General features: G+C 36.9%; 3 protein-coding genes and 1 long non-coding RNA gene across 4 annotated transcripts; 1 reads left to right on the top strand and 3 right to left on the bottom strand.

Moving 5' to 3' along the window:
• Window positions 1–23,275: 23,275 nt before the first annotated feature.
• On the bottom strand, window positions 23,276–23,980 carry LOC125496749 (uncharacterized). Its single transcript, XM_048642297.1, has one exon. The coding sequence runs from the start codon at window positions 23,978–23,980 to the stop codon at window positions 23,276–23,278; it is 705 nt and encodes a 234-aa protein (XP_048498254.1).
• A 2,367-nt stretch (window positions 23,981–26,347) lies between these two features.
• On the bottom strand, window positions 26,348–109,179 carry LOC125497024 (protein BONZAI 3-like). The gene is made up of 16 exons (XM_048643267.2): window positions 109,030–109,179; window positions 79,411–79,450; window positions 78,647–78,703; window positions 67,784–67,950; window positions 67,624–67,693; window positions 67,386–67,535; window positions 67,158–67,277; window positions 67,007–67,056; window positions 66,824–66,908; window positions 45,458–45,566; window positions 45,209–45,294; window positions 44,068–44,229; window positions 43,678–43,854; window positions 43,433–43,555; window positions 42,608–42,701; window positions 26,348–26,730 (listed from the first exon to the last, which is right to left on the bottom strand). Exons 2-16 carry the CDS (start codon window positions 79,435–79,437, stop codon window positions 26,636–26,638), a joined length of 1,572 nt encoding a protein of 523 aa, XP_048499224.1. The 5' UTR covers window positions 79,438–79,450; window positions 109,030–109,179; the 3' UTR covers window positions 26,348–26,635.
• LOC130591176 (uncharacterized) lies at window positions 84,363–86,888 on the top strand. Its single transcript, XM_057394111.1, has 4 exons — window positions 84,363–85,155; window positions 85,204–85,541; window positions 85,906–86,051; window positions 86,183–86,888. Exons 1-4 carry the CDS (start codon window positions 84,363–84,365, stop codon window positions 86,886–86,888), a joined length of 1,983 nt encoding a protein of 660 aa, XP_057250094.1.
• An 8,016-nt stretch (window positions 109,180–117,195) lies between the features above and the next one.
• On the bottom strand, window positions 117,196–120,147 carry LOC125497023 (uncharacterized). Its single transcript, XR_007273536.2, has 3 exons — window positions 119,676–120,147; window positions 119,045–119,173; window positions 117,196–117,496 (listed from the first exon to the last, which is right to left on the bottom strand). It is a non-coding gene; the product is annotated as an uncharacterized LOC125497023 (long non-coding RNA).
• Window positions 120,148–144,179: the final 24,032 nt, after the last annotated feature.

Here is a 144,179-nt window from a genome sequence, read left to right as displayed (position 1 = left end):
ATGATTTTGAATATCTTGCTCATAAAATTGAAGTCGATCAAAATTTGTAGCACTCATATTTAATGAAAATAAACCCTGAAAATTGTTGTCGAGAAGTTCTCCTGAAACGTAAATCGTTAGCTCATCATGATGTCGAATAATTTGAAGTAATACAATACTAGATTTACTAACCTGGAAGACCGCACATATTGTTCCCATATCATCGGTCTCGTGTTTGGTCATTTTCGAATCTCTAAATGTTGAGTTATTTATTGTTTTTGAGATGTATGTAATTTTATAAGAAAATAAAATTTACCTATTAATTTACTAAGTCATCTATATGAGTCCCATGATCACAACTTAAAAATTATTGTCAAATTATGATGTACATAGTATAATTTCATTCAATATACATCTCATTTTACTAGATTATGTTTTAACAATAGTATATTTGCTCTTTACTAGATACACAAAAGTCATTTTAAACCATATCATTATGATATTTTGGGGTAGAGCGCGCGGTATACCAACTAGTCAGGGTACTCCATGTTGTTGCCCTCCTTGTGGGTTATGAGGAGAGAGAGTATAAAAGTATTATTAGTTTATTAGGAGAGAGAAAAAATTTGGCCAAAAAATTGATGACCAGCTCTTCATGATGGACCAAGAAAAAGAGGAGCAAAGAAGGAATTGGAGGAGAGAAAAAATATTGTGGGGTAGGTAGAAGAGTGAGGAAGTAATAAAATAATCAATGACCACAAACTATAGGGCTACCATTGGTTGTGCTCTCAATAAAAAAAGTAGGAGTTTTGGGGTAAATTTTGAAAGAGCTTATCTCTCCTCTGCCAACTGCTACAACACATAAAAAGCCTGAGTTAAGTATAGTTTTGGGTATTGAACTTTGATAAAAATTGCAGTTTGCTCACCCAACTTTCAAAATTTGCAGTTTGCTCACCCAAAGTACAACTGCGTAAAAAATTTCAGTTAACTTGCAATTTTATATTAGAAAAAACAGTGAGGCCCCACTAACTTTATGATATTTAATTAAAATAATACAACGCATAGAATCTAGGGAGACGCAATGAAGGGGCAGCATTTTTTGAGTGAGTCACAAAAGATGAAAGCTATAATGAACTGATAATTTCACTCAAAGTTTGGTTGAAAGAAGTTGCCTTCTTAGGGCACATTATTTCGGAGAATGGAATCTCTGTCGACCCACAAAAGATGAAAGCTATAATGGAGTGGCCTAGACCTACTAATGTCACAGAAATCCGAAGTTTTATGGGTTTAGCTGGTTACTAACGAAGATTTGTCCAAGACTTCTCCAAAATTGCTTTACCCATAACCCGATTAGTGAAGAAGTCTGTCAAATTTGAATGGAGTGATGGAAGTGAAGCAGCTTTTCAAGAGTTGAAGAAGCGTCTCACCTCCGCCCCTGTTCTCACCCTCCCATCTGATAAGGAAGGCTTTGTGGTGTACAACGATGCTTCCAAGCGTAGATTAGGGTGCGTCTTAATGCAAAACGATAAAGTTATAGCCTACGCTTCCCGGCAACTAAAACCACACGAACAAAACTACCCAACCCATGATCTTGAATTAGCAGCTGTGGTGTTTGCTCTCAAAATATGGCGACACTATCTCTATGGTGTTCCATGCAAGATCTTCACCGACCACAAAAGTCTCAAATATATTTTCACACAAAAAGAGCTCAACTTGAGACAACGTAGATGGCTAGAACTCCTCAAAGATTACGATCTCGACATTCAATATCACCCTGGAAAGGCTAATGTTGTAGCTGATGCCTTAAGCCGAAAACCCCGCTTAAACACCATCCTAACCCTACCCAAAGCTATCCAACGGGATTTATGGAAGATGGAAGTTGAGATCACTCAAAGAAAGAGAGATGCATGCTTGAATGCATTGGAGTTGAGGCCGACATTGTTGGAAGAAATAAAGGAAGCACAAAGCGAAGACATGGAGTTAGAGAAAACAAAGGAGGATGTGAAGAAAGGGAAGTCACCAGGATTTGTGATTCAAGAAGATGGTACTTTGAGATTCCAAGGAAGGCTATGTGTTCCCAATAATGAGTCGTTAAAAAGAAAAATTCTTGAAGAGGCTCATAATAGTCCTTTCTCGGTACACTCTGGAGGAAACAAGTTGTATAGAGATTTGAAGCAAACATTCTGGTGGAGTAATATGAAGCAAGAAGTTGCAGAATTCGTTTCAAGGTGCTTAACTTGTCAAAGAATAAAAATCGAGCACTAGAGGCCTGCAGGATTGCTACAACCATTAGATGTTCCCACTTGGAAATGGGATTCGATTTCAATGGATTTTATTATGGGATTACCACCATCCTCCAGAGGCATGAATTCTATTTGGGTGATTGTAGATAGATTGACAAAATCCGCGCATTTCTTGGCTATAAGGAATAATTGGAGTTTGGATAAGCTAGCGGAGTTGTATAAAAACACAATTGTCAGACTACATGGAGTTCCGAGTTCAATTGTGTCTGATCGAGACTCGCGATTTCAGGCGAAGTTTTGGAAAGAACTGCAAAAAGCTCTTGGCACCAGACTTGACTTCAGTACTGCTTTTCACCCGGCAACGGATGGTCAGACAGAACGAACAATTCAGACTCTCGAAGACATGTTGAGAGCATGTATGTTAGATTTTCAAGGAAGCTGGGAGAAGTATTTGCCACTAGTGGAATTTTCATATAACAATAGCCATCAAGCTAGCATCGGGATGGCACCCTATGAAGCACTCTATGGAAGACGGTGTCGAACACCCCTCTGTTGGAGTGATATAGACGAAGCTAGAATGATTGGGCCTGACTTGATACAAGAAACAACTGAAAAAGTGCGATTGATTCAAGCAAGGATCAAGGCGGCTCAAAGACGACAAAAGAGCTATGCAGATCGACGAAGAAGACCACTAGAATTCATGATAGATGATCATGTCTTTCTGAATATCTCACCTACTAAAGGTGTCATGAGATTTGGACAATCTGGAAAACTAAGTCCGAGGTATATCGGCCCATACGAGATTTTGGAGCGAGTCAACGAAGTAGCTTATCGTTTAGCACTGCCGACAGATTTGGATAGGGTTCACAATGTCTTTCATGTGTCAATGTTGAGAAAGTACATACCAGATCCTAATCATATAATTAGACACGAGCCCCTAGAGCTTAGAAATGACCTAACCTATGAAGAAAGACCGATCGAAATTCTCGATCGACGAGAAAAGCAACTTAGGAATAAAGTAATCCCTATGGTAAAAGTCCTATGGGCTAACCATTCGTCGTCAGAAGCCACTTGGGAAGTAGAAGATCAAATGAAAATGAAATACCCCCACCTATTTGCTTAAATGATAATTTTATGAGGTTACTCATAATATGCATGTGAATATTTGACTTTGAAATTATGTGCTTGTATATATATATGAGTTAATGAAAATATGATTATTGGCTATTATTACTAAGTTTCGAGGACGAAACTTTTTATAAGGGGGAGAGGATGTAATATCCCGAAAATTTAAACATGCATAAATTATATGATAATAATTAGTGGTTAAAATTTTCCTTTAATCATAAGTTATTATTAAAATTTTGTTATACTATACCCAAGTAATGATAGTTAATTTGTTAAATAAATATATGTTGTAAATAATAACAAGTTATGTTAGATTAAACGATAACATTAGTTAAAGTAAGGAAACAAAGTAATAAACAAATTGATTACTAGAGTAGTTCTAATGTTGACACAAATTTATTAGTATTAGGAATAAAAGAGAGGAAAAAGAAAAGGAAAAGAGAAAAGAAAAGAAAAAGAAAAAGAAAAAAAAAAGAATCAAAAGAAAGCAGAAAACTACTGTTTCATTATTTCAACCCATCCCCATTTCCATTTCCTTAACAAATAACCGGTACAACCCGACAATGAATTTTAATTCAGGACAGTTTTTTTTTCACAAACAAATTCAACTTCAATTAAAAACCACAATCCAATTCAAACCCATCCAAAAATCTAATATATATCAAATCAAACCCACCCAATTTCAGTTTCTTCATCAAATCAACCCACCAAATTCATGAAATTTATCCCCCAACTATGCCTATAAATACCCATTACTTCCTCCCTCAATTCACTACCAGGTCCACCACAACCATTCCACTTCCTTCACCGGAAACCCACTAACCCTCGCCGGAAAAAGCCACCAAAAAGCCCCCCCAAAGCTTCTGTTTTTTTTATTTTTTATATTCTTTATCCTCTGTTTCGGGTCAGCCACCGTGGCGCCGCCGCATTCCTGCGCCTCCTGTGCGCCACCATAGCACCACCTACCCACCTCACCACCGCCTCCTCTCTCCTCTCGCCTACACTCTCCCTCGCTCGCCCCTTCCTCTTCTTCTCTCTGTCGCTCTCGCACCTCACCCTGTCGCGCCGCAGCCACTGCTGCTGCACCGAACCACCGTGGTCGACGAACACCGACGAACCACCATCGTGCCGTCACCTTCTGCCGGAGCTCCCGCGCGTCGCCATTCCATCTCGAACTCCCTCCTCTGCTCTTCTTTCGTGTCTGCTCAAGAGGTATGAAATACTCTTCATACTTCAAGTTTTTTTTTAAGAGGAGTTGATATTAATCTAGGCCCAAGTATTTAAATAGAACTGTAATTGGGCTCCAATCTGAATTTTCTTATTATATATATTTAAACCTTATTAATTCATGCCCTTAATACATTAGCTAAATGTTTCTTTTAAGAAAAGAAACCCAATATATATCATGTCTTGTAATAATAATTGTCAATTTATTCTTGTAATATGAAAATAATAAATGAACATTAGTAATTCACGATTTGCTGGGTTACAATAATTGAAATTATTTTATTAACTTGTTAGATATCATTTACGTATTAAATTGAACAAGGTACTTAATGGTATAACATATGACACGTTAAATTATAATTCTATTAATTAAAGTCACGTAAGCTTAAATAATAAATATATGTAGCGTCAACAACGATCTTCGATAATAAAAGTAATATTAATAACTAAAGGTTAATTGTTAAAAGAAATCGAATATTTACATTTTTGCGCATCGTTTCATGGTTAGATTAAACGAAGAGGATATTACAGCCTCCCCCGGCTTTCAAGTTATTACGCAGGAATCAAGGTAACATCTATTGCTAACACCCACGATCCCCTTCGAAATGTGTTTATGAAATGATGTTTATAATTATGTTAAGGATTTTGCAATGTGAATCTTATATGGATTGTGGGATTAAATTATTTTCGAATGAGTTTCGTAAATGATGATCTTATGACATATTGATGCTCAAGTGTGATTCATGAAAGATCTATGGCTTATGCCGATGAATGCTAAACGAACGAAACATGATAAATAAAAGTGAAAGAGGTTATGGCAGTATAATGTTACGCTTATCTACTTTATGATCGTGCACGTACCTTCGCACCCACCGTACACCCGAAAAGGGAGCTGGGCTCCTTGAGGGTACCGCATGCTATTTTGGTGCGCAGCGGTGTATCCAAAAGGGAGCGAGGCTCCTTGAGGATCATCGCATGGTGGTGTATCCAAAAAGGGAGCTGGGCTCCTTGAGGATCATCACATGGTGGTGTACCAAAAAGGGAGCTGGGCTCCTTGAGGGTCATCACATGTCTATGCTCGCCAGTTACCAAGCTAAAAGATGAAAAGATAATGGGAACTTATGAAGTATCAAGATGCTATTTATAATTGTTTACTTTGCTATTATTTCATTACAAATTTGAAATATGTTTTACTATATTCTCTTCTCCCTGTTTGCAAATAAAATGAATTGAAATGAATTTACGCTGTTAGGGTAGTATGTTACTGAGCTTCGGCTCACGATATTGCTTTTGGTTTTAGGTACTGATGAAGACGACGGGATGGCGTACAAGTGAGGATGGTCAACTACTTTAAATTATGAAAACTATATTGGTTATGTAATCTAAATCTATGATCAGTAGAACACGAACTTAGTTTAACGATAACTACGTAATCATCTATGCTTAGACATTTATATTTATAGAATTAAGATGCTTATTTTAATAACTATAATATGTTTAGCGTCATGAACGAATGTTTGCCTTGTATTTTCTCGAATGGAAAATACGGCAGTAGCGTACCGACCATCTAAGTTCCGCTGCTAACATTGGATTAATTAACTTAAAAATGATGTTTAGAGATCGGGGCGTTACACAGGAAAGGCAAATGGTGTTAAAGGGAGCTATGTTAATTGGGACTAGGTTTATTCTCCTAAAAATTATAGAGGTTTGGGTTATAGAAATATGTATGCAAAAGGATGATTTGTGGGAGATATTCATCGATGTTATCAATATTAAAGATAATGACTAGTGGAGTTATCAAGCTCCATAAGGGGCCAGTTGGATTGTCAAACAACTGTGTAAAGTGAGGGATAGCTTGAGCATACCAGGCAATACTCAATTAAGAAGACTTAACAGCAGTTGGTTGAAGAAGGCACCAAAGTAAGCTGGGATAAAGGCATATGGAACCGCATGATTATGCCTAAACATAGGTTTATTTCATGGCTTGGAGTTCAACATAGGCTTTAAACACGAGAGAAACTTCATTCCTATGGCATCAATACTGATAGCAGATGCTGGATATATTGTAATGCAATTGAGTCTCACTCACACCTTTTCTTTGAGTGCCATTTTAGTAAATTGACAATAAATTGGTTAATAAATCTAATAATTCTGCCCACACAAATGCTTTGGTTCCTCATGGTAGAAAGAATTCTGGCAAAATCTGTAACTATTGTCATTTGAAGGGTCATATTAAATCTGAGTGTTGGAAATTAAAGAAGAAAATTGGAGAAAGGTCCAATGAGGGTTAATCTGCAAATATTGCCGACGCTGTTTTTGATGATGATCTTGCACTTTAGGGTTACAAGATTTGGGGCTGCAGTTTCTACGATCTCTTTATGTTTGGTGTCCCCTTGAGATCTCTTGGTAAAACGAGAAATCGTGTGGATTTTCTTTTTTGGAGTCTATGATAAATTGTTTTTTGAGTTTATAATAAATTAGCAATCTTGGTTATGCATTAGATTTTGTTCTAGTTATGTTATTTCTTATCTCAAATTTGGTACTTTTCTAGAATTGCCTTTGAGTTTTTTATTGAGATGAAGAAGTGTTTGAAGAGCGAGTTTGGTCAATTTGAGGAAGCATGCTTAGCGTTAGTGACTTTATACTCTCGATCTAGGCCATGTGATGGTTTTGTATACAGATTTCGTGTTCGAAGACGCATTCGTACACAATTATAGAAGATGTCTGTTTTTTTGGATTGCCTACAATGGGTAAGTTTCTGGAATTTTGTTTACGGTGGAGGTTCTGTGGTGTTTGGTTGATCATCACTTCTTGGTTCAAGGTTGAGTTACCTTGTTTGGTCGGTTTTAAGTTAAGGTGGAGATTGTTATTTATGACTTGAATTTATGAATGGCATAAGACTAACTTTGAATGTACATATCTCTCAAACTATAAATGGTTTTGATGTAATTCAAATTGGGGGTGATAGTTTGTTCCAAGAGCTTTCCAACGATTGGTCATATGCCCAATTCCGCTAAGAAACGAGAAAGTTATGATGATTTGCGAAGAACTGACGAAACTGTTTCGTCACGGGCCCGATCGGACGGATTTCGCCCGACTCGGTCGGGCGGTGCGCCGGTTTGTGCACTACACACTTTTTTTGGTATTTTTCATTTTTAAGTTATCATTTAGGGTTTGTACGTGGTTCCTTATGATTATAAAAAGGCTCTTGATGTTCATTATTATAAACACAACTAATGAAACACTTTTAGCCTCTAAAATTTAGGACTCCCTATATTTTTCTCTTTGATTTTCTATATTATAGTGAAGAAGACCTAATCCCCCACCTGTAGACGTAGGTCAAATTTGACTGAACCACGTAAATCCTTATGTTATTTCTTTGTTCATTTTTATTGTTTTCTCACCTTTATTATTTCATTAATTTTCTATTCCGCATTAATCAATCTACAACACCCGATTTCCTAACATCTGTCATCAACGACAAAATCTTCAACCTCCTCCATGGTTTGTTCATTCTCTCTCGTTTTCATTACAGATTCGATTTTGGATGGTGTCAATTGTGATGTTGAAGGATGGGTATATCCACCCCCATAATTTAATTTTGTGATTTTAATTAAATTTTAGTTTTTGATTTTTTTTAAAGTTAAATTTTAGTTTTTCATTTGTAATGATTGTTGGGGTTTTAATTAATCACAAGTAAAACCGTGTTACGAAAAAAAATCCATCAATTAAGTAGGAGAAGTTTTATGCCTTATTCGATCAACGTTTATTTAAAAGGAAATTCTATATGGTAGCCCCCAACTTTTAGGTTTTCTATATGGTAGCCCCCTCACTTAAGAATTGCTACCACGTAGAAACCTAAAAGTTTGTGGCTACCAAGTATAAAAAAAATTTAAGAAGTACTATCATGTAAAAAACCTAAAAGTTGGACACTACCAGCAGGTAGAATTTCCTTTTATTCAAACCTTGATTATTGGTCATGTAAGAAAACCATAGATTTCAATGTGATTTTGGTGGAGGAGAGAAGGAGTAGCGTGGGACGAAGAATAAGAGGGGTTAGAGGAAGGGGTCAATGGTGGGGGGTGGTTCTGGTAATAGCTCTAGTACTGGTTGTGGAGTGGTGCGGAAAGAAAAACAACGCATGTTTAGATGTTGTAGCAGGTTATTAGCCAGATGGAACCATTGTTTTTAAATAGAAGTGATTGTTTAGATTGTTGAGTATTAATCTAAAGTTGGGACTGAACGTGGTAGAATGCTCATAGGTTTGATTATTCTTATCATTTTCTCCTTTAGTTTATTTTTCCTTAATTGCAACTATTATTTCACTATTTTGATAATGACATATAATTAAAGTTTACATGTTTTTGGTTTATTAATTTGGTTTTTAGTTTATTTTATGTTAGAAGTAATTTGTATATGTTTTAGATTTATTTCTCCATTTTATTTTGTTATGTTTAATTTATTATTCTAGTTTTAATTAGTTTAATTATCTTCAGATTTCACAAATAACATGTTAAATAACTTTTGAAGAATTGATTAGGTTTAATCAAGATTAAGTTGTTTATAACTTATTTGTGGTATCCGATTAATATTATGGGTGTAACAAATGAAAATATTAAGGTTCCATAATATTGTTTTTAGTTAGTGTGTGTGCAGCATCTTTTGTTACTTACAATCTAAGAGCCGCAAAACACTAACCTAAGGAGGCGCTTACAAAAAGAACGTTGAGGTAGTTCCTATAATTTAGGAACCGCAACAACCTAACTATTTGTGAGGCGTGTGAACGTGGAGAAGCTGAGATCGTGGAAGCCAAACTGAACAAACTGCAACGGTAAAAATGCAACGGACAGATTATGGAGAAGTAGCTGAAGCTACGTGTGATCATGGAGAAGACCATGGAGAAGGTTATGGAGGAAATCGTGGAGAAGTGCTTGGGAATCTAGGTCTATACAAATAGACATTTGTAACGGATCTTTTAGAATACTTTCAGAATTTTATGTAATATTCTTAGAGAAAGTACATTCGGTTTTCTTCTTCTTAGAAATTGATGTATTATAGATTGGGTTGGGTGAATCTAAGTCTGTAATCATTTTGAGAGAAAAAGAGAAAGAGAAGAGAGAAGAGAGAAAGAAAAAAGACTTCGAGTGAAGTCAAGGGAGAAGTCAAATGTTCAGGGGGAACAGGCTGACTGGGAACTAGTTCCTAGAGGAACAAAGTTGGTCCAGTTTAGGTTGTACAAAAGAGAGTCTTTTGGCCTAAAAGTTATTAAAGAGAATTGAGTCAAAATCCCTCGTGGTCAAGGTTTTTCTTCCTATTGGGCCTAGGAAGTTTTCCTTGTAAAAATCTCGTGTTCCTAGTTCTTTCTTATTTATGCAATTATCTTTCTTTATTCATCATTCTTTTATTTCCGCAAAAAGTTTGAAAATCTCTCCAACTACAATTCACCCCCCCTCTTGTAGTTGCTTAAGTGTTCGTCCAAGACTAACAATTGGTATCAGAGCCTAGTTCCTCCAAAATCAGTTAACACTGAGGAGCTAGTTCCTGGAAACGATGAACACATCAGGAGAAAGATTGGAAGAAGGTTACTCAACTCAGCGTCCACCCATGTTTAATGGCAAGTATTATCCATACTGGAAGAATCGTATGGAAATTTTTATCAAGGCCGAAAATTATCAAGTTTGGAGAGTAATAGAGATTGGTGACTTCGAAGTCACAGAGAAAAATGAAAAAGGTGAAGACATCCCCAAGCCTCTCTCCAAAATTTGATAAAGATGACTTCGACAAGATGGAGATGAACAACTTGGCCAAGAAAATTCTTCACTGTGGTCTTGGTCCCCATGAACACAATCGAATCATGGGATGCAAGTCAGCCAAGCAAATGTGGGAACTTCTTCAAGTTACTCACGAAGGAACAAACGAAGTCAAGCGATCAAAGATTGACATGCTCATGCACAAATATGAGCTATTTCAAATGAAGCCTAAGGAGTCTGTTCAAGAGATGCTCACAAGATTCTCCAACATCATAAATGAACTTGAATCTCTAGGAAAGATCATCACTCCGAGGAACAAGTACGTAAAGTTCTACGAAGTCTTCCTCAGGATGAAAAATGGATGGCAAAGGTTACTGCCTTGCTTGAAACTAAAGACTTCACCACATTCAATATCGAACAACTTTCCGGTTCCTTGTTGACTCATGAAATCCATCTAGGAACTCATGAAGTCGACTCTAATAGCCTAAGGCTTGGCTCTCAAGTCCGATGACTTGAGGATTCAGAAACTGACGATGAAAAGGCAGCACTGATCGTGAAAAGATTCAAAAAGTTCTTCAACAAGAACTACAAAGGGAAGAACGTGAAAAAGCCAGGAAAGTTAAGTTGCACAAGTGTGGAAGTCCGGATCACTTCATAAAGGAATGCCCTCTCTGGGAAAATGAAAAGAGCAAAGGAAAGTACAAGGAGAAGGGAAAGGAACAACAAAAACCTTTCTCAAAAGTTGATATGAGAAGGGCCATGGTAGCTGCCTGGGGAGAATCCGATTCAGACGAGGAGCAGGAACAACCAGAAGAGGAGACAACTCACTTATGTCTCATGGCAAAAACAGACGAAGAAGAAGACTTGCCAAAAACAAGGTACGCATAAATGTTATTGAAGAAGAGTTAAAAGAACTTTCAAAGAATCAATTAATAAACTACTTTTGGAAACCTTAGATGACTACAAGGCATTTGTGTTAGAGAAGAAAATTTAGAAAAAGCCTTAGAAGTCACCAAAGGTCATTCAAATTGGTTTAAAACAGTGAATGCAAACATTGAGGAAAGATTCTTTGAAGTCTTTGATGAAAACCGACGTATTCGAGAAGCTTTTGAAAATGCTAAAAATGAAAACTACTTCTTGAATATGGAAATGGCTGAATTGAAACTATTTGTTCCTGAAGGAACCAGTTCCTCTATAAATACCAGATCCGAGTTCGAAAAGTTAAAATTCGAACATGAAAAAGTTTGAGTAAATATCTGGTACTTAAAGAGAAAATGGAATCTTCAAGAACGACTCTTCCTGATCCAGTAAGTTGGATACAAAAATATAAAAATGAAGGAAGAAGTGGGCTAGGTTTCAATCACAAGAAGAAAAACAAAATGAAAAAATATGTTGATCTTCCAAGCAGCCGAATATGCTCTTACTGTGGGAACAGTGGACACTTAGTGTCTGACTGTTCCTCCAGAGAAGAACATATTGAAATGAACACCCACTTGTTAAACAAGTTTGGAAAGCTAAGAGAAATACTAGCCCACAGAGGAACCCAAGTCAAACTGGGTTCCTACCACTGACTGATTGCTTTGATGCAGGCTAAAGTGAGGGGGAACAACCTGTGGTACCTCGATAGCGGTTGTTCTAAACACATGACAGGAGATAAAGAAAATTTCCTCGCTTTCAGCCTATGATGGAGGAACTGTGACCTTCGGAGACAATCTTACCGGTAACATAGTTGCAATTGGGAAGGTAGGAAAGTCTAAGTCACATTCCATAGACAATGTATTTTTGGTCGAGGGTTTAAAACATAATCTGCTTAGTATTTCTCAATTTTGCGACAAAGGGAACAGTGTAAATTTTACTGATGAACAGTGTATAGTAAGTAATGCAGGAACAGGTACCAAAATTCTAGAAGGAACAAGGAAAGGGAACACCTATGTTGTTGATCTCAACCTTGTTCCTAGGAACAATCTAACGTGTTTAAGTGCCGTCGATAATGAACCACTTCTTTGGCATAAAGATGTGGTCACGCAAGTATGACATTACTCCAGAAGCTAAGTGGTAAGGACTTGGTGGTTGGATTACCAATTACCAAAGTCTCAAACCATGAAGTTTGTGGACCCTGTGCAAAAGGAAAACAAGTTAGATCCTCGTTGAAATCAAATAAAATGGCATGAAGGTCTTGATCACAACTTCTCAGCTCCTAGAACCCCACAACAAAATGGCGTGGAAGAAAGGAAGAATCGCACTGTGGAGGACATGGCAAGAACGATGATAATAGCAAGCAATCTTCCGAAGAACTTTTGGGCTGAAGCAATGAATACGTCATGCTAAGACCTATTTTCTTGAAGACCCCTTATGAGCTACTCAAAGGAAGAAAACCCAATATCTCATACTTTATAATCTTTGGCTGTAAATGCTTTGTACATAACAATGGTAAAGACAATTTAGGAAATTTTGATGCTAGAAGCGATGAGGCTGTTTTTATTGGATATGCTTTAAGTAGTAAGGCATATAGAGTTTACAACAAAAGAACAATGTGTGTTGAGGAAAGTGTCCATGTTATTTTCGATGAAACTAACTCTCTGCAGGAACCAAGTCATGAAAATGACTTTGAAATAGGACTGACTCATATTGAGGAGTCAGTAAACATTGATGAGGAACTAACATCTGCAGGTAACAACAAAAAACATATTTCTGAAGAAGAGATAGTTGTTCCTGATCCTGTTATACAGGAGGAACAGTCACCAGAAATTCATCCAGAAGACGAGACGAATGAAGCTCCTCAAACTGGAGGAGCAGAGACAAGAAGATTTGAACCAAGACCGTGGAAACACTTAAAATCCCATCCATTTGGATTTAATAGTAAGTGATATTGAAAAGGAACTCAAACGAGATCCCAACTGAAAAATTTTTGTGCTTTCCATGCCTTTTTGTCTATGACAGAACCACGAGATCACAATGATGCCCTACTGGAGTCTGACTGGATAAACGCCATGCAAGAGGAACTGAATGAGTTCCAGAGGAACAAGGTCTGGCACCTTGAGACCAAGCCAAAACCAAAAGGTATTGGACTAAAATGGGTCTTCAGGAACAAGCTAGACAAGCATGGAACAGTCATAAGAAACAAAGCCAGACTGTAGCCAAAGGGTACAATCAACAAGAAGGTATTGACTTTGATGAAACCTTTGCTCCTGTAGCTAGAATAGAAGCAATAAGAATTTTGATTGCCTTTGCATCATTCATGGGTTTTAGGTTGTACCAGATGGACGTCAAATGTGCCTTTTTAAATGGATATTTGATTGAAGACGTCTATGTGGAACAACCTCCTGGTTTTGAAAACCCGGATCTTCCAATCATGTCTATAAGCTAGATAAGGCTCTTTATGGGCTTAAGCAAGCTCCTAGATCATGGTATGAAAGATTTCAAAATTCTTACTTTCTAATGATTTTATACATGGCAAAGTTGATAGGACTCTGTTCCTTCGATCCAAAGGAACAGACATCCTAGTGGTTCAGATTTATGTGGATGATATAATTTTTGGTGCAACTAACGAATCTCTTTGTAAAGAATTTGCTGAGTTAATGCGTAGTGAATTTGAAATGAGTATGATGGGAGAATTAAACTTCTTTCTCGGCTTGCAAATTAAGCAAACTGAAAGAGGAACAATGATCCATCAACAAAAATACGTAAGAGAGTTATTGAAAAAATATGGACTGGATCAAGCAAAATCAAACCATACTCCTATAGGAACAGGTACAAGGTTAGATGAGGATCAAAGTGGTAAGTCCGTAGATCAGAAACTCTATAGAGGTATGATTGGTCCTTACTTTATCTAACTGCTAGTAGACCTGATATATCCTTTAGTGTTGGTCTATGTGCAAGATTCCAATAAAATCCTAAGGAATCCCATTTGACAACTGTCAAAAGGATTCTTAGATATTTGAAAGGAAGTGATGATCTTTGTTTGTTCTATCCTCGAAGTGACATCTTTGATCTAGTAAGCTATTCCGATGCTGACTATGCCGGAGACTTGGTGAATCGCAAAAGTACATCTGGTATTGCCAGTTCCTAGGATCAAGCTTGGTTTCTTGGAGCTCAAAGAAACAAAACATCGTTGCTCTTTCCACGCAGAAGCTGAATACGTGGCAGCTGCAGCATGCTGTTCTCAGGTATTGTGGATCAAGCAACAGGTACGTGACTTTGGCATAAAATTCAAGTGTGTTCCTAATTTCTTGATAACACTAGTGCTATTTGCATTTCAAGGATCCAGTTCATCACTCTAGAGTCAAGCATATTCACATTAGACATCATTTCCTAAAAGACAATGTAGAGAAGGGATTAGTCAAAGTTGATTTTTGTCCTACTGAAAATCAAATAGCTGACATATTGACTAAACCTCTATCTAGGGACAGGTTTGAAAAGATACGCTTGGAACTAGGAATGATAAAAATTGTTTAAATGTACACATGATGTTGATTCCCCCCAAATTGTTTCTTACTAAGTATGTCCTGCAATCTTCATGAATTAATTTTCATACACCTAGGGTCAAGTATAAGGACTCACATATGTCTCTGAATATTACCCTTAGTGTCCTTGCACATATTTGGTATGCATGTGGTTTGTATATTATGGACACATTTTTATCATATGCAAGAGTAAATTTTTTTCTTTTCTCCACATTTCCTTGCTTTTTTTCTTTTCTTTTCACACCTTTCCGTCCAAAAATTAAAAACATTAATCTGAATTATGCCCAAAATTACGCGTTCAATTAATCTAAGGTTAAGTGAAGTAACTTCATTAATCACCATCAATTCCTAATCGAAAACCCAAATACGCGTTCAAACCAAACTCAACCATCTTCTTTCTTTTTCACACGGAATCATGATTACTTTATAAACCTAACACATCAAATCACTGACCCCTCATAATTTCTCACACATCAATTCACAACTCTCTCTCTCTCTCCTCATTCTCATCTTCAACCTCACCAAAACTCTGTTACCATGTCTTCCAAAACTCAAAATTCTGATGCTCATGCAAAATTTCCCGAAAGAGAAAACACCATCTCCTGAGAATTAAGTGCTCAAGAATCATCCAAGAATGACGCAGATTCTCTGGGTCAAAAACGCATCCTCTGCACCAGTTTCTCTCTCCCCGAAAAAGGAAGAGGTGATCATGAGATTGAAAGCGACAAGAACAAGAAAGTTGTACCTACAAAACGAGGTAAGAAAACAAAATCTTCACAATTTCTTGTGGGCTTTTGTGTAGACATTGCATGGTGCAAAAAGTCTAAGTGGAATGAGTTGTTGAAAATTTTAAAATTTCAGAATTGGTTAAAAATTGTTAGCATAGATAAGGGTCTTTATGAGAAGGAGATGAAAACCTTTTGTTCTGGGTTTACCATAACTGAGGGTGTGTGTGTGTCGGTTGTCAATAGGTCTGTAGTTGCCATTAGTGAGAAAAAACTGGGGGAATGGTTTGATGTTCCGAATGAGGGTTACAAGGACTACATTAAGGGTAGGGCTAAGTTGAACATAAATGGAGTCACCAATGCTAAAATTCTTGCTTTCTTTAACGAAAATTCTAATGCTTTATCTTTAGATCAAAAAGAATTGTCTCCATTTCATAAGCTGTTGTTTCAGTTGGTTTGGCGTTTTATTTTACCCCGTTCCTCCAAAAGAACCCAGGCAAGTCTAATGGATCTTTCCATTATGTACTGCCTTGCTGAAAACATAAAAATCAACCTTCCCTCCCTGATAATTTCACATCTCTCTCACTGCATTACCCATAACACCAAAGTGGGTTATGGAAATCTTCTTTCCTCTGTTTTCAAACAATGCAAAGTTAAACTACCTCCTAGTTCCTCCTTTACTCTTGAGCCAGAAAATTATCTTACAAAGAAACTTTGACTAGGCTAGCTTGAGGTTGGTGAATGGAAGATAGATTTTGAGAGAGAAGAAACTCCGGTTAAGGTTGAAGTAGGAAGTAAGAGAAAGTTGGATGAAGAGGGTTGCCAGTGGTCTGTCAGAAGAGCCAAAGGTTGGCTGGGTCCAAGTTCCAGAAGGACAGATCAAGGTGAACTGTTTTATTCACCTAGATTCTGATCCTGTCCTTCTACTGCGTGGATTTTCCATTACTCTCACAACTGGCGTTTAACAAGCTACTGGGAAATTCAGGACTCCTTGTCTCTTCTTTACACCAGGATCACTGCCATTGAAGCTATTGTTAGTGTTCTGGACTCTCAGCAGCAAGATCAAATGCTTGCACTCAAGAATGCTGATACTGGGATCAGGAACAAGGTGGATGGCGTGCTCTCCAAGATAGATTCTGTGGTTTCCTCCCTCTTCAAAAGAACCAAACCCTAACTTCTCTTACGTTTGGATAATTTGAACAATATTTTTTTGGGCTGTAATTATTAAACAATCTTTTGGATTCCTCTTCTTGTGTCCTTCTGAGACACATGAAGTACTTTTAATATTCTCTTTGCTTTCTTCAGTTTCTTTTTGCCTTACTCTGCATATTGACTGATTATTGATGTCTCTAATATTACTCTCTGCCTGCATATTCTGTTTATGTGTTTGGATGGCTAATATTATGAGATTTCTGTTTGAGCAACTTGCTTGTTGCCTAGACTGTTGACTCTCTAGTGCTGCAGGTACAATATTTGGTTTTGATAATGACAAAGGGGGAAGAGATAGTATGTAAAACACAAATAATTTTTTTTAGTTCCTTGTATATTTTGCTCATCTCTGTTCCTAGTCATGTCTGATCCTGTTCCCAGTCTCAGTAGAGTTTTTAACTAGGTTAGATTGTGGATAGTTTGTGTAGTTTATTTTCTGGGTCGATTAGCGTTTTAATCTTTGTAGATTTTTTTTTAATAAACATAAAAACCTTTAAAAAAAATTTAATTAATTGTCATAATCAAAAAGGGGGAATATTGTTATTTCACTATTTTGATAATGACATATAATTAAAGTTTGCATGTTTTTAGTTTATTAATTCGGTTTTTAGTTTTATGTTAGAAGTAATTTGTATATGTCTTAGATTTATTTCTCCAGTTTATTTTGTATGTTTATTTATTATTCTAGTTTTAATTAGTTTAATTACTTAGATTTCACAAATAACATGTTAAATAACTTATGAAGAATTGATTGGTGTTTAATCAAGATTAATTATTTATAACTTATTTGTGTATCCGATTAATATTATGGGTGTAACAAATAAAAATATTAAGATTCCATAATATTGTATTTAGTTAGTGTGTGTGCAGCATCTTTTGTTACCTAAAATCTAGGTGCCGCAAAACACTAACCTAAGGAGGCGCTTACAAAAAGAACGTTGAGGTACTTCCTATAATTTAGGAACCGCAACAACCTAACTATTTGTGAGGCGTGTGAACGTGGAGAAGTGGCTGAGATCGTGGAAGCCAAACTGAACAAACTGCCAACGGTAAAAAATGCAACGGACCGATTATGGAGAAGTAGGTGAAGCTACGTGTGATCATGGAGAAGACCATGGAGAAGGTTATGGAGAAAATCGTGGAGAAGTGCTTGGAAAATAGGTTCTACAAATAGACATTTGTAACGGATCTTTTAGATATACTTTCAGAATTTTATGTAATATTCTTAGAGAAAGTACATTCGGTTTTCTTCTTCTTAGAAATTGATGTATTATAGATTGGGTTGGGTGAATCTAAGTCTGTAATCATTTTGAGAGAAATAGAAGAGAGAAAGAGAAAAGACTTTGAGTGAAGTCAAGGGAGAAGTCAACTGTTCAGGGGGAACAGGCTGACTGGGAACCAGTTCCTAGAGGAACAGAGTTGGTCCAAGTTTAGGTTGTACAAAAGAGAGTCTTTTGGCCTAAAAGTTATTAAAGAGAATTGAGTCAAAATCCCTCGTGGTCAAGGTTTTTCTTGCTATTGGGCCTAGGAAGTTTTCCTTGTAAAAATCTCGTGTTCCTAGTTCTTTCTTATTTTATGCAATTCTTTCTTTCATTTTCAATCATTCTTTTATTTCCGCAATAAGTCTGAAAATCTCTCCAACTACAATTCACCCCCCCTCTTGTAGTTGCTTAAGTGTTCGTCTAAGACTAACAACAACTCTTGTGTGATTAATTCGCTCTTAGTATATATATTTGCCTCCCTTCCCCTACTCTTGTACTTGATTTTCTTGTGTAGGAATCTGAGTTTTACAAAGATAATGGGCGATAAGAATAATTATTTTAGTTAATGATGTATATCCCTTCATTTAGCATATTCTTTTGTATGATATTATCCCTTCTTATCTCCTTGTATTTCTCTCACTGTAGCTATCTTCTGTTTAGCTCTCCTTTATTTTCTCTACATAGTTACACACATGTACTATAAATACTCTGTAAAGTTACGTAACATGAAGGTAAGCTTAACAATTTCATGGTATCGGAGCGGATCAATCTTGAACCTGTTTTTTTTCGGCTTCTATCGTAAGTTTCCCCTTCCTTGGCTTCCACCACCATCACCAACGATGCCGATCCCACCACCCCCCTTGTTGTTGTCAATCTCTCTAACATTCTCAAACTCAACTCCACCAACTTTCTCTCATGGCAACTTCAACTCCAAGCCACCGTCTTTGGTTATAATCTCTTTCAGTTCCTTGATGGCACCCATCCCAAACCACCTGTCACTATTTCCTCTTCCACAACCGAAACTCCGAACCCTGCCTATCTTTCTTGGCTACGCCAAGATCGTCTTCTCTTCGGTGCACTCATTAGCCTCTTGGAACCCACCCTCGTTCCTCTTGTCTCTCGTGCCTCCACCTCCAAGGAAGCCTGGGATATTCTATCTAACACCAACGCATGCCAATCTCGTGGCCATCTCAAACTACTCAAAACGAAATACAAAAATATCACCAAAGGCCCTTCATCTATTAGTGATTACATGAACTCAATTCGCATGTGCGTTGATCAACGTCTCCTCCTTGACGACACCGTCCTCCCCGAGGATGTCATCGAACAAGTTTGTGATGGCATCCAAGACCCTGCCTATGCTCTCCTCCTTGAAGGCGTCAATAATCGTGACACCCTTATCACTTTCGATGAGCTTCACGAGAAACTTCTCGTGCGCGAAAACCAAATAAACACTACAACCCCTCTTACTGCTTCTCTTCCCGCCACCGTCCACACCACTCACACCTGATCCCATCCATCTCCGTCCTACCCATCCAATCCCTCTGATCGGCCGCCTAAACCCACCTATCCCTCCTCCAAGAAACCCACAAAAGGCTATCAAGGTAAGTGTCAATGGTGTCATACCTTTGGTTACTCACTCTACAAGTGTCCCTCATTCCAAGAAAAATTTCCTAATGCTAAGTCTACCCTCCCACCCCAGGCCAATACTTCTGCCTCATCGAACCCTCCCCGCGCCCATCTCCCCACTACCACTGCTGCCACGGACACCCAATGGCTCCTCGACTCTGGCGCCTCTCACCACATCACTCATGATCTCTCTACCCTCTCTCTTTATCATCCTTATGATGCCACTGAAGAAATCGTAATCGGTGATGGTACGGGTATTCCTATTACTCATATTGGCTCTTTACATCGTTCTTCCTCCTCCTCTAAACCCCTAATATTACACAATGTCTTATGTGCTCCCACTATATTTCGTAATATTATTTATATCTCTCAATTATGTGCTCAAAATGACATTCTCATTGAATTCTCTTCTTCCTTTGCATTGAAGGATCGTCTCACGGGGGCACTTCTCCTTAAAGGACCACTCACTCACGGCATCTATGAGCTTTCCTCACCCCCACAAGTCTTCGTCGCCATTGTCCCTGATAACTCTACTCAGTCATGGCATCACAAACTAGGCCATCCATCGCTTCCCATTCTTAAGTCTTTAGCATCTAAGTTTAATCTTACTATATATTTCCGATTTCAATAATTTCAATTGTGATGCTTGTCAATGTAATAAGAGTCATAAACTCCCGTTTCATAAATCTACTTTACGTTCTTATGCTCCGCTTGATGTTATTTTCACTAACTTATGGTCCTCTCCCGTTCCTTCTCTTGACAATTATAAATACTATGTTATTTTTCTTGATCACTTCACCAAGTACATTTGGTTGTATCCCCTAAAATTAAAATCAGACACAAAAACTATTTTTCTTCGATTCAAGGCCCTCGTTGAGAAGTACTTTGATCGTCCTATGAAAACTATATATTCAGATAATGGTGGTTAATATTAAGCACTCACCACCTATCTAACTATTGATGGCGTCTCCCACCTCACATCTCCCCCTCATACTCCTGAGCACAATGGATTTGCTGAAAGGCGCCATCGCCATGTTGTTGAAACTGGCCTTGCTCTTCTCACTCATGCGCAACTGCCATTATCCTTTTGGAGTTATGCCTTTACCACCTCCGCCTATCTCATCAACGGCATGATAACCCTTACTCTAGCCTCCAAATCGTCCTTTGAATGTTTATTCCAAATTTCACCCAACTATCAAAAACTACACAACTTTGGTTGTCTATCCTACCCATGATACGCCCTTATAACTCTCACAAATTACAACCAAAATCCACCCCTTGCATCTTTGTTGGTTACTCAAAATCTCAAAGTGCCTATCATTGTTTCGACCCATAAACCCACAAAATTTATACCTCTCGTCATGTTCGCTTCGTTGAACAAACATATCCCTATCTTCAACTTACCAACACCCCTCAATCCACACGTTGCCCTACCGATCAATGGTGCTCTCTCACCATTCCCCTCATCACCACACCCCAACTTCTGCATCCATCACCCACACCCTCGCCTACTCGTCCCTCCACTCCCCTAGTCTCACCTGCACCATCTAGGGTCCCCACTCCCTCATCTGCCCCACATCCCCGCTCACCCGCATCCATCTCCCCTCTACTCAGCTCCTCTGCCCAGCCCACACACTCTTCTGCTCTCCCATCCTCTCCTACTACTTCTTCCTTGCCCCCCCCCCATGCTGACTCACTCAGCTCTCCTTCATCCACAACCTATGACGCTAGCCTACCTTCCCCACATTCCCCATCTTCCAACTTTCCTATTTCTACTCCACCTTCCCCTCGCATCATCACCCGATCCCAAAATAATATTTTCAAACCCAATTCGAAATATGTCAGCCCTACTACCCTCTCCTCCCCTCCCCTCACTTCATCCCTACCACTGCTCTCCAGGCCCTCAAATATCCCCATTGGAAACAAGCTATGGAAGCCGAATTTAATTCCCTCGCCACTATGGGAACATGGACTCTTGTCGAACCATCTCATGCTTCGAACCTCATCAAAAGTAAGTGGGTTTTTAGAATTAAATACAAATCAAATGGTGAGATTGAGGGTTATAAAACTCGACTTGTTGCTAAGGGCTTTCAACAACGGTCCGGCTTAGACTATACGGACACAGTTAGTCCCGTGGTTCGCCCGGCAACGGTTCGAACTATTTTGACCCTTGCTACAACCAAGAGCTGGTCTCTACGTTAACTCGACATCAACAACACCTTTCTTCAGGGCACTCTCCATGACAAAGTCTACATGGCTCAACCTCAAGGCTTCACTGACTCCGCCTCTCCTACTGCCGTTTGCATGCTACGTAAAGCTATTCATGGCCTCAAACAAGCCCCACGGGTTTGGTACACTGAACTCATGAACTTCCTTGTAAGTCTCGGCTTCCGCCGCACAGCCTCGGACTCCTCCTTGTTCATTCAAAGTCACCCAACCAATATCTCATCGTCTATGTCGACGATATCATTATCACCGGTCCCGATACTTAGGTCCTATCTTATTTCTTAGGAGTCGAAGTCATTCCCTCCTCCCATGGTCTTTTTCTTAGTCAACGTAAGTTTATTTGTGACTTAATTAACACCTTGGGTATGTCCGAAACTAAACCTGCCACCACACTCTTCGCTGTTGGCACTACTCTTCTCGCTAACACTGGCACGTGTCTCCCTGCTTCCAAAGACTATCGAGCTGCGCTTGGTAGCCTCTAGTACCTCACCCTAACTTGGTCGAACATCTCCTTCGCGGTAAACTGCTTATCTCAATTTATGCAGTCCCCCTCCACTGACCATTGGCAGGCCTTAAAACGTCTACTTCGTTACTTACATGGCACCAAGGACCACGGTCTCACGCGTAACTCACCGTCCACTCTTCACGCATTCACTGACACAGATTGGGCCAGCAATAAAGATGATTACACGCATTCATATTCTTGGGTTGCAATCCTCTCACCTAGTGCTCAAAGAAACAAAAAGGTGCAGCTCGGTCATCCACCGAAGCGGAATACCGCGCCATAGCACATACCACTAGCGAGTTATTATGGTTCCGTAATTTATTTACTGAACTTGGTCTATTCATTACAGAAAAGCCAGTTATTTATTGTGATAATTGTTGAATATAAAAGAAGAGATGCAAAGAAAGAATTATAAAAATGGAATTACGTGCATTCATAGAGAAAACAAGTACAAGGCTTTATATAACACTAACACACTAAACAAAAAATAGCTATAAACTAGGAAATGTGAGCTAAGTGGATGGAACATGGACCCACTACTCACTACAAATTCTCAACTAAGCAAAACCCATGATCTATTTACTGTAACTAGAAAATAGAACTGAATTAATTAAAACATTTTGAAGCAATATTCCAACACACCCCCTTGCTTCAAAATTGGTGTTAGATTTTTTTTTTTTATTTTTTTTTTTTGGTTTATGAAGTACTTCCCTTCATATGTGATGCACTTCTCATCACCAAACATTTGTTGATGCACTTCTCACCAACACCGTTGATGCACTTCTCATCAACTATCTATTTGTGGAGCACTTCTCTCCAACACGGTGCACTTCTCACCCATTGCTCTAAAATAATGTTTCTTCTTCGGCTACTTGTGCCATGCTTGCATGCTCCTCATTTTGTGATCAGCAATGTTTTGTCAAATGCCCAAATCATTTGCACTTAAAACATTGTGTTTTTCCCTTATGCCAGCATTGATTTTCCTCATGACCGAGCTTCTTACATACACCACATTGAGGAATTTTGCCTTTCCCCTTAGAATAAGAAGTTTTGGCCAAAAAAGCTTCTTCACCTTTGGTTGAGTCATCATTTTCTCCTCTCATTTGCCTTATTTGATCAACAGCATGGAGTGCATTGATCAACTCTCCAAAAGTTAAAGTAGACAGATTTTTTGAGTCTTCAAGAGTAGAAATTTTTGTTTCATACCTATCCGGAAGAGTTACAAGGAGCTTGTCTACTACTCTTTGACTTGAAGAATCACCACCGGGGAGTTTTATTTGATTGACAATAGCCATCATTCGGTTTTCGTACTCCTTGGCACCTTCGGATTTTTTCATGCTTAGCATCTCAAATTCCCTTTTGAGATTTAAAATTTGCATCAACTTGGTTTGACTATTGCCTTCAAATTCCTCCTCAAGCTTTTCCCACGCCTCTTTAGGAGTTTCACATGCCATTATAAGTGTGAAAATCCCTTCCGACAATGCCGAATGTAAGCAAGAGAGTGTCCTTGGCCTCTTTGCCATATCTTCTTCATATTTTTTTGTTTGGGCTACGGTGGGATTGTTTGGAAGAGTGGAGGGAGGATCATCATTTTCTACCACATCCCATAAACTCAAAGCTTTTAAGTAAGTTTTCATTTTTATCACCCAAGAATGGTAATTTTCACCATTAAATAGGGGAATAGGAAGAGAAAATTTGCTTGATGTCATTTGATAGAATGTAAACTCTCGAAATATATATATCTATATATATTAATGTGGTTGAACCTCACAAGCCCTTTAGATCATTTTGGCTCTTGATACCATGTTGAATATAAAAGAAGAGATGCAAAGAAAGAATTATGAAAACGGAATTACGTGCATTCATAGAGAAAACAAGTACAAGGCTTTATATAACACTAACACACTAAACAAACAATAGCTATAAACTAGGAAATGTGAGCTAAGTGGATGGAACATGGACCCACTACTCACTACAAATTCTCAACTAAGCAAACCCATGATCTATTTACTGTAACTAGAAAATAGAACTGGATTAATTAAAACATTTTGAAGCAATATTCCAAATATAATTTAGGTGCCACATTTTAAAGCTCCAATCCAGTGTTTGATTCCAAGATGAAGCATTTAGCTTTAGCGTTTTATTTTATTCGAGAACATGTCCAAAACGGCACCCTCCAATTTATTCATGTTCCTACCGGAGATTAACTAGCGGACTTCCTCACCAAGCCGCTCACTTGGCTACGCCTTGACACGTTACTTCTCAAGATCGGTCTCACTGACCGTCCGCCCCCGTTGCGGGGGCATGATAAGAATAGTTAGTTAATGTTGTATATTCCTTCATTTAGCATATTCTTTTGTATGATATTATCCCTTCTTATCTCCTTGTATTTTCTCTCACTGTAGCTATCTTCTGTTTAACTCTTCTTTATTTTCTCTACATAGTTACACAGATGTACTATAAATACTCTGTAAAGTTACGTAACATGAAGGTAAGCTTAACACTTTCAATGGGGAGCCAAAAGGAGTGAACTAAAAAAAGCTTAGAGCTCCTCTATGTTTGATCAACCTGCCCTGAGGGAGAAGCTTGCCCAAACCATAAGCCTGCTCGCCCGAGGACATGGGAGACCAAACATTTTTCCTTCTTTACGAGAAATAGGGCATCGTCTGGTAGCAAGTTTGGGCCCGATCTTTGTTACCTTCTAGGCTCTTCTTTTTGTCCGTCCCTCCCTTATGGAGCCTGCCCATACTACTATATATTGCAGCTTATGTTAATTTTTTTTTTTTCTGACGATTGTAATTAGAGGGGTATCAATGCTCCCTTGACGTATTTTTGAGGGATATCATGTTTATTAGAACCCTAATCTTAATGTTAGTTTTAGAGAGAAAAAACTTGACTCAAGAGATGTATTTTGAAGATAGGAAATTAATGCAAAGTGACAAGTTTCTTCGAAATTCTGATTTTCTTAGTAATCTTCCCAGTCCTTTCTTTTTTTTCCAAATATTTTTTTTTTGCATTTCTAGTTCATCATTTCATGCTTTAGGTTTGTCTTTATTTAATTAATTTTGATGTTTAATAGGTTAATTTGGATTAAAGTTTTCATCTTTCTTTGGTTTCTTCTTGTTTCCTCTCAAGTTTTTGCTTTTAACGTTTTCTTTAAATTATTGATTTTGGAGTTCCTTATCTTTCGATTTGTGATTGATTGATAGTTTTCTCGTTTTAAGAATGTTTCTTAGCTTAATGAATAGTGGCTAGGATATGGGAATCGCCCAATCATTACTTCAATCATTTTCTCATGCGTAGAGTTTGGTGAGATTGCTTCTGCATTTTCAATCATCATTATCCCTTTCTCATGATTATTATAATTTCATCCTTTTGTTGTCCCTTTAATACTTAGCCTTTTCATGGATAACCTTCATAAATGATAGATTAGTTTAGATAATTTTACTTGTTGAATTATGTTGACTTGGGTTTTATTTCAATTCTTATCATGGTCTAGTTAGTGAGAACACCAAAAAATATAGGTTTTGTTACTATAATTAGGACTCCGAACTCCCTTATTTTATAAATTATAGAGGTGTTTAGGATTATTTATTCCCTTTGCATATCCCTTTTGTATGTTAATCCCCATAGCTCTACTTGGTATTTGGGTATAACTTGTGATTGTGGTGTTTCCTCATTCCTATTAGTACCTTTCTTATTTCATTTCAAGCAAATTAAATATTAGCTAGTCTTCATGTCTAGTTTCAATAGTTTAGTGAAACCTTGACCATTTCTTCGACATATACTTTTAGTGATTCTACCATGATGAGACTTTCGATTCATGTGGTTCAACCCTTGCTTACCACTTCACTAATGTAGGTGTACAGTCAGCTGTACGGTCAACACTTTTATTTGATTATTAAAGGTATCAACGACCTAGTATTACCTTAGCTTGTTCACATATCTTAGATATATCATAGAATAAGTACATATAAAAAGTGCTTAAAACAAGACCAAAGTGCTTAACAAATACCAAAGTGCTTATTTAGAATTACAAAGGTTATTCAGAATTACCATACTGCTCATTAACAAGACCAAAGTGCTTAAAACAAGTAAAACCTACGTCAAGTGAAATAGTAAAACCTTGCAAGCAAAAAGACATCTAACCACTCCATACTATGACTATAGGAGTTTTATTATAAGTTGGAATCTATACTGAAGACCTAATTTAACTAAATTTTAAGATACGTAGAATCCTAACTTGAACTTGAATACTACGAGAGGTCCTAACAGAACTAGGACTCTCCAAACTATTGGGATGATGATTGATGCTTGTGTGCTTTGATACCTTTATTATGAACATAACTGAGGAATTGTGATGATACGGTATCCAAAATCTTCTCAACTGCCCATCAAAAATATTAAATATTAATCATGAGATGAAGGTTGAGTCCTAGAATTTCAAAAGTATAAATAACACTTCGTTCAGTAAAAATGATAGAAGTTCACAACTATGGATAACCACATGCGCTTGTTTTTAGCTTTGATGCATTATTAATCAAAACATAGGAGTAATATGCTTCGATAACATAGGGGAAAATTGCAATGCATTTGGTTCTTTCTTCCGTTGGTAAGAAAAATATCTCAACGGCTCGACCTGACTATGATTTTAACCTTTATAGTCCCTTGATCTATTCACCGGTCAAGTGCTTGGGAAGAAAATGGAGTGGTAAGCTCAGGGAATCTCTTCCAAGCATCATCATTTGGTAAGATTGAAATTCTGAACTTGTAGAATTCAAGTGAGCCAAGCTTACTTTATAATGCATTTCATTTATAATGCCCCATATATAAAACCATTCTAAGATTGTTTTTCATTAAGATACATACTTTCATATAGAACCAATGAATATTAAACTATAAGTTTTTGATTTAATTACACCCAATATCACAAATTCGATAGTGCAAAAAATCCAGGTGAAAAAACAGGAACTCAATGCAACAACTCTTTTGAAAAATAAATTAACAGAAAATTAAAAACAATATCAAACCAAAAGCTTAAGCTTATGGTTGGAGTCTCAGAAATAGTTTTATACTCTATCATCAGGCCCCCTCACGCGAGAGCCCATGAGGTTGAAGTGTGGATGCTGCACAGGTCTCCCTCATACTTGTCGCTAAATATATACTTCACGGCAAGCTCGGTTCATTGATACCGAATTCCCATACCCTACTCTCACTCACTCCACGACATCATCTCCTTTCTCTTCACTTGCTCCTTGATGCACTATGTCCCTTCCTCTTATATATATATATATATATATATATATATATATTTGCTGCCTCACACCCCAACTCATTTCGTTCCCCTCATCGCTCACATTCCCCAACCTTTACCTCGATGCCTCTGTCCGCTAACCTACTTCCCCATATGCTCGTGTAGCTCCCCATCTCACGCCTACTCCCCTACCTCTTTACTATCCAGCTCCCCATCTCACGCCTCCCCGTATCTTTCTCACGCCCCTCCCTCCAATGATGACTCCCTCACCCCTCTTTGCACAAGCAGCTATGCCCCTTCTCCATCTCATCATTCCTCCTCTCCACCCCCACTACTCTAGCCAATCTCCACCTCCTTCTTTCGGCATTATCACTCTTTACAAGCCCAACCCCAAGTATGTTCACCTTACCACAACCTCATCCAAAACTCTTGTCCCCACCAAAGTTTCATAAGCTCCTCAAGCTCCCTCATGGCGCCAAGCAATGCAAGATGCGTTTAACTGTCTTATTACAATGGGTACTTGGGCTCTTGTTGAACAACACTTGGCTAGAAATGTCACTAAAAGAAAATGGGTTGTCCGGTCGAAATATAGACCCAATGTTGACGTTGAATGTTGTAAAGCTCGTCTCATTGGTAAAGGGTTTCAACAGCGTCATGACATAGACTACACTGAAACTTTTAGCCCCGTAGTCAAAGTCCCTATTGTGCACACCGTTCTTCTAGTTGCTACTACTCATGGTTGGCCTCTTCGGCAATTGGATATTAATAACGCCTTTCTTCAAGGCATTCTCAATGAAGAGGTTTATATGGTTCAACCCCAAGGTTTTGTTGACTCTTTTCCACCTCATGCAGTTTGTAAACTCAATAAAGCTATATATGGGCTCAAGTAAGCCCCCCGTGCATGGTACACTGAGCTTATGAATTTTCTTATTAGTCTTTGTTTTACTCGCACTCCCACTCTTCTTTTTTTATTCTCCATCAACCCACACCCATTTATCTCTTTGTTTACATTGATGACATCATTATATTACCAGCCTTAATCATCATCATTTAGCTCATCTTATCCAGCTTCTGGCCACTCAGTTTGCATCAAAGGATTTGGGGTCTCTCTCCTATTTTTTAGGGGTTGAAATTATTCTTACCTCCATTAGACTTTTTCTAAGTAAGTATATTAATGATTTGCTTCAGATCCATGGGTATGCTTGACCCAAGCCACCACTCCATTCCTTGTTTCTGTTCGTCTCATGGTCACTTTGGGTCACCCATTGGAAGCTCCCAAGGACTATAGAGCTAATCTTTGTAGTCTCCAATATTGAACTCTTACCCAGCTTGATGTTTCCTTTGTTGTCAATTGATTGTCTCAATATATGCATTATCCCATGACTGACCATTGGGTTGCCTAAGAAACAAAATCACATAGCTGGATCCTCTACCGAGGCTGAGTACCACGCCATTGCTCATACTATTGGAGAACTTCTATGGCTCAAGATGGTCTGCTTCGTGTTGTTTATGTTCCCACTGGTGATCAACTCGATGACTTTCTTACCAAGCCATTAACTCTGCCACGCCTCAATACGTTGCTTCTGAAGATCGACATGACTAACTGGCAGCCACTTTTGCTAGGGCATGATAAAATAATTGATATCTTTCATAATCTCTCTCTTATTCTCTTACTCAGTCTCTACTAATTCTTAGAGATATGATATCTTTGTAATTAGTTTCCTCAACTGTGTATATCTTGTATTATCTTTAGCTTCCTTTTGCATTATTTAGCTTGTACTATATAACTAAAATTTGTGGATGAAATGGATTTATTTTGTGTATGTTAAGGAACAATATTGGTTGTTATACAAGCCACCAAAGGTTTGTAGTTGGTATTGGAAGCAACTCTGCATTGTGAAAGATTAAGACCTCAAGTCGCACTTACCTATGTAGGATATTGTGAATGATAAGTGCATAATCTAACATCATTTAGTTGCATATTAGGGTGCATTTTCATGTAGCATTAGAGCATTTACATTGCATTTATGCATATTTAGGCCCCTTTTTAATAAGCTACAATGCTTTCATGGGCTGTTTGGTATTTTGATGTAATTTCAGGTACTTTGTACTCTTTTTTAAGGATATGATGATTAAGGCACTTGTATTACCTTCAAAATGATATATCATGTTCTCAAAACAGATTGGAATTGAAGAAGATACAAAGGACTTCGTGTACTTGTGCAAAATATAACACCTCTGCACCATTTCTCCCATATCTTTTGACACAAAAACGATAATGAGGTGATTCCAATTGGGTTGAAAACTAGACTTGAAGATATTACATGCGCCAAACGGAGCTCCGTATCCAAAGTTATAGTTGTTCGAAGTTGAGTTTGGGAATCTGACGACTACAGGGCAACACATCCGTGTCACTTTTGACACGGCCGTGTCACTCTGATTTCTTCACGGTAGTAGCTTATCTTCATATATTACATTTTATGGTTACAGGTCAACAGGTCCGTGTCATTATTGACACGTCCGTGTTGATCTGCTCCATGACGCGTTTTGCAAAGTCGGCTTTATTATTTTGGAAAGTTATAAATACTCTTTTATTGGCTTAATGACGGGGGAGTCTATTGTAAAACTTTTTTAGGGTTTTTAGAGAGAAGTTAGAGAGAGAACTTGTATATCTTCATTGCTCTCCAAGACTCTACCTTCTATCCATTAATTCAAGTACTTTTTTTCTTCTTCTTTTCTCTTTGTTTTCTATTATGTATGAACTTTAACTATTGTTCTCTAGTTTGTTTGTTTATTTCAATTATGCTTGAGTAGTTCCTTTTATCAATGGTTAAGTTGAACCCTAATATGATTTAATTCATGATTATTTCTTTAAATTCTCATATTAATTGTTAATTGTTCTTGCTTAATTGATTGTGCATATTCCAATACTAGATTAGGGATAACTAGTATTGTTCTAATTCCCTTGTCTTGATCACAACGGGAGTTGAATTTTGACGGATTTGAGTATTTCAATTAAGGACATGAAGTTCTCCACGGGAGTAGGTAGAATGGATTGTTAGGAAGTTAAAGTGTCGTGTTTAATGTCTTTAATTTACATGATTCCATGGGAGTAGGCATGGATGCATATTAGAGAAGCCATAGATACTCAGGAGAGGTTTATGGTACTTTATAGGGTGGACTTTTCCTTGTGAACATTTAATTAATTAGTTTGGGGTATGAATTATTTTGTATTACTTCTTGCTAGTGGGGATACTTAACAATAGAGCCTTTTATTTATATATTGATTAGTATAGTTATTTCGACGATCATTGATATTAATCTTCGGTAGTCTTACCATTATTTAAGGGCTAATCATAGAACAACTTTCTCTCTATGGGATCGACTCTGACTTACCCTACTACATAGTTAGGAGGATTATTTAGGTTATTTATTTTTGTTAGGTGTGCGACACGCCTATCAGTGAACATAAGCAGCTTTAGTGTGAATAAAATTTATGGAATGCTAGTTGGTGATATGGAAAGCTATATTAGAACAAGTATATCTAGAACATATTAGTTGTGCCAAAGCACAAGATCATAAGTTGGTTGGCAAAGGTAAAGCTACAAGGGGGGTTGGTAGGGGCCTGGCCCCCGCGGTCCATATATCTTTATGGTGGCCCCCGTAGGTTTTTGAGAAAAATTTTATATAATTGGCTACTATATCATATAAATACTCTTATTTGAATGGCAAAGTGGGAATGATGATGATGATGTAAGTAGGGGGAAATTAAAAACAAAACTCTTTCTCACTCTCTCACTAGACCCTCTCTAGTTTAAGACACATTTTCCCGCCATTGCTGGTGGTTCGCAGTGCTTGCACCTGAGCCATGGCTCGAACTCGCCGTCTATTGGCTACAGATTCCTTAGCTAAGAGGAAAGAGTTAGAGGATTCCAGTAGCAAGAAATCAACGCAATCTGAGGTACGTTCAAATAAGGAAGATACCGACTCCATTGATGCTGAACTGATTGATCAGGAGAATAGTGATGATCATCCAAATGATGATGTGATTGTTGCGATTCATAATCCGGTGGATATGTGGCTGACTCTATTGAAATATACGGAGGTGACGAATGCGAGTAATCGAGGAAAACAGAGTGAGGATGAAAATGTTAATGGTGCTTCACATGGAGGTAATTCACAATCACATACTAAAATTGATTTGAATGATATTGAGGATGAAATTCATTACTGGAATTATGCAATGATTTGGTATGTTTTGGGAGCAAATCTACCATTAAAGATTATAAAGGGTTTTTTTAGGCGTGTTTGGAAAAACTAGGGGATTGATAAGGTGGTTGTTATTGGTAAAGGCATATTCATTGTTAGATTTAACTGTGTTGATAGTTTGCAGACTATACTTGATGGCGAGCCTCAATTTTTTGATGGTAAATCGTTGATTTTAAACGGTGGACTGTTCATATTAAGATTAATAAGAATAACCTGAAAACAGTCCCTATTTGGATCAAAATTCCACAACTAGACCTGAAATATTATGGTGAGAGAAGCCTGGAGAAAATTGCTGGTTTAGTGGGTTCGTTGACCAAGATGGATCAAGCCACTAAACTAAGGGAGAAATTGTTATTTTCTAGGGTGCTTGTTGAGATACGGATTGAGCAAGCTCTCCCTGATGCTGTATTTTTTGAGAATGAGAAGGGGATTGTGGTGGAGCAAAGGATTGAATAAGAATGGAGGCCTTTGCTGTGCTCCAAATGTAAGAATTATAGACATGTAGTAGAGAAATATAGAGTTGTGCAAGCAAAGAAGGGGGCTCCTAAGGAGAAGGTAAACCAAGGGGAGACTAAGGCTCACAAGGCTGATAGACAGCCTACTACTTATATTGACACAGATGGCTTTCAATTGGTGCCTACAAAGAAGGCTAATCCTGCAAAAAGTCCTCATGTAGGGCAAGCTATACAGATCACAAATGTTTTTGCTCAACTGTCTGAGAATGATGATGGAGGTCTAGTGCCTGAATGTGAGAGTGTGCATGTTCACACTGATAAGGGAAAGGCTAGTGAGGGGAGGGAGTCCCCTACTAGTCATGGATAATATCTTCATATAGAATGCAAGAGGTCTGAATAGCCCTGCCAAACAAGTAGAAGTGAGAGAGTTGATCAATCTCCACAATATATAACTATTCAGCCTCTTAGAAACCAAGGTAAAGTCTCCTAACCTTGGTAGATTTTTTATCTGAGTATGTGTCCAAAATGGTGTTTTTTTCACAAATCACCACTACAATGATAGTGGAAGGATTGTCCTGGCTTGGCCACCTGGGTCTTTCATGTTGATTAGAGTTGTTTCTGCATTGATGATTCACTGTAGAATCACTACATATCATAGTAAAAAGACTTTTCTACGTACATTTATATATGGCTTCAATGATGATGTGGGAAGAGAGAAGCTATGGTCTGATCTGATGGGAATAGCTTCTCATACTACTGAACCTTGGTGTATAGGTGGGGATTTCAACTCTGTTCTTAATAGAGATGAGAGGAGTGGATCCATAATCAGAGATTCAAAAATAGGGCCCATGAGGACATGTGTCTCTAGTTGCAAGCTTGAGGATGTAAAAGCTACTGGTAGATTTTACACTTGGAATAATAAGCAAACAGGAGATTAGAGGGTCATGTCCCATCTTTGATCAAGAGTTGGATCTTAAAACTCTTGATCAAAGAGGGCAGGATGAGCTTGAGGAGGCTGAAAAAACTACAAAAGCTAGATTATTAGCTACTCAACAAGATTTACACTCCCATCCTGGTGATTGTAGGCTGGCTCAACTAGAGAAACAGGCTCAGGTTATGTATCAGGCAGCTTGGAGAAACCTTCACTCTGCTCTACAACAGAAAGCAAAGCTACACTGGTTGAAAGAAGGTGATGAAAACTCCAAAACCTTTTACAATAGCATTAATTGGCAAAAGAGGAATTCTATTAACTCTAGTAGAAAAAGGACGATTTGCGTCCCTTCATTTGCGTCGCACAGAAACGGAAACGGCGCACAGTTGGGATTTGCGTCGCATGTGGAAAGATGTGCGACACAAATCACAAAAATATGCGTCGCACCCTCCTCACATGCGACGCAAATTAACAATGTGCGTCGCATGTGAGGAGGGTGCGACGCATATACCGCGCTCCTGTTGAAAGATTTTTGGATCAATGTGCGTCACACCTACGGAGGATAGGACGCACATTGCTAATGTGCGTCGCACCTGTAGAGCATGCGACGCACATTGGTCTCAAATAATTAACGCGTCTGCTTTTAAAAGGTCTCAAACCCTAAATTTCTCTCTCACCCTCTCTCTCACCTTCTTCAGCGCCTCTTTCTCTCTCTTCAACGTCTTCTCTCTCTCTTCAGCGTCTCTCTTCAGCGCTTCTTTCTCTCTCTGTTCAGCGCCTCTTTCTCTCAAACCCTAAATTTCTCTCAGTTTCGCCTTCAGCCGTTTTCGCCTTCAATTCTCTCAAATCTGTTCGCCTTCAATTCTCTCACAACTCTCTAAACTATCTCTCAACTCTCATATCAACCGAATTTTGTCGATTTTGTCGATTTGAATCTCCGAGTAGTAGTAGCGAATTTCTCAGGTATTTTTAGTTCAACAACGTCGCTTCAATTCCTCACACCGCCGCTTCAAACACCAACAACGACATCAGATTTTTTTAAACTCCGTCGCTTCAAACACCAACAACGAAGAACGAGCACCGATGAAAATTGAAAAAACACCTTTCGTTCTTTCGAAGAGCAGCGAATTTCTCAGGTATTTTTTAGTTCAAATTTTATTCTGAATTTCTTTGTTTTGTCATATTTATGTTTATTTTTTAAATTTGAAGAACGAGATTTCTTTATTTTAGATCTGGTTTTTGGCGATTTGAAGAAAGAGATTGAAGAACGAGATTGAAGAACGAGATCTGGTTTTTGGCGAATTTCGTTCGTTCCATTCGTGTTTTTTTTTAGATCTGTCTGTTAGATTGGTTTTTGGCGAATTTAGATCTGTTTTTTTGAGGTTTAGTTTTTTAATTTCGTTCTTTTTGTTGTATGTTAGATCTAGATTTTTTATTTTTGATATTTGTTAGATTTTTTTCGTTTCTTAATCGATGCAAGACAATTTGTATGTTATATCATTTAATTTCGTTTGTTACTACGTTTAATTTCGTTTCTGTTATCTCGTTCAATCGATGCAAGACAATTCGTTTCTTTTTGTACTGCGTTTTTGTTCTGATTTCTTTACAATTTGTATGTCTCGTTTTTTGTCCTCAAATGCAGTACTAAAGCATTCATGCTTTGGTACTGCATTTTTTTTTATTTTTTACATGAGGTCATTTGCGTCGCATATGGCGTATGGTGCGATGCAGATGACTGATTTGCGTCGCACCCCCTGCTATGTGCGACGCAAATTACACTCATACCCCTTTATAACCTACCTACCTGTAGTTTGTATGGGATGGAATGACCAATTTGCGTCGTTCAGCATACGACGCAGATCATGTCTGGGCTATCTGCGTCGAGGCCTTTGGCGTCGCACCCATGTCCGACGCAAATGGACGCCTCAGATCCGACGCAAATCGCCGTTTCTGTACTAGTGTAAGGCTATTCAGTCTAGGCATGGGCAATGGAGAGATACTCCTTGTTAATTATGACTTGAAATCTTGTGAATGGCATAAGATTGACTTTGAATGCACATATATCCCAATCTATAAATGGTTTTGATGTGATTCAAATTGGAGGTGATAGCTTGTTCAAAGAACTTTCCAATGATAGGTCATATGCCAAATTCCGATAAGAAACGAGAAAGTTACGCCCGTTTTACGAATGACTGACGAAGCTGTTTCGTACCGGGCTCGAAAACCCGGGGCGCGTGCTATATCCCGCTGGCGGGCAGAACATCTGTGAGAATGGGGATGACTGGCCGCGCCGGCGCGGGGTACACCCTGCGGGTCGGGCGCTGAACGCGTATCTTGATATTTTTTCGTTCTTAAGTTATCTTTTAGGGTTTGTACGGGTTCCTTATGATTATAAAAGGGCTCTTAGTGTTCATTATTATTAACACAACTTATGAAACACTTTTAGCCTCTAGATTTAGGACTCTTGTATTATTCTCTCTGATTTTCTCCATTATAGTGAAGAAGCTCTAATCCCCACCTGTGGATGTAGGTCAAATTTGACTGAACCACGTAAATCCTTGTGTTATTTGTTTGTTCATCTTTATAGTTTTCTCACCTTCATTATTTCATTGATTTTCTGTTCCGCATTAATCAAACTACAACACCTATTTCCTAACAAACTGGTATCAAGATCTTGGTTGTTTTAAGATCTTAAGTGTTTATAGAAAAAGTTTGATTTTTTCATTATGTCAATGAAATATAATATTGAGAAATTTGATAGGCAAGTAAATTTTGGCCTATGGCAATTAAAGATGAAAGCCATCCTGGTTCAAAGTGGTTGTTACAAGGCTTTGGTAGGTGCATCCAAAAAGCCTTCGGATATGACGGATGATCAGTGGGAGGATATGGATTTGAAGGCACTCTCAGCAATTCATTTAAGTCTATCTAATGAAGTTTTGAGAGAGGTTGCCAAAGAGACGACTGCTGCGAGTTTGTGGTTGAAGTTGGAGTCACTTTATATGACAAAATCTGTGACCAACCGTCTACTACTAAAATCTAGACTTTATGATCTCAGTCTAGAAGAAGGTAAACCGCTTGAGTCTCATTTAGATGAATTCTTCTCTATAATTATGGATTTGCAAAACATCGATGATAAGGATATGGCTATTAGGTTGTTGTGTTCTTTACCACCTTCGTATAAGCACTTTCAAGATACCTTATTATATGGTAAAGATGATTTGAGTTTGCATGATGTTAAGGAGGCCTTAACTCAGAGAGATTTAATTGACAATAAATTGGTTAATAAATCTAATAAATCTGCTCACACAAATGCTTTGGTTTCTCATGGTGGAAAGAATTCTGAAAAAATCTATAACTATTGTCATATTAAATCTGAGTGTTGGAAATTAAAGAAGAAAAATGGAGAAAGGTCCAATGAGGATCAATCTGCAAATATTGCCAACATTGATTCTGATGATGATCTTGCACTTTAAGATTACAAGATTTGGGGCTGCGGTTTCTACGATCTCTTTATGTTTGGTGCCCTTTTGAGATCTCTTGGTAAAACGAGAAACCGTGTGGATTTTGCTATGGAGTCTATGATAGATTGTTTTTGAGTTTCCAATAAAGTAACAATCTTGGTTATGCATTAGATTTTGTTCTAGTTATGCTATTTCTTATCTCAAATTTGGTATTTTTGTGTTTATTAAGTACTATTGCAATTTAGAAATTATTGTTGTCATTCAGTTTCTAGAATTGCTTTTGAGTTTGTTGTTGAGATGAAGAAGTGTTTGAAGAGAGTTTGGTCAATTTGAGGAAGCATGCTTGGTGTTGGTGACTTTATACTCTCAATCTAGGCCATGTGATGGTTTTGTATACGGATTTTTTGTTCGAAGACACATCGGTACACAAGTTATAGAATATGTCCGTTCTGGATTGCCTACAATGAGTAGGTTTATGGAATTTTGTTTAAGGTGGAGGTTCTATGGTGTTTTTTGTTGTTGTTGAGCATCACTTCTTGGTTCAAGCTGGAGTTACCATGTTTGATCGGTTTCAAGTCAAGGTGGAGATTTGTTAATTATGACTTGAAATCTTGTGAATGGCATAAGGCTGACTTCGATTGCACATATATCCCAATCTATAAATGGTTTTGATGTGATTCAAATTGGAGGTGATAGCTTGTTCAAAGAGTTTTCCAATGATAGGTCATATGCCAAATTCCGATAAGAAACGAGAAAGTTACGCCCGTTTTACGAATGACTGACGAAGCTGTTTCGTACCGGGCTCGAAAACCCGCGGGCGCGTGCTATATCCCGCGGGCGGGCAGAACATCTGTGAGAATGGGGATGACTGGCCGCGCTGGCGCGGGGTACACCCTGCGGGTCGGGCGCTGAACGCATATCTTGATATTTTTTTGGTTCTTAAGTTATCTTTTAGGGTTTCTACGGGTTCCTTATGATTATAAAAGGGCTCTTAGTGTTCATTATTATTAACACAACTTATGAAACACTTTTAGCCTCTAGATTTAGGACTCCTGTATTATTCTCTCTGATTTTCTCCATTATAGTGAAGAAGCTCTAATCCCCCACCTTTGGATGTAGGTCAAATTTGACTGAACCACGTAAATCCTTGTGTTATTTGTTTGTTCATCTTTATAGTTTTCTCACCTTCATTATTTCTTCATTGATTTTCAGTTCCGCATTAATCAAACTACAACACCTATTTCCTAACACTCCTGAACCTATTGAGCATGCTTTCTTGGAATTCTATCAACAATTGCTTGGTGATTATATGATGTCTAGGACCATTGTGTTACCTGACATTTGGCAGTATGGTTCATCTCTTACTGCTGATCATTGTGTTATTAGCCCGAGGTTTAGCTTCACTGTAGAAGATGTAAGGAAGATGATGTTTAGTATTCCAAGTAATAAGGCTCCAGGTTTGGATGGATATAACAGTGCTTTCTTCAAGGCTGCTTGGGAAATTGTTGGTGATGAAATCAGTCAAACTATACTGGGTATATTGAGAACTGTATTGATGGTTAGAGAGCTAAATATCACTACACTCACCTTAGTTCCTAAGTTGAAGATTCCAAACTCAGTGAGTGAGTTCAGGCCTATTGCTTGCTGTTCTACCATCTACAAATGTCTGTCTAAGCTTATTTGTGCTAAGCTCAACTCTGTATTACCTGACATAATCAACCCTACTCAAGGGGCTTTTGTCACTAGGAGGAATATTATGCATAATGTGCTCTTATGTCAAGACTTGGTTAAAATGTATAGGCCTTGTCAGAAGAAAGCTTGCTGCCTGATGAAGCTTGACATTAAGAAAGCCTATGACACCGTGGAATGGTCCTTTATAGAAGAAATGTTGATTGGGCTCCAATTTCCTGCCTCCTTTGTGCAACTCATCATGATGTCTGTGACCACTCCATCTTACACTCTAATGATTAATGGTAGTCCTAGTGAGATGATCTATCCTAAAAGAGGATTAAGACAAGGGGATCCTCTCTCCCCCTTGTTATTCACCCTATGCATGGAATACTGCTCTAGAATCCTCTCTAAAGTGGGCACCCTTACAGGTTTCAAGTTTCATTCAAGATGCAAACATATGAAGCTGAATCATCTCATCTTTGCAGATGATCTGCTTCTTTTCTTAAAAGGGGATTACAATTCAATTTGTATGCTTATGAGTGCTTTAAAAATGTTTGCTGAGACTTCTGGCCTTCAGATGAGTCCTGAAAAATCTGAAATGTATCTGACTGGCATGACAGAGGATGAGATAAGTAGAATTCAGCAAGTAACAGGCTTTAGGATTGGCTCTCTTCCATTTAGATACCTTGGTGTACCTATGAGCACTAAGAGATTGAAGGTGAATGACTGTGAGGCACTTATTGACAAAATGTGCATGAGGGTGAAGGTATGGAGTAGTAGGAACCTTTCCTATAGTGGGAGGTTGCAATTGGTCAGCTCTGTGTTGATGTCCATTTGTGTCTATTGGACACAATTGTTCATCCTTCCCAAGGTTGTGCTTCATAATATTAACTTCATCTGCAGGAACTACCTGTGGCATGGGTCCTATGACAGCAACAGCCTTGGCTATGTTGCTTGGGATATGATTTGTACTTCCAAAGCTCATGGAGGTCTGGGGGTCAGGAACATCCTATTATGGAATCAAGCTGCTGTGGCCAAACATGTGTGGGCTATTTCACACAAGAAGGATAATTTATGGGTGAAGTGGGTTCACTCTGTGTATATTAAAGAAGCAAATTAGGAAGGCTATCAACCTCCCACTAATGCTAGCTAGTTGGGTATGGAAATGTATTTGCCATATCAAAGACCAGTTGTGGCCTATGATTGCTGTAAGTGATGCTACTCAGTTCAGCATTGCTAAAACCTACAAGGCTCTTCTCCCTAATGGACAACCTTGGAGATACGGCAAAGGCATATGGAATAGATTTTCTATTCCTAAGCATCGATTCATTCTTTGGCTTGCTTTGATGCAAAGGCTAATGACTAGGGAGAGATTAGCCAAGATGGGAATCACTTACTGCACAGAATGCTGCCTATGTGGCGGTGCCAGGAAGACTCATGCTCATCTATTTTTTGAATGTGCTTTCAGTAGGAGATGTTTGCAACAGATCCATCTATGGCTTGGGGTCAGAAGATCAAACATCAACCTATACCAACATATGACATGGTTACTTAGGAGCCACAGGTCTGGAAGTTTTCATAGGAAAGTGCTCATGACAGCAATGACTGGCCTTGTGTACCAGATGTGGAGAGCTAGGAATGATGCATTGTGGAACTATAAGGTTCCTTCTATCAGAGCTGTTGTCCAGCAGATTCAGTTTAATGTAAAACATAAAATCATTCAAGTGTATAATTGTATAGGAAAATGACTCATAGGGAGCATAGTTGGTTTCATTTGTTATAGTGTCATGTTTTGAGGTTTCTACCTCTATTGGGGTGCAGCTAAGTTCACACTTTGCTTGCTTGATGTAATATGATGTTTTTGAGTGCTATATATTCCTTTCTTGCTTCTCAAAAAAAAAAAAAAAAGTGGGAATGATAAAGATAACTTTTTTTATATAAATTTGTTAAAAATATTCTTCGTCGTTAACTTTTGATTCATGGCTTCGGCCCTACAGGTTCGTTAAGCATGGTAAGCTAAGAATTTTATTTCAATGTAATTATGCTAGGCAATGTCTATGTCAGATTTATGAGTGTTTGGGTGTTAATAGTACCCAATACTATTTTGAAAGAATCATTCTTTTTGCGGAGAGTAGAAGATCCAGTTTCGAAGGGAAGGTTATCTCTGCAGATCGAATTCACAAGATAAGGTAGATTCCACCTTAAAACCATATGGCAATAAGGGGAGTAGCCCCTTTGCAATATAAAGTGAACTCATCTCTCTTATTTTATCAATGTGGAACAGAGGAGGTGGCAGTAGGTACGGTAGAGGAGGTAGTGGCAGTAGCCCCTTTGCCATATTTTCCCTCCCACCACAGCGTCGGGCAGTGTAGCTTGAAACAAGAAGCCTTGTCAGTTCCATTGCAGTTGTAATATGAGCACGATAGTTTGGACCGATCGAGGCGATCTAATCGTGCCGAATTCCGGTCACCCTGAATAGTGAAGGCGTGGTCCTCATCCAGGAATAACTTTGCTCCGAGCAATTTGCCGACACTGTTCCTCTTCGACACTATTCCTCTTAAATGAGAGCCTGATAGACACGGTCCAAGGAACGAGAAGGAGATTGGGAGAGAAGGTTGATCCACAACCCTATATTTTTCATCATCGAGTCCAACCATAAATTGATGGAGTTTCTCCTTCTCCCTATCCACTGCAAATTTGGATGCTAAGTCATAAGAATACTTCCCGCAAGGACATACGTGAGCGGTTTGATACTAGCAAATTCATCAGAAACTCCCATCAAATTATTGGAGTATTCATCAATGGTCATAGATTTAGATTTGCTTGCAATTTGTGATTGAAGATCGTAGTTGCTGCAAGCGAGGGCCATTACCCACGCAGAAACATCGTCAAGATAAGTCCAGAGTTTATGAGCGTTGTCATGAAAGGGAATATAGGTTGAGATTTAGAGTCCATGCTTCGTAAGAGCCAAGAAACAACCATGGAATTCAGGGTATCCAAATCTAATTGTTTATTCTTTTCGGTAAGGGGGTTGATAATTGTTAGTGCCTCTACAAAGCCAAATTTCCTGCTGGCTTTCAACGATAACGAAATGGCACGAGCCTAGGCGACGTAATTGTCGCCGGTAATAATCACGTGAGTGATGAGATTTTCGATCTGATCTCTAGACCCGAGGTAAAATGGAGAAGTGAAAGCAATTCGGCCATCCTCACCCATGGTGGAAGAAGACGCAAACCACGTTCGTGGTGCAAGAACTAATTATGGCGAGGAAAAAAAAACTCAAGCAGAGGTCAGTGAAGGGTAGAACGACAGGGAAAAGGCTCTGGTACCATGTAGACCTGGTTATTGGACATGGTAGCTCAATGGCTAAAGGGTTAGGGTCAAATTTATAGGGCTTTTATTGGACAACTGTTATTGGACATGACCGTTATTAGGCCAACAAAAAAAATCCAATAATTTTGAAAAATAAAATAGATTTTTCAAATAATATTATATACGGATTCGTATTCATTTATACTCATTTTTGCCTCTTTTTGTTCCTTGTTTTTCTTGCCTGTTCACCGACCCATCCATTATCGACTCGCTATCGGCTTGCTACCCGTTTGACCCCGATCCTCTATCGGCTCTCTATGATGCGACCCTCTTAAGACCCGACCCGCTTATGATCCGCACAACCTAACCCGACCCACCCAATAACCAGGTCTAGAACTACCATGTTAATTTAGGTACAAATGTATCTTAGATTTCTATTCCTTAGCAGTAGAATAAATACATCCTAATATGTCACACTAAGGGCTGAGACCCGAACTATATAAAGAGGCTAAAATATACAAGCCCAAGCTAATATAATACAAGATATGCTGCAATAGCAGCTCTCCTGGCTATGGGCTATCTCATTTGGTGGGCTAGAAAAGAAGCAGTTTGGAATGTGGTTGTTTGGAGGCCTTAGCAGATTATTAAACAACTGAAACACAGAATTATTCTTCGTTTCTACGCTGTTTTGCCAAAAAGAATTACAGTAAAAGATAAGAGAATGGTTGGAAAGGGTTAAAAATATAGATAAATGTATATAGCTTGTTTTTCTAACCTTGTTTATAGTAGTCCAACCTCGTTGGTCTACTCTTATTCTCTTATTGGGTTGGGGTATGTTGTATATGGGTTTTTGATGTAAATATATACCTTACTTAGAAAATACTAAAATAAAGAGATCGTATAAGACTCACCATACGATGGAGATGAGATTTTCGTGAAGCTTGCTATATCTCTGGTATTAATGTCTCCACATTCCAACGGGTTATTCTGTTTGGAACAGAACTCCTGAGAAATGAAAAAATAAATTATTAATGTACTGAATTCAGAAAGGTTATATCAAAAGCTTAGGAAGCTCCACAAGAGTTGAAAATAAAGCACAGGTTTGGTGTTCGGGTACGTAATAAAGAAATAACAATACCAAGCTTGGCTTGGCTCATCATTTAGTGGAGATTGCACCTCATGACCTCAAGGTGAGAAGTTCAAATTCCATCAAGTGAGGGGAACTTGGAGGCTTTCTGTTATTTCCTTCTATTTTGGAGGAAGTGGCCACACAGCGTGGTGATTCTCTTAAACTCCTTAATTTGATTTGCCTTTTGTTTTAGGAAGGGTCTTTCGTACTCCAATCAATACGCCCTAATTATGGAAAATGTAATTACCCTTACCATTTATACATCCTCCTTCCAACTGCTTGGGCTCTGGGTCGGGCCCGTAGGAGGGCTGTCGAGATATTATTTTTCTTACAAAAAAATAAATAAATAAAGGACAATACTAATATAGTTCTCTATTATAAGTTTTAAGTCCTCCTTTCGTTCCAAGATCTTACTATTTTCCGTTTGAGTAGATCTCCTCTACTATGAATAACCCTTACTGCTTCATTCTCCATTTCTCCTCATGCTTACTTTCTCAGTAAAATTCTAACAATTAGGTCTAGAAAATTCCAGCTTACTCAAGTACCAAAAAAGGGTGAACATTTTTTCTTTTATGGGGGTTGCAACGAATAAAAAGACAAGTTTTACCTCCAACTTTTTGTACTCTGTGTCTCCTTCACAGTTTGCACCAACAAAAAGGATTGATAACGGTAATAAGCTGTATTCAGCTTTCTTTTTGAGCAGTTTTTCAATGAATTTCAGATCTCCAGCCTACATATTTAAAAGGACAGTATAACATATTTTGTAAGTGAGCTAGATTATTGTTTTTGACAGAGTAAGCTAGATTATGAGTAGGCATAAAAATGTAAAGACCAAGTGATATGTGTGCTTACTATCACAATAAGAAGCAGATAGTAATTCCGATCTTTGACATCGTTTGTGCCCATCTTTATCACATCTATGGCTTTATTTATTACTTCATCTAGAATTTCGGGATCAGTGGAATCACGTAATGTCACATCCCCGCCAGCAGTAGTGTAACTAGTTATTAAGTCTTCCAATCCCTTAAACTGTAAACAAGAGAAATGACATAAGGCTATTAACAAGGTTAAGTGGTTAACCACTCATTATATGTACTTGGACACTGCTTATTGCTTAACCATCTTTTTGGTCATTGTGGATTTGAGTTTCAATCAACCAAAAGAAACAGTTGTGGTAATTTTTTTTACAACATTTCAGACTCGGAAGAAATAAGTGAAAATAGAAAGAAAAAAAAAACTTACTTGGAATTGTTTTCCCTTAGATTTATCATCATCTGATTTTACCTTCGGGAGCAATAATGAGCTTCCCTCTTGTGTAGTTCTTTCTCCGCCAAAGCCCCAAGCATAGAAAGGCTTGAGAGAGCTCTCACATCCTATTATGACATCGTAAAAGCCCTTAAAAACCTGAAAATAGAAAATAAATAACTTCAAACATTGTGAAGAAGCTCCTAGATAGAGGAAAAGCTATTGTCTGAACTTTGAGAGCTTCAAAAGTAAATTGTCCTACTAAAAAAAAGTACTAAACCAGATATTTTTGGAGGGCTATCAGGTTCATGTCCTTGATTTAGCCAACAAATAAGATCTCATTTATTGGATCATAAAAAAAAATGGCGATATGCCATTCGATAATTTACAAAAACAAAGGTATATAAAGAGATAAGCCCATAATTTTCCAGATTATTAAGCCTTCAACTAAACTCATCTCAAAAACATATTGATATAGCAACCGTAAATAAATAGCACAAATATAACTTCATCAAACATATTTTACGATTTTAGGGTTCCTATTTTACGATTTTCCCCAAATCGAGAACTAGGGTTTTAGTTTCTCTTCTCCTCTTAATTCTTTTCAGAAATTGAAGGAATGTCTGGGAAACCATCCTCAAGCAATAAAATTCCTGTCAGTGATTGTGGTGTCCCAATTGCAAAGGTTAGATCTTGGAAAAAGGATAATCCTGGGAGGTGGTTTTTGGCTTGTAAATTCTACTATACTGAGGCAGCATTGGGATGCAAAATTCTTTAGATGGGTGGATGATGAAATGACATAATGACAACGAATTGTGATCAATGAGCTTGTTGATGAGAATAAGTTTTTGTTGAATGAGTTGAAGTTGGTAAAGCAAGAAATGGGTTTGATGAAGGCTCACAAATTGAAAGTTGAAGCATAATTTGAGAAGGTGAAGATGAAGAAGAAGACGGTTATGCCAATTGGAGTTAAAAAAAAATCAAAGTCGAAATTTGGTGTTTTGGCTTACTAGATTTTTTTTAGACAAAAGATTTTTAATTAGGTCCTTCCTCCAAAATTTGTGTTTTATTAGGTATTTTCTAACAAAAAAATTCAAAACTAAGAAAGTACTTATCATGACAATTGACAGCGACTTACTTGTATATATTTATTAGTCGCATTAGCTTCTGATTCGCTCTTAGTAATATAGTGCAAATTTGACGAATCTGTGAGTCGATTTGAATCTAGATCAAACAAATGACAAACACGAGTTTAGATCCAGTAGAGTTAGTAAATAACTCTACCATGTAGAGTTTAAACGACACGTATAATGATTGAAGTATGAACGTGAACAGAACCAGAGAAACCAGCTCAAAGTGAACAAAGAAAATGACAATAAAAATATACCAGTAAAGTCAATAGCAAACATAAGACGGAACACAAAGCCCTGAGATACATAATCGAAAATGCCCTCTTTTTCTTTGAACTCCTTCACAATTAACTGGCCCTTTCCTTCCTATAAAATAGAAAGAGAAATATTTTAGGAGTCCTGTATTATTAGTAACAGAGTTAGCAAGGCTACATTATATACCAAGAAATGAAAGATTCAACTCATTAACAGAAGATTATATGAAGTAACATCAAAAGATACCATACACAGTCAATTCAAAGATTGTGGATAATAAACGAAGTATATGTGCAAGTGTTGGATCATGTATTTAGCCTTTGGGCCTGTTTATATATTAGCTTGTATATTTAGTTATCTAGCTTAGGCCCAATTGTCGAAATGTATAAACTAGGGCTGTATATTAGTTGAAGGGCAAGGAAATAGAACACAGGCTTGATGCGAATATAATACAAAACTTACAGCAGCCTCCTTGTCATGGTATCAGAGCCGGCGAATTGAACGGCGTGTTGACCTGAGATTCGCCGGAGTACTTGCCTCACCCGCGTGACCAGCAAGAACCGAAAAAAAATATATATAACCAAACAAACCGCAGCGATGGGCGACGAGAAGAAGCTTTCGAAAGTAACAGGTGAATGGAGTGTGACTGCTACCTCACCATATTATTTGGGGTCCGGCGATCAGCTGGGCAATGTTATCACCCACGTAATTTTCACCGGTGCAAATTACGTTGCCTGGGCCAGGGCGATGACGCTCTCGCTTCGTGCGCGATGCAAATATGGATTCATGGACGGAACTATTACCAAACCTGATGATCTGAATGCACTTCTTGATTGGAAAACGGTGCATTCCATGATTGTTTCTTGGATGTTGCGGAGTATGGAACCGAAGATTGCCGCGATTGTCCCTTTACATGAGAACGCTCGAGATTTGTGGATTTATCTCGAGAGAAGGTTTTGCGTGGCACATGGGCCACGCGTACAACAAATCAAGGCAGCCATAAGCGACTGTAAACATACAGAGGGGATGAAAATCGACGAGTATTATGCCAAGCTTATGGGCTTGTACGATGAGTTGGTCCGAGTTAAACCTCTAACTTCCTGTGAGTGCAAGCAATGTCACTGTGGACTAAGTTTGAAGCTGTCCAAGGACCGAGAGGAAGAAATTTTTCACCAGTTTTTGATTGGGTTGGATCCCAAATATGCGACTGTGCGCACTAATCTGCTCTCGCAGCAGCCACTAGGGGACTTGAACCGTGCGTATCAAGCACTGGTTCCAGAGGAGCAGTCACGGGCGATACCACGTGGCCGTGACCCACACGAGAGTGTGTAGGCGTTCCATGTCAATTCAGAATGTGTGAAGGAACGTTTTGATCGTGTTGATAAAAGTAAGTTACTTTGTTCTCATTGTAAGAAGAAGGGACATGAGATGAGTACATGTTTTAAAATCCACGGGAACCCCGCGTGGTATGAAGAACGTATTCACGCACGGAGTGCTGGACGTGGTGTTGGGGCCGTCACGTCAAGTGGTGCTGGAGGACATAATGTTGGTGCTGGGGGCAGTCCTCTACTGTTGTGGCTTCGCGTGGTGCTGCCAGTGGTGTCAGCGCTTCGTCTAATACCGGGGTGCTCGGGCTCATGTGGTCAGTGATGGCCACTCTCCCACTTCGGGTGAGGGAGGCGTTCCTCTTGCCAATCTCACTCCTGAGCAGATTCAAGCCCTTATGACCTTGATGAATAACAATGAACAAAGCACTGATGAGCGTATGACAGGTGAGACTTGTGACATAGCTTGGATTATTGATACTGGAGCGTCACATCATATTACAGGCACTTTCGCATCTTTGCGTAACGTTCGTGATGTGGAAGGGTGCCCCGTAGGCCTGCCGAATGGGCATACGGCTCTGGCAACAAAGCAGGGCTGTAACAACCCATATTTTTAAGGGTGTTTTAATCATCATTATTATGCAAAATTATATATGTTACATCTTTTTATTATATTTAAGTTGGAATATGAAGTTTATATTTTAATTAGCGATATTTTAGTAGTTTATTATTGTTGATATTATATGTTAATTCAACAATACTTTAGAAGTGTTTAATCTACAAATATATTTCGGAAAAAGATTTTGAATAACTTGGAGTTCAAAAGGAAAATATTGTTATATGTTAGTTTATCGTAGTTAGCAACATTTTACAGTATTAAGTTAGTAAGTCGTGTTGTATTTTAGATGTGAACAGAAAAGAAAACCCGAAAATTATAAACACCACCCCCCTTATTATTTTAGTCGGTCAAGAAACAAAAGAAAAAAACCAAAACCCCCCTACCGTTTCTCTCTCCCATGGAAGACCAAACCCTCATTCATTCTCTTCCACCTTGAGCACCATCTCTAATTCTCTTCCCTGGTTTGCTGTTGGAACTCGTCGGTTTCCCTAGGCTCGTCGGAGCTTCGTTGTCTGCCACCGCAAGCTAGCGGCGTTGTTGCCCTATTTTTTTCTCTCTTCTCTGCTCGATTTGTTGCTGTTGCGTGTTGCTGCTGTTGTGTCGGTGTCGCTGCCGCTGACGCCTCTAGGGATGCTGTTATTGTCCCGTATTTCTGCTGCCGCCACTGTCGTGGTTTTTGCAGCTCAATTCTAGCCACCAGTGAGGTGCCACGCTCACCCTTCTTTTCTCTTTGTTTTCATTCTTGAACTTTGGTTTGGTTGAGATGTTTAATGTTAATATATGAGTTTTGAATTATAAGTTGTTATTTGTTAAGTAAATTGATGAGTAAGTGTTGATTATAGTCTTAGTTCTTCTCCTGTGTTATGTTTTCTTGGTGAAACTCTGGATTTTGTGTGCTATGTAGTGATAAGGGATGGTTGATAATCTAAATTATAGGAAGTATGCAATCAAGTTAAATTTCAGATATTATGTAGAATCAATTTCAAGGTGTTGATTCACTATTGTGTGTTCTAAGGGTTTAATGTCATTTTGTAAGGAGATAGAATTTGGACATGGATTATGGTTAGTTTTATTGAGTTGTTGGCTTAATTATTGGAACTAATATATGCTTGTAGTATTGTGCTTTATTAAGTTACATTTTTAAAATTTAAGATAGAAATGGCTATTTAAATTTACAGAAGTCTTGATCGAGTCTTATTGTACTAAGTTTCTACTTTCTAATTCTTGGAGAAGATTGATTTAGCTATTGGTGGTGTTGAACAAATCAGTTGGTTAATAAATCATGGGCTAAATTAAAGTTTGTATTATTATGATAATTTGAATTGTAACTTTGTTGTTGATTGTCTTAAAAAGAATATTTTCATAACTCATAAGTTATAAGTTCATTATGTTTAGTACTGTAGAACATGTTATTGTTGGATACCTTGACTTACTTAAAATAAACATGAAAAGTCATAGAATTTATATACATGTATCCTTGAATTAGAGTAATTGACTTTAGAATATTCACCTATTCGAGTTGAGATGATATGTTGACTCAGAGATACTTTATGTAGTATTTGATATCCATTATTCGGTCTTTGACTAGACATACCGTAAATGCATTAACGAGTTAAGAACTTATAGAAGGTACATTATCGACTAATATGAGAATTAGTTTCGAGTTGTATTATCTTTAGTAATTGGTTGAACATATTAATTTTTATTGGTTAATAGACTCACAAGAGTGGGTATGTTATGAATTGTGGCTAGTTCTCATTTACTTGGAACATATATGGATTTGTGTAGATTTGATTTGAATTGAAATATATATTATGAACTATAATGTTGTTAAATATATGGATTCGCTCATGTGATTTTGGAACCTTGAGAAACATTATTTTGATTGATTGATTTTAGAAATTGATTCTTAGAGAGATTATTGATTTTGGATCATTGTGAAAAAAAGATTGTACCCTTGTTGCTCTTGATTTCTTAAAAGATATCAATCGTGGAAAATGAAAGATTACATGGACTAACTATTGGAAATATAGATGTTTTGTTATATTATCTTCGCCCGAATTGGGAAGATAGTGGATTGATTGATATTCGCCGCATGTGGTAAGATACTAAACCGTCCTCTTCTCTAGCGTGGCCGGCCGGGCCTCCCGGGTTACATAAAAGCTTGAGTTGAGGGGTGTGCACACTATAGGTTATTGGCCATTTATACTATTGGTAAACCGGTCGGGGCTCCCGGGTTTACATTATTATAGACCGGCCGGGACTCCCGGGTCTATCATTTGCTATTTAGTGCGTCGGTCGGGGCTCCCGATCCACTCTGACTTTGTCTTTGGATTATTTGATAACTCTTGTTTGATGAAATGATCTTTGAACTTGATAATAATTGATATTTATTCCACGTCTCGTATTTGATTATCAAAGATGAATTACTCGTGATTATGGACTCGATGAATCCATTATTAATATATTAGGATACTCAAACGTCGTGAACATGCTACTCGATTACATTGTAATTTCGGTGATGAAACTTATTGGTAACTCTATTTGACTATATTTTTGTCTACATGATTTATATGGTTATTTTACTTATCATGACTATGTAATTTGTTTTGGAACTTGATGATTACGAGCATTGAATAATTAATGTAGCTTCGAAATACGAAATCCTTTGCCTTTGAATGGATATAGATTGACATAGAAAGTTTATAAAAGGGAAACTTTATATAAGAATATAATGAGAATTCGAGTAGTACTTTTATCTTTTGAAGTATATATCTTGATGTTTTCTGGTTTTGCTTAAGGTGGAGTGTTGGTACTCAGCTTTTGCTGACGTGTGTTATGTATGTGTTTTGTTTGTGTTGTTCTTTCCCGTGTGGGGTTGAACCTGTAATGATTCATATACTTTGTATAATGGTGAGCAGTTGATATTAGAGCAGGATTCTTGTTGGATTCGCGAAGTTTAAGGTGAGGACAGAAATTCATAGAGGAACTTTATATTCGAAGACTTCCAAATGTAAATTGTACTTGGGTTTAAATATGTATTAGTTATATTAGTCTTGTTGAGGTTTTGATTGAAGATTTCTTTAATTAGTTTGTAATACTGATTAGTGTCATTGGGTTTGATTCTCTCTTGAGGTTGTTTTCGCAAAAGCGTTGTCGGTTTTAGGTTTTGAGATGAAGAATATTATATTTTATTGAGTTTGTAAATAGGTTTAAATTATTTCCCACTTTAAGCTGTCCAATTTTCAGAGGAAATGCTGTCGAAAGTTCAAGTCAAATTAGGAGACTATTTTATTAAGGGTTGTATTAATTGTGATTGAGGTTGGGGCGTTACAAGGGCGATGTGTATCTTACTTCACACATTGTATTACGTGATGTGTTGTTTCTTCTTGCTTTTCATTGTAACTTGATCTCTGTGTCACATATGGTGTCTGATAATCACTGTACTGTTTAATTCACTCCTTCTTTGTGTGCTATACAGGACCTACCTTCAGGGACTCTGATTGGAGCAGGTGAACGGCGAGGGGGCCTCTACTATTTTCACACAGTGGCTGTTTTTTTTTTTTTTTTTTGGTAAAAGGTAAGAGATTTTATTACCAAAAAAGCATTATAGCATCACCAAACTACAATCAAAACATCATCAGCACAACACAGCACAGAAACAGCAAAAATTACAAAACCAGCCCATGAAGCTACATTACATCTGCATTACACTAAGATCCTCCTAGCAGCAACCCATTCCTTATCTGCATTCTTCCAATTATCCTTTTGCAGTATAGCAACTCTGCTGGAAACTTCCTTCTTCACAATTCTAACAATCTGATCAGGATGAATAACCATCTGCTTCCAATGCGCAGTATTTCTAGCATACCATATATAATACACAGTTGTAGCTAAAGTAGCATAACAAAACTTCTTCTTAACTGTGCTATTATATTTCCTTCCCCACTTTTTCCAACTCACATACAAGTTCTCCTGCTGATGAGAAGCCAACCCAAACCAATCCAAGACTTGAGTGCAGACTTTATTACTGTACTGACAGTAAAAAAAGAGATGAGAGCAGGAGTCCTGACCATGAATACACAGTAAACAGTCCTGATCACTGCACACCCCAGCTTGAAATAATTTATCTTTAGTCTTCAGTTTACCTAGGGCAGCAAGCCACCCTATAAATGAATGTTTGGGAATGTTGTATGAGTTCCAGACCCAATAGTGCCATCTTACTCTAGGTATATCACCCATTAACCACTTGTAAACCATCTTTGATGGTATACTCTCCAGATCCATCCAGCCACTTGTTGTTGTTATAAGCTAGCTTAAACTTCTCCTTTGCCTTACAGATAACTTTCCACCCCCAGCTAGCTATTGCAGGAGCAGAATACCCCCACCAATCTTCTTGCTTAATGTACACACTGTGAATCCATTTTATCCACAAGAGATCTTCCTTTTGAGAAACTTGCCACACATATTTCCCCATGGCTACTAAGTTTCACTGTATGCAATCTCTTATACCCAAACCTCCACTTTTCTTGGATTTACATAGATCTACCCAAGCTACAGGAGGAGTTCTATGAAGTATTACCTTCCCCTCCCACAAGAATGCTCTGCATATCTGTGTTATTCTCATCATAACACCTTTTGGGATCAAGAAGATTTGAGCCCAATATATGTGTAAACTCAGAAGTACAGAATTCACTAAGACAACCCTTGCAGCATAGGATAAGTTTCTCGAGCTCCAGCACAAAATTCTTTTCAGCATTCTATCTGTCAGCGGATCACAATCAGCCTTTGTGATTCTTTTAGAAGTAATGGGAATTCCTAGATATCTAAAAGGGAAGGAGCCCTTCTGAAATCCAGTTACTTGAACAATTCTTTCCTGCACCTCATCAGTCACATTTCCAAAATACACTGCAGTTTTTTCTTTACTTGCAGTCAAGCCAGAAGCATCTTGAAAGGCTTTCATAGCCCTAAACAATAACATTACAGAGCTGACTTGGTCTTTACAGAACATCATCAAATCGTCAGCAAAAACTAAGTGAGTAAGTTGAAGAGGGCCACATCTATTATGATAGTCAAAACCATCCTTCCTACTCATCCTTTTCAGTTATCTAGACAAGTATTCCATTGCTATTACAAATAGTAATAGGGATATTGGATCTCCTTGACGTAAACCCTTCTTTCCTTTAAAAAAACCACACATTACCCCATTGAAACTCAATGAAAAGTAGGGAGTTGTAATGCACACCATCACCCAATGAACAAATTGTTCTAGGAACTTCAAAGCCACCAACAGATCTTTAATGAAATCCCAATTCAGTGAGTCATATGATTTCCTAAGATCAACCTTAATGGTACATCTTGCTGGACCATTCTTCCTCTTATACTGTTTCATCAAGTCTTGACATAGGAATATGTTATGCATTATAACTTGACTCTCCACAAAAGCACTTTGCACAGGATTAATGATCTGTGGGAGGACTAATTTCAATCTATGACACAGCATTTTAGAAATAATTTTATAGAGCACATTGCAGCAAGCAATTGGTCTATACTTAGTGACATCATCAGCTTGTTCACACTTAGGGATAAGGCATAAATTTGTAGCATTCACCTGTTTAAGGAGTTTTCCTGTGGAAAAGAAGTCCAATACTGCCTTAATGATGTCTGGACCAGTAATCTCCCATGTCTTCTTAAAAAATCCACTTGAGAATCCATCAGGGCCAGCTGCTTTGTTATCCTCAATATCAAACAAAGCTCTCTTCACATCCTCTCCTGAGAAAGGCATGCACAAACTGATCTTCTGTTCATGAGTGAGCAAGGGCCCTTCATTAACAATTGTTCTACTCACTCCTTTTTTCCTCCCTTCTTCAGTGCCTAACAAAACCTTGTAGTATCCAACAAAAGCCTCCTCTATCTTCTCAGGAGTTTCCTGCCACACACCTTGACTATCTTGAATTCTGCTAATATGGTTTTGCAGCCTTTGCTTCCTCAAACAAGCATGAAAATAAGTTGTGTTGTCATCACCTCCCTTAAGCCATTCACTCTTCACCTTTTGCTGCAAAAAACTTAATTTAGCCTTATTTAAGAATTCATACTTCTTTCTATTTTCCTCCTCTTCTTTTTGTAACTCACTGTTCACAACGAGAATCCGCGTCTTTAGCGTCTGACATTAGCTAAAAAAACAGACGGTATCCGCGAAAATAGCGTCCGCATCTCAATCAGACGGTAAATAGAGTCGAGATGCGTCCGTTTCAGAATCGGACGGAAAATAGCGTCCGCCTTTGGCGAATAACGTCCGGCATGTCAGCAGACGCAAAATAGCGTCCGTCAAGCGGACGCTAAAGTCCCTAGGCGGACGCTTTTTACACGGATATACCAAAAACACTTCGACCCCTCCCCAGAATTTTTCGACCACAACTTTCCCAATCTACGAAAAACCTAACCTCACCCTCTCATTTTAGCCGGCGAATCTCTAACGCGTGTCGCCGGACACTCGCCGCTGCTTCTCGCCGGACACTCGCGTGGCGTTTCACCGGACACTCGGTTGTTGCCGGACACTCGCCGCTGCTTCTCTCTCTTCTAGTTTTGATTCGCCGCCTAGCCGCCTAGCCGCCCAGCCGCCGCCGAGCCGCCCAGCCGCCACCGCCACCGAGCCGCCCAGCCGCCGCCGCCTCCTCTTCTCTCCCTTCTACAATTGTTTAAGGTATATATTTATACTTTAATTTTGTTGATTTTTTGCTTGAATTTCTTTTTGTTAATTAGGGTTTTGGTATTTTTGATGTATAGTTGTTGTTCATAGTTATTGTTGATAGTTGTTGTTGTTGTGTGTGATGATTGTTGTTTTTAATTGTATTGTTGTTGTTGTTTATTAAATTTGTTGTTGTTTTTAATTGTATTGTTGTTGTTGTTTATTAAATTTGTTGTTGTTGTTTTTAATTGTATTGTTGTTGTTGTTTATTAAATTTGTTGTTGTTGTTTTTAATTGTATTGTTGTTGTTGTTTAGTGAATTTCTTGTTGTTGTTTTTAATTGTATTGTTGTTGTTGTTTAGTGAATTTCTTGTTGTTGTTTTTAATTGTATTGTTGTTGTTGTTTAGTGAATATGTTGTTGTTTTTAATTGTATTGTTGTTGTTGTTTAGTGAATTTCTTGTTGATAATTGAACATGTTAAGTGTTGTTGTTGTTGATAATTAGATATGTTAAGTGTTGTTGTTGATAATTGAATATGTTAAGTTTTGTTGATAAAAGAACATGTTTAGTATTGGTGTTGTTCATCAACTTGTTTAATTTATTCATGATAATTCGTGAAGTGATGTTATTAATGTTACATGTTTTTGATAAATTGAGTGATTAATTTATTACACGTATATTTAGTTGTATCGAATTGAGTTGATTGTTTAGTATACTAGACTTAGTGTATATTTCGTATATGTTCACTATATATTTGTGAATGTATTTATTATGTAGTGTTGTATATCTTTTGGATTTGTTAGTAATTCTTGATTATTCATAAATTGTCTAATATTTGTCTACTACATATCTTACGTACTCCTATTAACAAGTAGTGAATATAGTGAATTGATATTTTCGAGTTATAGGTAGAGTTTTAAATTATGAAAAGGAAGGAACGTAGCTGGATGTATAACAGACTTGATGGGCGTGCCCTTAGAACTGAGTTTGTGAAAGGAGTTGATAAGTTCATTGAGTTTTGTTTACAACATCCTCATTTAAATGACGGTGACAAGATAAAATGTCCATGCATGAGGTGTAATAACTTGCGTTACTTGGATGTGGACACGGTCAAAGTACATTTGTATAGTAAGGGTTTTAAACCGAATTACTTTGACTGGTTATGTCATGGTGAACGTGCTACGGGGTCCTCCTCATCTTCCGCTCAGTCAAATCCATATATGAATTCATACTTCTTTCTATTTTCTTCCTCTTCTTTGTGTAACTCACTGTCGTTTCTAGGATCTTGTTGAATTCTTTGTTGAACCTCCATAAGTTTCACTAAGGCTGCAGCAGTTTCATTCTCAATGTCTGAGAATTTGGTCTTGTTCAGTGTTTTAAGCACATGCTTCAGTTGTTTTAGCTTAGCCACAACTGAAACATTGCTACACCAACCACATTACTCCTCCATACTTCTTTCACCTTAGTCATAAACTCTGGAGCTTCCATCCACATATTGTAGAACCTAAAGGACTTAGGTTTTGTCACCACAGGTTTCACCAATTTAATCACACAAGGGCAGTGGTCAGAAATCCCCTCAGGCAGGAATTCAGCACAACAATTAATAAAAGTGTCCATCCATACATCATTGACAAACACTCTGTCAATCTTTCATAACACTCTATGATCACCTTCCTGCTTATTAGACCAAGTAAAAAAAGGGCCAGACATCTGAAACTCCATTATCCTACAATCCCTAACACACTGTCTAAATTCTCCTACTTCATCTAGAGTTACTGCAGAACCAATTCTATCCTCCAAATTCAACACATTGTTATAATCTCCCATCACAATCCAGGCTCCCTGCATATTACTTCCTATCTGGCATAATTTGCTCCATAACCTTTTTCTTTCAACTCTATCATTTAACCCATAAACAATAGTCAACCAAAAAAAATCTCTCTGATGCTCTATGCAGCACTTCACAATGCACAAACTGATCCCCTTGACTTCTTATATCTACCACAAACAAACTTGGAATCCAAGCTAGCCATATTCTGCCACCTGGATGGTAGCTGTAATTAGTGACTATACTCCACTCTTTACATATTTTAGGGAAGACTTTATCAAAATTTACAGCCTTCACCCTTGTTTCCAACAACCCAAACAGACCTATTGAGTAATGATTTAAAAACCATTTCACATCAGAGTGCTTATTAGGACTGTTCAGGCCTCGGATATTCGAGAATCCAATACTAGCCATGAGGAAGCATGACTACCTCATCCACCCCTCCTGCCTCATTACAACTCACCTCCCGGCATTTAGCTCCTACATTGCAACCTCCCTCTTCATTGTTATTAACCTGCACACAGGCTGTAACTGCTCCATATCACTCTGAATGGTTGTTGTTGTCCTTGTACATTAGCTTGTCCCTTTTCATTGCCTTCAGTCTGTTTTGCTGCAGAATTAGTTGGCTGTTGATTAGTTCCAGCAACTAATCCTCCTGCTTTTCTCACCCAGACCTACTTTGGCCTACTCACTCTCCTCTGGATATCTTGTTTCTTTACCCTACATTCCTCCATTGTATGCCCTATACCTCCACAATCTTTACAGAAAATTGGTTTACACTCATATTTCACTCCTTGAATAATCTCCACTCCATTCTCATTTTCAAACCTTAGTTCACTGGGGAAGTCCTGATCAATCCTTACCTCAACAAGAACTCTCGCGAATTCAATTGAATCTTTCTGTGTTGTTGCTCTATCAGTTCTAATTGGTTTCCCTATCGCTCCAACTATCTTGTTCAGTGCTCTAGGGCCCCAATACTTCAAGTTCAATCCCGGAAGTTGTACCCAGGTAGGTACCACATGAACCACATCCTTGGACAAATCCAATTCCGGTGTCCAGTTCTTAATAATGACAGGTTTTTTGTCATATAGTATTGGCCCAGCATCCATAGCCTTCTGCTTCCCCTCTACAGTTCTAAATCGGACTATGAATACTCCATTCAACTTCATGACAACCCTCTCCACTCCAGACTTACCCCATACACGACGAATGAATCCATTAATGATCCTGTGAGGAGGTTTAATTCCCAACACATAACATACAACAACACTATTCCAGAAATCAATCTCTAATTTCACATCATCATTTGTGATTTTGATAACATTTTGAGTAACATTATGAGTATCAGCAATAGGAGCAAATCTGTTTACATCCTCTGCCCTCATATTCTGTTCAACATCATTATTCACATTACCAGCATTACTTAAATCAATCCCTTCCTCCTGAATACTCTCAAACAAAGAGGTTCTCCAGTTCGTATTACCTGGATTACTCTGTAACTGTTGCATTGGATGCGGTGATGGGTTTACCAGTTGAGGAATAGATTGATGTAATGGAGTACGTACCGATGCTACCCAGCTTGCTACATGTTCTCTAGCTGCTTCAAAATTCGCTCTATCCATATTTGACGCCGCCAAATCCACCGAGGCATGAGACTCATTGTCGTTTTCCTCCTCCGATGTCCAGCTGAGAGCCGCAACATCATTGATTTCATTCACATTCTTCATTTTCCTAGCATCTCCACTCTGTGGTTTCTTCTTTTCCTTCTGATTTCTCGAACTTTGATTCTTCTTCTTTCCACCATTTCCTTTTTTAGAACCTTTTGCCATTGCTCCAACTTTCACTGAGGTCCAAAATAAGAAAGATTGATGAAAAGTTTCCTAGAGAGAAGCGGCACTCTCTCTCTCTCTAGACTCTCATAAGCTGCTCATTTTGCACGGTGGCTGTTGTGCAAGCTGTTGGTGTGCCTAGTTTGAGCCTTTTTGATCTGTGGCATCAAAGGTTAGGTCACCCTTCAGAACGAGTTGTGAAGCTGTTGCCTGCAATTAAGTCTAGTTCTGATAAGAAAAAGTTGAATAATGTTTGTGATGTTTGTCCTATGGCAAAACAAACTCGTGATAGTTTTCCTACTAGTGAACATAAAGCTAGTCGTTTGTTTGAGCTAGTACATTGTGATTTGTGGGGGACCCTATAGTGTTCCTTCCTCTTGTGGGGTTGTCTATTCTTTGACTCTTGTTGATGATTATTCACGTGTTGTTTGGGTTTATTTATTGAAAAATAAAACTGAGGTTTACCAATATTTTACATCTTTCTTTGCTATGGTGGATCGTCAATTTGACACAACTGTTAAAATTGTGTGAAGTGACAATGGTACCGAGTTTAACTGCATGCTTCCCTTTTTCCAACATAGCGGCATCTTATTTCAAACCTCATGTATTGGTACCCCACAACAAAATGGGAGGGTTGAGAGAAAACACCAACACATTTTGAACGTGAGTCGAGCTTTGATGTTTCAGGGTCATTTACCTGTTCATTTTTGGGGTGAGTGTGTGCTTACAGCTGGGGTTTTGGGGAATAAAACACCCTATGAGATGATTTTTGGTCAGGTGCCTTATTTTGATTTATTACGGGTTTTTGGGTGTCTTTGTTTTGCTCATAACCAAAAAGCTAAAGGTGATAAATTTGCCCCTAGAAGTCGGAAATGTATTTTTATTGGGTATCATACTGGTAAAAAGGGATGAAAATTGTATGATTTGGAGAGTGGCACTATTTTTGTCTCACGAGATGTACTATTTTTTGAGCAATCTTTTCCATATGCCTCCCTTCCTTTTTCTTCTACTGACCCCTCTGATGAACTTGGGCCCCTCGTCCCCTCTACTCACATACATGATGACCCAGCCCCTCTTCCTTTGGCCCCAAACACATCCCCCATCCCACCCGTGTCTCCCAATGCCTCCTCACCTGTCCCTGATTCACCCGCGCTTGGGCCTCCCCAACATTCTGGCCCATCCGCTTCCTCGAGCCCAGACACTCCTTCAGAATTTCCCACGTGCCCAACCGCTACTCTTACCTCTCCTGATGCTCCTGACCCACTAAATTCCAGCTCTACCCCCATTCTAAGAGCTAGAAGATGAAAATGTTGACTAGCATTTATTACACGTGTGAAAACTACTATATGCATAGTAAGTTTTGCTAGTATAAATAAGGAGATGTGTGTGCATTGTTTTTCGTATCCAGCAACATTTGAGTGTTGTGATCAATGTTGTATGTACTAGCATTTGTAGTACGTAAGAGTGAGAAGAGTTAAAAATAACTTGAGTCTTTAAGTTGTAATGTCAAGTTATTAGTATGTTAAGGGTGTAAGCTATTTTATTTTATCTCTCAGATTGTTAATCTTTCCACATAAATTACCCCAAAATATCCTATAGTGTCAGCAACTTCGTAACGACAATATGACATCTGTGAGATCATCATTTCGGAATGCGTGTAACCCGAAGAATACCAGCTTGTATTTTTTTATAGAATGGAATGATAATCAACTCTAAGAGGTTGCATAAGAGATTGGAACACGGGGTTGGCACTTAGCTAGAGTAGCACCAACATTATCACAGTTCTACTAAAGTATGAGTAGTAGATTTTCCAATAATTGAGGTCTTGACGAGCATTAATGAGCTAAGCAAGTTTCGCCGTGGTTTGAGCCATGTAATGATACTTAAACTTCGGTGGAGGAGTGAGCTATAGAGCATCGCAATTTACGACCCAAACAGACAATGTAGGCTCCTGTAGAAACAAAATTATCCCGGACACCAGCCGAGGCGTTGTTGCAGAAGGCATGAAGGTTCAAAGGAGAAAATGAAAGTTCCAATAGATATTGCTTGTGACCATAGTTCACAGTACATTTGAGGTAAATGGGATACCCTTGAGAACTCTCCCGTGACGGGTGTCGGGCAATGCATGAGCTAAGATAGCTTATTTACCGTAAAGTTGATGTCTAGACGGATGAGGCTAAGATGCTGTAAACTCCCCACCAAGATCTGGTGGTAATCTGTGGGAGAGGTTAAAGTGGTGTTATTGAGACTAAGGCCCATTCTAGCTCAATATTCAACCGACTGTATGTTCAGGGGCGGATCCACGATTTTGATAATGATGGGGGCACCAAAATATGTCTTTGATTTTTCTTTTCATTCTGAAATTTATTTTTTAACTTTATTCATTTTATAGTTTATCAACCACTTTTAATAACAACAAGATAATAATATAAAAGCAAAATTATAAAAATAAATCAATATAGTTAATCTGTATTTATTGATGATTCTAAATTATAATTCCTATAGATTGTAATATTATTTAGTTTTACAACATCGAATATTGATTCATATTTTATAAATCATATGGACAAAGTAATATTAAGATAAGAAAATAAAGAATTTTTTTTTTATTGAAGTTTGATCAAGAAAGCAAATAATGAATTGAAACAAAGACAAAGTCAATTGATACTTTAAAAAAATAAACGAAAACTTGTGGAATTGTGAATCACTCCAATCAGTGGGCCAACAACTCTCTGTCTCTGACTCTCCCTTTCTTTTTCTATTTTCAATGTTGCGGACTTGCAGCAAAAATTCATTTATAAATTGTTTAGTTGATACAATACTTTTACTGATGTTTTTTGGAAAATTGGATTTGGGTTTTGGGATTTTGGGAATCCGAGTAATTTCAGACTTTTAGTATTGGTCCGCATTCCATGCATCTGTATTCTGTATATTTAACGCGCGATGGTTTTTTTCTTTTTTGTTTTTTTTTTTACTTTTTTTTAACTAATTTTTTTAAAATGATGGGGCACGTGCCAACCAGGACCCCATGTAAGTCCGCCCCTGTGTATGTTATACTACCTCTCTTTTTTAGTTCTACCATTTTGATTTTTAAGACTATGCCCATCTTCACTTTAACCATCTTGTGTAAAGAATAACCTACTAACGTGGGATCTTCTTAATTGCAAACACATGTGATAGAAATGGCATAACTAAAAGAATAGAGGTAATAATTGTATCCTTGGTTGGATCAATAAATTCATCCCAACACTGAACATTCAGAAGGAGGAGCAAAAGCTTTTTCAATTTCTTAATGGTTTGGATGAAGGGTAACAAACCTAGAGAAGCAATCTTTAGATGCTGACCAAGCTATGCATTGCGGAAGAGCTTGTAGTCGCCTCAATGGGAAGAATCCCATAGGAAGGTCCTCTGTGAAGGGAGAGAAGTGATCTCTTATTAAGTTTAGCAAGGGAAATGAGACCAACTAATAGTGTGTGGAAAAGTTGATCATATAAAAGCCAATTGCTGGTTTATTGTGGAATTCCCATCCAAGGGTGTGAGATATCACAAGGGAAAAGGGAAAGACTACAACAACCACAAAGGGCATAGATGGAATAGTGGGGATAAAAAGGTAGAAAAGGTGGTAGAATGGAGAAGCAACAAGCTTAGCAAAAGGAATCGTTAGTAGGAAATCAACTAAATCCTCTCTCGAAAAAAATGAAATTTTTTCCCGCCTTTATTTTTCTCTCAACGTAGAACGTTGTCGCCATGACAGGAAACTCGAAAGCAAAAGCGAAAAAACATCATTCACAGCAGAATAAGAAGAAAGGTCTTACAGGATCTACTGAAGGTAGGAAAGAGAAACCAGTAGTAGAGTTATATGGAGTTACGTCATTAATGGTGGAAACCCCCAATCTTGATAATCCACTTTCACCAGGAAGTTCATTGATAACATTGCAACGACAACAGAGTAAGACGAAGCATCAATTATCGGAGTGCTTAACAACCATGAAGAAGAATCAAGCCAGAATGGAGGTGATTGAACACGATAATATTCAATCTCGTATCTATTAAATGAATTTGAAAAAGTTCAATCAAAGGAGAATGAGTTTAAAACTGGTACTGTAATTGAAGATAACAATGGAAAATCTGTAGAATTGGAAGGAAAATCTATCACAATTAAGATAGATTTTGATGATGTTAAAGATGAAATTGAATATTGGGAGAATCTTATAGTTTGTTATGTAATTGGTGCGAATCCACCGTTTCTGGTTATGGAGGGCTTCATCAGGATAATATGACAGAAATTAGGGATAGACAAAATTGTTGCCTTAGGAAAAGGAGTATTCATTTTAAGAATGAAATCAATGGAGCAACGTGATGCTATCCTTAAAGGTGGCTTTTCAATTCTTTGACAAGAAACCGATAGCCATAAAAGAATTGTTGTGCATGAGTGTTTGAATCTAGTTGAGAAAATGACTACTAGGGTAAAATGTTGGAGCAGCAGACATCTAGCTTATTAGGGGAGGTTGGTCTTGGTGAACTCAGTTCTCTTAAGCATCCATGTGTATTGGTCTCAAGTTTTCATCATCCCAAAGAGGGTGTTAAAAGAAGTTGAGAGCATTTCCAAAGCTTTTCTGTGGACTGGGGAGTATTATAATGGTAAACTAGGTTATGTGGCTTGGTTAAATATCTGCATCCCCAACTTTTCTGGTGGCTTGGGCATCAAAAGGATTGATATGTGAAATGTTGCAGCTATGGGAAGATACATATGGGCTGTCTCTTCAAATAAAGACAACATGTGGATTAAATGGATAAATGAAGTCTATGTTAGAGAAAGCAATTGGTGGGAGTACCAACCCCATGTGGGGAGTAGTTGGTATTGGAAGAAAGTGTGTGAAGTAAAAGATCATTTGAAGTGTGTCATGAATGAAGCTGAGTTGATCTGTGAACAAAGTGTATTCTTTACGAGTGGGAAATTATGAAAAAATGCAGTGGGATAAGTATGTGTGGAATAGGATATCTATCCCTAAACATATATTTATATAATTGTGGCTTACTTTGAGAACATACTTCAGACTACAGAGCACTTGCATAAAATTGGGGTGAGTGATAACCCAAACTGCCTTATTTGTGGTGTTGGAGAGGAAACCCACGAGCATCTAATGTTTAGATGTTGTTATAGTTCAAATATCTTGGCAAGAATTAAATGTTGGATGGCATTACAACTCGAAAGAATGTAATCATGGATTTGATAACATGGCTGGGTAGATGCAGATGCAACAAGTTTCAAAAACATGTGATTGCTGCTACTTTTGCATCCATGGTGTACTACATTTGGGGAGCCAAAAATGAGGTTTACTGGAATAGTAGAGTTAGTTGTAAATACTATAGTCAATAGAATCCAAAGAATGGTAATTGATAGAGTGTATAGTATCCTTCCACAGAGAATGGCTGAGACAAAGAGTTCTACAAGTGTGTAGCTAGATTGTTTTGTTTTGTTTAGTCTGGTTAGGGTAGGGTCCAACCTAGTTGGTTTGTCCCCTCTAGACTGAAGTTGTCTTAGGATGTAATGGTGTTTTGGCTGTTCAATATATCTTTCTGCTTAGCAAAAAAAAATAATCACATCTCAGTTACTAAGATGAGATATTTTTATTTCAGTGTTGTGACAGGGGCGGATTTACTATGGGTTCACTGTGTTCAGGTGAACCCGGTGATTTTTGGAAAAAAATTGCCCAGTTTTTTTTTTTAAATTAAAAATATTTTTGATATTAGATATATACTATATGCGTGCAAGAGTAAACATGAAAGAAGCATGTGTCCGAGTGGTTTTGCACCTTTACAAAGGTGCGCGCAGGTCTGAGGTTCGAAACCTTACCCAGCCATTTCTGCGTTCTCTTTTTTAAAAAAAAATCTTTTCTTTTATCTAAATTTTAAGCCTTCCATTCTCATTTCTCCCTTAACAACTGAACAGAACCCTTACACAGCCAACATTTTCCCCCCATAGCCATGAAAGGTAAAGCCCAATTCTTCAACTTTAAATATGAATTTTACTTTTTCAGATTTTAGTCTTTTAGACATTAGATGATTAAAATATGTAATTGACTAATGGTAGTTATGTAATTTTGTTAATCATTTAAATGTTGATTGTTGAATACTTGAATGAATGAATATGGAATTGTGGAATGTGGTTATGTGGAGTTGTTACTTGTTAGTATTACTTAGACTCACTTACTCAATATTGAATTACTTATAGAATGAATTTGTTGCTTTATGAATTTTAGATTTAAATGTGGAATGAATGAATATGGATTGTGGACTTTTGTAATTTTTTTTATTGATGTAATGTAATGAATTAACATTCTATTTAGCTATTGTAGTTTGATATTTGGATTAATGTATTAAACTTTAATTGAATGAATGTATTTTTTTTTACCAGCTTCGAACCCATAAGGTTGGAATCCTGAATACGCTACTGTGTTGTGATACATACAATTGGCCGTAAATTAAGAAAGAGAGTGTTGCAAAGAATGGTTATAATTATGAGGGTTTATAACTTACTCTTTTGACATGAGTCATACTCGTTTATTTTACAGATCTATGGCAGCTGGGCTTGGATGCAAACTACCATAAAAGGCAAAATGGTTCAACTTTAGAAGGATATAGGTTAGAAGGATATAGGTTTCATAGGGCATTGTTCGAGATCGGAAGGAGCTCTTTTGTAAGATCGAGTGTGAAGATGCTTATATCAATGCACCAACTGATGGATCCCAAAATGTAAGGTGGTTTCCTAATTTATTGGTTTAGACTTGACAAGTGGCACAACAGTAAAGAGGATGACGAGAAGCCATGAAAATAATAAATTTTTGATAATCATGGTAATTTGATCTCATTGTTCGTTGGACATAGGAAGTACTGCTTTTTTATGTATATGTATATCTTTGGCTTTGGCTTTGGCTTTAGAGTTCACTCATGGTACACCCGGGTGTACCATGAGCATGGTACACCCAGGGGTATTTTTGTAATAAATTAAAATTTCAGGTGCTTATTTGACACCAAATTTGCTCATATGAGCATTTTGCTCATTTACTCATTTGCTCATTTTGCTCATTTTGTAATAAAAGTGTTTGCTCATTTTCTTAAATGTGTAGAAATGTTTACTCATTCACTCATTTTGTTCATTTGGAGAAAATAGACTTGGGTGTACCATGAGCATGGTACACCCAGGTGTACTATAAATATTCTCTTGGCTTTAAAGCCTAAAACTTAAATGTTTTAATAGATAGTAGTCTTTGGATGACAATTGATCCAATCTAGACCGGATTTCGATTCGGATCCAAGATTCATTGTCATTCCTATAGAGCACGTTGCTCCAATACATTTATCTCTTTCAGCAATTGTCGATGTGAATTTTGCTACTGTAACACATCCCTAAATGTGAATTTCCTTTGCTATTACTATTGAGTTACAATTTTAAATTTTAATGAAATAATAACTAAAATTAGTTCCTTTGATAATCATGAGAATGCTAATTTGCGACAGGGGTTGGCCTGTCATAACTGGTCTTTGACGATTGCGAATTTTGTCCGGTTGCAAATCTACGTCTTGGCCTTTTGGGAAGAAAATATTGTCCAATTGTGAATGTCTTTTTGCAACGAGTTCATGACGGGATGGTTAACAACAACGACCCTTTATATGAGAAATCTCGTATCCAAATATCTTTTGTGATGGGCGTCATCAAAGTTGTGCTTTCTTTAAGTGTTATATAGTCCTACGTTCGTTACTCCGACACCCTATTCAACCTCGCGTGTCGACTCGACACGACGCGCGACACACCTGGAAATGGGCGTCGATACCCGAATTGGAAAAGTGTCGCCTACCGGACACTCATTTGACAAAAGTGAGAAAAAAACGCAAGGAGAAAGGGGGGATCAGATCTAGGGTTTTTTATCAAAATTTTCAAACTCTCTAACCTCAACTGAGAAAGTAAATCGCCTACCGTCGTCAACCGCCATCTACGGCAATTTCTCCTTTGCGTTTCGTGCTTCTTCGCATCTGCTGGAGATTTCTGCCATGAAAGGAAAGTCCTTGCTGTAGAAAGAAGATGATGCGAGAAGGAGATGGAGGGTATTTACTTTTTTGTGGTCTATCTCCTTCTGTTCACTTAATGTACTACTAGTCTTACATGCACGCAATGCGTGATAACAAATAAAGTAGAAAAATTAAAATTGATTGGATAGAAAAACTATCTTTACATTTTATTTTCTCAAAAAACTGATGTTGAGTTTAAATGTCCTACTTTCCCCCCCCCCTTTTTTCGTTCAAATGAAACAGTTAGTTATCCTTGTTCTTTTTTTTTGTTCTTTTTTTCCTTTTTCTATTTTTTGGTGTCCCCCATGTGTTGCCTTATATAATAGAGATACTAGATTTTAAATTTTAAAGAAAAGGAGATGCAGTACATTTGAAGGATTTTGACAGCTGTATTTATTTATTTTTTTAAAAAGGCAAAAGGTGAGTAGGTGACAGCTTTACTCTTTTTTTTTCTCACAAATTCTTTTTTTTTAGGTTAAACTCATGTGTACTTGTTAGCTTTCTTCACTCCTTCTTTATCTAATCTTTGACTTATCAACCCTTCTAATAACAATTTAATTATTAAATCAAATTTTTTTTTAATTTCATAATTTTTTAAATATACTAGTTATTACAATTTAACTTTTTTTTAATTTCATAATTTTTTAAATATACTAGTTATTACAATTTAACTTCTTTTTTTTCAATGTAAGGTGTCGAAAAAAATTTCCCGACACTTTCAATGATAGACGTGTCTATAATATTGGTCAAGACATTCTCTTGACCATGTCGAAGTATCGGCGTAACAAAGTTATATACAGTAGCACCAAGAGATAATATGCATCATAGATACAAAGATAATGCATGATAACAGAAGTTATCTAGAAGATAGAGGAGTAGATGACTTAATTTGTTTCCAAGTTGATAGAGATCAGATCATGATCATGGATTAATAATTCATCACGGATTAATAAGAAGAAAAAAAAACTCATATTGTGGGTGGAGAACAGAATTTCCAGCGTAGCTTACCTCTCCAGATATAGGCGTTATTGAAAATTTGATAGAACCTCTTTCACACATTTGCTTCAAGTCTGATATTGATGGCTCGCAAGTGCTATTTATAATACATGTATGTTAAGTTTCTATAATGTGGAAGATAAGAACAGTGAGAGAATATCGAAAGGACAGAGAATTAAGGGGTTTTGTTTTTACCCGAACTTTGTTTTTTTCTCGTCGAAACCTTCGATAAGAATTTGTTTGCCCTGAAAAGAAATTTAATATTTTTTCTGGACAACATGAATACAAAAATTTGGTTTTAGATATAAAAATAATAAAAATAGAGAACAGAACTACATATAGTTACCTGGAAACCAATGTGCTGCATAAGAGAAATATGACACTTATTGTTTTCTATTGTCTTGCAAACTACGACTCTGTTGCCGGCCACGTCCTGGTCTTGAGAAATTTGTAGATATTGAGCGTCCTAGAAACATATCTCGGAAATAACGGCGTGATAAATGAAAATTTCAGCTTTAAGATTTAGGAAACAGATTACAACCTCACAATCAAAGACGGGAAGAATTTTGCACACCTTTGGGCAATCATTTAATTCGAGATCCAAAGAATATACTTTTTTTATGTGGGACTCGGACATGTTTATTGACACGTATAACCAGTCGTTGTCCTCTATGTCCGGGGCATCAGTGTATCTTACCTTGGCTTTCATACCTGTAGTAATGATCTACACAATGAAGGGAAGAGAAAATGCATAAGCAAGTAACAAATTCAAAGCTACCACGAGAAAGGAAGGATCGGACAGGCATATATACCTTATGAAGATCAATCTCGTATTCTCTAAGTTGGCGGCCAGATTGTGAATCTTCATCATTTACAGAAAAGCTGGTGTGAAGTAGGAATATATGATGTTAGTTCAAATTCAAATGGCAGAGACCATAAAATGTTGGAAGTAAATCATACCAAGAAACTTACATCATTAGCTGCTTAGCCCCAAACCGATAATTAACATTTATTTCTTGTGCAGACCAGTAAATTAGTTTCGAATTTCCCTGAATTTCCTCCTTCAAGGCAACCCGAGTCCAATATATTTTAGTTTCTTTTTGATCATTAAACTTCACGAACACCGAAACCGACATATTCTGCAGCATTGGAGAAAAGATTCAGCATTTGTTAAAAATATATGGTACAACTATATTGTACACCCGAAGTAAACGCGAATTCTGGACACCAGAACACAATAATTGTTATGAGATTAGATTCATTTTTTACCTAAAATGAATCATTTATATCAAAGTGATCTCTTACATGTAAAAAAAATACTCTTCATATCATTGAGCATTGTTTTTGTTAATTAACGAAGCCACATTTAAAAGGTAACTAGTTGTTAACTCAGGCTATGCTCCAGATCATTTACCAATGTATGTTATATATATATTTTTTCCTTATAATAGTTAAAGGGTGATGGTAGAATAGTTGGTTAGAGTTTTTGTATTTCAAATGGGAGGTTGCGTGTTCGACTGACTTTGTATCATTTATTTGAGAGGGGGGATCGGAGGAGTACATAATACACCATTGCTAGCCTTCGTATGCACGCGATGCGTGCGTTAATTTCAAAATTCGTTATTCTATTAGATACTCCATTCGTACTTTATTTATGATTAAACTTAAATGTGAAAAATTCAACAGTTAGATGAATTAAGATATATTAATTCGCTAATGTAAAAAAATAAAAGGTTGTGAGTAATTGTTAACATTAATTTTTTGTGAATGAATATTGAACAGAAAGAACAAAAATAATGAGTTGGTTTAACTGAATTAAAGAGTATCAAAGGTAGTGAATGTTCAGATTTTTCATGTGCATGTTATGTATGCCGTCTTTTTTTATAAGGTATAAATATTTTGTCCATTTAATTTTTGATTGAAGTATTTGATGCATATACCATTTTAAACTTGTTTTAAATGGCAAGTTGGAATGAGAATTTTTAAATGATTTGCTTTTGCAATTTTTTTCATTCCATTAATTAGATCATTAAGGGTATTTTAGTCACTTCAAAAGAGGAGACCACACCTCCTCCCTTGGCTTATATAATAGAGATATAGGGGCAAGATCACATGAGAATGCTCCTTACATGAGAAATGAGAATGAATATCAACCACACGATTGGATCAGAGTTACAACACTTGTTTACTAGAATTTTTTGCACCCAATGCGTGCTTGAATTTTTTTCAAAAAAAAACTCGCTCGGCATAAGAGTCAAAATTTGAACATTAGACATACGAAGTATTATAATTGTTTTAGTTGCAAATTTTGATTGGTTTAGTTTCTGTCACTTAAGTCTCTCAACATTCTTTTTGTATTTTTTTTTTTTACTTTTCAAAGTTAAATTCTATGAACAAAATAGAAATTTTATTGAATTTATTTATGAATTCTAATATTATAATTTTTTAGTTGATTTTTGAATTCAGTACAATACTTCATAAATTGTAAAGAAAGTGGACATTTTGATTTCAAGTCAATTTTTTTTATAGGTTGTAGTTTGTAAGTGAATTTTTATGTTTTTGTAAAGTTTCCTCATTTTAGTGATTTGCATAACGTAAATTATGCAATTTTATGATTTTAGTTGACTTATGAGTGATTGTTATAATTATATTTTTGATATTTTTGTTTGAAGCCTCCGTTGATTTGTAAGTGAATTTGTAATTTAGAATGTGAAGGGGGTAATATAGTCTATTTATTCTAGGGCACCATAGCCCCCCCCCCCTTTCCTTTTATAATAGAGATATGTTGTACTTTAATTCTTGAATGATATTTTACATAAATCTTTTTACCTTGATAATTAATCGCTATTATATAATAGAAAAAGACAGGTCCAAATATACGTAAAAGTTTCATTATATATAGGAAACACTATACAAAAAGTAAATAATTTTTTTTCCTTGTCTAACTTCTAAATTCTGATTTCACTACAGATACGCCTCTATTTTTATCATGACCCACCATAAATTGTGAATGGTTCTTGAGAATAGTGATTCGTAAGTAAAGTTTTGTAAATGTTTTTGTATGTATTAACGTTCTAGGTTATTAGTTTTAGTTTGTATGTTAATTTTAAGTTTTAATAAAGTTTCCTGATTATTTGTTTAATTTGCGTGATTATTTTATAACGTAAATTTCTCAATCGTATGAGTGACTTGTAAAGTTTCTTCTTTTAAGTGATTTGTGAGTGAGTGTTGTAAATTTTTGGGTTTTCTTTGAGTGCCGGTTTTCATTTTGACATTCCTTTTGTTATTTAGAAAGGAAATGGGGTAAAATAGACATTTCAAAAGAGGACACCATTGCTCCCCCATTCCCTTATATAATAGAGATTAGAGTTATAGCCCATCACTTTTTCATTAGAGTTACATCACTTATTCATCAGAGTTATAGCGCATATAATTCATTCTCATTTCTCATGTAATTATGAATTCTCATATGAACTCACTTCTATTATATATATATATATATATATATATTATATAATATATATATATATATATTGTACTTCTTCGGCTCTACAAAGGATGCAACACCTAGTTTTCACGGTCTCTAATAGACAACTTTGACCATAATATCCTTAATTATGTTTAATAAAATCATCAAAAAAATTATATTTTGAAACTACACATTGACATGAATTTAACAAGGTCTCATTTAACAATGTCATTATTTATATATTTTTTAGAAAGTGATATTTCATAAATTGAACGCCAAATGACATCTAAAATAAGTATTAAAGAAGAACAACATATAGTCAGAACAATATCAAATTAAATTCATCTTCAAAGAAACTACAATAAACCAGATCAAGCAATACAGCACAACCCACATATATTTGTTGAATCACGCAGCTATTAATGAAGAAGTCTACCATTCTAATATAGTTTAGGGAAATAATTTCCTAATTTAACCATGTTGGCTGCATCCGAATTTCCAATAACAATAGTGGGAAAAACCTTATATGTCACTTAGTAACAGATTCAATTTTTATAAAACTCCATCCTAAAATGAACATTGAAAATGAAGAATAAAGCTGGAAGGACAATCTGATGCGGTCTTCTTGTGGATCGCATCAAATTAAAAAAACTGATGCGATTTTTTTAAAATCTGATGCGGTTCAGTGGACTGTATCAGATTTTTCGTTAAAAAGTCGCTATTGGCTCCCTTGGAACGGCCCAAAAAAATAGCCTTCCCCTCCTCATAACTCCCAAACCCTAAACTCCCCTCACCTCTTCTCTCTCATCACTCCCCCCTCTCTTCCAAACCCTAAACTGGTAAAGTACTCTCGTTTTTTTCTTCTTCTAGATCCAAAAAACCTCCATTGTTGAATCGATCGTCTTGTGCTCGCCCTAGGTTTATGTCGAGAATAGGCAATGGTTGCGGCGACGGTAATTACGTGTAACAAAACCCTAATTTTCAGAATCGATCGTCGTACCACCATAATTAGCACCACGACCAGCCCTAGTATGTGCAGAGACGTGCGCCGCAATAGCCGTGTTTTGCATTCCTCACGAACACGCGAAGCTCCTGTGAAGGTCGACGCTCCGGTGAAAGTCGAAATTCCCGTCAAGCTAGGTTTTGGTTTTCGATCTTTAGTTTCGAAGCCTCGTGTTTTGTTTTTCTAATTTCTTTTGTTAGATCTGTTAGATATAATCCCTTGCATAATCTTTCGAATTAAACATATCCATTAATTTTCTTAGATCTGTTGAAATTCCTCTGTACTTTTTGAACAACCACCACCATTGTTATTTGTATAATATTTGTTATTAGATCTGACTTTTTTAGTTTGTATAATATTTGTATAATTGAATTTATTTTTAGTTTGTACAATACTTGCTTAATTGAATTCATTTTTAGTTTGTATAATATTTGTTATTAGATATGATTTTTTCGAATTTTCTATGCTCAACCTGGGTTTTCTCTTTTGTTCTTTATTCAGTCCTGCTTTGTTGCTGCAGACCTGCAGTACAAAGTAGGTTTTTTTTGAAAAAAAATCAATGACCCCAAAACTGAAGCGGTCTTGCAAAATCGCATCAGTTAATGAGAAACTGATGCGGTTTTGGACCGGATCAATTTGTCGCTCATAACTGCTGCGAACCCACCTGGCCTGATGGGGACCAAAACCGCATCAGTAATCTCGATTTTGACCGCATCATATGAGCTTTTTTCTACTAGTGTAATTCAATGTTGATGGTCTTGAACTTCGACCAATAGGAATAATTTCTCATACCAAATTTTAAACTTACACTTGGGAAGAGAATAAAACTAAACTCCAATGAAAGGAGAGAAAGAACCCAAAAATTGGATAGAAAACTTTCAAAAAAAAGAGAGAGAATGGAAAATTATAAATAGTAAAAGCAATGAAAACTAGAAGAAAAAAGAAGAAATGGGGGACTACCACCATCGGAAGGATGATGGCAGACTCAAACTAGAAGAAAATAATTAGGGTTTTTTGAGGAGGAAGATAAATTACCCTACCCTACCATACCGGAACCTCGCACAAGTCAACGGTCCGAGCTAGTGGATTAGACACTCTAAGGGTAAAGGGGGAGGATAAGGAAAACTTCTACCCTGATATTTACATGCATGATCCCTAGGATGGACATATGCTCACTATTAAGTGCATTATGCCCTATCTATATCCAAGTTACTCTTGGATCACGGTTTGCATCGGTCTCCACACTCATCTCTTATAACGATGTTGATTGGGGTGGATGTCCGGATACACGAATTTCCAGGTTATATTATTGTGTTTTCTTTAGCGATAATTTGATCTCCTGGTCTAATAAATGCTATCATATTATCTCATGATCTAGTGTTAGGGTCGAGTACCGTTATGTAGCTAATTATTTCCGAGTCTTATTGGTTACAAACCTTCTTCTCGAGATCCATTGTCCTATTATGATAGCTACATTAGTGTGTATAGGGTCTAAATAATGTTAATGTCATTTATCATCCTCGGAATCTTGTTTAGCATCAGCACCTAAACATGTTGAGATGGATATTCACTTTGTTCGCGAGCAGGTTGCTAGTTGACAAGTTCGTGTCTTACATGTCCCCTCGCGCGCGTTATTAGATTGCATATATCTTCACTAAGGATCTTCCCTTAGTATTGTTTAGAGTTTTTCGGGACAGTCTCAGCTTCAAAAAACCTCCCACTTTGACTGTGGGGGGTGCTACAATATATGAATACTAACAATTTATGCACATGATGCGTGCGTGAATTTAAAGGTGTCTTGATCCCTCCAAAAATAGAGTCTACACTTCCCCTCATGCATGTTCAGTTTGTTAACATGACTTCCCATATGCATGCCTCATCTCTCCTCCCTTGTAGCTCCGCTTCCTTCTGCTGATTCTTGGTGCCCTACCCATGTTATACTACCTATCCTACACGACCCACCCTCTCGACGTGCTACTACCCACTCCACCCCCTACATTCACTCCACCACCTTCCTTCACCCCTACTATACATCTTGGCCCTCTCCATAATCGCCTCCCCCGCGTCTTTACACCTGCTGATACACCTACTTATTCCCCACCCCTCACCACCCCTTCATCATAGATAGCCACATCACCCCTCCCATCACTATCCGCCTGTTGTTGGGTTTGTGTCATAATTTCTACATTAATTATTCAAGCTTATTCTACAAGCCTGGGAACAAAATCACACATATTATATCCTTGCCCTTCAAAGCTTGTGAAGACCCTTGGTATCGAAGGTTATTACTCATGTCCTAGGGCTTCAAGGCTTGTGCTAATATGCTTGGCCTCCAAGCTTGCTTGTACTATAAATTCCCACTTAGCATAAATGTACCAATTCAAGTGTACCAAGAGTACCATACTCACATATTAGCTCTTAGAAAGAATACACCTATACATCTCTTTCGGGAGATTACCAACTCTCTTTGAGAATTAGGGGGCATGTGGTTCATGAAGGGGAAAGGGAAAGGGTTTGAGAAAGAGAAACAAGGAGAAAGAAAAGGGTTTAAGAAAGAGAAACCCTTTGATTAAGAATGTTGTTTGGTTGAGAACTCATCTTCATCCTCTTACTATTTTCCCCTTCTCTCAAGTCTCAAGTACCACAATTCCCACCGCCCTCTCACTGCCACCCATCAACACCGCCCTTCACCGGCGCCCCTCACTGCCGCATCTCACCGACGCAACTTCACCAACTCCACCTTACCGGCGCCCCTCACTGCCGCATCACTCCAACGCCTCCGCTCTTCTCTCTTTTCCTTCTCCACCACCACGGAAGTTGATATTTGAGGTTTTAAATATCAAATTCGACCATAAAAACTTTAGATCTGAAGTTTTCATGGCCGAATTTAACCATTTAAAACCATAATCAAGGATAAGTAAAGGTAATTTCGTTGTTATTGCTTTTCTTTCATTTTTGAGGTGGGGTTTTCCGGTAGGGTGGTGTTTTGGTGGCTAATATGGGAGTTTGGTTGTTCGTGTGGCTGTTTCATGTCTGCGTGGTGGTTTTGTGGACTGGGGTGGTTTCGTTGTGGTGGGGTAGCAGTGGGGGGATGGGGGATCAGGGGGCCGGTGGTGGTGGATGAATTTTGGTGATTTTCGGTGGTGGTGTGGTGGTCCTCAGGTGGTGATGGTAGGGTGGTCATTGATGGTTGAGTGGTGGTGCTAGTAATTGGGTGGTTTGGTTTAGTGGTGATTGGGTGGTCAATGATGAGTCAAAGAAAGGGAATGTGAAACCTTGGGGGATAGTGGGAAATCAAAATAGAGAGATTTGGGGTAATGGAGGGGAAAAGAGGAGAAACAAAACTCCCAATCCAAACAAGATATAAGGGAATGGAATCAACTAATTCCCTTTCCTGTAACCCCCTAACCAAACGCCCCCTTAGATCCAATATTAGTTAGAGAGTCATACCATACTCTTGTTACCTTTCAGGATTGTACTCTCATACCCTTTTCATATATTGGATAATATTAGTGCACGTTGTCGTGGTTTTTTTTACCTCTTTTGGGAGTTTTTCCCATGTTAAATTGTGAGTGTTTATTTGTACTTTTCTTGTCCATCTTTTACCTATTTTTCTCATTATCACTATTTGCTTCCGCTTGCGCTCCTAACCCCAACACCTGTATCTCCTTCCCCATTTACCTAGTCCACCCCACACCCTCCTTTTGGCGTAGTCACTAGCTCGTTCTGGAAACAACATTTGTAAGCCCCACCAGGATTACGCAAACATTACCTCCGTGCAATCTGAACTTCATGAACCTACTACTGTCAACCAACCCTTAACTGACTTGGAATCCGAAATTCAAGCTATTCACAAAGTTGGCACGCGGGATCTCGTGCCGTCAGCCAACACTACAAATCTTGTCAAGTGCAAATGGGTCTTTCGTAGAAAATATGAGTCTGATGGTTCTCTCGACTGTTATAAGGCTCGACTCGTGGCAAACAAAGATCTGTCATTGATTATACTGAAACTTTTATCCTAGTTGTTCGCTCTGCCACTATCCGTACAGTCCTTGCTCTTGTCGTCATTGATGGTTAGCATCTCCACCAACTTGATATAAATATTGCCTTCCTCCATGGCACCTTAAATGAGGATATATGCCACCCGGTTTTGTTCATCCACAATATTCATCACATGTGTGTAAGTTAAAGAAGGCCATTTATGGTTTAAAACAAGCTACCCTGAGCTTAGTACACTCAGATCACTTATTTTGTGGTTAGCTTGGGGTTCACTCGAGCTGTCTCGAATACTTCACTATTTAATTTTGCATCATCTCACTACTCCTATATATATAATTGTTTTATGTGGATGATATTATTATAACTGGTCCCAATGCAACTAAATCTTGATTTGTTTATCAAAAGCATGGCAAACAAATTTTCATTAAAGAATTTAGGGGCCTTGTCATAGTTTCTTGGAGTTGAACGAATAGCCTCTTCACATGGTCTTTTCCTTAGCCAATGCAAATACATTGTTGATTTATTGGAGCGTATGGGAATGATTGATGTTAAGCCAGCCTTAACTCCTCTTGTTGTCACACAACAGTTGCATGCTCATACTGGCACATCACTTGATCCACCGAAGGGTTACTGAGCTATTATAGCCTATAGGTAGCCTTCAATATGTCACTTTAACGAGACCCGACGTCGCATTTGCAGTCAACCGATTATCGCAGTTCATGCACCACCCCACAACCGATCATTATACTGCACTCAAACGCCTGCTACACAATCTTGGTGGCACTTTTGACAAAAATTTCACCATCTACCGTTACTCCTTTCATATTCTTCATGCCTTTTCCAATGTCGATTGGGCCACATTGTTTTCCTTAGTCGTACTCCCATTACTTAGTGTTCGAACAAGCAAAAGTCTATAGCTCGGTCATCTACTGAAGCTAAGCATAGGGTTGTTGCTGCTACAACGGCCGAATTAATGTGGTTTCGCAATTTGCTCACTGAGTTACGTGTTCCCTTGACCTAGGTTCCTGTTATATATTGTGATAATATTAGAGCCACCGTCTGTCCGTCTTAGTTCAAACCCGGTTTTCCATCCCAAGATAATGCATGTTGCTTTCGCTATTTATTTCATTCGTGAATGAGTTCAACGAACGAGGTCTGTTACGTGTCACTTATGTTCCAACTGGAGATCTTCTTGCAGGTTTTCCAAGCCCCTTTCCTGACCATGCATGGCTTGATATGTTATTCACTTATTCTCCAAGATCGGACTTTCGCCACGCCCGTCCTTCTTGCGGAGGCATGTTACGAATAGATCTTATACTTGGTCTAACTATATCTTATCTTCTTAGCTTGTGTTTTATTTATGGTTACTTATATAATATCTTCTATTTGTTGGCTCTGTTTGGCATTACTAGCTGAAAATAAACTGAAACTAATAAGTTAACTGAAACTGATAAGATAAAGCTGAAACTAATAAGGTGCTGAAACTAATAAGGTAACTAATTAGTTTATCTGTTTGGCGAAATTAGTTGATTAAGTTGATAAATTATTTTAGCAAAATTAGTTGTTGTCAAAATTTTGAAAGATTTTCCAAAATTTCAGTCACCTGATTGTGAAAATGTAAATTTTTTAACTTATCATTTAAGTAATTTTAGCCACCTGAAATTTTATATTAGGTGCTCCCCAAACACTACTAATCATTTTAGCACCTAAAATATGTTAGCACCTTATCATTTAAGGTAACTAAAATGCTTCCCCAAACAGAGCCGTTAGTTGTACGTATCTCTCACTCTAATATCCTCTCTATCCTTAGTTTGTTGTAACTTCTCCTAGTTTACCATAACGCTCTTTGTAGCTTGTAATTATAAATGTAAAAAAACTTATATGGACTTGGATCACATTAAATTAGTAGGGACCTAATGCTATTATATGTCATTTATTATATAAAAAAAAGGGATCGATAAGTCATATATATATATATATTATAAACAATAATACTTTCATTATGATAAACTAATATAAGTTATGCGTGCTTGAATTTTTTTTCGAAACAGAAACTCGATTTTCTTCGGCATAAGAGTCAAAATTTGAACATTAATTAGACATACGAAGTATAATTGTTTTTAGTTGCAAAATTTGATTGGTTTAGTTTCTGTCACTTAAGCTCTCACCATTCTTTTGTTTTTTTTTTTTTTTACTTTTCAAAGTTAAATTCTATGAACAAAATAGAAATTTTATTGAATTTATTTATGATTTCTAATATTATAATTTTTTAGTTGATTTTTGAATTAAGTACATACTTCATAAATTGTAAAGAAAAGTAGACACTTTGATTTCAAGTCAATTTTTTCATAGGTTGTAGTTTGTAAGTGAATTTTTAAGTTTTTGTAAAGTTTCCTCATTTTAGTGTATTTGCATAACGTAAATTATGCAATTTTATGATTTTAGTTGACTTGTGAGTGATTGTTAAATTATATTTTTGATATTTTTTTTGAAGCCCCTTTGATTTGTAAGTGAATTTGTAATTTAGAATGGGAAGGGGTAACATAGTCTCTTCATTCGGGGACACCATAGCTCCCCCTTCCCTTATACAATAGAGATATGTTGTACTTTTCTTCTTGAATGATATTTTACATAAACCTTTTTACCTTGATAATTAATCGCTATTATATAATAGAAAAAATAGGTCCAAATATATGAAAAGTTTCATTTATATAGAAACACTATAAAAAAGTAAATAATTTTTTTCCTTGTCTAACTTCTAAATTCTGATTTCACTAAAATACACCTCTATTTTTTATCATGACCCACCATTAATTGTGAATGGTTCTTAGAATAGTGATTTGTAAGTAAATTTTTGTAAATGTTTTGTATGTATTGACGTTCTAGTTATTAGCTAGTTTAGTTTGTATGTTAATTTTAAGTTTTAATAAAGTTTCTGATTATTTGAGTGATTTGCGTGATTTTTATAACGTGATTTTTCAATTGTATGGTGATTTATAAAGTTTCTTCTTTTAAGTGATTTGTGAGTGAGTGTTGTAAATTTATTTTCGGTAGTTTTCTTTGAGTGCCGATTTTGAGTTTGACATTCCTTTTGTAATTTAGAAAGGGAAGAGGGCAAAATAGGCGTTTCAAAAGAGGGCATCATTTCTCCCCATTCCCTTATATAATAGAGATTTAGAACCCTCTCAATTCATATTAAAAGTCTTATCAGTGTGTGATTACAAATATTATATATCAAAATTGTGTCTTGGAAATCATGTAAAAGGAAAGAAAATGTATATGATAATTTAAGGAAAGAAAAATATACTTCATAGATGCAATTGATTAGTTAAAGATGTTTAATCATAAATAAAGAACCACATACCTTGTTAATAAACTTGTCATAGTCTGAGCCAAAAGCTATTTTAGCTGTCAAAGCTAACTATAGAAAAAATATAACATGAAATTAAAATCTTCAAATGATGCAGCTTAAGTAATCAAAGTATGTAGCTACATTTTTCTTTCTTTTGAATACATTAGGAGAATGATCCAATTGAATTGAAACTTTTCACAAATATAACCAATCGAATTTTGAGGCGTAAAGGGGATGATAAGGTAAGCCTCACCTTCAAAGTAAACATAGTAAGATTTGTATTCCATAGCTTTATGGTCCATTTGGTAGTCGTTAATAAATTGCACTAATGAGAATAAATTTTAAGTGTAATTTTAATAGGGAAGCACTTTTAAAATCTCCATGGGGAAACATTTTTTCTCCATGGGCAAGCAATCTCACCCCTAAACTTGTATTTTTTTCTCCAAGGGAAAACAATTTTCATTACCACTCATTACCACCTACAAGGTGGTATTGGATAGGAATGAAAATTCAAGAAGAAAAGTGGACACTTTAGGATAAATTAGCATTATCATGAGAATGAACAATGATATTCTTCACAAATTTACACACAAATTTATTTTTATTACCACCATTCATAACCAACTATCAAACGGGCCGTTAAAATTATGAGAACAGACGATACTATTAGTCCAAATCTTGCTTGATAAAATTTTAGTTAATAAATCTGGTTTTGAGTTGTATAGAATTCCATACAAGTATATACGATCTATAAACAAAATAAATTAGAGACATACCACGGCTGACGAATATACTTTTTCCATGGCTGACCAAAAACTGAAATTCAAGTGATGTCAGATAGCTAGGCTTTTGTCCAGTATGAAGATGAGTAATAAAAGTCGCGTAAAAAACAGATGAAAAAAATAAGTGACACGTAGAATGAAGAGAATTAAGGTACTATTTCAGCTTATGGTGGGCCAAGATTCTCAATCAAGTGTACCTTAGAAAAATTACACAGTACCGTTCATAAATTATAATACTAAAATATAATTCACGTTAAGCACTTATAATCCTTTTTTAAAAAATATGATATGATATTATTATAGGAAATTATTTTCCATGACTTGAATTCGATTCATTTTCAACTTTAACACCCTAGATTTAACATTTTTTTCGGTTGTACTCAGGAGTTTGGAAAGGGTTATTTGTTGCAAATTTTTCTCTAGTCATACCAATTATATAAATTTTTATATTAATTCATAGGGTGTGTTTGATTCCTATAGAAAGGGTGGAATTTGCACTACTGATGGTAAGAAAATGTGCTCTTATGTTACTAACTTAAATAAAGTATCAAATTTTCTCAACACTTATTAGTAAATTTTTAGATATATTAATAGTTAAAATTATATATTGACAAACTTGAAAAGTTTTTTTTTATTGAGTAGAAAGAGGGATTTTATATTTCAATAACTTTATGTGAGAGGACAACATATGGTGTAATATGCTACTTAGAACTTACAAATATGTTTGAGACTTTCATAACGATGGAAAAGATAAGAGGAAAATAGGAGAAAAGAAAGAAAAAAAAAAAGAGAAACAGAAAAGAAAGAACAAAAACTAACATTGTCCTACGCGGGAATCGAACCTGGGTGATAGATTTCATTAAATGACAATCAACCACTCCAACACATGAAGTGCATCAATATAAACTGCTAGTTCTTTATTAAAGATGGTTTCCAAATTTGTTTTCCCAGACGAATTTTTTTAATATTTATGCTACTCCTTGTTACTTCATAAATTTGCCCTTGATTTCACCTAAAGGTTTTACTTGGAGTTTTTGACTGCATCTTACGTGTAACATGTTACATCATAACTTATTGTATAACAACATGTCACATGTGCAAACTAATATAATTGTTTCGTATTATTGTAAAACCCTTTCATGTTATGATTATTGGCGTGTTTTATATCATTTTGGCGTATTTCATGTTATTTTTGAATCTGTTTCATGTCATTTATAAAACAATTCTATGTCAATTTTCAGAAAACTTAAATAATTTTCCCCTATTTGATTGGTGCTTATGATCCACGGGATTAACAAGTGCACTGATCGCCAGCGACCACCACCATAGGAGCTAATTCGGGCAGAGAATTATTGCCAACTTTCCTAAATCTTATTCATTGTAAATTTTATACAGGTTGACAAGTTATTTGCCAAAAGTATTGAATGATTATTACGATTTTGGTGTTTTAGATTGATACGTTTTGTTAATGAAGGAAAATGAAACATCAATTAGCTTAGGGCTTGTTACGAAAATGAAACATGTAGTACTTTCAGGCATCAGGCATCAGGCATCAGGCATCAAGCATCAGGCATCAAGCATCAAGCATCAAGCATCAAGTGACAAAATATTCAATGTATGGTTCATTACATTTTAAAATACTGCATACTCACATGTCTTATTTTTGATAGAGTATTAAACTATTCTTGGGGCTCTAAAGTGGTTGAGTTGGTCCTTTGACATGGTATCAGAGCCAGCGTGACATAAAGGTCACGGGTTCAAATCTCATCGACCCTCTCATTTCTAAGTGGAATATTTAGCGTCAAGTATGAGGGATGTCTGTGATCCATCAGCTTAAGCTTTTGGTTGAGTTGGTCCTTTGATAATTGTAATTAAATTTCTCCGCCAAATAACACAAACACATCATTTTTCCTACTATGATGCATGATGAGAAGATTGTAATTTCTTGCCCTTAATAAATGGAATCATAGTTCTTCATTTTGTTTTAATGTGCTGACTTTGCTTTGAGGGAAAATCAAGAAGAAAGTTTACAAGTGAGAGAGACAAATGAAAAAAAAAAGTTGAAAAATTAAAAATATGGAAAGAGATTTTAAGGTGGACTATTGTATTCAAAAGTGAACCACATGAGTAGTAAAAAAAAAAAAGAAAATAGATAAGAGATATTAGCAAAAATAATAAAAATAACATTGTATATTAAAAAGAAATGGATCAAAAAGGGAATTATGTAGATGAGATAGAAAAGAGCAAAGTAATTACAACCATTTAGTCGTGCTAATAAACAAATATTTGTTTTATGTATGTTGTTGTGCTCTGCTTTATTTCTAGGGGAACAGAGAGAACGAAAGCATAACTGATTTTGGAACCGAATCGTGCAGGTTATATTTTTCATTCTTTCGAGAAGAAAAAAATAACGTTAGTGTCTTAAATCATACGATAGGGTGGAGTCCTGTTGCCAAAACAAAGGACCACTAGTTTTATATGTACACAATGTGTGAAAATATGTAGAAAATAATTTTTTTAGGGGATGTGGAAAATTAAATTAATTGTTAATTATATATAATAAATTAAGGATTTTTGAATTATTGACGTTTTTTATTGTAATGCTTTTTTAATCTTTTTTTATTTTTTTAATTAATTAGGTAGTTCTCTTTTCTATTTTTACCATTTTTAAAAAAAATTAAAGCAAGTAGTTAGACGTTTTTTTTTCCTTTTTTCTATTTTTTTGTTGTACTACCCCTTTTGACATATAAAATAGAGATATATACCTAATAAATGACAGTGACACTTTTTGTAAATAACAACCTAGTTTTTGTTTACAATAATATTCCAATCTCATCCCCAGGATAGTGCGGCGCTTCTCCGTCAACATACCACCGTCATTGACGGTAAGATTATTACCTTCCGTGCTAGTTCAGGTAATCAAGTGCCGTCCACCATTAATTTTAGCTTGGCTACTCTTTGGGTTCGCATCCATAACTTACCTTGGCGATTCTTGGAACATGACTGGACTTCCAGAATTTTATCTCATGTTGGTTTGGTTGATCTTGTAGAAGAAACCGTTCCTAGTCTTCCTTCGGAGGCTTTTTTAAGGGCTCGGTTGGTTATAGATTTGTCTCGTCCACTTATATCTGGGTGTTTTTTAACTTTGGATGATGGTCAAGTAGTATGGGTATGTTTTTGTTACGAAGGAGTGTTTAAATTCTGCAAACAATGTGGTTGTGTGGGACATCACACTGGGCGATGTCCCATGTCTGCGTATGAGGCGCACCATCTCATTCATCGTCGTTTTACGGAGTTCGAGCATGATGGTATGAATATTGTGTTTGGCCCTATGAATGTTCCTCTTTATACGAATATTATTCGAGGGCTACCTGACCGGTTTATCTATCGCAATGCTCGGGTGGACTTAATTAGCATGGGTCCTAACCATGATCCATATATCTTTGATGAGCGCCATGTGGACGTTAATATGGTGGATTCAAGTTCGGAAGACGAACCAGTGGAGTTGCCAAATCATGAGGCATCGGTTGAACTAGGGAATTTACCGTCTCAAGCCAATAATCCATCTCTGCATGAATCGGACTATCATACTAATCCTCCTATGTCATTTTCGCGGGCTTCCCCTGATAGTGTTACTCAGATTCTCTCACCCGCAGCTAGTGGCCACGAGGTTCATGAATTGCCTGGACGTCGCTTCGCTGTCGAGGACAGTGCTTTTGGTCGCCTGGAGGATTTGGGCAACCAACCACAGGGCCACGATCATAGCACGCCTATAGGAACTACATCGCCACATGTATGTTCCACTCGAGTTCCAGCTGACGCAGGGCGAGCCAATGAGGCTCGGTTTCCCTTTCGTCGACATCTGGGAATTACCACGCGTCCACCAAAGACTTTTCGTGTTGCACTTGCTCCGGAGGATTCTTTTGTGCCTACAAATGATGAGGCGTCGGACGTTGGTAATTTGTCTCCTCTTAGGGTTCCTTCTACTGATGATGGGCTGCTTGAAGAGTTAATTCATGAAGGCTGGACTACAACCTTTCCTCCAGACCCTGATGAAGCTGGACCTAGTGCGTGGCTACGGCTTATTCCGCCTCCTCAATCGGTTCAAGGAGAGGCATCTTCCACCATAAATGCAGAGCCAATAGGTTTCGTGGGTAACAAGCGTCCTTTTCAGGCCTTCAGGCATACCCAATCAGATGAGAGTGGTAATGGGTTGGATGTCGAAGGTTGTTACAGGTCTCACAATGGAAAGCGTCAGTGTTTGGCTCAATGGGAGGCTAAAGGAGGCTTTAATGTAGGCTTCCGCCATAGGAAAATTCGACGAAAGGCTCTCACTGATGTATCTATGGCAAGACTTTTGGAAGTGGAACCTGGTCCGGAGATTACGTCAACTCTGTCGAAGAAAAGGAAAGCAGCAGTATCAGCGCCTGTGAGTGCTGGTACTTGGATTTTCAAGAAGAAGCGTAGTGCTGGCAGTGATTTGAGGACAGATAACATGGATAGGCATTTCACTTTGAGGGTGAAAATGTCTACTGACTCAACTAGGGTAGTGACTGACCCAGACCAGTCACCAACATTTCCGTGAACATTCTGTCGCTAAATTGTCGGGGGTTGAACTCCAGTGATGCCCCGATAATCCCGTATATACACTGGTTGTTAGCTACAGTTAAGCCCATGTTTTTGTTTTTGCAAGAAACCAAATGTCCTCTTACTCATGTACAGTCACTACTACGTTGTACTAAACCATGTACTGTAGTTGGTGTTGATTTTCTAGGTTCTAGTGGTGGGCTGGTTGTTGTATCATGGGCTCCTTTTGCTGTTGATGTACTTAGTTCCATGTGTAATTATGTCTTCTGTAAAATATCAGCTAATAATGGAATGACCGGTACGTTTTATTTTTGTAAGGAGAACTGTGTCAGGACTCTCGTCCTTTACTTTGGGATCACATGTTACAAGTGTTAGCGCCATATCCTGACTTCCTCATTATTGGTGACATCAATCAACTTGATCATTACGGGGATAAGTTGGGAGGGGCAACTCTCATTAGGGGATGGGAAGAATTCACCAATTGGAAGCATACTTTACAATTACAAGATGTTCCCTTTGTTGGGTCTAGGTTCACTTGGACAAATAACAGGGATGGTGTGGATCTAATCATGGAACGTCTTGATCGAGTGTATGTTTCCCCAACTTGGAATGACAGATATCCACTCGGGTATACAAAGAATTTTCCTATTCTGCATTCAGATCATGCTGCTATCTTTTACCAGACGGAGCCGCCAACCAAAGTTACTCATCGGTCATATCAGTTTGAAAATTGGTGTCTCATACACCCTGAATTACCTAATATGATTTCGTCGGTATGGCGTATTCCAATAGCTGGGTCAACAATGTACCGGTTTACAAAACATCTATCTATCTTTCGCACCCAGATTAGGCAATGGTGTTTGGATCATAAGGTTGTTTGGGGGATTCATTGGAAAGAACTTTCTACTAAGTTAGCTGCCACTGCGACTCAGATTTCTAGTCTTCCTCAAGGTAATGACTTTATGCTCCAACGTCAGCAGGATTTGGATACATCTGCATTAGCACACTCTTACTGGTCGCAAAGGTCGAAAGACAAAATTGTTCAGCTGGGGGACCTTCCAACTAAGTTCTTCTACAATAAGATGCGACAAAAACAACGATCAGCACATATCTACCTTCTTCGAACTGCAGATAACCAGTGGACTGAGGATGGTCCTACCATAGTGAATACTATTTTACATCATTTTAAAACTGCGTAAGGGCCCTCTCAGGGGCCTACCGTCTCTGACCAGGGCCAAGATGAAGCCATTGATTTAGTACTCCGTGAATTAAATCTACCTCATCTTTCTTTGTCACAACAGCAACAGCTCCTTCGGCCTTTCTCTAAGGCAGAAGTGCATGAGGCCATGCTTGGTATTGGTCAGGGTAAATCTCCTGGATTGGACGGGTCCACGGCTGAGTTTTTCAAACTTCACTGGGGTTCCCTCGGGAATGAAGTGTTCCAAGCTGTCAATCACTTTTTCTCAACAGGTTTCATCCTGCATGAGTGGAATCAGACGCTGCTTGTTTTGTTGCCTAAAGGACAGAATCCTGAGGAGGTAACACAATTTCGGCCAATTAGCTTGTGCAACACGATTTATAAATGTGTTTCGAAGTGCTTGGTCAACCGGGTTCGGCCGTTGCTTTCTGATCTTATCTCGGAATATCAAAGTGCTTTCATTCCAGGACGACATATGGATGATAACATTTTGATCAGTCATGAGTTAATTCATGTTATCAATAAACATCGACGGGGTAATGGTCATCTAGCGCGCTCAAAATTGACATGAATAAGGCATATGACCGGGTTAATGGAGGTTTCTCTTGAAGGTTCTTCAAGCCTATGGCTTCCCTACTCAATGGATTCAGTTGATTAGTCAATGTATCTCTACAGTGTCATATCGCATCCTCATTAATGGACAGGTTACAGAGTCCTTTCATTCCCATTGTGGGCTTCGCCAGGGTGATCCACTATCCCCTTATCTTTTCTTGCTCTCTATGGATATCTTTTCTCGAATGATAATCATGGCTACGGATATTCGACTCTTCGATGGGATTAGAGCTCACAGGTACGCCCCTTCTATTTCTCATCTGTTTTTTGCTGACGATGCCTTCTTTTCTTTAAAGCGTCGACTGCTTCCTGTAAGCAACTGTCAAAGCTCCTTGATCGATTCTGCCGTATCTCTGGACAAATGCTCAGTTTACGAAAGTCATTTGTTAAATTCAGCCCAAATGTTTCCGAGCACATGGGTCATGAATACAAACGTATCCTGCAATTGGATGCTAAGGAATCTCTGGGCACATATCTTGGTACTCCTGTGGATATTCAAGGGAAGAAAACTCAGCACTTCACCTTTTTACTTGATAATATTTCTCAGCGCATAACTGCTTGGAATCATTCACCTATTTCGCAAGCTGGGAAATTGATTCTCATCAACTCTGTCCTCATTGCTTCCATAGCTCACATCCTCTCTGTATTCTTGATTCCCACAACAATAGCTAATAAGTTGGATGCGATGCTTGCACGATTTTTCTGGTCTAATAGCTCTGGTAAAGGAATTGCTTGGAAAAGCAAGGAGCTTTTGCATTTGCAAAAAGGTGCTGGTGGTCTCGGCTTACGTAGTATTGCGATGCACAATCGTTCTCTCTTAATGAAGAAAGTTTGGCGTATTCAAAAGAATTCCGGTGACCTCATTAGTAAGGTATTTTCCGATCGCAATTTGGACTGGATTAACGACACCAAAACTGCGTTCAGTGCGGGGTCAATGTTCTTGGGGTGCGCGAGGTTTAATTCAAGCAGAGCAGATACTCTTGACAAATTCTTGTTGGAAAATTGGTTCCAATTCCCCTCTCCTTGCTGGAAAGGAGCGTTGGGTTCGGGGGCAGATTCCCCTCTTTCGGGATAATGTTTCTCTTCGCACTGCTGCTACGGTCTCCATTGCTTCACTCCTGCTGCCTCAACAACAAGGCTGGAATGTTTCCCGCCTTCAGTTCCTTTTTCATTCAGTACGGTTCGTAATATACGTACCCTTGAAGTTCCTCGTCTCACAACCAAGTTGATCTTTCTATTTGGCCTTTTACGTCATCGGGCAATTACACTACCAAATCTGGCTACTATTTCCTTTCTCGACATACCGATATCTACAACATGACTCCCCCTACCAATTCGAAGTTTTTCCGGATTTTATGGGGGTTACGCATCATGCCAAAATGGAAAATTTTCCTCTGGAATTATTCCACAACGGGTTAGCAACAGCAGCTAACCTTTCATACCGTGGTCTGGCTATATCAGATAGGTGTCCAAGCTGCAACATCGAATCTGAGACATCCCAACACCTCTTCCGATTTTGCTCTCTAGCCACTGCTGCTTGGCAAACTAGCCAACTACGTATTCATTCCAACGCTACTCCCATGGTGGCCTTTAAAGATTGGCTAATTGCATGGATACACTACTTCTACCAGCAGGATGGATATAATGGGCTTCGTCTTCCCGTGTTTGTGGCTATTTTGTGGACTATTTGGCAGGGTCGCAATAACAAGGTCTTCAATGGAATAGCACTTGATATGCCTCTAATCCGTTCACTCCAGGACAAAGGCATTCAGCAGCATTACACCTTTCTGGATAATCCTATTCCTCTGCCTAGATCCTTGCATATGGCACTAGGTCCTCCTGGGTTTCTTTTTGCACATTTTGGGACAGCCTTCTGTGGGTACCACAGTTACATATACAAGTGGATGGTTCCTGGAAGAAATCTTCTCTACTGGCCGGTATTGCCTGGGTTGCGGAGCATGTTACTACGCAAACTACAGAAGTGCAAGGGGGCTGCATTTATGCGGAGTCCCCGCTGGTTGCTGAAGCACGGGCTTGTCTGGGAGCCTTGATATGGGCGCAATCACGGGGTTATTGTCAAATTTTGATCTACACTGATTCTGATGTACTGGTCCGGAGTTTAATTCATCAAGACACACAACCTATCTCGATTGCCTGGACTCTCAATGACATTCGCTCCATTGGACATCAACTTCAATGGTGTCGAATTCTAAAAGTTCATCGTCAACAAGTTCAGAGGGCGCATGACCTGGCCAATCATGTTCGACTAGGAAATATTCCCATGGATACTATGTAGTTGATTAGGTTGTTTTATTTTCTTGTAAATTTTACCGATGTCCAATAAAAAAAAAAAAAAAAAAAAAATATTCCAATCTCTTTCAATGGAGAATTGTTTTACCTAAGTATTGGATTATATCTACTATATGTTAGATTATATTTACCATGCGTCTTCTGTTTACTTTTACCTATTGATCTATTGATGAACACTCATACGGCTTCACAGGTTAAATCTTTGTCCATTGTTAGGATTACAACTCTAATATAGTAGTCCATTATTTATATTGTGTTGACTTCGGGCATGTAGGGAGTGTAAACGTACCAAGTTTAGAAGGTGGTATATTGTATAGGTTGTCTGCATTTTCAGCACTTGGTTCAGGGGATGGTCTATGAAATTGTGGTTTGTGTTTCCCGTCAAAATAAGCTACGGGAAGCTTTTGATTTTTTTGTTTGGTTTATTTTTGTTTCCTCTTTGTGGACTATTAATTCCTAGATTTGATATATTTTCTATTTATTACTAGTTGATTGTAGTTGAGAAATTTTTTAAGATATTTTATTTGTTATAGAATATCCAGTGGTTGATATTAGCAAGGTTTTGTTAGTTTTCTAATTCTATTTGTTCTACCAATTTCGTGAGAAACTCAATCGTGAGAGTGTCCAACTTGTATGATGTTTTACTTTGATTGAGTATTATTATTGGTGAGGGATTCACATTAAAATTAACTTGTGTATGTTTGCCATTATTGTTTGTTTTATGATTTCTTACTTATACATTTTTTGACCCTTCTTCCATAACAACTAACAAGTGGTATCAAGAGATTAGGCTGTAGATCCAAGTGTAGGGATTGAGAAGAGGGAGGTAATTTCGAAATAGAATTATTTATAAAAAGAACTGCTCTGCTTTGTGGCAAAGTATGATCAAAGACATCCTAGTGCAGCAATTACACGAGACCTTTGAATATAAGAAACCAATGGAGATGGAAGATTCCAAGTTGAATAATATGAAGCAGCATGCGGTGAGTACTAATCGTTCGGCCTTCGCTCCGGAGATTAATTACATCACCTTGAGGAAAAGAGTCCAAAAGGATTGTGGGGGGTAAGTAAGACAAATTGGCAATGCAAAATCTCTAGCTAATAATTTTTTCTTGAAGAAATAGCTTCTTGATGTTAACATAGAGAAAGATGGAGACTTGAAAGATCATCTTAGCTATTTTAGAGAGTGTTTGGTATAGAAAAACTTGATGTAGGAAACGGATTTTGTTGGGTATATTGCATCATATGGAGCTCATGGAGGTGTATGGGTTTGGAGATGAGGTTGCGTAAAGGGAAAACGTCATATGGGGCATAAGGCTAACTTTTAATGCACATATCTCTCAATCTATAAATAATTTTAATGTGATTCAAATTCAAGGTGATTTATTCCGAGAGCTTTCCAACGATAGCTCATATGCCTAATTCCGTTGAGAAACGAGAAAGTTATGACTCTTTTACGTTTCGTCCGATCGAGTCGGGCGAGGGAGCCCGATCGGGCGCGCAACAAAAACAACATCAGATTGTTTTGAGCATCGCCCGATGTCATCGGGCCACATCACCCGATCGGGTGGGACATCGTATTACGACTCGGGCGTGTCTTCCCCCGGTCGGGCCCGAGGCACGTTTTACTTTGGTTTTAAGTGCCCGATTGGGCGTGGGTCGCCCGACCCGATCGAGCGGGGCTGTTTTTAGGTCGGTTTCGTTTCTGTAAACGCATTTTCCAAGGAGGGGTATAAATAGGTGCCCTAATATAAATTGTATTATTCATCATTATTCACATATTAGAGAGAGAAAAAGCTATAGAGAGAGTTCTTGAGCGCTTTTGTAATCTTTCTTGAATATTCATCGATTCCTAGTGCATATTCGTGGTTTTTCTCCCAGTTCTTGGGTTTCCACGTAAAAGTTCTTGTGTGCTCTTTCTTACTTTGTTATTTGTTGTTTTATTATTGTTTGCTATTATTTCTAGATTGATAGACAATAGTACTTACAGATTCAAATAAGCTTTTCCATTTCTTATTGTTTGGTATGAGTGTTAAGTAACAAATACCGTTTCCAACGGGAAACAAGAAGGAAGCGAGTCAGAAAAAGCGCTAACTAGAATTATTAACGGATTATGCACTAACACGATATAAAGCCGAAGACCTCTTTGAGGTGAAGGTGTCAATTATACGGCAGATGGCACCTCTGGACCCAGAGGGGGATTGGAATCCCACTGTTTGTTATCCTTATCAAACTAGTGAAAACAAATACGTTTCATTCCTCAATCATAAACCTCTTAATTGTTTTCATTCCACTAGGATACAAACAATAATTATTATTTTTATTTCCCCTTCTTATCCAAATCCTTTTCATTCCGTTTCCTTTAATCATACCAAACGCCCCTTAATGGCTTGATACCTCAATCAACTAATTTTAGATGAAACATTCAAGGAGAAGACAAGCTAATCATGTTGTTGGATTCCCCCAAAGAAGTATAACACAATCTTCACGAGTTTGCTTGTAAGGAGTAGAACATTAACGCTAGAAGATACCATATTTTTTCGCTTGAGTACAAAAAGTTAACAAAGCAAGGTTCACCTAGTTCATCTAGTGTTGGAGATGATTTGTTTATGAACGGTTGACAAGAAGAGTCCCAAGGGTAGTGGAAAGAAACAAAACTTCAATGTCAAATGCTCCGATTGCAAGGAGAATTAGCACTTTCAATTTGCATGTCCTACTGCAAAGGAAGACTTAGACATGTGAAAGAAGGCAAAGGAGGATGGTGTTGTTTTTTTTAGAAAGGGTGTTGATCACGAGGAATATTATGGCTTATGAGTATGACGAACATACCAAGCAAGAGCATGATCCTTATGCACAATGGACCACATAAGTATACAGAATGTGTGTTAGATTCAAGAAGTTTCCATCACTTGTCTGATAGGGAGGATTTCTCCCTCTTGCTATGGCGCTGAAGGGAAGTAGATGACTCTATCTAATGGATAAAGGGTGGAGATGGTAGGGGGTCGAGTTAGGGAGAGCGAGCTCAAAAAAGACCAAGTTATAAGGATGCCGAGGTTAGACGTCCCTGGAATAGCATCTCCTTGGGGATATTGGTAGTTTGGGTTGTGAGGCTCATATACTAGATGGATTACTTATGGGCATCCAAGACACGTGGTGGTCATGTTTGGTAAATTCATTAAAAAAGAAGAATCTTTTCATGTTGGAGCATGTAAGGGTCTTGACTCGAGGGGAAGCATGTGATACCAGCAACGTATAGGGCTTGATGGTAGGTTTGTTAGGAACGCAAGCCCAATATAGTGGTCTAGTATGGTGCTCGACAATGTATTGAGTAAACAAAGTTTTAAAGGTGGTCTATTAGTTGGTTTGTATTTCAGCACTTAGTCCACGGGGTGGTCTATGAAGTGATTTGTGTTGGCTACTACAAATAAGCTATATGAAGCTTTTGATTTGTTTCAGCCGTAAATATTTGAATTTTTTTATCGAATGACCTTGGTATATTTACCATGAATGTTGGCATAATGGTACTTGTTTGATTCTCTTTATTCTTATCCTATAAGGGTAGTTAACAGGTTTCGTTTCGCAAAAAAACGTCGTTATTGAGCTTTAATACATCTTTTTTGTTCGACTCGAAATGCTTATCATAAAAGCTAGCATATTATTACTTGTTTCTATCGAATTATCGTTGTTCATGTCCTAACGGGAACGACATAGTCCATTTATGCAAAAAAAAAAAAAAAAAAAAAAATTTTTCGTGGTCAAATTAAGCATCTTTTTGTTTGGCTTGGGATAGTTTCTGAGAAAGTTTACACAATGATATATACTTAACTTTTAATTGTGTTATTTATGACTTGAAATCTTATAAATGGCATAAGGCTAAATTTGAATGCACATATCTCTTAATATATAAATGGTTTTGATGTGATTCAAATTGGAGGTGGTAGCTTGTTCAAAGAGCTTTCCAACCATAGGTCATATGCCCAATTCCGTTGAGAAACAAGAAAGTTATGATTGTTTTACGAAAAACTGACAAAACTGTTTCGTCTCGGGTCCGATCGGGCGGTGCGCCGTTTTATGCGCTGCACTCGTTTTTTGTATTTTTCATATTTAAGTTATCTTTTAGGGTTTGTACAGGGTTCCTTATGTTATAAAAGGTTTTCCTAGTGTTCATTATTTTTAACACAACTTATTAAAAACTTTTAACCTCTAGAATTTAGGACTCCTTGTATTATTCTCTCTGATTTTCTCAATTATAGTAAAGAAGCTCTAATCCCCCACTTGTGGACGTAGGTCAAATTTGACTGAACCACGTAAATCCTTGTGTTCTTTGTTTGTTCATCTTTATAGTTTTCTCACCTTTATTATTTCATTGATTTTCTATTCCGTATTAATCAAACTACAACACCTTATTTCCTAACAGATTGTATTCTTGAGCACAAGCTTGGCCATCAGAGTTTTTTTTTTTTTTACTTCACTTTCTATTAATTATGCATTAACTTCAAAAAAAAAATATTTTCAATAGAAAAACTTGGCCATGTGGAGAAAAGGAAAATTATTATAAAAAAAGAAACTGCTACACCACTTCCAAATCAAGTAGGAGCATTGTCAAAAGACATCTTTCATGGTTGGGGTAATTGTGAAATAGAGGTAATTATGGTCCGGGCGAGGCCATTCGGGCCAAAAAATTCTCCAGAGCCCGATATTTAAGACCATTTTTGGTTGCGCTATAAGTTAGCCTGAGTTCCCGTATATTGGTTGCCATTGTTCGACTTTTTTTTCCTATCATAGTAAAAATTAAAATGAAACGGAGGGAGTAGTAGCTAAAGTGTGACATCTTTCATATTCATATATATATATATATATATATATATATATATATATATATATATATATATATATATATATATATATATATGTTTTCTTTCATATTTTAAAATTATTAGCAAAAATTATATAGGATTTGATCACATGACTTCAAGTTTATAAATTGAAATCTTATCCACTAAATCAAATAATATTTCTTGATATCATATTAAAGCAAACTAGTTTTTACTGAAAACAATAAATTTCTGGGACATAGTCCGAACCTACAAACTAGTTTAAAAATAAAAATAAGAAACCATAGTTGTTGTACAATATTTCATGGCTGGCAAAGTCTTATAAAAGACCGTCTCACATTAACACTAACGTGAGACAAGTATGTTTTTACTCCAGTTCTCAGCTTCGGTCTTTAATTATGGTTTTGTGGTTGATAATTATGATTCTGGCTATTAATTATTGTTTTATGATAAATAGTTATGATATTTGGGTATTTAGTTGTTATTGTTTTTTACAAAGAAAATACACAAAACTCAGATTATCTCTCTGCAATTTCACCACCTTGAATCTCTCCAATGGCGGAAATGTTGGAGAAATTTCAACACTTCTCAAAAACAACAACTGGAAAATTTTAATGGGTTCTTCAAACATCACTAAGAAGCTAAATCCAGATATTATTCAATCTGTTCTTCATCATGATCAGTTTTCTGATACAATTAAACTTCTGAGTTTCTTCAACTGGTCACATTCTCAACTGGATATTCATCAAAATCTGTTTTCTTTCTCAATTTTTGATGTTCTTCTTTGTAATTCTAGCTGCTTTCCTCTTGCGAATGGGGTCATTGAACGTATGTTCGAATCCCACCGACCTCCTCCCTAAGGGTGTAAGCGGACCACGAAAAGTCCAGAGTCCAATCTAGTCCAGTCCAAACTTGTCGGACTTGACTGGACTGAAAATCTTTCGGACTGGACTCGGACTCAAATTTTCGAGTCCAAATATTTTTGGACTGGATTTGGACTCATCCCTTTGGAGTCCAATAAGTCCAGTCCAGTCCAAAAATATTTTTATATATAATATATATGTAATACGTACATATACAATGTATATATTAAAAAAAATTGATACTATTTTCAAAATTTTGGAGTTTTCAACCTTCCCTCTTTAATATTTCAACTGGCGCCAGACAATTTTACTTGGCGCCAGACTATTGCACTTAACTCCATTTGTTAAATAAGTAAATTATACAAGTAGTAGTAGGCTAGTAGCCGACTAATTCTATCTCACTTCACTCCTCAGTCCTTACTACTCACTTCCTCTTACTCTTCATTTTCTTTCTACCTTGCTGTCTCGACTCTCGCATCCTCTATTTCTTCCTCAGATTAATCCTCAGTCTCTCAGCTTCCTCTCAACTTAGATCAAGGTAAGCATCTAATTCAATTTTTTATTCATAGTTTTTTACTTTAATTTAAGCTTTCAATCTAATTTGTGGATATTGCTAATTGAATCAGATGTCAAATGCTTAAGCATATCAAAAAATATTGTGAATCATTGAATCTAAATCAGGAAAAAAGATATAATAATCGGACTAGACTGGACTGGATTCGGACTCAAGAAAAAATTATCGGACTGGATTGGACTGGACTCAAAAAATATTTGGATCGGACTTGGACTCAATTTCTCGAGTCCAAAAAATTTTGGACTGGATTTGGATTTGGCAAAGTCCAATCCAGTCCAATCCACTTACACCCCTACTCCTCCCTTTATGGTTTTTTATTTTGTGGCTAGTTGTGTGAGGGAATATAATAGATGTGAATCGAAATCATTAGTTTTTGATATAGTGATCAATATTTGTAAGAAAAAGTGTTTCGTGATTGATGCTGCTAATGTCTTTTTGTGTGTTAAAGATGGTGATTTTGGCCGTAGTTTGGTTTGTTGTAATTCTTTGTTGTCTAACTTGTTGAAAAAGAGCATGATGGGTTTGCTTTGGAGGGTTTATGATAGAATTAGTGCATTAGTTTTTTTGATCAGAAAGACATAATTATGTATGCGTGATCTTGAAGTTATGGTCAGTAAAATGCATTATATTATTTTTTATGATATAACTAATATAATTCAGCATTTAACTAATATACTTTAGCATTCAACTACTATACTCCAACGATTAACTAATATACTCCAGCACTTAACTAATATATTTCAACGCTTAACTAATTTATCCAAAAGCAATTTAAGGCTAGTATAACTAATAGGTGCAAGCGCTTAAGTAATTCTACTTCTGGTTTGATGCACGTGCGTGCGATATTATAATGACATCACCTGTCTCACGTTAACACTATGTGAGACCGTCTTTCTAAAAATGAACTAGTTCATGGCTAAACACAACCCTCAAAGATACCAAAAATACACTCAAAATGGAGAATTTTTTTTTTCCCCTTTTGGAGAATTGTTCGTTTCTTTCTATAATTTTTTTATCACCATTTCAAAGACTTGTGGAATATAAATCCAATTAATATATACTAATTGTAAAATACAATATTTTTTCATGTATTAATTTAATTGTAGTTTAAATATAAAAGTCAACTTAATGAATGGTGTGGATCTAAAACTAAAAATAAATGGTCCAAACTACACAAGTTACGATGGTTACAATGAATATAGGTAAATTAAATAGTTTAACACATATTTAAAGGTAAATACTTGAATAGCTTTAAAGTTTTCCTTACAAGTTACTCCATCCGTTTCTTTTGTTATTCTTGTATTCTCCGTTGGGAAATTTCAATATGTTGTTCCTATTTTGAATCTTTCCATAAATATATAGTTCATGAATTAGATTTCTCATTAGTTTTATGTTGTAATAATTATGTCCACACTATATGGTAGTCATTTTTAACCTTTTAACCCTCAAAATTTTGCCTAATTGAGTGTCTAACATAATGTAACCTAAAGAGCAATAAATTTGTTCACACTAGTTTATAGTTAGTTTACTCTTTTACCTCTAAAACTTTTTGTATCATTGGTTGCTTAACATAGAATAACTCAAAGGAGAAGAATCTTTATTTTTAGTTAATATAATTATTATATTTAAAATAGTAAAATCTTTCCTATTTTTTGAGTTGCATTGATCTTTTCCCGATTCCAAATAGGAACAATAAAAAAAATGAAAGAAATATAAAATAAAATAAAGATTTAAGAGTTGTATAGTAGGACTGAATGAAACATGCATGCTCCTCTCCCCAAAGTTTTAATTTGTAGGCTTCTAACTAGAATTTGAAAACAAATTAAACTTGCTGGCCCCTACTCCCCTCTTTACTCTCCTCTCTCTCCTCTTCCACAAAATTCTAATATTCAGTCGATGGAACAACGCCACCTTTTTGGCAATGGTAAGCCCTTTTTTCTTTTTCTTTTACTTGTTTTTATGCTATTATTTCTAATAAATTTTGGTCTTTCTCTAATGAAGAGTTTTTCTACCCATGTATGTGAGAGTTTGGGACTGAATGAAACATGCATGCTCCTCTCCCCAAAGGTTGCATGATTGGTTGATCGAAATCATGCAGGCTTCCAATAAATGTTAATATTTTATTTACAATCACTTGACTTAAATGCAAACCTACTTCAAAATAAACTACAAAAGATTGATACACCGCCTTGGAGAAGGTTGCATTAGATGGCAATGTGAAAAACGATTGTTTTCATGAAGTGTTAGATCTCCTCAATGATTATGGTTTTGTCATATTATAATTATAATTTTTTAATTTCATATGTATTATTAGTGTTCACTTCTATTGTAGATGTCCTATGACTTCAAATCAATGAATGGATTTTAATTCTTTTTTCAAAGAACTAGACTTTATTTTAAAACCCCTATGACACTTTGTACATAATTTATAACCCCTTGAATTTTCTAGCTAATTTGACTTTTACAATTCCCGATATTAGTATCATCATGTATATTAAATATGTTTGTTGATTTGCCATCTCGATCATGATAATGATATATACCTCCTAGATTCAAAAAGTTTAATATCTATACTAATACTTTAAAAGGCGTTCCTGACTAAAGAACAATACAACGTGACACTTTTTCTTAGAGTGTTTTATTCCATGTGATCAACATACAATAAGAAAATAAAAATTATGCTGTAAAATATTAGATCACGTGATCACAAACAAATATAATAGGGTCTTAACCAATAAACTAAATGATACTTCATGCTATCATATAAAAGAAAAATATTAATAAATAAATAAAATATTTTATTGCCTAGGGCATAGACCAGGCATAAAAACTAGTTTTGTATTCTTCCTCAATCCAAAAATAAGCGAAATACTTCTCTCTTTTTATGTAAGAGATTATTAAGAAGTGTTTAACTTATTTCTAGGAAGTACTATTTTATGCACATGGTGAAGTCATGAGTGATGACAACTAATGACTATGATATTAAATTATCTTTAATATATTTGAAAAGTGAATATTAATAATCCAACCTTTAAGCGGTGTTCTTAAAACAGACCCACTTATGAATTATTTTTGAATAATCCAAACTTTTGGTGGTATTTTCTCATAATGGTCTCAGATGACTTGTGACTTGAACTTCAGGTGATTCCCCCCTCCTACTCATTTCTCTCTCCTCCCCTTTCACCTCCATATCTTGTTTGATCCCCATCTCTTACAATGGCACCCACCCCAGCCACCAGGGCCCCCACACCCCTGAAGCCTGATAATTTGCTCCCAAGAGCATCGTGCTCTAGTGCACAAATAGCAAAACCTCAATTCACCCTCTTTTTTTGAGCTGTAGTTTGTCGCCACCGCCGCCTCCCACCACTCCGCTTTCGTCGTCGCCTCTCTCTCTTCTTTTTGTCTTTCTCCTCTTTCTCTCTCTCCTCGGATCGTATTGCATTAATCGTGGTGGTTGTACGATTTCTCTCTCTTAGAGAGATGGTGGTTGTTGTGGTGGTCGTCGTCGTTATCGGTGTTGGGGCCGGGACAGCTCGGAGGGAGGGTTTGTAGGGGTTGGGCAAAATGTTAAGGGGTGATGCGAGGGATGGAAAGAGATGATGGGAGGGGAGGGATGATGGCAGGGGAGGGGCTATGGGAGTATGGGGCGAAGGGGAGAATGGGGAAGGGTGTCGTAGGGATAGGCAGAAACAAAGATCTGGGTGGAGGGGTTGGCTGCCTGCGAGGGGTGCAGGCGACTGCGAGGGATTTGCTAGCTATGTGGGTAGGAACCGATTGGGGTGGGGATGGGGCTGAGGGTGGGGTTGGGGTGGGTTGCAGGGGGTGGGATAGTGGGATAGCATGTGGTGGTTGTATTGGTGGCTAGGTGGTGATGGTTATGGAGGAAAAGAGGTAGAGGAAGGAGAAAATGGTCTGACCAATGAGAGTGTGATACGTGTCACACTTGACCTGTTATGCCAGTCAGATACAAGTCTAAGAACCATAACGAGAAGATGTCACCAAAAGGTTGGATAAATCAATAATAACTCATAAGTGGGGAATGTTTTAAGAAGACTGCTTAAAAGGTTGGATTATTAAAATTCAATTTTCCTAATAAATTTTACATCTAGCATTAACTCCACAGTTGTGTGCGTGATGCAATAACAATGGATCGAATCTAGGCTAGATCCTAATGGACCTAAATCTAGCTTCATATTATTGTACGTGGATCAAGATTCGACACGCATACGCATTTGTTGGAGAAAGTCTTGGTAACCAACTGTTTGAGTCCAAAAAAGACTCAAACACTCAAAACGTTACACAATGGTACCATTATAATCTGGTATTGGTATCAAATTGTTATCAGGATTGGTACCAAGCAACCTTACTTTGGTATCAAAATTTTCGGATAATGGTACCAATCTAACCTAGCATTGGTACCAAACAACACGCGCGTGAAATTTTTAAGGCTTAAAATGACCAAATTGCCCCCGTTTGAGTCCCCTAAGAGACTCAAACGGTTGGTTGCCTAGACAAACTCCATTTGTTGCATCCAAAAAAGTGAGTTCTAGAACTCTGGAGGGATCCACATAAATTCTGATTAATTTCAAAAAAATTAAAACAACTAAAAAATATTATTTAAAAAGAAATATCAATCACTTAGTTCATTTTTGCATTGTACTACATAAAACATCAACGAGATTATTTTAATTATCATAAAAATATAATATGACTTAACTATAAATATGTTGATATATTTCAACAAAAAAATTAAAAAGGACGCATGGAGTTGGATCTCTGAAAAATGAGATTGGAATCCAACTCTTCATACCAGGGGATTCGAAATTTAAAGATCCCTATAAAGCAGATATAAATCCATAGATCTGGAGTGGTTCATAATTCATTGTTATCCCTAACTTTGGGCAAGTTATTCCAAAATAGTTACTCCTTCTCTACTTTTTTTATCTTTCTCACCTATAATTTTGATACTATTCACAATTAAACAAAATCTTTTAGATTTTTCTCAATATATAAAAAAAAATATATTCATGTGGGGTCTTATTTGATTCGTCTCAATGAGTACTTTATTAATATTCAATTATTATATTTTTTACTAATATGTACTCCATCCGTTTCCTAAAGATCTTCCTTGTTACTGTTCCTACAGATACCAAGGAGGATCCATTTGTGTGGGGTATGGGGTAGGTAAAGTAGGAGAGAGAAAGGGGTTAAGATAAATAAACAAATAAAAAAGAGTTAAAGTAGGAGAGAGAAAGGAAGTAAAATTGAATCAATAATGTAATGGTGGACCATATGATAGGGACATAAGAGGGTAAAAAGGGGAAAAAAATTCCAAATAAGGAATAAAGTAGAAGAGGGAAAATCCTTTGAAAACGCACTTAAACGGAAAGAGGGAAGATCTTTAGGAAACGGATGGAGTATTGAAAGATATTAAATATAGAATAAGTGCATTGGCAGACATACAAAGTCAAAGTAGAAAAGATAAAAAAAAAATACAAAGGGAGTATTTCTCTTTCTTGTGATCTCTACAAAATAGTATTTGGTCAAGGGGTAAGAAAAAAAAATCCAAAAAATGAGTATCTAAATTTCGTATTTAAAATTTGCTTTAATTTTTTTTAATATGCGTATATCCAATCTCGAAAATTTAATCATAAATCCATTCCATATTTTTGTAGACAAATTCGTATCAATGAAGGATCACATCTTTTTCTAACTTTAGATATGCATATCCGATATTTTTTTTTTGTTATTTATCTTCATATATATGACACTAAAATACGGAGAGTTTGTCTTATAAAAGACCGCCTACTTTTAAATTAAAATTAGGCAATGATAAGTCCAATATTTAAAACAGAAGCCCAATACTAACTAGGTTAATTTCTTTCGGTGACTGATTTAATCCATTTATTGACTAAGTCTACTTTTACAGTAAAATTAGGCCGTCTCTTTTAATAATTTTTGAAATACGAAATAGTATTCATTGTTAGATGTGATCAATGAGAGAACCGGATATCCCACTCCAAGGCACGGAAACTACGCTTTCCTATTAGTTTAATTTCGCCCCTCTAGGATCACCGGGTTAACACGAAATAACTAATGAGACACAATGGAGAGAAACAATCCACTTAGATGATCTTCTAAGTGAATCAACAAGAACTTGTGTTTTTGTGTTTGTGAAGAACACTCAAGAGAAGATAATTGCAAGGTTTCTCTTAAGCAAAGCAAGAAGTATTTTAGAGTATAGAAAATCTGATTTTCTTCTAACCCCTCACTCATAGGAATCCAAAGGTTATATAAGCATAAACAACCTTTCATTGACTAGAGTGGTTAATCACATAACCCCCATCTTAGTCACTCATCAAAGGCCTTTAATCTACTGATTTAAGGACCTTAAAAGTCATTAAAATGATCAGCAAAACATCACAACGGATATAAAACCGTCAAGGCATCTTTTCGCATTCCAAGGCAGAAGACGCGTCGCGACTCGCGAGGCGCTGGTGGCGACCCGCGACGCCTGTTGCGACTCGCGACGGGCCACTGGTCGCGACTCGCGAGGCGCTGGTCGCGACCCACGACGCCTGTTGCGACTCGCGACGGGCCACTGGTCGCGACTCGCGACGGTTGTCGCGACTCGCGACGGTTGTCGCGACTCGCGGCCAGTCTTCTGTCTCCCTTGGTTTATCAATGCGTTTTGCCACTTGATGCACTCTAATCTTTTGCATACTAGACCTCCTCCTCTTCTAGTACATACCCTTATGAGTTTCAAACCCATTACCCTATAAATGTTCCAACAATCCTCCTCCCATTTATAGGGTAATGTTGAAAAGTTTTTCAACTTGCTATAAATCGCAAACACCATGTTCATGCATCATGGAAATATCTAACGATTGAATTTCCATTTAGTAAAGAATAATTTTACAATAATTTAGATCATAATGATAGACAAAGCTTTGAATCATATAACCATTACAAATTATTGAAGTTACTAATACACACAAACATAAACTAGGTTCTTAAAACCTCCGACACCTATGAAGCCTTGGTGTCCATATCCATTCATAAGCATTCCAAGTCAAGCCTAAGACTTGATGAAGCGGCCAAACTTCTAGCTTACATAGGTAAATCTTTCCGACATGCTCCTACAATTGAGCACTTAATCAAAGATTTATTAAGAATAAAATTCAACCTCTTTATCATTGTAGCAACAAGCACTAACCTTGGGATGTATTAAACAAGTGCTCCCAACCTCTTAGAGAAGTACTATCCTCCTTGAATTTGAGATCTAACGTTGTATTAGACATCAAATAGAGTTTTCCTTCACCATAGGTTGATCAATAGGCTTAAGACCCATCCCTTTGTTCATTTTGTTCACTAGTTCCCTTGACAACGGTTTTGTAAACGTATCCGCCAAGTTCAAACTAGACCGAACAAAATTAATAGTTATACAACTATTCCTTATCATTTCCCGCACATAGCTATGTCTAACTCCAATGTGCCTTGACTTGCCATTGTAGACTTCACTATATGCTTTAGCTATGGTTGATGCACTATCACAATGGATAGCAAGAGGTGACATTGGTTTCACCCATAAGTCCACCTCACTCAACACATTCCTTAGCCATTCCGCTTCTTGGCAACAAGAAGCCAAAGCAATGAATTCCGATGCCATAGTGGAATCCGTTATACATGTTTGCTTCTTGGTGCCCATGAAATGGCACCTCCTCCAAGAAGAAACACCCAACCACTAGTGGATGAATAATCTTCCTTATTCGAAATCCAACTAGCATCCGAGTAACCTTCTAAGATAGAAGGTTCTCTTTGTATGTTATGACATAATCCAAGGTCTTATTCAAGTACCTTAACACTCTTCTCAATGCTTGCCAATGCAACATACTAGGATTACTAGTATACCTACTGAGCTTGCCAATAGCAAAGGCTATATCCGGCCGAGTGCTAGTCATAGCATACATCAAGCTTCCAATTAAGCTTGCATACTCCAATTGTGAAATTGGAGTACCACTACTCGGAACCAAGTGAATACTAGGATCCATAGGAGTAGCAAAATGAGTCGAATTTGACTCATTATACCTCTTGACCACTTTCTCAATATAATGAGATTGTGATAAAGAAAACGACCCTTTCCCTCTTATTATTCTAATACCTAGAATAACATCCGCTTCACCCAAATCTTTCATGGAGAAGCTAGAGGAAAGGAAGACTTTGGTCTTTTCCACTTGTTCCAAATCAGTCCCAAAAATAAGCATATTATAACTCCTTTACCGTTATTATCAAATTTGCTATATACACACTTATCTGACTGATTTATTTTGAACCCACTAGACAACACAACTTCATCAAATTTTTTATGCCATTGCTTAGGTGCTTGTTTAAGACCATACAAAGATCTAACTAATTTGCAAACTTTAGTTTCTTGACCTTTAACCACAAACCCTTCAGGTTGATTCATGTACACTTCCTCCTCCAATTCACCATTAAGAAAAGCAGTTTTTACATCCATTTGGTGAATTACTAGACCATGAATCGCAGCTAATGCTATCAATAGTCTAATAGTAGCTATTCTAGCTACTGGAGCATAAGTATCAAAGTAATCGATACCATATCTTTGCCTAAAACCTTGGACCACTAACCGGGCCTTATGTTTTAGTATGGTTCCATCGGATTTCTTTTTCCTTACAAAAATCCATTTACAACCTAGGGGTTTGCAACCGGGAGGTAAATTAGCTAAAATCCAAGTGTGATTACCCATTATAGAATCCATTTCATCATTCACTGCCTCTTTCCGAGAAAGCAGAATCATGAGACTTCATAGCCTCATCAAAGGCCTAGGATCCTCCTCCATATTGTAACAATATGAAACTTGAGTCAAAATTGACTCCCTTGACCGTTCAACTAAATATAGTTGAAAATCCGGTCCAAAAGATTTCTCTTTTCTAATTCTTTACTTTTCCTAATTTCCGGTGTTGTAGTATCATGATCATTTGAAATGTCATCTACAACATTGGAACTAGTACTAGGTATCATGTCCTTTGGTCTTGGAATCGATGAGAATCTAGTCTCATCAAATATTGCATCCCTTGACTCTATCACGGAGTGAATAGAGACAAAGTCATTGGGCTCAATGACATAAAACCTATAGGCTTTGCTTGTATGTACGCATAGCCTATAAAAATGCAATCAATTCCTTTTTCACCTAAAGTTTTCCTTTTAGGTTCCGTCAATTTGACAATTGCCCTACAACCCCATACCTTAAGGTAATTGAGATTAGGCTTTTTATTACACCAAAGTTCATAAGGGGTAGTCTTATTCCTTTTATTAGGAACTCGATTTAAAATGTAACATGCAGTTAAAATTGCATCACCCCAAAAACCGTCATTAAGACCCGAATTAGAAAGCATGGTATTAACCATTTCTTTTAGGACCCTATTTTTCCTTTCCGCTATACCATTACTTTGAGGTGAGTATGGGGCGGTTGTTTCATGAATTACACCAATGGAACTAAAATAACTTGGATTATAATATTCACCACCCCTATCCGTTCGAAGTCTTTTAATCTTTTGATTAAGTTGAGTTCCACTTCGATTTTAAAGGTCTTAAACTTTTCTAGTGCTTCATCTTTAGTAAATAATAAATATATGTAACAAAACCTTGAAAAATCATCAATAAAAGTTACAACATATTTCTTATTTCCAAAGAAGGTGAACTATGAAAGTCACACAAGTCACTATGCACCAATTCAAGCAATACCGTTTGTCTAGTCACACTAGGATAAGGATTTTTTGTAATTTTATTTAGCACGCAAGTGTGACACTTCTCTAACTTTAAATCGAAAGGAGGTATAACCCCATTTTAGACATGTCATATAATCTACGATAATTCACATGACATAAACGATTGTGCCATAGAGAAGAAACATCAAGCATGTAAATAGAACTAGTACCAATTTTATTATCAATACTAAATTTAAACATTCCATTACAAAAGAAACCTTGTCCAACAAAAATACCACCCTTGGAAAGTACAAATTTATCCGACTCAAAAACAACTTTAAAACCATACTTATTCAAGAGACCTCCTGACACAAGATTCTTCCTAACTTCCGGTACATACACAACATCCCGGAGAGTTAAAGTCTTTCCCGAGGTTAACAACAATTCTACTTGGCCTATGCCTCTAGCCTTTACCGTAGAATCATTCCCCATATACAAGATTGGACCATCATCCAAATCTTTCAAAGACTTGAAGAAATCCTTGTTATTGCACACATGTCTAGAGGCTCCCGAATCTATCCACCAAGAATCATCAACCTGCACACACATAATTTCAGAAATCATAGCAACAAAATGCATTTCTTCAATTACATTAACATGTGCATTGTTACCTTGGTTTTGAACAACACTAGGTTGTGTGTTCTTTGTCTTCTTCTTGTTGTTAGAAGGACAATCCCTCTTAAGATGAGGACCATTGCATATCCAACAAGAGAGGGTCTTCCTCTTCTTGTTTGCAACATTGGTTTTGTTATGTTGTTGTTGTTGTTGTTGTTGTTGTTGGATTTCTTGGTCTTACTAGACCCACCAACCTCTACCAAATTAACGGTAGATTTAGGAATACTAGGAGTAGTATCCTTAACCCCATCTTGAGCCCGGATCCCCTCTTCAATACGAAGATGAGTTCCTAATTGCTCCATGGACATGTCTTCCTTTTTATGTTTTAAAAGATGTTTTGTATCTTTCCAAGAATTTGGTAATTTGTCAATGATTGAGGCAACCGCAATTGCCTCATCCATCACCATACCATGTGACTTATTTGGTTCAAAATATGATGAACCTCATGGAATTGCTCCATAATAGGCCGATCATTAGTCATTTTAAAAGAATTAAAATTACTAACAAGGAATTTCTTACTTGAAGCATCTTCCGAAATGTACTTGGCCTCAAGAGCATCCCAAAGTTCCTTTGCACTCTCCACATTTTGGTAGAGATCAAACAACGGGTCGGTGAGAGAGTTGAGAATATGACCACGACAAATGTAGTCATCATTCTCCCACTTTATCCTCTTCCTAGTAGTCTCAAGAGGCTCTTCCTCTCCATCTTCCGGGAGTGGTGGCATAGGGTTGATAAACATACACCACATTCAAGCGGTCAACAAGAAGTGCATCTTCTTTTGCCACCTCGATAGCCCACCCCCTCAAACTTATCCAACTTTTGGAAGTTCATAGTCATGTCCTTGAGTGTTTGAGCCATATCCGAAAAGAAATGAGAAGAAATTAAACTAATAGATTGTTAGATGTGATCAATGAGAGAACCGGATATCCACTCCAAGGCACGGAAACTACGCTTTCCTATTAGTTTAATTTCGCCCCTCTAGGATCACCGGGTTAACACGAAATAACTAATGAGATACAATGGAGAGAAACAATCCACTTAGATGATCTTCTAAGTGAATCAACAAGAACTTGTGTTTTTGTGTTTGTGAAGAACACTCAAGAGAAGATTGCAAGTTTTCTCTTAAGCAAGCAAGAAGTATTTGAGAGTATAGAAAAATTCTGATTTTCTTCTAACCCTCACTCATAGGAATCCAAGGTTTATATAAGATAAACACTTTCATTGACTAGAGTGTTAACCATAACCCCCATTTAATCACCATCAAAGGCCTTTAATCACTGATTTAAGGACCTTAAAGGTCATTAAAATGAAGCAAACATCACAACGGAATAAAACCGTCAAGGCATCTTTTCGCATTCCAAGGCAGAAGACACGTCGCGACTCGCGAAGAAGCTGCGAGTCGCGAGGCGCTGGTCGCGACCCGCGACGCCTGTCGCGACTCGCGACGGGCCACTGGTCGCGACTCGCGACGGTTGTCGCGACTCGCGGCCAGTCTTCTGTCTCCCTTGGTTTATCAATGCGTTTTTACCACTTGATGCACTCTACTTTTGCATACTAGACCTCCTCCTCTTCTAGTACATACCCATATGAGTTTCAAACCCATTACCCTATAAATGTTCCAACATTCATTAAGTTAAATTTATGATGATGTAAGCTACATTAGAATTTTGAATATACTAATAGAAATCCTTTTTCGATGTTAAATATGAAAAACGTGTAACATGCTAATAGTTATATGAAAGCAAAACCTTGGGCTAGGACCAATAAAAGTCCATATCTATTAGTGCGTTCTTGAGCACCTAGGGCTAGGAGTATAACATATGGTATGCCAAAATTAGGGCTTATTTCGGTATGTTGTAGTGCGTACGGATATGTAGAATGTATAAAGAAAGGGAGGAGGTGATGCCTTATAGTTATCCCACATCGAAAGTTGAGGAGAAAAAAGCTTTTTTATATAGGGATGGATACTTCAATTTATAGTAGAATTTTTTTTTTGAATAGGACTATCGTCGTCCTACACCAAAACCTTGCGGGTTAGAGTCCATAGAGGACAATAACTACTAGTTGGCTTCTGAACACTTAGTGTGTTGCACATAATATAGACAAAGAGTCAAAAATTATTTTGTATTAGTAAACAATATGCAAGTCATAATTTAATTCAGATAATTCAGTTTTCGATCAGGCTAAACTGGATATCTGATCCCGAAATATTGATATACACGGGATTAAATCAGACTGAAAACATAACTGTTTTGTAATATGAAAGTCTAAATATCGAACCCAGTTTTTAAGACCTGGTTGAATATCCAACTGTAATTGCAAGTTTATTCAAGTTGCAAAAAACTGATTTTGCAGTTAATGAAAATTGAACAAAGTTGTTGACATGTTCACAAAATTTTAACAATATAATGTAGGATAGGGGAGGATCTTAATTGGGACTGGCAAAGCAATGGTCAACTATGATTTTTTTTTTTTTTTTTTCATAATGGTTAAAAATTCAAGCTTTTGATGAAGAAGTTGGAAATTTGAAATTTCCAAATTAATATTTGGTCCAAGATCTGTTAATTTCCTATTTGCTTGGGTCTAAATTACCGACAATTAACTTGTTAATGTACTTTAGCCAGATTTAGTATGCTTCCAAACATCATTGTTTGACTTCACAATTTAATTCATTGAACTCGATGTTAAGCCCGTGCTACGTTTTGTGTAATTATATCTTTCATTTATTAATACTAGTTGCCTATACACGCGATACGTGCGCCAACAATCTTATGTAGGTATATATAAATGAATTTTTTTTTTTTATCTAAAAATTATGTTGGTAGTGATATAAATTATTAAGGTTCTTTTGTAGATGTTATTATCTTTTCAAATTAAAGGTAAATGATTTTTAACTGTTCAATACCGTCATTGAAAAATTTGGTCGATGATTTAATAATTTGTTTTCAACGACTTTAATATAATTCTTTAACAATTATAAATATTAATAAACCATATTGTTTGAACTTTGTAAATATGAAATATTATGTTATCACGATATATTGCTAAATTTTTTTGGTTGAAGATTCTAATTGATAATTGATTTCGTGAATTGATTGTGTCAATCTAGTTTGTCAACTTATTAATGGTATTGCATATTCTATTTTGACCTACTCATATGGCAAGTTTGATTCTCATTTTTCAATTTTTTATAAAAAGAAAAACACTGTTTTAAATTATTAGAGGATATTTTAGTCACTTCAAAAAAAGACACCACGCCTCCTCCCTTGGCTTATATAATAGAGATTTTAGTTTGAAATGATAATATCAAATATTTCTTGATTTAGTGGTCAAGGCTTTGGTCTGTATGCTTGCGACACACAGAGTCAAATCTTGAGCAACACATTTTCTACTTTTTTTTTTATTGTATATGGATTATATGTAGTTAAACACAAACGAAAAGTGCCACGTGACATCGTTCATTGTTTGGGAATGCCTTTTAATATATTTATTTATATAGATAATTCATGGCTCTGTTTGGGAAGCATTTTAGTTACCTTAAATGATAAGGTACTAACATATTTAAGGTACTAAAATGATTAGTACTATCTGGGTGGTACCTAAAATAAAATTTTATGTAGTTAAAATAACTTAAATGATAAGTTAACATTTTTACCTTTTTAAAATTAGGTGACTGAAATTTTGGAGAATCTTTTTAAAATTTTGACATCAACTAATTTTGCCAAAATAATTTATCGACAATCAATCTGATCAGGTACTCTATTAATTCAACACCTTATCAGTTTCACCTTTATCTTATCAGTTTCAGTTAATTTATTAGTTTCATTTCATTTTCAGCTCATATTGTCAAACCGAGCCGATTTAGAAGGCAAGTTTAAAAAGTTGGAAGAGCGAAAGGAGAGTAAATAAAATATGTAGACAAAAAAATAAAATAATAAAAAGAGGGTAACATTTAGGGCAAAACAAAGAAGGGACAGATGTGTGCTCCCCCCTCTCCCCCCACACCCAGGCACCCACCACCCTCGAAAACCCCCACCCCCCCAACCCCAGCAAAAAGAAGAAAAGGCAGAATGTTAGAGTTACGACTAAAACTCCAAAAGAATATCGAACAGTTTTAAAAGAAATAAGGCATCTTACGAGTTACGACTTACGACTTACGACTTACGAGCAGATGGAGCAGTAAACTCCACCAAAAAATAGGTGGATCTATAACATCAAAAATAATTCTCACCTCAAATCCTCGTTCAGCACGCTTGCCAGCCAAAAGTGGACAGAGAAAAATAGGGATTTGTTCGTATAGTAACAGGAGATATGATTGAGTGAGGTGAAGGAAGGAGAAAAAAACCGGAAATGCGGAATCGATGTTGAGGGAAATGAGGAAGGTGAGAAGCAAACGATCTGGACATGAATATATTGTAATTTCAGAGCAGAGAAGTTGTTATACCGTCATAAATACTCAGCGAACTTGATCACCAAAAATTAAATGCTCCCGAGAAAAAAATAGAGGAGCAAACTAATTTAGGAATGTAATGTCATTAATTTTTATAATTTCTAGTCTAATCTTGATCTTGTCTACTTGCATAAACATACAACTGATACAAGCTAAGAAGCGCAAAAAATACGTGCACTATATTGTTAAGCATTATGTTTTAATTTTTTATAGTTATTTTTTGAGGGGTTAATTTTTTATAGTTTGCAAGAGCAAGTAAAGCCTAATAGCAAGTAGGGCTATGCAAAGACCAGAGCCAAATCGAAATTGGACCGAACACGACTGCAATTTGGACCGGATCGAAGATGTTAGGAAAAGGGTGGTATAGCATTTGATTAATGTATAACAAGTCAACTGAATAATAAGGACGAGAAAAACGATAAAAAAAATAAACAAGAATAACATAAAGATTTACGTGGTTTGGTCAAATTAGACCTACGTCCAAAGATGGGGACTTCGAGAGCTTCTACAAAGAGAATATACAAGAATTCCTAAAATTATTAATGGCTTAAAGGTGTGTGACAAACAATTGGTCACCAAAAAGGGTCCTTTTATTATAACATAAAAAACCCTAATGAACCCTAGAATAATATCTTAATATAACTATAATGACGTGTTAATAAACTTAGAGTAAAAATTAGAATAACTCGTAAAAGAACGCATCGTCCGCTAGCCCGGGACAAAATCGCCCGGTCAGGCGCTGCTGCCTGGTCGGGCAAAACCCTCCCAGTCGGAAGCGAGACGAAATTCCAGTTTCAACAGTTTTACGTAAAACAGCCATAACTTCTACATTTCTCAGCAGAATTGGGCATATGACATGTCATTGAAAAGCTCTTGGAACAAGCTCTCACCTCCAATTTGAATCACGTAAAACCATTTATATATTGAGAGAAATGTTCAATCAAAGTCAGCCTTATACCATTTTGACAAGATAACCTGTTACAAATAACAAATCTCCACCTTGACTTGAAATCGATCAATCAAGATAACTCCACCTTGAACTGAAAACCAAGAAGTGATGCTCACCATAAACATAGAACCTCCACCTTAAACAAAATTACATAAGCTACTCACTTTAGGCAATCAAGAACGCACATCTTCTATAATTGTGTACATGTGCATCTTCGAGCACAAAGCTTTGTATACAAAACAATCACATGGCCTGGATTGGGAGTACAAGGTCGCTAATGCCAAGCATGCTTATTCAAATTGACCAAACTCTCTTCAAACTCTTCTTCATCTCAACAACAAACATAAGCAATTCTAGAATTATTAAATTACATTAATAATTTCTAAATTACATTTGTACTTAACAAAATACAAAAGTACCAAATTTGAGATAAGAAATAGCATAACTAGAATGAAATCTAATGCATAACCAAGATTGCTACTTTTATTACAAACTCAAAAGCAATCTATCATAGACTCCATAGCAAAAATTCACACGGTTTCTCGTTTTACCTAGAGATCTCAAATGGGCACCAATCATGAAGAGATCATAGTAACCATAGCCCCAAAACTTGTAACCCTAAAGTGCAAAATCATCATGAAAGGCATTGTTGGCGATATTTGTGGATTGGTCCTCATTGGACTTTTCCCCATTCTTCTTCTTTAATTTCCAACAGTCGGTTTTGACACGACCCTTCACGTGACAACAGTTACAGATTTCACTTTTGCTAAAATTCTTTCCACCATGAGCAACCAAATCATTAGTTTGAGAAAGGTTATTAGATTTATAAACCAACTTACTGTTAATTAAATCTCTCTGAGTTAAGGCATCCTTAACATCCTCCAAACTCAAACCATCTCTACCATATAATAGAGTATCTCAAAACTGCTTATACAAAGGCGATAAAGAACACAACAACTTAATAGCCATATCCTCTTCATTGGTCTCAATATCGATGTTTTGCGAATCAATAATGATGGAGAAGAATTTATCTAGACGAAACTCAAGCGATTTACCTTCTTCTAGACTGAGATGATGAAGTCTAGATTTGAATAGTAGACAGTTGGTCACGCTCTTTATCATATAAAGTGACTCCAAATTCAACCACAAACCCGCAATAGTCGTCTCAAACATTCATTAGATAGACATAATTGAATTGCCGAAAAAACCTTCATATCAATCTCCTTCTATACATATCATCCTTATACCCGAAGGCTTTTTGAATGCATGCACCTTCAAAAGCCTTGTGACAGCCACTTTGAACCAAGATGACTTTCATCTTCAATTGCCATAGGCCAAAATTTACTTTCCTATCGAATATCTCAATGTCGAATTTCATTGGAATAATTTAATAAAACTAGTCTATGAACACCTAAGACCTTAAAAACTTGCTCTAATACCAGTTTGTTAGGAAAACGGTGGTGTAATGTTTGATTAATGCGAAACAAGTCAACAAAATAATAGGAACGAGAAAAACGATAAAGAAAATAAACAAGAATAATACAAAGATTTACGTGTTTCGGTCAAATTAGACCTACGTCCACATGTGGGGGATTCAAGAGCTTCTTCACTATAATGAAGAAAACAAAGAGATATACAAGGAGTCCTAAATTCTTAATGGCTTAAAGAGGTGTGTCAAACAATTAATCACCAAAAATGGCCCTTTTATAACATAAGAAAATCCTAATAAATCCTAGAATAATCTCCTAGTATAACTCTAATGACGGCTTAATAAACTTATGGTAACCATTAGAATAACCCGTGAAAGAATGCATCAAAGAGTATCCAGGCAAAACCGCCCGGTCATGCCAAAACTCACCAGTCGGGCGCGAGACAAAATTCTAGTTTCGACAGTTCTTTGTAAAACGACCATAGATTTCTCGATTCTCAGCGGAATCGGGCATATGACCTGTCGTTGGGATGTTCTTGGAACGCTATCAACCTTCAATCTGAATCACACCAAAACCATTTATATATTGAGAGATATATGCATTCAAACTCAGCCTTATGTCATTTTCACAAGATCTCATGTCACAAATAACAAAAGATTATGAATTTAGACCAGATAAAACCATAATTTGGGCGTTATTTTCAGTGTAGTTCAATTATTATTATTGTTATTATTATTGATAATAATATAATTATTATTATTATAATTATCATAATCATTGTTATTATTGTTGTTGTTGTTGTTATTATTATTATTATTATTATTATTATTGTTGTTGTTGTTATTATTATTATTATTGTTATTATAATAATAATAATATATTCTTATTATTATCATCATAATTACCATTATTATTATTATTATTATTATTATTATTATTATTTTATTATTATTATTATTATTATTATTATTATTATTATTATTATTATTATTATTATTATTATTATTATTATTATAATTATAATTATAATAATGATTATTATTAGTCAAAGTATAACATCAACCTTTGTCTTTAAAGCAAAATAATGTATAAACAATTTGGCACCCACCGTAGATCCAACAGCAAGATCTTACGTCTGTTTCTATTAACGACGAAGCGTCTTAATCCGTTCCGTACTAATGGACTCCTGAAAAATGCAAGCTGCCTATCAGCAAATCTAGAAAGATAACGAGTGTCTTTCATCTGAATTCACTACGTCACGAGAACAAGTTCAGAAGCTATAAGAAGAGTTGGCATCGACAAAAGCGTCCAAGCAGCGATGTCAACACAACGTCGAAGACGTCCCCACCAAGCAGTCAATCTCCGATTGATGAAGATAGCACCGACTCAGAAGACAAAGACAATGCCAGCGATTCAAAGATGAACGAGAGCTCAAGCCTGAGAACGGTCCACCAAAAGAGGGAGACCTTATGGCAAAACAGATGGTCGTGATCGAGAAGCAGAACCGTTGGATAATAAGGCTACTGTCTCAACTTCCAGGAGCTACAACCCTAAGTGTCGTCGAATATCGATATGGTTACACTGTTTCATCGTTCGTCGAGAAGATCGCCAAGACAGCAAGTCATTTGGAGTAACACTAACCGGGCCAACTCTTAAATGGCTCAAATCCCTCAAACATGGAAGCATCAGCAGCTTCTCTACCTTGGTCAACAAGTTCTACAACAAATTCGAAGGAAGTCACGGTCTTGAAAATCAGACCATCGATCTATATGGCGTCGTCCAAAAGCAAAGACAATCCATCCGCGATTATTATAATCGCTTTAACAAAGAAATGATCGAAATTAAAGATTTAGATACTGAAACTATTACTGAATGTATCAGAAAATGGCTTGGCCCTTCTGCCAAAGCTCTACAACCATATGGCCAAGTACCCGTGTACGATGTCCTAAAGTCAAATTTAGAGCGTACGTTAGTTCAGATGCGATTGCCAGAAGATGATGCCATTCTAAACACCATATCGATGCGACAATAAAATTTTTGCGCCCAAAAGGCACAACTAGAGGTCTCACCCTTACAACCGTCCCAATCAGGTACATAATGTTAATGGCATATCGAAATCAGCATGATGGATGAAAAGACAGATCACAATGCATACCCTCATATGGTTTTTCTGTCGACATTCGATGCGTAGTAAACGCCTTACCAAAGATTAGCGCTCTCGTCGGTTAGCCAAGATAGAGCAACCGACCAGATGCTTAGAAAGATCAAACCAAATGGTGTTAGTTCCACACGATCATGGCCACAATACAGAAGACTACATAGCCCTTAGTGGGAAGTCGCGTTCATGGTGAACTAAGGACATCTGCAAGACCTCCTAAGCGACAAACGAAATTTTTCCTTCGACAAGAATTCACCAAAACACAATCTGCTTACATCTCCCTTGCACATAAAGGCAATAATGTAATTTCTGGTGGATCTGATGTTTGGGGACAAACATATTCAGCAGCCAAAAGGCTAGCAAGAGAGGGCTCCCCCTTGTCAAAAGTTCCTAAAGACTGCAGGTCGGAAGATGAAAGGAAGTTGGAAGCAATGTCCATTACCTTTGACAACAATGACGTTTGTGAAGAAGAACACCATCATAGACTATTTATCTCCATAACGGTTAGCAACTGCCTGTTACGACAAGTATTGGTCGACGGTGGTAGTTCTGCTAACATTATGTTTTAAAGAGCCTTAGAAGGTATGGGTCTTGATGACATATATATAACAATGAAGTCACCGATCTTAGTAGGATTCAGCGGAGAAGCACAACAAATCGTTGGAGAGATCATTCTACTAACTTACGTCAAAGGAGTCAACTTACATATTAAATTCAACATCCTTCATTTTCCATCAGCAAACAACTTCCTTCTTAGCACACATTGGATCCATAAGATGAAAGTAGTGTCTTCGACGTACCATCAAACGGTTAAGTTCCCTACCAAATGGGGCATCCAAGAGATCAAAGGGCAGTAAAAGGCCGCTAGGGAGTGCTATAATTCATCGCTCAAACAATTAATGGAGACCATCTAGTAATTAACAAGTGCAATAGCAGCAGATGAGCACAAATTGGTGAAGTAGTGCTCGATCCAGCTTTCCCTAATCGCTTTATCAATATTGAAGCAACCATGTCACCTGTATTACGAAACCACGTAATTATATTTTTGAAACATAACCATGATTGTTTTGCATGGTCCCACAAAGACATAGAAGCTCAGGCCAGATGTGATCACCCAAAAGTTGAACGTGGATCCAGAGCACAAGCCAATCAAGCAAAATGTCGCAAGTTCACGCGCCTGAACACAATCTATCATAAACGACAAAGTTTAGAAATTGATCAACGCTAATAAAGTAGCGAAGTAAAATACACTGACTAGTTAGCTAACGTCGTCATCGTTCGCAAGAAAAATGGTAAGCGAAGAGTATGCATTGATTTTATGGACTTAAACAAAGCTTGTCCAAAGGATACACTCCCATTACCACACATAGACGCAATGGTAGAACATGACTGCAGGACACAAGCTCTTGGCTTTATGGACTCTTACTCAGGACATTATCACCGCGTTCATCATCGATAAAGGTATTTATTGTTATAAAGTTATGCCCTTTGGACTAAAAAATACAAGTGCGGAATTTCAGGAAATAATTTCCTAAAATCTATCATAGGATCGCCTAAATAATCAAATGCACGAATTAATCAAGAAAGATTAGAAGTACATTGTACGTAGCATGATTTTCCAGATGTATGCAAGATTCGAAGATCTAAGAGCCTCAAGTGTTCCCCCTCTAATAAGTCCACGAGCACCAGTTGAACATCAACGTCTACTAGAACAGAAGAGAAAAGATCCTTTGCTTTTTTGTGGTATAGGCGTCGTTTAGGGGAATATATTAGGGTTTCACAAGCCCGTTCTCTTGCGAAAAGACACTGCTTAATAAAGTCATCCCCTAAACCCTAATACTAGATCCTATATATAATAGAAGACTCATAAGCAAGTTAGGAAAACTGATTCTCCTCCTATTCCCCTCATGATCGGCCAACCGTAATCCTAGATGGATTAGGATTCTTTTCTCTAACTTGTGGTACAATGTGCGACATCATAAGATTAATATATTTTAGTTATACACCCAATCAATATTGTACTATTAATCATATTTATTCTCTAGCAAGAAAATATGAATACTAAAGTAATTAACTTTATTATCTTCATAATTACTTCCTATTTATATTAAGTGTCCATGGTCTTGTCACGAGCTGGACTCGAACCAGCGTGCTCCAGAATCATGATCCGGGGTTCAACCTACCGATCGTGACTTTTGGTTACCTGGTTCATCGAAATCTTCAACAAAAGGCAAGACTAACGAAGGTAGACTACGTCTAGGATGGCGTGGAGCTACAAGCTACTCTTTCTTTGACCCGAGAAGCATAATCTTTTCTTGAAAAGGACTATCACTATGCTTCCGAGGGGCTTATCCTACAAAGATGATCGCGAATGGGCCTCTACTGAGTATCTTGAGTTTTACTATACTAAATGAGTTGGCCTATTTGAGTCTTTCCTTTCTTTTTCACTATAGGAATCGACACAAGCAAAGAGGGAAAGAAGCAATCTAAACCACAAGATATGTGGTTCTACACCAAATGGCTCCTGAAACGAAGCAGCGAGCCCTTGAAAGGCGCCCCAACGTTTATGAATGAGATATAAATGTCGGGTGTCTAAGGATATATTCCTTCAATCTCTCACTTGTTCGAAGACAAGAGCCCAATGTTAAATTCCTGAAGTCACTTAATGCCAAATTTGATAACAGTACACCATGTAATTCTCAATTTTTCGTTCCTTGATTGTGAGTTTGAACTGTTCGAATAAGGATCAACTCTTTAATCCTATTTCGCATGGCCATGTAATTTTTAGTTCTCACTCTTCAGGAGGCTCAGACACCATTCCTATTTAATTGGAGGACTTTTCCAGTCTTCTATGACCATAACTCAAACTCAATTCTTAGCCCACCTGATCACTCCCACTACAAGAAAACACGATATCAACGACCGCTTAAAGCCGTCGTTAATATAGCAAAAACGGTCGCTGATGACTCACCGACGGCCAAACCGTCGTTAAAGAGTCGTCACTGTACAGATGGTCGCGAATATTGGAATCAACGACCGCTTGGCCGTCGGTGAAGATATTAACGACGGTTCCTGGAAAATCAGCGACCGTTTCAAGAACCGACGTTAACTTCATGCCAACGACGATTTTAAGCTGTCGTTAATACAACGACGGTTTAAAGCGGTCGTTAAATCAGCGACGGTTTTAAACAGTCGTTGATTTAACGACTGCTTAAAGCAGTCGTTGATTCTTTTAACGTCTGCTTAAAGCGGTCGTTGATTCAAGTCACATGATTCTTATAATGCAGGCTGGAGCCTTACAATTTGCATAAAAGAAGAAACTTGAGAGTAGAAAAGAATGAGGAATAACAATTGAATAATCAGTCAATTAGAGAATTCAACTCACTAAAATTATTTCAACCAAGAAGAAATTAATATCACAAAGCAAAATTGTAGACATAAATTTTTTTGTCATTCCACAGTAATGGTCAGAGTACTTTGTAAACTAAAATAACTAATTTACACAAAAACTCCCTAAAAGTCTAAAGATGCAAGATTGAAGATGACCACAAAGATCATAAGTATGTTGTGACAACAAAAGCTTCAAAGTCACATTTCTTCAGATATTCTAACTCTCGTAAATTACAAAAATGTTTTGCAGCAGGGACTAACTTCCCTTCCTTGATGGCTTGCTGCATCATCAAATAAATAATGGGCTTGTGTATGTACAACCTGCCAAAGTTGAAATCATCCGATGAGTTTATCGCATAAGTCAAAACCATCAATAAATCGGTAACAAATCACATTCAAGCACATAACCGAATTTGGGGATTATGACAACACAAGTTAAAAGCCTCTCATAAATCAAATAATTCTAGACTGAGATGAAACCTTCATGAATGAGTAATGCGAAGATGAGGACAAGGAAGCCAATAACAATGCAATTGCTTGAGGAGACCACTGTTTGAGAGTATGCAGAGAAAGTGATTTCTACTCCTACTGATCCTATTGTTAAAGCTTTTATGTTTCTGCTCATCATTTTTCCTTGTTGATTTTGATTATCGGTAACAAATCACATTCAAGCACATAACCGAATTTGGGAATTATGACAACATATTGACAATACAAGGAGCTGGTTACGCTCTATTTATACTTTGCTACATATCAGGGCCGTCTTAAACATTTCAGGGGCCCTGTGCTAATTTTAAATTTAGGCCCCAAAATTTTTAGAATATATAACTACGACATATGTGAAAATACATACGAGGCATATAATGTCATATTTGTTATTTCAAACGACAAAATTCATATTTGAGAATAAACTAATACTACCTAAGAACGAGAAATCTTTATCATTATTTAAAACTTGAATGTAAAAAATGAAAAATATTAAGAGTTAATTTGGTAAAAAAAAAAAAAAGATAAATTTCTAGAGTTTGTAATTTTCCACGAAATTGATACTTGAATTTTTTTTTTTTGAGAAAAGCATACTTGCTTTAATTTTATTAGTTTGATGGTATATAAATAAAAGAGGAAAAAAAAGGGACTCAAAAGCTACCTTGTAAGATTTGAACCCTTGACTAAATACAACGACAAGGAATCAATATAAGGTAGTACCAATGTGCTACAACATAAACCTTTGTTATTCTATCACAACAACATAATTATAAACTGATTTGGGGGCCCTATTGACTTGGGGGCCCTGTGCAATGGGTCTGTTTGCACAGCCCATTCACCGGCCCTGCTACATATTGCCATACAGTGATAATAAACCATACTTCTAAATGTACTCTTGTTTAATTAAAGGTTACTTCTTAAATTTAGACCAGCAATTTATACTTTACCAAAGTAGCTGAAACATAAAGGGTGACATGGTAGTCAAAATGGAATATCTCAAACATTTTTCAAAAAAAACTTTTGTTGAAGAACATGAATGTTAGCTAACTGTCAAAAATGTTCTCCTTGCTTCCACACTTCACATAGATAAGGGGTTGCATTGAAAAGTTCAGTGATGATCTGTCATATTTTTTTCATCTCATCCCTGCTACCTTCTTCTACTTAAGTTACTATTTATTGAAATACTTTAATGTACACATGAGAATTAGAGACAATATAGAAGGATAACTTGCAACATATAAAGCAATAAACTACTTGCTCCAGAACACCCTCCCTCTGCTTTAAAGAGGAAGCCCAAAACTTAAAGTAACTGTATGCATAGTCATCCTTGATACCAAAGTTCGCGCATAAAATAATTTCAAGGAAAGATTTGTTGACAGTTACCTTCAACATCTGAAGCTGAGGTCGAGGAACCGTTACTTAGCAGGAGTATAAAGAAGAACGAGTTCAGTACTATCCTTGTCAAAAAGCCCTCAGAAAAATGAAATTGGAAGCTACAACTCCCTTTTTTGTCTGTAAAACAATCAGGCAGAGTTTCTCCCTCTTCAGTACATCATTATAAGTACAAGGTAAAATTATTTAGATCACTTATACAGAACTTAAACAGATGTTATGCATAATTACCATTTCTGTCTGTGATAATAATTTTACATAAGATTAATTAGGATGATTGAATGTTAAGGCTGATACCTTCTCTACTTCTAAAATTACATTTAAGGGTTTGATTAACATGCTAACAACCAACATAGTTGGTACTTAGTACCACATATTTTTCGAAAAACACAAGCTTAGAGTTGAAACATAAGCCAAAATAACTAACACAAGATAAGCAACTTACTTATCTAAAATTAACGAAATAAATAGATATAACAAACACAAAATAACTTACTTATTCATTAACTAACACATATATAACTCAAATCCCAAAATAACTAGATATAACAAACACAAAATATCTCCTTAAAATTAACACGATCAGAAGAAACATTTTATGGGAACAAGATAAGCAACTTACTTGGTTCAGCCATGACTGTTGCAACCTATCACCAAACAACAAGCAAAGAAAACATAAGAAGAAATAAACAACCATGATCAAGAATAAGTGAATATGAGAATGATGATAATGATGATGAATTATGATTAATGGTATAGTGAAAGGGACCCACAGATCATACTAAAATCATATCAAGAAATAATTTTTATAAACAAAAAAGTGATAAAAAGAGATGATATTATTAGACAAGTGTTTGTGTAATGTGTCTATCTCAGGGAAAGTCATTGAAACATATGGCAGCACTCACTATAAAACTATTTGGGTTTTTGGTGGCCAAGAATATGAATAAGTGAATATGAAACCCACTCATAAAATTTTGTTTATTAGTACAGTCTTATTCTTAGAGCATTTTCATTGAGCTTCCCATTTAAATACACACACTCTCTCATCCCTGCCTTTAAAAGTTTCAGCACTGATAATATTGTTGTAATAATTGAAGCATTCAAGCAGAAGAAAGCTTCTCTTAGTTGTTAACTTTGAATTCTTTCAAGGCAATTGGGCAGTGTGGGTACAAAATAAGATTTACTCTAAAACATTGTCTGATAGAGTATATAATTTCAAGGTTCAAATCTCATCCCACCTAAACCCCGAAAAAATAAACAATCAAAAAATTTCTAAAAAAAAAAAAATCAAAACTAAACGTAAAGGAACATGATAAAATAGCAACAAGAAAATCAAATTAGTGAAAAAACAAAAACACGCTACAATTTCAACTCAAGAGCAAGAGTAGATCTCTTCGATTTCTCCGCCGACAATGTGACAGATTTTCAGATCAGTACCCCAAAAAAATCGAAAATTGCAAACCCTAGAATTCGAGAAATTTTATTTTTTTGGCAATTCAAAATTGTTATTGACAACCAAAAAAAGGGTTACAACCTAAAGCATTAGAGTAACAGACTACTCTTAATGCCCACCATACAAGCCACAGAATCTGTTTACATCACTAACATTTGTTTTTGCTTCTCACTACATCTAACTGCAACTCTAAAGATAATATTTCTAGCTAGGTAATCAGGATTCACATCTGAATCTCTAAAATACTTGGCATTCCTCTGTAACCAGATGGAGTACACACTCTCTGTATACATCATAACAAATAGTTTACTTCTATCCTTAGTACTTCTAGCTTTTCTAATAGCCATTTCCATATCTTGCTGAGCTGTTCCTTGAGGCTGCAGATTTAAGTATCTAAGGACATTACACCATACGGTATTGCTGTATTGACAATTGAAGAACAAGTGCTGCACATTCTCAATATCAGTTCCACACAGTCTACACAGTGGACTCACTTCCCTACTCCATTTACTCACTCTTTCAGCTGTAGCAAGTCTATTCAGCAGTGCTAGCCATAGGATAAACTTGCTTTTTGGTGTAGCTTGGTTATTACAAACCAACCTTTTCCATACCACATTATCATAATTTGCTTGGAGAAGCTTGTAAGCTGTTTTTATACTGAATTTCCACTGATTGCTCACTGTCTCCCATCCTCCAATTCTTTCAATCAAATCTCTAGCTTCAAGTATTTTCCTTAGAAGCCATGATGTGTTACTGCTGACAGTAACATCTTCAACTCTTTGTCTTTTGATGTAATAAGCATTCACCCATCTAACCCAAAGCTTATCTTGCTTAAAAGCTAGGGCCCAAAGAAGCTTAAGGATAGCTGCTTTATTCCATATTACCATATTAGTATATTTAGACCTCCTGTACTCTTTGGCTGTTGCAAGAATTCCCAGGCCACAGGAGCTTTAGAGCTTGAGTCAACTGATCCAGTCCACAAAAAGGTTCTACAAATTGATTCAACAGCCTTTATCAATTTTTTTGGAAGTGGAAAAATTTGAGCCCAGTAGTTTTGCATACTACTGAGAATAGATTTCACCAACTGTAATCTTCCAGCATAAGATAAGAGATGAGCAACCCATCCTTGAGCTCTTGCTGTTATCTTATCAATGAGTGGCTTGCACTGAGAAAAATTTAATTTTTTTGCTGATAATGGTACTCCAAGATACCTAAAAGGCAAAGTACCAATAGGCATTTGGATACTTTCAGCCATCTGATTTGCCTCCTCTTGGTTTACACCCCCAAGATATATACAACTTTTCTCAAAACTTGCTTGAAGGCCTGAAGCCTTAGAGAATAACTTGAAAGCCCCCATAATCTTGGTGATGGAACTTGCATCTGCTCTAGCAAACATAAGCAGATCATCCGCAAACATGAGGTGTGTGAGCTGAATTCTTTCACACTTGGGATGGAAATTAAAGTCTGGATCATTACACATAGCAACCATACACCTACTCAAATACTCCATACTCAATGCAAATAAGTAAGGAGACAGGGGATCTCCTTGTCTTAATCCTTTCTTTGCATCAAAAGGCATAGCAGGAACACCATTCAGCAAAATTGAGTAAGAAACAGTCTTCACACATGCCATAATCCACCCAATAAAGATACTAGGGAAGCCTAGTTCTTTAAGCATACTTTCAAGAAAAACCCATTCTACTGAATCATAGGCTTTCTTAATATCAATTTTTATCACACACCTAGGAGAGATATGTCTTCTACTATAGCCTCTTATAAGCTCAGTTGCTAAGAGGATATTATCACCAATATTTCTCTCTGGAATGAAACCTGTTTGAGCTCTATCTACTACCTCTGTAATCACACCTTGTAGTCTCTTTGTCAAGATTTTAGAGATGATTTTGTAGAGTGTAGAGCGACATGCTATGGGTCTATAGTCTCTAGCATAAAGAGCATCATCAATTTTAGGAATCATTGTTACAGCAGTAACATTCACAGGTTTATGCATGAAACCTGTATCAAAAAATTCCATTATACCTGCATATACCTCTTGCTTGATCACCACCCAACTTTTTTTGAAGAAGACTGAATTAAACCCATCTAACCCAGGAGCCTTTGCATCATCAATTGCATTTAGAGCTTGATCAATCTCCTGGATGGTAATTGGTTGCACTAATTGCTCACAAGCAGTAACACTGAGTGTTGTCCCTGCTCTCACTATGTTTAAATCAATTGCCTCCAGATGATTTGAATTTGTGCCTAAATAACTCTTGTAGAAACTGCAGATTTCATTTTGGATCTCTGAAGTTTCAGTCAGTAGATCACCTCTGCCATTATAAATCTTCACAATTTTATTCCTAGCTTTCCTCACTTTTATTGCAGTGAAAAAAAACTTGGAATTAGAGTCACCCATAGACAACCAATTAATTCTTGCCTTCTGCTTCTGAATACTTTCATCTATGCTAGACCACTTCCTCAATTGAGCAATCAACATCAATTCTTCCTCTTGCAACTCACTTGACTGATTCATCTCTGGAAGAGCCTGCATAGCAGCTAGTTTTCTTCTAAGACGAAATGACAATGAAAAATAAAATAACAACTTGAAATCAAAATCTCTTACCTTCTTAGAGATGGAGTTGAAGAAACCCCTTTTTTTGGATTCTCTTTTTTTTCCGTTTCACTTTCTCTCTCTTCAGTCTCTATCTCTTCAATAAGCGTCTATTGCTCCGTTGGAATGAGAGGGAGGAGGAAGGAGCAGATCTGAAGAGGAGAGAGATGAGGGATTAGGGTTGACCGATTGAGTAAGGAGAGGGAGGAGAAAATCTGAACACGCAACTTTATTTTGTCTTTTTTGTCCTCAGCGACCGTTTAACACAGTTGTTTAAATTGAAAAAATCTAAAAATTAAAATAGTAAAATTAACGACTGTTTGAAACGGTCGTTGATAAACAACGACTGTTTATCCGTCGCTAACCACTCTAAAAGCAGTCGGTGGAAACGACGGTTTTAAACCGTCGCTGACTGCAAGAATAACGACCGTTTTTAGAACCGTCGCAGTGAAGCCGTCGTTGTTTTGGCCTTTTCTTGTAGTGTCCCTTTTTTTTGCTAAGTAATTAAGAATATATTGCTACTTAACAAATTTACAACCTAAACCCTATATAGGGAGGAATAAACCGATTAGGTTGGACCCGTCCTCCCTCGCGACAAGAGAAAAACTGCTACACAAACCTAGCTAAGAAACCATTATACAACTTCCACCATACAATTGCCTTAAAGAGTATAAAACCAATTCAGATCACTCCTACAAATCTTTTTAGGAAACAAATTTTTTTTCTTATAACAATGTCTCTAATCCATTTCACCATAAACTCGATAGATGGCACCTTCATATTCCACTTACTATCATTTCTAGCAAGCCAAACCCCGTACATAGTACCTGCTATGGTCGCCTGATCACTGCCTTTATAACCTCCTTTTACGGTGCAACACTTATAACATTGTCAAGGTCAAACTAGTTGTATTAAGGTTATTCAGACATTCTCATGTCTAAGGAATCCACTAAATATAGTAGTTTGATTCTAGTTTCAAAATCTAATTAGGTCAAGTCTCAATATATATCAGTTATACATCCATACAATCAATTAGACATCTCTATGTCTGCATAGCCCACAGAACTGTGCTATCAATTAATTATATACTAGTCTTTAAATAAATCACTTATTATGTCCAATTTAGTGATTTAGCCTAGGGACTTTAAATAAACTGTGATCACAGTTCACTTTATAAGGTTCCATTATCAAAACGTTTTCGGTAATGCTATTTGAAAATACATATTATTTGGACATTGAAGTTAATACTAAACTGTACCATTAATTAAGAAACTAATTTTTATTCATAAGCAATCAAAACATAACAAATAATTTTTCAATTGTAAATATGAAGTAAACAACCTAAAGCCATTCTCCCATATGCTTAAGCCCCATAAATCTAGTATGACACTTATGCTTAGGTGGACCAAGCGGTTTAGTCAGAGGATCTGCTACATTATGCTTAGTATGAACCGTGCTTACTTTTACATCTTCTCTTCTAACGATCTTTCGAATAAGAAGAAATTTCCTGAGCACATGTTTTGACCTTTGATGCGATCTGAGATTTTAAGACTGAGCAATGGCACCATTGTTGTCACAATACAACTAAATGTCGTTCTTAATGCTAGGAGCTACACCAAGCTCATTAATTAACTTTTAGATCCGAACAACTTCCTTTGCTGCATCTGCTGCTGCAATATACTCAACCTCTGTTGTAGAATCTACGATGGTACTCTACTTAGAAGTCTTCCAGTTCACAGTTCCTCCATTGAGACAAAATATGAAACCAAATTAGGATCAGAATGATCTTTGTCACTATGGAAGCTTGCATCAGTGTATCCAGTAACAACCAACTCATCATCTCCACCAGAAACCAAAAAATTATCATTAGTCCTTAGCAAGTACTGAAGGATGTTTTTTTTGCTGCAATTTAGTGCGCATCTCCTAGATTTCACTGGTCTCTGTTGCATACACTCAATGCATATGCGACATTCGGTCGAGTGCACATTATGACATACATAATTGATCGTACTGTAGAAGCATAGGAACATTATCCATACACTTGACCTCATCAAGACCTAAAGGACACTGAGTCTTAACATGTGTTATACTGTTGCATGGGAACGAAACCTCTTTTGGAGTTTTCTAGCTTGAATCTTACAAGAACCTTATCAATGTAAGTCTCTTAACTAAGTCCAATTTGCCTTTTTGATATATCTCTATAGATCTTTATTCCCAACATGTATTATGCCTTTCCTAGATCATTCATTAAGAAACAATTTTTAAGCCATTCCTTGACTGACTTAAGCATTATTTTATCATTTTTAATGAGAAGTATGTCATACACATACAAGACCAGAAAAGTAAACTACTCCCACTTAATTTCTAGTGCACATAAGATTCCTCTTTATTTCTAAGAAAACCAAATTTATTGACTGCCACATCAAATTTGAAGTTCCAACTCCTTGATGCTCGCTTTAGTCAATAAATGGACTTCTTAAGCTTGCACACCCTCCCTGGATTTTCTGGATTTTCAAAACCTTGAGGAGGTGTCATGTACACATCCTCTGTCAAAAACCCGTTCAAGAAAGCGATTTTGGCATCTATCTGCCATATTTCATAGTCATGATAGGCAGCAATTGCAAGGATTATCCCAATACACTTCAACATTGCTACTGGTGAAAAGGTCTCAGCATAATCAATACCATGAATTTGTTTGAAACCTTTTGTCACTAACCTTGCTTTGAAAACACTAATGTTTCCATCGTTTTCTATTTTCAACTTGAAAATCCATTGGAATGCAATGGGTTTCACCCCATTAGGTAAAGCAACCAAGTCCCATACTTGATTTTCAGATATGGAATACATCTCAGATTTCATGGCCTTAAACCAATCTTTCGGAGTCTTGACTTTGCAAAACATCTTTATAGCTTGTAGGTTCTCCTGATTCTAAAATAGTTATTTAGAACTTTCGGTCAAAAGGAAATCAATACATATCTTTGACAAAATGCTGGTCTTAGTAGACCTAGATTGGAAACAACAAAAGAAGTTTCTACATATATGATAGATGTAGGAACATATACATGCATATATAGTCGAATTTCATGAAATAATTTCCTTGTATCTATCATAGTATAGCAAACATAATCAAAAACATGAATGATTAAATTGGGATTACATATACAACCTTCGTAGCATGATTTCCCTATTGTATGCCAACTTTGAACATCTGAGTGAGTTTTGCTCCTCTAATCGGTCCATGAGCACTAGTTGAATGCTAGCATCGGCTAAAATGAAAGAGAAAAGATTCCTTACTTTTGGTGGTATAAGCGTCGGTTAGAGGGAGTAGATTAAGGTTTCATTAGCTTTCTCTCTCGTGTGAAAAGAAACTGCTTAATGAATTGATCACATAAACCCCAAATCCTTTTTTTTCTAAGTAAATAAGTAAATTAATAAAACCAACAATTTACAACCTTACACAATCCCCAAAGGAGACAAACCAACTAGGTTGGACCCTCTCCTAAAAGGATTGCAAAACAAGCCAACAAGGAAGCTACTTACATGACTTTTTTCTTACAAGCTAATGAGTCATTCATAATCTTTCCAATTAATCTCCCTAGGTATTAAAAAAAGCAATCTAGCCTTGACAATACTTTTACACTGTTCAATTGCAGTATTATATTTATACTAGGTACACATTGTTGCCAGTATACTGAATTTCTACTTTGCCAAATAATGTATACCAAAGCTGTTATGCTAGCTAAAATGACTTGTTTTGGAATTTTGACCTTCTACCATTTAGATCATTCTTGATTAGCTGTTTCAAATCATTCAAAGGAAATCTGATACTAAGCCAGACCTTCATGATTTTTAAAAATTATGTGCTTAAATTACATTGGAAGAACAAATGTTGATGATCTTCATTGAAGCTTCCACATATAAGACATAGAGCATTCAGGTTGACACCATACTGAGCCAGTCTAGTTGTAGTTTGCGGCTTAAATTAAATAACAAGCCATAATATAAACCTATGTTTAGGAACATTAAGTCTGTTTCAAATAGATTTATCTCATGACAGATGAACCTGTTCTCCCATAATCTTCTCATAAACAACCTTAATAGAGTAAGAATCTATTGAGCTAAATTCCTCCTGTGAATATAGTTGGTCGATTTTTTCTTTGACATTGCAGATTATTCTCCAAAACCAACTAGCACCTGAGTTAGGTACATAGTTCCTCCAGTTATGGTCCTTCAAATATACTGAGTTGGTCCATTTAATCCATACACTATCCTGTTTGGATGCAATTGCCCATACATATTTATTAAGTCTTGCAACATTTCATTTTATGATGTTGCTGAATCCAAGTCCACCAGCTGATTTTTGAGTACATATTTGATCCCAAGATGCAGTTCCACTCTTATTACAAAAGTGTTTTTCACTTCATAAAAAGGATATGTAGATTTTATTCATTTCATTCAGAACTCTTTTACGTAAAATAAATACATGAGCCCAATAAATGTGTAGACTGAGCAACACTAAATTGATGAGTTGAAGTCTAGCTGTGTAGGATAGTTTTCTTGAACTCCAAACTCTTATCCTTGCTGTCATCTGATGGGTTTTAAAATAGTCCCGCAAGTGCACGGTGTCTGTTGTTAGCAGATACTTAGCAAATACGGGTCGATCCATAAGGACAAAAATTCTACAGATTAATGCTCAATTACTTAACTATTTAGAGAGATTTTTTTTTGAATGATTAATAACTAAGCTAAAATAAACTAGCTCACAAAAGATGGAAATTTATCAAATAATTAAAGATCTAGGGCGTTCAATCGGTCCATCATGCATATACCAATCAGGAGGGTTCATATAAATAATAATACTTGGGTATAAGGTCGAGCAATTAGAGTAAGCGTTAATCTTATGATCGGGTCTTAAAACTCTCAAGGCAACATATCCAGTATGTTCACATCACATAATTAGACTCACTAGGGTGTTCTAAGCCTCTAAAGATAAGATCTTGATCAATACAAACAAAAATTATGCTGAAACGATTCATGAAATCGTACACTAAGATAAATCGCAAATTAAATTGAATCACACTAGAATTACTCTAATCACAACCTAACTATTAAAGAAATCAAGAACAATAAATCATGGCATAAACATGGCTTCCCTCACTAAGGCCTAGAGATGAAACTACTCACTGATGCCAAATAAAGCAAAAACAATAACTATTGAAATATTCATACTTTAAAGCAATTAAAAATAATAAGAGAGAAACACTTGAAAGTAAATAAGAACTATTAAAGAGACAATTACCAAGAGAAAGGAAAAATGAAGAACTTGAATAATCTCCAATATGCAATAATTAGGGCTAGAGAGAGAAAACTAGTGTTTAGGAATACTAATGAATGTAAATCAAAATCAGAAAAAAAATCATTGCCAAATATTTCACAAAGCTATTTGTACTAACTCCTACAAAAAAAAGTAAATAAAAAAGTCCGGAATTAGCTTATGGGATAACCGCCCGATCGGGCATCAGGCGCCCGACTCCATTGGGCGGGTCTCTAGCGATATAATTCTTCAGCAACCTTAGGAGAGGAGGGCGCCCAATTAGAACGAGCTGGAACTCCCGATCGGGCGCCAACAACGAACTGCGAGCGGGCGAGTTACACCAGAACGTGCCTGAGACATATATTCACTTAGTAGGGCTGCACTTTTAGGAAAAGCGCATCCCTTCTGTAGGTAAGAAGGGCTGCGCTTTTCCTAAAAGCGCAGCCCTTCTGCTATGTAGGGCTGCGCTTTTTAAAAAAAGCGCAGCCCTTCCTTAAAAATTTTGAAATAAAAAAGTTCGCGGGCTTCAAATATTCAGCGGGATTCGTCAAATATATCCCTCATTCTTCTCTCTCCTCTCTCACGTTCCTCATTATTCATTTTCCTCCTTCTCTCACGTCCCTCCTCCCTCTCATCTTTCTCTCTCATCCTCTCAAAAACTCCCAGAAACGTTGCGACAAAAACGCTGAAATGATTTGCACGAATCATGCCGACGGAGTCCGATTGCCTATTGTGATACCTTTTCGGAAGCGGAACGAGCCAACGAGTCAAAATAGGCATTTTAAGTTTTTCCGAATTTTTTTTTTCCTTAATTATTTTGTTTTATGTATTTAAACATTATTAGGTTAATGTTTGGAGGTAAATCTTGTATTTTCAGATCTATAATGTTCTTGTATACTTCTCTTTGTTTTGATTAAATGTTCTTGTATACTTCTCTTTATTTTGATTAATGTTCTTGTATACTTCTCTTTGTTTTGATTAATTAATGTTGTTGTATACTTCTCTTTGTTTTGATTAATGTTCTTGTATTTTCATCTTTGTTTTGATTAATGTTCTTGTATTTTCAGATCAATAATTTCTTCTCTTCTGTATATTGGTTTTTGTTCCTTTTTTTCATTTTCGTTTCGTTCTTTTTTTGTTTTGGGTTTAGTATTTTCATTTTCGTTTCTCTTCTCTTCTGTTTAATTTCGAAAAATGTGAGATTATGAATAAAAAAAATGTCGAAATTTTTTATTTTTTTTTTAGTAGGAAGGGCTGCGTTTTTTAGGTAAAAGCGCAGCCCTTCTAAGCTAGAAGGGCTGCGCTTTTACCTAAAAAGCGCAGCCCTACTTAAAGAGTGAAGGGCTGCTACTGAAAGGGCTGCTGTCAAAAAGCGCAGCCCTACATGCCTTTTTCAGCGCAGCCCTTCTTCATTTTTTCACTAGTGAGAATAGCGAGAAATAGGGAAATAATTCCCTAAAACCTGAAAATAATCATAAAACACAAAACCACAACTAGATGGAAGATGTTAGTATAAAACAGCTCCTAAGAGTACTATGAGCACGCATGTCATCAACAAAGAAGCGGGGAAAAAAAAGTAGATATAAGCTCATAACATCAAATTCCCCCAAGCTAAACATTTGCTTTTCCTCAAGCAAAGAATGACATGAACATGAATATAATTGTTTCACCCCTTTTGATATGGAAACAAAGATCAAAACTTTTCCAAGCTCCAAATAATTCAAACAGGCAAAATTCAAGTTTAACTGTTCAGATCACTCAAACCACCAATTGTCCAAGCAAGCAATCAAATGCGGTGGCCTTACGTGACATGCAAATCTCGAAAAGGTACTTACCAGGGTGTCACCCCTCTCAATTTTTGTGGCAGGCATAAAAAATGTGCCCGAACACTCAAACCATTATAACCCTTCTCACTCACACACTCACGCGTTTGGAAGGTATCATGTCACTCATCATATCAGGTCGACTCAAGTAGCGAATACACATCTTTAACTTTGGCAATTTGACTCCGTATCAATTCAACAAACAAAAAACACATGCTCAAGAGATATTTTCTTGGTTGTAATGGGGCTTGGGTTAAGGTAGGGAAAACATTTAGGGAATGTGTCGGTAAAGGCAAAAAAGGGGAGCAATTATTAACACTAGTAATCAAGACCAAGTGAGGTCTAAAACAACTCCCAAGACATTAACACACATCCAAAACATCAGCCCATTATGGAAGATCAGCAAACAACAACGAGCTTTTTTTTTTTAGCTCATTTTCTCATGATGTATATTTTTTTTTCTTTTCAGATCAATGTGAATGAAAGAATAAAGAACAAATGCACTTTTTCAACTTTTCACACTTTTATACTTTCCTTTCAACTAACAAACACAATTCTTTTCTTTCTTTTTCTTCAAACCTTTGAACTTGCAATTAATATATTTCCAACGAACCATCAATATCAACATATCATCACAATGCTATCCTAGCTAATACTCCCCCAAGCTAGGCTTGGGATAATAATCAAACATAGGACTCAAGGCCTGTAATGTGGTTTACTAACAAGAAAATGTCATTAGGCTCAGTGAGGCTAGAGTAGAAAAAGAATCATGAAAATAAAATTCAAGGCTTAAGAATCATTTTAAAAGAACGCATCATTAGAACATATGAAAAATAATGCCAAATGTCAACAAGTACCTTTCCAAAATGAAGATCGGAACGCTAGAGAAGAACTAATACACAAAAATAGAGTGGATGTAGAAATAAATCAATGGGTAAGAATTAATCCTCAGAGTCTAACCAATCCAAACATGCAGTCAAAGTAAGTGCGTAATCATCAAAACTCACTGAAGGTCAAGGCATTTAAAAGTCACATTCCAACATCACAATCTCAAGTGCCCAACTATCCAAGTAAAGAGCTAAATTATACTTCAAAGAACATTTTGGGACACAGGGAAGCAATCAATCCAATCTAGTCAAATCGTATTTTATGTATTTTTTCAGTAATGTTTTTTTTAAAGCAATGAAACTAAACTAACTACCTATAAAGCAATTAAAGTGAGAAGAGTACTTACAAAGATCCTCCCCCAAGCTGAACTTGACAATGGCCTCATTGTAGCAAGGAAAAAAGAGAAAGAATAAGGGAGTCAATCGCCCAAGGAAGCATGAATATCATCACCCTCCATGTCTTATGCACCACCTGTCCCTGGAACGTTGTAGTTGGGGTTCAATGTATACCATGAGGGGTGGGGTTCTTCCTCAGAAATCCGATGAGTCCTACAATACGCATTGTATATGGGGTACATGACTAAGTGCTAATCATTCTACAATGTAGCAACTACTGGCTTAATGCAGTAATGCCAAGCTCCATCCGCTAGAGAGCGTTCATCATGCCCTAAAAATCAAAATCACCTGCATATGAGTGAGGGGCAGGAGAGGAAGGACCAACGTCAGCATCAAGAGGCGGGCACCTACTGTAGCTGCGCTAGGGTATCTCAGGAGTGGAGGTGGGGAAATCCTAGCCCTCAATGGGGAGGTGGTAATGCGTCTGCCGAGGCCGCAGGCGAGCCAGGGGATTAGGAAGAATGATAGGACGTTGGGTGCCTACAAACTATTGATAATGACCTGGCCAGATCGCTCCATCCAATGAAGAGAGTCAAGATAACTATAATCGATAAGGGTGGCGTCGAGGACTAGGGCATACCAGAATTCATCAAACCCTACTATCTGTCGGACAAAAAGGGTGATAAGCCCACTATTGACTATGGGGTGGGAAGAGAAAGTGCCATCAACACGACACTTGGGATAGGTGTAAGCTATGCGCTCAAACTAAAGAGCAATATAATGGGGGATATTATATCGAAATGCTTTTTCTTTTCCCTTAGACATGTAGCTTCCTATAAGATAAAGTTCATCCCCCGCGTAAGTGGTTTCCCTTAACCCTCCCAAACAAAGTCCACTCCATGAATCCTTGCCAAAATTTAAAGATGGGATGGTGAATATATGTGGCCTTACAATGTTGCAGGTTGACTGGGGTCTCACTCCCCGTAATGCTATAATAGCATGTACCATGATTATACCCATCTGGATCACCAATGTTCCCCTATTGGCGATTCTTAAAATGTTATCAAATTGGGTAAGATAAGACAAAAGTCCTGGTTCAACAATTTGTAGGAAACGTAAGAAATAGGACCAAACCTATAGTAACTTCGAAGCTACTATTAAATTCATACACTAGGCTTCTGTAGTTATTCACATGAACAGTAAAGAAGGCTTCCATTCCAATTATCTTCATAAAACTTCTAAAATCACTAGTAAGCCCTAAACTGTTCAAAATTCAAGATCTAGAAAGCGAGTAGGGAGTACCTCACGACCTTTCAATCGTTGGAAGTTCTCCTTTCGTTTCTCAAATTTCAAAACCACCTCAGGAAAGTCTTCATCCACTGTAATTTGTGATGGTGGTGGTGGTGGTGCTTGCTCCCTAGCCCTTGAAGTTTGGCCATATTGAGATCTTTGTGAATATGCCATGGACGTCCTTTGAAACCTTTAGTAAAACCCACAAAAGAATGAAAGTGGAAAGATGAAGGATGAGATGGGTAGAGAAGAAAGGTGAGAAAAGTGGTGAGAGCACTAGTACACAAGGCCCATCCGATCCGATCAAAATCGGGCTTACCGCTCCGATTTTGTCTGGATGGACTGGGCTAGTAGTGGTTAACTATGATTAACTGATCCTATCCTCAACCGGATCAGCTAATCATTTACCGCTGCGATTTTGAGTGAAAATCAGAGCAGTTAAACAAGTTAATTGCTGCTGTATTGACCCAAAACTGTAGCGATTGACCACCCCCAAAACCCAATTTTTTTTTCTCATTCTTTCACTATTACTCAATACAAAATAAATAATATATATCAATACTCGTTTTATGTAACATATTATGCTTGATTGAAGCACAAGAATCCTTTACAATGTCTATCAATGTAACTCAACTTAGTATCCTCCGACAAGAACAATTCCGATGATCTGTAACCCAGTTCCTCCGACAAGAACAATTACGGTAAATACACAAGATCTCAAATTTCATATCTATTTCACAAAAAGAACCAGCAAAGGCTGCATCCATGCATAAGTAAGCCTATGGTCTCTAACCCAGTTCCTCCAACTCCCCAAAATCAAAATTTCATTTGTTTTGAAACAATATTAAACTCATACAAGCACCTTTGAGACTACCAACTCCCTTCAAACAAAATATTTACTGCTTTTGTAAGGCAGCAAACATGCAACAATCAGCAGTGACAACAGCACACAGCAGCAACGGCAGCACGCAGAAGGTAGCAGTAGCACATAACAGTCAGCTGGCATACTATTGCATGTAAAAGGAAATTGAGAGGTGTGAATATCATGTAAAAGGCACAAATATCCCAAAATAAGTGCAGTGAACATATTACCTTTTGTAATATATTTCCTAATTAAACACTCTATATATGTTCTGTTATAGGCTCATCACTTAGCTAATAACCAATCATTTAAATATTGTGGTCAAGTTAGCAATATATCATGGTTATCAAAGAGGAGCAAAACGAAAATGAGATATAATAATTTAGATTACACTACTTGAGAAGAAATTAAGCATTGAGCATCCCATTTCACAAATGAGCATCCTATACTATTTAGCAATGAAAAAAGCTAAATGAGCATATTAAACATCATAGCAGCTGCATATGCATAATTTAGTCACATAAATGATCCTAAGAACTGATAGCAGCTTTCAGCCATGAACTAGAAACAACATTAGATCTCTTGCAAAAATTTCTGGCTTTCTGATCTTCTACCAAGAGAATGAAAGGAGTTTCGTCTGACGGATAACAGATACTGATCAGAATTCAGAGTGATGCAATCACAATAAAGTTTATTGCAGGAATCAAGGGGAAAAACATAGAAAAAGAAAAAATAAAGCTAGATTAACCTCAGCATTTTTGCAGGAAGCATTCAAGAAAGATTAGCTGCTTCTGCACATTCTTGATTTTGTTCAGCATAATCCTGTTTCTCTTCTTCCGCCAAGTTCTTAAAGAAGTCCTTAATTGGTTCACCCGAAAATATCACGAAGTTTCTGCATTAGATAGTCACCCAATCTAGCACAAAATTGTTAAGAAGTGGACTACCGGCCTTAGTCTCAAGTACACACGAAAGTTTAAGAAAGACTTCTAGATGCAAACCAGAGGACTTGGAAGTTGGACCTTCACGTAATCTTGGCTGCAAGCTCTTGGACCTCGTTGAAGCGCATGAAAAGCAACCCTGCATCTCAGCATCTGATACTCTTTTAGATGAAGTGACCATGAAGAGGCTTTCTTACAGCATTACGGATCTCATGAAAGCCTCCTAGCTGAAAAAAAGTAAGCCCGTTGATTGCAAGCTCGGAGTTGTAACAAGTTAGGAAGACAGTACAAACTCAAGACAGCATACTAAGTCAAGATATCTATGCAATTTGTAGAGTGTAAGCAACAGGAATATATAAGCGGATTTCAAGTCTCCTGTTCTCTGCACAATTTATTGCTTTGTTTGTATGTAAACTCTTCACTCCATTTTAAAACCTACATGGGATATAAACTTGCAGAAAGGCGGCAACATGTTTTCCAGGAATGAATTTGTTTCAGGTAGTTTTGAGTGATAATTCATCTGAATCAGAGTATGTAATTTATTTATTCTACTTTTCTTTTAATACTTCGATCTTTTTTTGTCAAATATACAGTAAAAAGAAGTTAAATATACAATCGCGATACGAGATATCCTTTGCTTGGAATATCACGGAGATCAAACAGACCTCGTCAATGTTAGATTTAAAGAGTCATATAAGGATAAGACACCATCAAAATCCATAAAGAGAGCTAGCACCCTAACCAAGAACAAGAAAAACAAAAATTTTGAACCAAATAAAGATTTGGTCCTATGATTGGATATAAACAAAAACTGAAGCACGAAGTCTTTATTTAGAAGGAAAGAAGAAAAGAAACAACTTACAAAGAATCTGTATGGGTACATCCCAAGTACCTTAGCGGCCACACACGAAGTGTCCGCGAGCATGGCACGGGACGCGAGTATGATAACATCATCTACAGCTCCACAACAGTCAGTTCATCCCAGAGACCGGCAACGTTGGCGGACGCCTAATAAGACAAAATCAAGGGAATCTTCCCACCTGTCAATTGCGTCACAACCCTACACGTGTCGAAGGATTACACGCCCTACCTGAGGAATAGTACTTCTATAAATACCCCAATGGTACTATTCTGCAGGTACATTCTTTCTCATACTGAAAATAGCTTATCTCTCTTTAAATCCTAGTGGCACCATTACTGACTTGAGCGTCGGAGGGGGTTTCCTCGAAACCACCCCGAGGGTAGCTCACGTTTGCGTATTGTGCAACACTCCAGCAAGGACGTTACTCTTCACATCTTAGCGGACTCAGCAGAGGACGCTAACTGTTTCAACACCGAAACAACTTGGCGCTAGAAGGAGTGGGCTTTCTTGTCTTTTCAAAGTAACAACCATAGGTGACGCAAACAATAATGCTGGTCATGGATCCCAAGAATTGGATATCGGCCGAACCTCATCGCAGCCAGTTATAACTGGGGCGCTATGGAATCCACAGTTCAAATATCGGACACCTGAAGAGCAGACTTCGAATAGTAATGTACCTTTTAACTTGGCTCAACTGAGTCAATTCTCTTTTGAGCAGCTACAAACTGTAGCCTCCTTCATACAAATGTTAGCTGGCAATTCCCAGCAGAGTACTCCACCTACTCAGCCAGCAGGCGGAAACCGTAAGCGACCACTGGTCACAACTGGTCGGAACGTTGACGGCACTCCGCTCCGGAAGATGCGGTCCCTGAATCAAGACGGGCGAGAGATGGAAAAGAAGATTGATCAATCGAACTATGAAGAAGAAATATTGGAGACAGAAGAATTGTACCATTCTGAGGAAGAGGCTCAGGGTGGCTCCCGTCGTGAGAACAACACCACTGGTGTCTGGTGCTAGTAACTATTCGACAGGAGGTCACCTACTCATCAAGCCAAAACTCTCTCCCTTCACCACAGAAATTCTGAACCATCCCATGATGAGAATCAAGATGTCGACTTCTAAGTATGATGGCACCTCTAAGGATCATGTGGCGGCCTATGAAGGGCACATGTTCTTACACACACAGGTGGACGCTATCTGGTGCAAAGTTTTCTCGTCCACTCTAACTGGGATAGCTCAAACCTGGTTCAAAAGTCTTAAGCTAGGTAGCCTTTCTAGCTTCTCTCAGTTGTCGTCCACGTTCAGCACTCACTTTGTGAGCAACAGGCGCCGCGAGCACACTACTGGAGAACTACTGTCTGTCAAATAAGGCAAGAATGAAAGTCTGAGATATTACATCGGTCGCTTCAATGTCGAAGCAGTTTCAATACGAAGGTTGCAACAGAATGTAGCTGTACTAGCTCTGATGACAGGGCTCAAGGAAGGGTCGCCATTCCGGGATTACTTAGGCCGAAAGTCCTACACATCTTTGGGACCAGTCCTGGATAAGGCGAATGATTACATCAGGGGAGAAGAGTTTGACAAGGCCGTGAGCAATCGCGAGCCAGAGAAGAAAAAGGAGGATCAGCAGAGAAAAGATAAGGGCCGTGAAAATGATCGCGGTCGAGATGAAAAGGCGATAAGAATCAAATGTGGTCAAAAGAGGCAACGACCGCGAAAGAGAAAATGAGAGATATATGACCGCGACAGGCAGGATCGTGAGAGAAGTGGACGAGACATGGGTGAGCGCAAGGAAAGATTTGACGCGTACACTCAGCTCACCACTTCTAGAAGCCAAATCTATCTAATGAACAAAGATAGTGATAAATGGCAGCGACCAAAACAGATGTTTCACAAGAACAGAGACAAAAACAAGTGGTGCGATTTTCATGGAGATCACGGTCACCTAACTGAGGATTGTCGGCATTATAAGGATAACTTGGATGATCTGTTGAGAAGAGGATACTTAAGCCAATACAAGGCTCAGACCAAAGAGGGAAATTTGGTAACTCTAGTAGAAAAAACCTCAAATGCTCCGGTTTTTTAGGCCACAAATGCTCCGTATTTGACGCGTAGCAAACTTCGCCCGAGCATTTGAGACTTTTACAAATGCTCCGGTTGCAACCGGAGCATTTGTAACACAAATGATCCGGTTTTATCTTAAAAACTGGAGCATTTATGTTACAAATGCTCCGGTTTTTAAGATAAAACCGAAGCATTTGAGCCCCAAAAAATTTTTTTTAAATTTTTTTTTTTGGCTTTTTTTATCCTAAATTGATGGACAATCATTTACATGTAGATAAAAGTTTCATTTCTAATATTTTTGTTGATAAATATAAGATATAGTACAAATCTCCAAGGTAATGCCGCAAGAAATTGATGATCACTCTATATCTCCCATCCCTGCTTCACCGTGTCAGAACAAGATATCAAACTCAGACTAAAAGAAAAAAAGTGATATACTAATATCATACAACACCCTGTGGTTGTACTCACGTTATTGAGTCACCTGCACATATATGGTAAGCCATCGCTTGAAGGAGGAAGTCTTCTTTCGAATTCCTCTGAAGGCATTAGGAGGTCTTGGCAAATCTATAGGCAAAAGGCCATTGAAATCCACAGCAGATGATGTGTCTAATTGAGAGAAGGACTCCAATAGGACAACCTCTGTTATACCTGCAAATGAATCTAAGGAAAGCCCAGTATTTAACAGCTTAATGTAATGGCAACATGATGGTATACGAGAACCATAGCCCAAAAGAACAAAAGTTTAATAAAAAAGAAGATTTACCATTCAACAACTTTCCCCCCACATTGGGCAAACTCCTTCAAGATCTTTCTCAATTTCCAGTCACAGGGGTGCTGTAGAATTCAAGAAAAATATATAGATATATTAAATTTCTCAGTCTTGCTCCTTATTCCATCAATGAGCTTCAAACATTAATAATATAATGACAAATTGCATTTTATCCCAAATAAGGGTAATTTTATAGTGTTTTTGTTTGGAATTTGAGGTTGAAGTGTTTTTGTTTGGCATCTGACTTTGTAGTGCTTTTGTTTAGCATCTGAGTTTAAAGTAATCAAATAATAAACTGAGCAGAGAAGGTATTCAGTTATTACTACAAAAGGGGTGCGACAAAATTGAAGAAATAATAATTACCTTGTGAGGATCAACTGTACCTAGTATTATTTCGTCTACCACAGCTTGCATGTACCTGTGAGAAATATTGCCACCACAAATATAAAGAAGGGACACATCATGCAAGAAGGCACCTCAAACAAAGTGAGATCACCAACAACAATCATTGAATTCAAATTTAATCTAAAACGCACTACTGATAAGTTACAGAAAGGTAATATTAATTAACACAGGAGCATGAAAACTTTAGCTTTTGCAATCAAATGATAGTTTCTTAAGAAGGTAAACAAGAGAACAGAGTGAAGGTTAAATCTGGAATTTTTTTTGGAGGAACTGTTCTACCTATTTGACAAATTTGTTGCTTACATACCTATCAAGAAAGGACTTTCTTCATAAATCACCTGAATTTAAGGCTACTTGCACTTCAATGATTTTTTAATTTCAAACCAGAGTTCCACTTTCTTAAGCAACTAAACCAAAATGCAAAAATCACAACCTATCCTCAATTGTACATTAAGAGCTGATTCACTGACAGGCCATATAATCCTACTAGCTTAATATTGCATTACCAAACAATAATTATTTTAGTGTTCAGGTTGCCAGCAGTACAATATGACGAGATTAAGATTATCAAGCGAACATATGTACTCAATCCTTTTCACAGCGTTTGTCATAATTGACTTTATCGGGCACATTAAGAAAAGTGGAAAAGAACCGATAAGTACATTCATTGACAGAATAGCAATTAGCATATAACATGTTTATAGAAAAGTATTACTCCCTATACTTCACAATTCACAATAAGCTTAACATTTGGAGTTCCACAAAAAACAAGAAAGTGGTGAGAGATAGACAGAAAAAGTGGTCCCATGTGGTAGGAGAGAGAAAACAAACCCCACATAAGGTAAGTGTGCAAGTGCTGGTGTTATTGTGAAGCATCCATTTTTAGTAAGTTATAAGCTTATTACAAAATATAACGGAGTTATTATAATAAACTAAATAGAATATCTAAAAATGGAAAGCATAATCAGTCAAAAACGGCGAGAGTAATTCAATACTTGATGCAAGAGATATAACCAAAGGAAGCAGATTAAATAATGAAGTAGATAATGCAAGATACTTCCTAATACTGACAATTGATATGAACTCATTGGAATATGTGCTGTGAGCAACTTTTAGTATCACCAGCCAGAATCAATTGCCTAAGGTTATAGACATGCTTCCTTTGGACCTGTAAAGATAATGAGAGAATGTACTGGAGGCCTGCAACTCTAACTTTTTCCCAGTTGATTAACAGACAACACAGTCATGGCTGCATTCTATGTTGACAAATGAACAACATACGTACATTTGTTTTGAAAAAAAATAACTCGTATACTTCTCAACTTCTGTCAAGTGAAAGGTTGGCAATGAAAGGACCAAAAAAGGCTATTTGAAGATAGAATCATAGAACTATAGAAAAGACATCAGCTTCATACACTAAGTTTAAATTATCAAAATCCAGCCTTGTTTCCAGAATTACTAGCATATGATTCTTGAATAAGATTGGCCTCACTCAAATCCACTTAACAATGGACAGAAAAGCTACATAGCTAAACATGATCCTTGACACAACATAAACAATTCGTAAGTTGTGGACATTTGGTGCGTAAGTCCTGGATTATGTATATGAAAGTATTATATGTCGCAGACAACATGTCAAGCATAAAACTGTCATTTAGCATACCTCTAAGACTTCATAAAACTTAACCAGGCTCTTCCTGATGTTAAAGAAATACTTCTCCGCGTTTATTTGCAAAGACAGAAGCTTCATCAATGACAGAGAAGTTAGACGAAGTCAGTATAGTGGTTCATGTATAAAGAAAAGAGGAAATGTATTAGCCTGTAATAACCTGTTTAACTATGGTATCTCCTTCAATTGGTATATCCTCGTCATTTGTGATTCTTAATATCAGTTTAACAGCCCACTTAGTGTCAAAATTAAACTTCTGAAATATTTCATCCCGAAAGCTGTAAAATCGAACAATAATAAGTTGGCCATCCCAGAACAGGAAAGGGCCAAATTCTAAAACAGGGCATCAAACTATCCACAATTAAGCTGCATCTAATCGATCACAATCAACACGGGAAGCCCACCTCTAATTTGGAATAAAAACCTAATTGCACCTAGAGTTCATTGTGATCTGTAAGTAGTATTAAATTTTGTGTCCTACTGTCCTCACAATGTATTCAGCTGTAGAAAGCTGCAGCACAGTGAAAAGCACTTTCACCATCAATATCTGCTATATTGACACCAGCTCCTGCACACAATTTTAGAGTCTTTTTAAAAGCAAACACTGGGATAACACGTACATCGAGCAATAGAAACACGAAACAACAGAGCAAAGAATACATCGTGTGTTAAAATTTCCAGTTAAAACATAAAACGACAATCCCCTCACCCCTTCAGTATGGATACTATCTCAGTTGGGGTTCTACTTTTGGGAAGTCAAGCTGTAAATAAGAAAGCACTGTACCCAAGCCAAAAAGGCAGACAGAAAAAATTACACTAGTATACATCAAAATTTGAAGATAATCCAAGTTTCAATATATGTTAATTGAAATAGAAATTCTAGTAATACCCTTCTGTGTTCTCAGAAACATTATGTATGATACCTGGATAGAAGGTACACAGTAAACAGCTTCGAGAGACTTATAGCAAAAACAATGGATATATTGGAAAGAAAAACGCCGACACATCCTCAATTTACACTGGAGTGCTTTTAAAATGTCAATCGCAAGTCTTGGCTCATTGCTATTATATGAAGTGTCCTCTCTAATCATCCACTCTCTTCTCATCCCAGCAAGGCCTATTCAAGCCCCATAATACCTCTATATAGGTCGTGTTGGAGCACTTGTTTTCCATTCAAGTTTCAAGTTCTTGGTGTCTGAGAATGCAGATTCCTGAAAAAGAGAAGAGGGCTATAATCAAATTTAACATTAACAACTATCTAAAGACATAAAATATAAAATCAGATAAACCCAAGAATGATATCTCTTTAAAAATCACAATTTTCCAAATTTTTATTGCTAAAATACTTCCCAATTTATTTCCTTTTTTAATCAATAGATAATTCTTGATTAAGCAAACTAATATCTGAAAAACCCATCAACCCAGAGTAAAAAAGAAGTATCAACGTTTTATGATATATGAGCAAAACAAGCTATAAGTACATGAAATAATAGCTAATGTAAACTACAAAAACATCCACATACACATAAATTTGAAACAAGTTTGCTGACAGCTAAACGGTCATTTTGCCTAATATGCAAACATGAAGAACACAGACTTAGACAATTCTACATGTAGGCATAAGCAACACAGAAAATAATCAAAGCATTTGGAATAAGCACTAATGGCACACACAATGATTAGTAGATTTACAGTATATATGCCATGATAAAACTTCATTGCAGGAAATATAATATACATGCTCAACAATGTCTTGGGCATCAAGTAGATTATTAATCTATTTGGTAATTACTGCCTACTTAAATAGGAAATCAACTTATTGCATCCATCAAGTCTCTCAAAAGACACAAGATCACATACAAATCAAACCCGGAAGAAGGTGAATGAAGGGATCAGTTTGAAACTTCTTGTACATTGGATAACATGGCTCTTGTCTCACTATGAACCACAAAAAGAAAAAGGCATAATTGATAATAATATGTCATTTTGTTTTATAGATATCTTATCTGGATATAATAAAAACAATTATGAGTTATTTTCTATTCAATGATGCATATCCCTGTAAACACAAAGAGGAGAAGGTGATTGAAGACCCAATTATGGGTTCATTTTCCGATGTTTGAATACAAAATGGGGGAAGGGAAGGGAATTGGAAGGATTCATTTTCCTTCTCCTCTTAAAAAGCCAAACCATCCAATGTCGAAAGATTTGAACGGAAAATGCAAGCTCACTCTCCCCTCCCTTTCCTTTCCTCCCGTTTCACTCCCCTGTCTTTCCTACATTAATGCTATCCAAAAGAAAGTGTAAAGCAAGACCTAAAATTGAGGTTAAGTTACAAATTGATGCTTACAAATTGAGTTTATGCCAAATTGATATGTACTTAACCTCCCGTTTCACTCCCCTGTCTTTCCTACATTAATAGTTTCTTTGCGTGATGTCTGTAAATGCATCATCTCATTAACACCTTTTTTTTCTTCCTCGTTCTGTTTGTTCTTTCTAATAAAGGACCCTGGGGAGTTGGGGTCCTTAAGTCTTGATCAGGTGGCTTGTACTTTTATTTTGAAAATTTTATGCAAAAGATAGTAAAGTAAGTGCAAGCACAGATGACAAAGCATCCGTTCAATAGAATCCAACGTAAGAATGTGACAAGCTAACAACTGCAAACAAAGTGGCCACAAAAGGATTCAAAAATAAATCACTCTGCTGTGCAAAAAAACTCACATGATGTACATCTATGAATGAAAATCTTATTGCTTTACTCTAGCTGCATAACATAACTAATAGCTATGCCTGTCAATCTCTAGAGGAACTTGCATCCTGTACTCCCCCGATAGTCTACATGAGTAACTTGCAGATCTGCTAAAATAGATAGCGATGATCCCCTCGCAGCCCATTATCTCAAACATATTTTTCATAGCCATGTATCCACCTCTAATACCAGAATAAAAGGTTGTATCTAGAAATACACAAACTGTTCGGGTATTTTATCAACTATCATTGGTGTTCAGGATACCCCAACATGTATAAAAGGATTTATGCTTCTTTTGGACCTTTGTTTTTTAAATGAAAGAGGCTACAGAATTAGTAATATCCGGAGCCTTTTGCAAAATAGAAAGATTTACTAGTCAAAAACCCATTAGTGGATCAACTTATAAATGTGGATTTAATAAAAATTGAGATGGATATTGAGATGGATGTGTGGAAACACCCTGAATTATCCTGAAGTTTCGTGCGTATATTGAGATACCCTTAAATTGAGGTGGCACAGGGTCATTCCGCTACTTCCTCATTCATATAACCATGTTCGAAACTAGATTTCTCACCCATGCTATCAATTTCCAGCCTAAAAAGGTTCACCTAAGCAGGCTTAATATCATTGAAAATCCGTACACTTGACAACAAAAATAAGTCTGACACTACTTTGTCTCTCAGGATTTAAAATGATTATGAAATTCATGATTCCGAACCGTCAAAGATTCTAAAGTACCATTACAGCAAAATCTCTAACCTGTACCAAATGATAAAATCACTGATTTTATAATCGCAAATCAGCCCAGATGAACTGGAACACTAAACTATTGATAACTGTAAAAAATAATAAAATCTACAAGAAGAACAAGCTATGAACAAAAATCATCATTTTACTGCCTAGTAGCAACCATGTTATTAGCCGATGCATCTTGTCATGCATACTTTGTTTGTTATTGATGTTATTTCACGAAGTCTATGCAATTTGATTTAGTAGTAAGAAAAATGATGTGGAAACTTACGTGATACATAAAAGGCCAAATGGCCGATAATGGTTATCGTGATGTCCACCAACACATTGATTCCTTCGA

The sequence above is a fragment of the Beta vulgaris genome, chromosome 4 (assembly GCF_026745355.1).
Source record: "Beta vulgaris subsp. vulgaris cultivar EL10 chromosome 4, EL10.2, whole genome shotgun sequence".
Lineage (NCBI taxonomy): Eukaryota > Viridiplantae > Streptophyta > Magnoliopsida > Caryophyllales > Amaranthaceae > Beta > Beta vulgaris.
The sequence above is the reverse complement of the archived record's forward strand: the minus strand, read 5'-3'. Positions and strand labels throughout refer to the sequence as shown.

Excerpts from the sequence above, each read along its gene's own strand:
- LOC125496749 (XM_048642297.1), bottom strand. The coding sequence starts at position 23,980 with ATGAAAACTTACTTAAAAGCTTTGAGTTTATGGGATGTGGTAGAAAAT.
- LOC125497024 (XM_048643267.2), bottom strand. The coding sequence starts at position 79,437 with ATGGAAAAAGTATATTCGTCAGCCGTG. Across the intron at positions 67,951-78,646 it reads ATGACAAGTTTATTAACAAG|AATATGTCGGTTTCGGTGTT; the intron begins GTATGTGGTTCT and ends CCAATGCTGCAG. Across the intron at positions 45,295-45,457 it reads GTTTGCTATTGACTTTACTG|ATTCAAATCGACTCACAGAT; the intron begins GTATATTTTTAT and ends TGTTTGATCTAG.
- LOC130591176 (XM_057394111.1), top strand. The coding sequence starts at position 84,363 with ATGTTACAAGTGTTAGCGCCATATCCTGACTTCCTCATTATTGGTGAC. Across the intron at positions 85,542-85,905 it reads AAGGACAGAATCCTGAGGAG|GTTACAGAGTCCTTTCATTC; the intron begins GTAACACAATTT and ends ATTAATGGACAG. Across the intron at positions 86,052-86,182 it reads GATGGGATTAGAGCTCACAG|TTTACGAAAGTCATTTGTTA; the intron begins GTACGCCCCTTC and ends ACAAATGCTCAG.